General features: G+C 38.9%; 1 protein-coding gene across 1 annotated transcript; it reads left to right on the forward strand.

Moving 5' to 3' along the window:
• Positions 1 to 69780: 69780 nt before the first annotated feature.
• On the forward strand, positions 69781 to 117352 carry PPP4R3A (protein phosphatase 4 regulatory subunit 3A). The gene is made up of 15 exons (XM_082317929.1): positions 69781 to 71162; positions 79224 to 79279; positions 89198 to 89296; positions 91758 to 92375; positions 101266 to 101343; positions 101447 to 101563; positions 102061 to 102177; positions 103538 to 103669; positions 103766 to 103868; positions 105135 to 105293; positions 106551 to 106720; positions 108546 to 108688; positions 111385 to 111575; positions 112095 to 112321; positions 116170 to 117352. Exons 1-15 carry the CDS (start codon positions 71021 to 71023, stop codon positions 116281 to 116283), a joined length of 2466 nt encoding a protein of 821 aa, XP_082174055.1. The 5' UTR covers positions 69781 to 71020; the 3' UTR covers positions 116284 to 117352.
• The last annotated feature ends 4544 nt before the right edge of the window (positions 117353 to 121896 follow it).

Below are 121896 nucleotides of genomic sequence, written 5' to 3' on the forward strand. Positions count from 1 at the left end.
AGGGTGTCTCCTTCTCCCAGAAGGTGTCTGCAGCTGTTAAAAGAAACTGGGAAAGACAAGAATGAAATTGGGATTATTTTTTGACTGTGGGCCTTTCGAGTCAGGTTTGAGACGCAGCAGAGATGCATCAAACGGTAAATGGCGGCTACCCATGCTGCATGAATTTTGTGCCACATCAAAGGACTTTATTCTCCAACTCTGTTGCCAGTCACGAGACTTAAATCATAATACATAGTATCTAATAATAAGCTTGCAAATATTCCAATGAACTGCTTTTGTGCAGCAGAGGGATTTCTAGTTTCTGTGATCCTCAGTCTTTTACAGGGGAGCCAACAACGCATGCTTGGAAACACATCCGCTAAACAATGAGCCCAGCAACCTCCCCTTAGGACTTAAGGAGTTCTGCAGTGCCCAGCCTTACAGGTACTACAGGCCCATAGCCAAGGAGAGCTATGCAGCAAATCTTAGTTCCAAGGATGGAATTTTGAGAATTTGGAACATTAAAAAATATTTCACTAACAAGAATCTGAAAGGTTCTGAATCTGCAACACGTAAAGGTTGCAGGCATTTCAAAGCACGTCCAGGGAAATAGGAGTCTGGAAATCCGTGAAGCCTTGCGTTTGGGTGCTGCAGCCTCCTGAGAGCACACCTGACAATGTGGAGCTTGAGGCTTTTACTACTTCTTAAGAGAGACCTATTTTCAATTAATGGAGATTAACTTAGGCTGTCTATGAAACTGTCTTTCTTATAAGGACTGCACTACGTGTAAAAGTGAAAATTACTAAATGCACGTTTTTTGAAAGAGAAGGTGAAGTATAGTACAATCTTTCAATTTGGAGGAGCTCGTTGAAGCCCCAAGAAGAGACCAGATCATACCTGGAAACTAAGACAAGAAACTGACACTACACACTCTACAATTTATTTGTGATAGAACCATTTGACTTTGCAAAGCAGTGGCAGTCATCCAGCTCACAGAAGGTCCTGCAGAATTACTAAGGCTATGACAGAATGCATGTAAAAGAAGAAAAGAAGGTTAAAAAACAAAGGCATGCAACACTAACGAAGAGGTCAGGTCACAGGAAAAAAACCATGGTGATTCCCCATGCTGCAGCAAATGGCACAAGCTAAGACAACGCTCAGCATTTTGATGAAGATGCAAAACCTGCAGTAGATGGGACAGCCACACAGGAGTTTCCTCATGCCAGGACCCTGTGCACAGATGAAGACAGTGGCATTACTAACACAAAGAAATTCATCACGGGAAAAGGATCAGGGGGCCATGTTGTGACGGGTAAAGCACGTGGTCCTCATGAAACCACACTGGCTACTGACTGCTATTAAACAGAGTCACAGAGTGAAGGCTGAGAAACTAACGGGACTGTGTTTGTGTTGGAAACTGGCATCCAACTGCCTGGACATCAGTTAGAGCCAGAGATGGCAAAGAGGAAAAACCCTGATATTCTGGACTTCTGGGACCTGTCACTTACTTGGCATCATACATGCATTTACAAACACAGAGAGGGAGAGAGAGAGAGAGGCACATAGACTGGGAAGCAAATGGTCTTGGCAGCAGCATTATAAGAGGTGGTCCTGTTGTTGAGCAAGCTTGTTACTGTGAGTAGAAATAAGCCAGCCAAAAAAGAAGGTGACACTTTCTTCAAATCCCACACAGCTAAATAGCACATTTTGCCAGAAGCCAGAATTCATATAATCTCCCTCAGTGAAGCTGGCATCTCTCTCTATGAATACCAAGCTGGCAGTCATTCCGTTTCAGACACATAGTCCCCACGAGCCTGTATGGAGTACTTCCATAGAAAAGGCTGTCCAGCGCTTTGGCAGCAGATCTTTTTGTTATATTGGGTGTAAATGTAGAAAGAAGGTGCAAAATCATGTGAACTGCAAAGGGGGCATAGCTCAGGATCATATTTGTAAGGTCAGGTTTGGGGACACTATAGACTCAGCCAACTCTCTGACAGAAAGGAAGGTGCGTCTTCGTACCACCAGCCCAGCCACTGGGGTAAGATACGATGGCATTGATTCTTTGTGTTCCATTCAATTTTGAGTGTGCAGTCATGTTGGGGATAATATTGCAGGGTGCTGAGGTTAATTGCTTAATTGCTGTTTATCCAAGCAGATTGCAGGCCTCCCAAATTACATTTATTCAAAAACAGTGAAACATTTCCTGATGTCTGTAATAAATTAGCCTGCTGTTGGAATTTACAGGAAGGAGGTAGTAAAGGCAAAACTATAGTGCAGTAATTTCTGGACGTTCGTACTGAAAGCAGCAATGGTGCAGTGCACATTTTCAGAAGGTGAAACTGGTATTTTGTGCTTTAGAATAAAGATATTTGAACTGGCAATCTAGTACTGTTGCAAAAAAGGGAAATACCATCCTGAGACCAAGAGTTTTGCACAGATGACACAGAGCTATGCATTGCTTCACTTGGTGCTGGGAAAGCCCCAGCTGGGGGATGGTGTCGAGCTGTAGTCATCATCTTTCATGACAGAGACAGACAAAACGCAGAGAGTTTAGAGGAAACTATGAGATTAAGAACAAGAAAATCTAACTTGTGAGTAAAGAGTAAAGGTACTGGGTTGTTTAAGCGGGAAAAGAGAAAGCATGGAGATAAAATTCTGGTATACTAATATGCAAAAGTTTGTTGAAAAGGAGGACAGAGGATAACTGTTCTCTGTGTCTGCTAGGGATGAACTGAATGCTCATGTCATCACAGAAGACAAGGAAGTGTCAGCTCGAAAATACCTGCTTCAGTTTTTCAGACTGCCCAGCAACATGTTAATGTCTCTGTAACATACTGAAGCAAGAAGAACGTGCTCAGATGTAACCTGTGTATCTTAAAAGTTTGATTATTGCTGAAGATGAAGGAAAAGGTGGTTTTATTTACTTCTTTAGTTTGCTGGCCTGCAGAAGAGTCTTTAAAAAACAGTTCTTACCAGCAGTCCAAAAATGACATATGAAAAGTTTTTAGTGAAATTAAAATAATATCCCTTTTCATCTGGCCTTTTAATCCTTTAATGAAAGTTTGGCAGTTCTCAGAATTCAGCTAACAAAAACTTAATTTTGCAAAGGGAATGTGAAGCGCACACCTCACTGATGACAAGGAAATAACCATATACAATTCATCCACTGGGTAGATATATATTTCTGATACAGTAATGGTCCACATGGTAAATCTAATGTTAGTATTACCATAAAGCACAACTTTCAGCAAACACAGCATCTCTATCAGGTGTTTAATCCATTAATTCCTTATCGTCTATTCTATCCCATAGGCATTGTTTTGTAAAAGCTTTCCATTACATCAGGTGTGAGCATAAAGCTAAAACAAAGGTTCACTGACTTCCCCCGTCAGGGGCCTGATGGCGCATTCCTCGGGCGCCTTACATTGCACGGGGTGTGTCAAGTACGCACTGGGTTCCTGGTCAGGCCACCAGCCAGAAGTACGGGTTTATAAAGTGCTGTTGAAAAGGTTTCGTAAGTGCTGGTTTGATCTTAACTGGGAAGCTCCCTTAGTGATTTTCACTGTCCGAGCCCACCTTCATCAGTTTAGTGGTTAACAGTGGCATTTAATGAAACAGGATAAAGATGCCTGCAATAAAATCACGGTGGTATCCAACTGAGGTGGAATTTGTTCCAGTTCTCTCTCCTGGAAACAAGCAGGACCATACTGAAATCAGTGAAAATGCTTTTAATTTGTTTCTTTTCCCCAAGACTCATGCCATGGTACCACCACCTTCTTTTTGACTTAGCAGCTGGAATCTGGTATTTCTGCCTTCGAGGATGGCAAGGATTTAGTCGCAGTGAAGAGCTATATAATAATATGGAACAAAACACTGGTAACAAGAAAAGGTATTCAGTTCTTGGTTTAAAGCTGGATTTGCCTTAACTTGAACTGGTGGCTGCTTTGAACTTGAATGTGTTTTGACTTATTAACATGTAAAAGGTCATCATTAAAAAAACCCCCACGTTCTATATTAATGGGACACATGCATGAGGCAAAGTTTAGGACGGCAGCTTTTGCCTCATCTTCTCTAAAGTTACTGTAACAGATAGTTGGGAACTCAAGCAGCACCACTGGAGACTTTTAAAATTAATTTGTTTACATTTCAGTCCCAACCTGTTCACATTTATAGTATAGTCTGTATTTCCAGATGAAATTGATTAAGCACATTTTGAATTTCAAAGCCCTTCTGTGTTCACTCATATTTGTTAAGAGTTTGACGCACAAGCAGCTCTTTGCTGATTCCCAAACGAGTCCAGGTATAACAGGACTGGGCCTACCATGTCTTATGTTGATTTTCTGATTATCGTATTTTATTACACTTAATTCACATACTGAAACCGTTTTTTTTCTTTTACAGAGCTTCCTGTTGGCAACATGACATTGTGTGAATGGCATATAATCTCGACTCCTTTTGCAATATCGTGTGGTCTAATGCCAACTTTTTGTTTAAAAAGGGTGTGAAAGGATTTGACCTGAGAGAAAATGATGCTAAACATTAACTGTGACATCATTTGAGCACCTGCCTCATGAATAACCCCGGATACTCTCACAGATGCAGAGCAGAATAGAACAGACACTTTTAAAAATCAATTTCAGCAAGAATTCTGCCATAAAATCCCACATGTCCTTTCTGTCTTTAGTTTCTAAGTAAAGTAAATATTTTCTTCTTGTTTGATGAACAAAGAATTTTTAGCTGATACTGAATACCTAACTTTATAAACTGTATGCTCTGGACAAAGGCCAACAATGACAACCATACTTTGCCTTAATAAGCTTCTAATTAATTTCGTAAGCTGCTTAATGTGGCTGTCAACTTCCCATCTCCACTTGTTGTGCAGCATTGCTAGCTGCTCTTACACCACCTGTGATTCACCTCTGCTCAGCTGATTTTGTGAGTTTTGCTCTGGGCTCAAAAAGCTTTTAAAATGCGTAAGTTGTGTTACAGCAATGAAAAAAATCATGGCAGAAATAATGAATGGAGGTTTTTACAGATGAAAATGAATATGCAGTAGATCTTGTTGAAAGGTTTACTTTCTAATTACTCAGACCTTCTGCCTTGGAATGAGTATTTATTTAAATAAAAAAGTCAATGGCCATGAGTGGTTCCAAGGTTTGCATGTGAAGCACTGAGAATTGCACCCAAACCTGCAAGTCTTTGGTTTTAAAATGTTATATCCCATTCAAACAAAACAAAACAAAAAAAAGAATTTTAAAGATGGAACTGATGGAACTGAAAATATACTATGGGGAGTGGGGTAGAAAGGACTAACTACACCTCACCACATTCAGTCGCTGGAGACAGGGCTAGGGAGGTCAAAAGACAGAGCAAAACCACACTGTAATTGAATGTTTGGGGTTTTTCATTTCACAGTAAATCAAAACTCCTGCAGTAGAACTGCCCTCTTTGAAAACAGCTTTCACCCCCAGTTACTCTGGACAGACTTGTGGTTGAAAGTAACTTCAGCTGAGTAACTGCTGTAAGAAGGTGTTTGTCTTACTCTGTCGATGAGACTGAGGAAGGTGGTGCCTACACTCGCTTGGAATGCTGAGTAGGAGCCATTTTAAGAGACCACCTTTTCTATGGGGATAATGGCCCTTCGAAACCAACAGAGTTACTTCTGAAAAGTAAATTCTAATGCTATGCTATTCCTAAGGAAAATATACTTATCTATCTTTTGTATTATGAAATTACAGAATCGGCATGAATTTTATGTATCTTCTTAATAAGCTATTCATTGCAGCGGGTACATTCCACAAGGAAGGAATGAGAAAGAAGCAGAAGACTCCAGAAGCAGCCATGCCCAGGTGAATATGGGGTAGCAGAGAGCTGATGCACGCTTCTCTCTCTGTGTGTCAGTTTATGCATTTGGTTTATGTGTACCTGTATCTCTATGCAGGTACCTGTAGAAGAAACTGGTAGAAGGACCGCAAGATAGTTGTGTGCAGAGTAAGGCCCAGGGAAGAACAGAGAAGCCCAAAAGGTAGCAGGCAGCTGACACATGAGCAGTAGAGCTGAACTTGGCTAGACATTTGTGCTACTCTGGCAATACCAAGTATTTCTGAAAACTATTTGATTGTTCAGTGCGCTCTGGCTGCTTTAAGATGCTCTGGAGTAAATCAAACCAAATATAACTTTTTTTCATAACTATCAAGTTACAGCATGAGATGGCAGAGACTAAAGTAATTTTCGTGCTCAAACGATGTATTTTCCGTATCTTTAATGTGCTAGATTTTCATTAACCTTAATTCTGAGTTTCCTAGGTTTATCATGTTTAGTTTAGGAATAATAACAACATCACTCTAAAGTCATCTGGAAAAAATTGTCTGGATTTTACTCTACATTATGAAATCCATTTTCAAGTAGTTTTGTCAGGGAATATAATTCCCAGCATTGGTTGAAACAGTTCTGGCAGAAAATTAGATCTTTATTAAATGCACATTTTTAAACAAAAAGCCTGCTTTCTGGGGAAAACCTTGTTTTCTTTTAAATTAACTAATTAAATACTCCAAACTAGTCTTTTAGCCAAAAGCTGAAAAGCCTCACTTTGGAAATACTTCCATCTCTTCCCATGGGAGTTGTAGCTCAAATGCCTAGTTGTCTGTTAGGACTTGCTCTCTTTAAGGAGACTGCAACTCCAAGGAAGCACTGCAGGCAATCGACAAGACAGGAGACTGACAGACACAGTCACAAGCCAAGCCTGCACCCTCAGTTACAGCTCCCAGGACCCAGCAGGATGACATTTTCTAGACTCAAGCTTTTTGGAACTCTTACGGAATAGCTGGAAATGTGACTTCCTCTTGTGTTCCAAGTTTCAACACCCTTTCTGCAACATAAAATTTCCAAAAGCAGTGGAAAAGAATTACTATCAGCTTGTCTTCCTCCTTGCTCCTCACAAACTAGCATTATTCATATATCTAAACATGGGAACTATACAAGGTTTTGATGTAGTGGGTGTTTGGCACCTGGTAGTACTGGTCCCACTATCTTCCAGAACTGTCATCTGACAGTTAACTTAAATCATGTTATACCCAGTGTCCATAAATTTGCTTGCGTATACCAATTAGCATTTATATAACCCTTAACAATATTGTAGAAGAAAGTTCACCCACAAAATACCCATCAGCATAGCTTAATAAACAGCCTTATCTCCATTTACATTAGCATCCACTCTTTCCCATTGAACATATGGTTTCACTTTGAAAGAGCAGACTTACAGTAAACTGTATCACCAGTAGGCTGATAAATGTTGTAATTCATAACAGTACGTCTGTTTGAGGAAGATTTCCCATGCCTAGTGAATGCTTAATGGCTTTCTAAAATACTAACTTTCTTTATGTGTTTTGACACTGAGTACTGTATATAGGAAAAGAAGTGATAGTTCTTGCCCATCCCTCCAAGAATTTTAGCTTTTCATTTATTTTACAAGTACATGCTGATGTTTGGATACTTAACAGAGATGCTAACCTCAAGATCCTTTGTACTTTAGAGGCAAATGGGATCTTAATTCTACCTCAGTGCCCCTGGGTTTGCCGCTTTTGTAATGGGGCACCTTAGAAGTTCTGAATAGTGTCATTTACATTTCACAATGCAAGTGAGATCACCAGATCCCAACTGGGTGCTGGAAGGTTTCTGAAAACCTGCTGGCCCAGATGAAGACTTGGGCCAGCCTGTATGAAACATTTGGCTTGGAGGTCAGCTGAGGTGCAGAAGTGACAGAGGTCCTTGAGGTTTCTGAGGTTCCTTGTGATTTTTTTTTTTCTTTCTCCCTTTTGTGAAGCAGCAAAGCTGGACATCACCAGAAAACATACATGATTAACCAGTGAGGAAGCTAGTTCCCACTTGAACCATCAGTGTCTTTTCCCCCAGGCAGTGAAACAGATCACTGCAGTGAGACTATTTCTCTGTACGTGGTAATTGTGGATGCATCCACACAGCCCCAGATGGAGACAAACCACACACCCCCTTAAAATAACAGGGCCAGTGCAGGTCAATGCCCAGTGCTTTGTTCTTGGAGACAAACCAGTCTGCAAAGAAATGCTCCCAGAAGAGTCTGCTCAGGTAGGACATACACAGAGTGGTATGAAGACTAATCACATTGTAGGGCTTGGAGTCTCCCTGGTAAAGTACTGCCATGACCTGTAAACATGGGAAAGGATTAAGGTCATATCAACATGCTGACGCAGGAGGTTTATGACTAAGTTAATCATCCTGTTTGGAACGCAAACTTGCACCCATCAGAAAAGCATGCAAAGGGGCCACTGGTAGTGCCTGGAGCTAGAAATGTCCCGTTGTGACTTACTGATACGAAAGGTGCTTTAGTTAACACACTTTGACTTTACTTCCGTTCAGCCTAGATAGATAGAGCTGCAGCTATTTCTCAGGAGAAAATAGCTCATTTCTTATCTGTATGAGCCCTTATATTGCTTCCTACTTAGTTAGTGTGTCATCCATGATCAAGATGATTGAGAATTTCACCTGCAGCTGCTGCTGACTCTTCTACAATTCACAACAAAGTATAGATTTTACAACCAACCCTGTTAAATATAGCTCTAATCAGCCATAAACACAGTGTCTCAGATACGCGATGGGAAACAGACAGATGTTGCCGCTGACAAGGCAGCAACATATACAACCTGTATTACACTTAAGTTGAAAGATATTTCTATGAGAAAACAGTGGGAAAGCCTAGCATGCCAATGGACTGAAATGTATCTACTGGGTAATATGTTTATATGAGTCTGCAGGAAAAAAAACCTGCTTGGTCTGTAGACCTGATCCTGGAGCCCCTGCTCAAAGTGCTGACTTGAAGCAACATTTCAACTGGTGCTACTGAAAGATACGATCCAGGAAACAACCTTATCATCAACGACATAAATAATATCAAGCTTTGTCAATTCTGCCTTTTGAAAAGCAACTTGAGTAGCTAATCAAAGGAAGTAGCTCATCGAAGGAAGCAGGTTGTCCTGGGATACAAACTCCTGAAAGACGCATCTCTTAGAATGACCAACAGGGGATCAGCAATGAATACCGACTTTGAAACCTACAGGGAAAAATGTAAACAACCCACTGAGATGCAGAGGTCAAGTTCACCCTCCTAGTGTTACTGGTTTGGGCTGGCTATGGACTGAGGAAGCTGACACACTTGGTTCATATTTCCATTATCATCTTTGCAATCATAAGAATGGTATTTCTTTTTACTTTTTTTTTTTTTTCCTAGTAGATTTTACAGTAGCTCAGATTGTATTTCAAATTCTACAGTATCAAAATTGGGGTATAGCTGAATAAATGAGCATAAGTCTGGTACAGACCAATGACTGTTTATTAAGTGCCTCTCTGTTTTTCACTTTGCAGAGCAGAATGAAAACCAGTCTCAAAGGACTAGCAGTTTAATAGGACCGTGTAAAAAGATCACATGAATGAATAGGTCTTTGTGAACTGAGTAAATTTGAATAACTTTGGTTTTGTTTCTCACTCTAGGATCTTTTGTTTGTTCCATTTGGCCATTTATGACTCCTTTGGCCATCGACAGATGGATTCTGGTTCCTCATTCCATGTACACCCAAACTTCTCTCTTGAAGTTTAGCCAGAGGATCAGATGTCCAAGGAAGTAGGATCAGTCTTGTCATAGTAATTTCTTGCAGCAATAGTGTCTTCAGTTGACCAACATTTAAGCTTTCTCACAGTACTTTTTTCCTGTTTAGTTGCAAACCTGTTTAACCTGTAACCAGTGCAAAGTTGTTGCTTGTAAAAGTGAGGGACTTACAGTTTTATGCAGGTAGTCTTCCTATCAGGCCAGCTTAATCAAATTTTTTAGAAAGTTAAGTAGCCCCATTGAGACTAATGCCCACACTCATACGCTGGAAATACATTCTACATGTTTTACAAAAGCCAGGCTATACGCATGCTGCCTTTCAGGACTAATGTCATGGTTCTGTAAGACTGTACCATAAGAAATGGAAGACAAACATTTTGGCCATAGAAATGTAGCAGAGGTCTGTAAGACAGAAGTCTTCTCCAAACAAGGTATAAGGCACAGATCCATTACATCCTAAACATTCCCGCAATGAGCAAGTAAGAAGTGTGTAGTTATATTTGCATTCCTTAAATTTTTAATTTTCATGAGTTTCTATCAAAAACATTTGCTTCAAATTTGGATCATGTCTCCCGAAACTTTTGTAAATCCACGTGGGTGTTTCTGTGCTTTTGCTTTTTTAGTGGTCTGGGATTTCAACATCAATTGTTCCCATGGTTATGTTCAACATGGTTCTCTAAACATAGGCCGGTGTTGCCTGAAGTGTGTTTTGACACAATGGCTTTAGTTAAGAAATGTAGGTTTGGATTGTTTTGTTTTTTTCTTTTAGTTTGTCAATACTTAAGCAAATGTGCTGAGACTGTAGCTTATTACCCACATTACATCATAGACAATCGTATTTGTCTTTTATTTTGTATTACCCACCCCTGCTTATTTCTGTGGTCTACAAGTACACTGAGCCAGCGCCATCTTTTCTCCCTATGTATGTGATGATTACTTCAAAGAGGCTCTGACTCACTTCTGAAGCTTTTAGTATCTAATTCAAAATTAACATTAAAAAAAAAAATCACATTTTTTTACTTAAACTCCCAATCAGGACATATATATTGTCAGTAATTCCATTCAGCATCGATCTTAAATACTGAAGTGGAGCTAATTAAAACCCTGTTTGTCCTTAAGATGTCTTTTTTGCTGTTATGTGTGGATAATGACACACTAGCTTTTCAGTTCAGTGGCCAAACTAAACAAATGGAAAATAATTTTGGTTTGGGTAGAATTGAAAACATTTTAGTCAACCCAAAACAAAAGGGTTTATTTTGATTTCTTGTTATGCACTGCCTGGAAAATCAAATTTAAAATGAAAATGTAATTTTTAAAACTATAATTTTGTCCTGAGTTTGCAGGAACAACACCCTTTAACCTTTGTGTATTATTTTCAGGTCTTGTATTAAGTTCAATCTGACTTTGTTAGTAATTGTCATGTTCTGAAAGCATGTTTTTCAGAATATCTACTATTTGCTAAAAATAGGGCTCCCTACTCTGCTGTGAATATGGATCGACAAGTTTTTCTGTTTCTTTTAAGGAATGTTGGATTGTAAGAGGGGAAAAGCCATTTAATTTTCCTTGTCGTGCCAACAGGAACTCCCTGGAGTTCTATTTATTGTCTTCTGTTGAGGGGATTATTTTTAAATTCACTTTTGATTCTTTTCCCTGGCCGTCCTGCGCATCCACGTCCAAGCGGCTCCTTCTGCTCGGAACCAGCTCCGCCAGGGCCCCGCCCTTCACCGCGGCGGCTCCTCCGGGCCGCCGCCCGCCTCCACGCCGCTCTGGGGCCGGCGGCTCAGGCCGCGCCGCGCTGGCCTCGGCTGTAAAACTCATGCCAGCTATTGGCTCTGCCCATGAACTGAACGAACTGCCTTCACCTGGATTCCTTCGCACCGTGAAAAGTAATTAACTGTCAGCTAATGGCACACTTGCTCCGCTAGCGGTTCTTATTTCTCCAGCGGTGCTTGTCCTCGGCCCCGTGGGTCCCCACAAGCCGCCCGCCCACCGCAGGCGGACAAAATGGCGCCTGTCCCACGCTGGCGGCCGCGGGCTGCGCTCTTCCCCTGCTGCCCGCCTCAGAAAATCATAGTCTTGATCTCTTCTGCCACACAGCGGCTACTGTGGAGAACAGCCCGAAAACCGTATGGCAGACCTCTGATGAATCGGGAGATTTGAGGGGAGGTTTAATTCCCCTCCCCGCCCCCGTTTCGGTCAGTTCGAAGTGCAACTAACCGCCCCCTTCCTCAGCCCCGGCTCCGTCCCTGTGCTCGCACGTCCATGCTCACACATCAACACACCCGAGCCTTCTCCCAGGCTCTTCCCAAGCTCCTCAGCTGTTCCTTCCTTTTTTAGGGGGAAAAAAATAAACACAAACAGTAATGAGTTTGATTTATTCTAACAACACCGTTATTATCCCGTAAACTGATCATTTGACAACGGGGCAAGAGCCATACTGGAATCTGTGGTGCTCTGCGCAGCCGGTACGGCCGTGCAGATGTCCCGGTGCCAATGCTGTTCGGAGGTGGCAGGACCAGGTATCGCCACCAAAACACACAGCAGCAGGACTGTTTAACCCACCTCCACGCTCACAGGGGTTATGTGTCTCCTGGGATCTGAGCTGGTGTCTCAAACCGGTGCTGAGCAGCACTGGGCTGTGTGGACATACCAAATTGCTCCAGCCTCTTAAATGGAGAGCTACGCTGAATCATACAGGCACCGCTTTAGGTGCTGCCAAAATTGAAAGCAGAGACAACCACTATTGGCGAGTTGCAGAACGACAAAAGCAATTCCAATAGGTAAGGAAGTAGCCCTATATCCTCTTATAGTTGATTTCAAGGGAAATAGGTCTTCTCAAATTGGTTTGGCAATTTCAGTGCATGTTGCTACCTTCAGTCGGGTGAGGGAACCTGCTGCTTCCTTCATTGCAGAGGGTATGAATAAGCTGGTAGCAGGGAGCCTCTTTTGACTCATAATTCACAGAACTGGATTTATGGTGGCCGCAGAGTCTTTGGTAAGGAGCATACTGAAGTAAGGAGCCATCTGATGCATTTGTCTGATGAGCTGGCAACACATAGATTTCACCACTACTCTGACCCACCTCAGAACGGACGGAGATTGGGAAGTGTTTCTCTTTACCAGCCCAGCTTATCTTCCTAAAAGAGATACACGGAGAGACTATGTTATGCTAGATCAGATTTACCCCACTGGCCAAGAAGGTTGTGAAACCAGTGTCTTGCCTTCCACCCCATTGCTGATACTACTTGGCAGAATGAATTCCTGATTTTCCTTGAAAAGGAGCTCTCTCCATTTAAGGTTACAAAATGTACAGTCAGGATGGTATTATTTATTTAGACTGTCCAAGAAAAGTTCAGTTTAAAAATATGGCTCACCTATGCCATTTCATTTGCTGAAAAAAATGAGTTTCCATGTTACTTGAAAAATGACAGCCCTGCGCTTCCAAAAATTCACATACACATGTGCAAAACAGCTGGTTTCTGGGTTGGCTGATTGACCTCTCCATCCTTCTACGATCCAGATTGACAGGAGAGACACTTTCAATCATTTCTATCCTTGCAATAAATATGTAGAACCTATGAGACGCTCTCTTCAGGTATTACTCCCTGAGCATTATTATTCTTACTCTCTGTTACTGAGGGGTCTGATGCATTGTCCATTGAAGCCAATGGCAAATTCTCCCTTGACTGACCCAGTGGTCACAGATGAGGGTGAGGCAGGGAGCAGGCCTCTGTTCTCCCAAGTTTTGGCCAAAAAGACACACAAAAAAAGGCAATACCTCTCCCAGAGAGCTTAAAATCTAAGATGAAAGCGAATACTTGTCTGCCATTTCCTGCTGTTCCTAATGAACATTTTGAGGGTTCATAAATTTCAAAGACTTCACTGCAAAAAAATTCTGCAATTTTAACATAACTGCACCAATGTAGTTTGTCTGGGACATCCTGAGAGTTTTCTCTCCCCCATCAAACGATTGACATTCCAGCGTTAGTTGAGAGACACATATTAGCACTAGAATGAACTTTGGAAAAAATGTCTTTTTAAATGGACGCACTCAGCCAAGCACTTCCCATATTTCCTCTGCTAATTCTGGAGCTAAGTGTATTTGAATAGAAATGTATCATCTCGTTAAACTTTGTTTTCTCATTTGGCTGAGTCTACAGTGATCCTGTGTTCTATGTTTGCAAAATGAGGTTTGCTGCTACAGTTTTACTGCAGGGTCAAGTATGATGAAAAAGTATGTTGAGAGAAAGCCAAAGCCTTCTTTAAACACAGATGTTTTAAATGTTACAGATGCCATCCATGTTTAGCAAACAGGGTAGGGGGCTGGATAGCTGATGGGATTGATGATGAGTGATCAGCCTTTCACTGTTAGACCACCAGTCCTAAACAAGCACAGAATGGTGAGAATTACCAATTACATGTTTGTATCAGATTATATGAAATATGCTTGCTGGCTGTTATCCATTCTCAGTGAACAAATGTGCACTTCTTAAAAACCTACAGCAACATAAGAATGCATTGCTTTATCACAGATACCAACTAATATAAAGCCTTTTTTCTTTCAGCAGCAGATCCTTTAGATTAGGATTGAGGGAGAAGCATATATTGTTCTTAGGCTGCACCTTTTCCACTGCTAAAGAGTTCAGACATCAGGAATATAAAGAGAGCACCTAGTAGTAGCAAGAAATTTAGAAAATAAAAAGTCAGCCAAAACTAGTTTATGGAAACTTATGGAGATTAGACTTGGGGACACCAGTGACCTTTAGATACTATGTGATGGGAAGGGAGTGTGCTATTTACAGTAAGTATTTGGAAAGCTCTCACAGCTTCCTTGAGACTAAGAGAAATTAGTTTGGCAGTATGGACTGTGCTATGACCTTCTTTATCCTTCCCAGTGATGGGTTTTTTTCATGACTGACTTTCTGGTGAGAACTGAACCTAGCAGAATATTATTATACCTAGTGATTTCTTTCCTTTGAATTAAAATTCTCTTTAATATAAAAGGTTCCTTTATTTCTGTTTTTTTTTTTTTCTCTTCAAATATTCTTTCTCTTCAAATATTCTTTTCTGTTGTTTTAAATGGTAATTTTCCTTACCAAGTAGAACTTTCCACTGCTTATTTTAATTGTCATGTTTCACTGGCTTATCATTGCTTTTGCAACACAGTTTGGCAACCATTGCTGTCCTACACTGAGAATATACTGGTATCATGATGACAACATGGTCTTATTTTTGAGAGACTGACCCAGCAGCTTCTTTAATACATAGAAATCTTTGTACAGATTACAGTGTGCTTTGGATCAGTGTTGGATATCAGAAATTGAAATTCTGAGATCAAAAGTCTTTTTCTGGCTATGTCAGAGACATTTTTCGGTGCGTTAGGGACAATAGTTTTCACCACCGTATCTTATTTTCACCATCTGCTGTGTGCCTGTGCCTGTTTGCATCTCAGGCACGTTGGAACTCAGCTTGCTGGCATTTGTAAAATACTTCAACATCTTTGCAAGTGTTACTTGCAATTACTGTTAATTCTATGAGCTGAGCATTGTAATATATAGATGTTAAGCTGTTCTAATGTGTATATTGTGACAAGTTAGGCTGTAAAAGACTTACAACTGTTGTCACTTTCATAGTCTAACTGATTTAAGGAGCTGTTCTGATGTTTTATAAATAACTGTATTTGTATACATGCATACATTAATGTGCACAGGGCATATATAGGCTATGTAGGGCAGCAGCGTTGCTACTGTTTTTATTCCTTCAGTCAGTTTCTGCTTCTACCTGTTGAACTTCCTCATGTTGCAGTTTGCTCCAGTGGATGTTTGCCGTGGATGACCAATTGTTTCCTGGTTTTATTACCCCGTATTTGAAGCTCTCTCTTTTGCAGCTTGGGAGGGCAGAGGAGAAATTTAGATATGCTGATACCATCACCTGTGAGTAAGGCTTTACTATGATTTTGTGTTTGGCTGGTTAGTAGAACTGCCTACAGTCATGTCGGCAGTATATTGCTGCACAGCTGTTTATGGCACAGTAACTTGCATCCACGCTTGGCTCTCTCTGTGTTCTGTAAGAGAGGGGAAAAAATGCTAAGCCTTCAGAGCTGACCCATGCTGCGATCTTTACTCGCTGTCTATAGAAGGATAAATATGGATACTTATTGTCGTGGTTTAACCCCAGCCAGCAACTAAGCACCACACAGCTGCTCACTCACTCCCCCTGGATGGGATGAAGGAGAGAATTGGAAGGGTAAAAATGAGAAAACTCATGGGTTGAGATAAAGACAGTTTAATAGGGAAAGCAAAAGCTACACATGCAAGCAAAGCAAAACAAGGAATTCATGCACTACTTCCCATCGGCAGGCAGGTGTTCAGCCATCTCCAGGAAAGCAGGGCTCCATCACACGTAATGGTTACTTGGGAAGACAAACGCCATCACTCCAAACATCCCCCCCCCCCCCCCCCCCTTCTTTCCCCAGCTTTTATTGCTGAGCATGACATCATATGGTGTGGAATAGCCCTTTGGTCAGCTGAGGTCAGCTGTCCTGGCTGTGTCCCCTCCCAGCTTCTTGTGCACTTCCAGCCTCCTCACTGACAGGGCAGTATGAGAAGCTGAAAAGTCATTGACTTAGTGTAAGCACTGCTCAGCAACAACTAAAACACCTCTGTGTTATCAACATTATTCTCATCCTAAATCCAAAACACAGTGCTATAACCAGCTACTAGGAAGAAAATTAACTCTACCCCAGCCAAGAAAAGAAATAAAGAAATAGCATCTTTAAAAAATAGGGACATTAGCTATTCTCTTTAGATTTTGCTCTTTGCCACGTCTGGTCTGGAGTATAGAAAATCTGTCATAAGCCTGTCAAAGGAAATAATGTAGTTCACACCAATAACAGTATGGTCAGATGATTGCAAGCAGATGTGTGAGGGCTGCTTCAGACATTGCTAACCCCTCCGTTCAGCTGGCTGTGAGCACACATCTAATTGTTTGCAGGGTGAAGTGAGATGTTAATCCCTCTGGAGGAGAGATCATCAGCAGGCAGTTCTGGTTGTCAGCCTTTTTAAACTGCTAAAGGGAAAAAACAGACTGCTACTGCTGGTCTTCACAGAGTCAGAAGTGAAATGCAGGTGAGCTTCGGCTCCATAGTGGCTGAAGCCATTGAGGCAAGACTGCTGTCCAAGGGGTGAAAGGAGACAGAGCCAACAGCCCTTGGGTTCACTTTCAGGGAGGTCCGTGGCTCTGCTTCCCCGAAGGGGCAGGGCTGGCTGCAGGGGATGGCTGGAACTGCCAACAGTCGCCTTGGACAGGCCAGTGTGCCCCAGCCAAGGAGCTGTGGTGGCTCGTTGCCAGCCCAGCAGAGCATGAACGAGGCAGTCGAGAGGTCCGACCAGGTGCAGGAGGGAGAAACAAAGAGTCTCTCCTGCTGCCTGCGTTGCAGCTGTGCTAGAAAGAAGGGGTAGTACCTTCAATGCGGGGAATAACAGGGAAAAGCTGAAGTGAGGGGTGAGAAAAGTAAACAGAGGGGAGCACAGATGTGTAAAGGAGGACTCGGTAAAGGAGACAGGGCATCAGGCTTTACATTTGTACTATACCTTCCTACCTAGACCTCAAAGTGGTTTATAAACAAAAGTTGTCCTGATGCTTCCTGTGGTGCATGGAGAATAACTTGTGCAAAGTCAGGCAAACATGGGCTGAATCCCTATTCCCACCTGCTGTCGGTGACTGCTTCCTACTCTCTCCCTGTCTCACTGTGAGTAATGCAATGCGAGGCAGTGGCAGATAGGCAACATGGGTGGTCTAAGAGCTAACTGACTTGCTCACAGTCAACAAGGTGTCAAAGGCAAAAATCTCAAGCAGAATCCAGAAGCCCTCAATTCCAATAGAAAGGTGTTGTGAAATATCCTCATTTCTTGTAGGGCTGATAGAAAGAAAAGGTCTCTTCTCATAGATTGTCAGACTTGTAACTCTGGAAGATTTCTTTTGTTTTAACAGATGGAATTGCTGATTTTCTGTATCACAGCTGCAACAATTTTAAAGATGTTTCTACTGTCTTCAGGAGCCCCACATATTATAAGAGGCAAGTTGACCTTATTATTGAGTTGTCATTTCTGTTAATTTGTTGATTAAGCAGCACAAGTGATAGTTGCAAAATCACTTGTGAGACATAATAGTTAAATGCTGGAAGAGGAAGGTTATCTTCACAGAACATTTTGGAACTCCCTTGGTTCAAGGTGACATACAACTTAGTTCATAATAGAATGGTGGGTAAATTATGAATTTTATATAAACAAGGACAATTCATTCTTTTGTTCACCCAGTTCAATTTGTCTTTCTGATGCTGGTCCCTAATTCCTTGTTTCCTGAGGCTCATGATTATTCCTTATCATGTGGCAGGCACCAGTGGTGCTTTATCATCTAACCCAAACACAAGTGTCTGCTGTTCTGATATAGAAGTCATTTCCAGTCCTGTAATGATGTGATGATAGGCTCTCTAGCAATTTTTTCAGTCGTGCCCAGCGTACAACAGACCTCAACAGGCTGGAGAAATGGGCTGACAGGAACCTCATGAAGTTCAACAAAGGGAAGTACAAAGTCCCACGCCCGGGGAGGAAAAACCCCAGGCACCAGTCAGTACATGCTGGAGGCTCACTGGCTGGAAAGCAGCTTTACAGAAAAGGCCCTGGGGGTCCTGGTGGACACCAGGTTGAACAGGAGCCAGCAACATGCCCTTGCTGGAAAGAAGGCTAATGGTATTCTGGGCTGCATTAGGGAAAGTACTGTCAGCAGGTGGAGGAAGGTGACCCTTCCCCTCTATTAAGTGCTGGTGCGGCCACACCTGGAGTACTGTGTCCAGATCTGGGCTCCCCAGTACAAGAAAGCATCTCTCCAGTGAGGAAAGGTGGAGAGATCTGGGACCATTGAGCCTGGAGAAGAGAAGGTTTGAGGGGTTCTTATCAATATGTACAAATACCTGGCGGGAGGGTGCAAAGAGGATGGAGCCAGGCTCTTTTCAGTGGTGCCCAGTGACAGGACCAGAGGCCATGGGCACAAGCTGAAATACAGGAGGTTCCTTCTGAATGTGAGGAAACACTTTTACTGTGAGGGTAACCGAGCACTGGCACAGGTTACCCAGAGAGGTTGTGGAGTCTCCATCCTTGGAGATATTCAAAAGCTGTCTGGACATGACCCTGGGTACCCTGCTCTCCATGACTGTGCTTCTCCAGGGGAGTTGGACAAGATGACCTCCAGAGGTCCCTTCCAGCCTTCACCATTCTGTGATACTGTAATATGTATGTTTTGGATGTCCCTTACAGATCTGAGTCTTCTTTTGATTTTTTGTTGTATTCCTTACTAATCCTGAACTCCTAGGTGAATTCTGGTAATGCCCTTTTTTGATGCTTCCAGCTTGCCTAAAATACACTTTGTCCTGACAAGCAGCTGGCCACAGCAGAACATGGATTTGTGACATCCAAGCTAATTTTTTAATCCCTTTCTCACCATAGTCTGGTATAGCATGGCTGTTCCTGCCTGTTCCTTCCAAAAAAACAAATCAGGCAGATTAGAGAACAGTTTTCTGTATGTTCTGTACTCTTGGTGAGGCTTTCCAGGCTTTGTCCTATTCTACCAACCATGTTAACCCAACTTCATTAGACCATCTGGAAACATCTGAGTTCTTGTGAGAAGGCAGATGAACAGAAACTAGACAGATTACAATACAGTTTGCTAGTGTAGGTTGTACAGCTCTAGTTGAAAGCTATTTCCCAAATTACATACTGAACCTTTTTGGTGTGTTTTGGGGTTTTTTCTTTGTGGTATTTTTTTTGAAGCTTTTGAGTTCTGAGCTTTGAACTTTGGCTTGTTCCCTATTGTTTGGGGACTTGTTCAGGGTTCTGCACCATTAGGGTGTATATGCATGCCCTCTCACTCAAGGCAGGTAGACTTTATAGGCAGATAAAACGTAGAACCTAATCTGAATGTCTGCTAGAAAGATAATTTCATCTAATTTAACATGTCACTCAGTAGGATGGATGGATAGATGCATGCATGCATGCCTGGATGAATTATAAGAGGAGCAATAAAATGCATTTTTAGCATGAACTAGAGAGTCAGCAGGAAGTCTGCATTCATGTTAAGGAATTACATTTTCAGAAGCTTGTTTAATAATCACAGGAAAATTTCCTCATTCACAGGTGTGACTTTTCTTTTATAAGGTGCAGTTTCACCTAGGTTAATGTATTACCAGTTCCTTTTGTGAAATTGGTATTTGACTTACAGCTATTTTTGCAAAAGCTATTTAAGTAACTCAAATGTATTTGCTGCTTCTCTCAGGAGGGGATAATACAAGATTCTCATGCTTTAGTAACAAAATGCATGATGAGAAAGCAAGGTCTAAAGCAATGAAATCGTTCCTAGATTAACATAATCTGGTAAATTCCAAGTTATGGGTTTGTATGTAATATTTGTGATTTGTTCACTTAACATCATAGATAAAAATATATATCGTGGTTTACTACCTTGTATTTGTATTAGGAAGATTGTAATGAAGTACCCATTAAAATGAAAATTGTGTTAAATTGGGGGAGGGGGGAAATTACCAGTAGAAAATTAAAATTTTATTATATTTTTTTGCTGTCCTAATAACCTTAATGTACCTTAACGCACATTTGAGAGGAAGACTACTGTTTTGATGTTGGTGATGACCACATGTCATTCAAAAAGTAGATTTTTCTTAGATATGGGATAATGGATTAACCTTCCATGCAAATGATGATAATTCGGATTTTTTTTTTTTTTTTATATGCCCATTCTTTATTTGGGTAATAGTATTATTAAAGATTTGTTCAGTCTGTTGAGAGGAGTTACGTCAAACAGTTTGTGTTTTATGATTTACACAATCTTTGAACTGAAGTATGCAATTCATTGAACCGAACAGAATCACTTAATTAAATGTGACTGTTAGTAAGTGACCTCAAAATTTATGTTCGGTAATGTACTTCACACACTGTTTTCCTTTGAAAAATATACCTGGAAACATGCACTTGGTGTTGCACTTGGCATCCGGACATGGACCTGGGCAATAAACTCTAGGTGGCCCTGCTTGAACGGGGTGTTGGACCAGATGACCCCCAGAGGTCCCTTCCAACTCCAACCATTTTATTATTCTGTAGTCAGAAGTCTCTGGGCATATTTTGAACATGCACTCAGCCTGTCAGGACACAGGCTGCATTCCAGTTTCTTTTCTGTACCAGTAGCAAGCTCGGCAGCTATCAGTCTTGCATCCAGATTTTGGTTTTGAAACTTAAATCTCCACCTTGCAAATGCATTATTTGTCACCTTCAACTAATTGCAACCTATGACTTCAAATTTGATCCTAAGTGTTCTCCACTCATAAATTTGTCTTTAATGTATAAAAGACATTACTTTCAGTCTAAAGTTAACATATGCAAGTTATGATGTATATGAAGTTGTTTTCATGAAGATTATGACCCCTATGATCCCGGACTTGTTGCAGCATATCTGATTTCAGGACAAATAGTGTGTACAAAGAAATTCAACCAAGTCAATCCATTATTCATTTATGAAGTCAGTTAAGTGTTTGATCAGTTTAATTGCAATGGAGGGATAGGAGAAGATTTCTCAAGTTAAAACATGCATTTTTCCTTCCTTCCTTTTCAAAGAAAAGCAGCTGTTATTTGTATAGCATAAATGAGGAAAATCATTTGGAAATGAGAAAAAAGCTTTTACTGATGTATAACTCTGCAGGGCTTGCTCCCACCATCGAGATCATGAACAACACCCGTTCTTGCATCTGGCACTTCAAAATGAAACAGGTGACACTTAGTTTTTCCCAGTATGTGTTTGATTAGCATGAGTTATAACTTAGTTTCAATGACAGTACTAACACAATTTTTTTACTAATTCTCTGTGTTGCCACAGAACTTGTGAAACCCGTAGTTATGACTGGGACTGTGTAGATACCCTACCTGTCATTTATGCTTTTTCTTGTCTGCTAGGCAGCTGGGTTAGCTTTGCAATTCTCTCAAAATTAGAGACGAGTACAAGAGAAACATGTTTAAATAAAGCTTCATCCACTCTTATTCTTTCATTCCTGATCGATACAGTATTTTGCAATTCAGTGCTAGAGTAAGAAACTTGGTGATAGCTAATGGAAGGTAAGGTGAATAGCGGCAGGTGTTGGCTGTTATATTAGAGAGGTGAGTTGCAGAATACAAACAAGAAGGGAGTGGGAAGTTAGAAGCTGGAACTTCCAGGTGGAAGTCCTGAGTCTCTGTTGTCCAGAAGAGAATGAATGCTGTAAGCACTAAAGGTTTCACGATCTTCTGCATATACCGTTGTAGCTGCTTGGGGGAATTAAATACAGAACAAACAAGAAATTCAAGTTTGGGTTGTCCAAGTAGCTCCCTATAATTTCTGTAAACTCTGAACAGCTCTCAAAATTGAGAAATTCTATCCAGAGTATAATGTCTAAATATCATGGAATTTCTTCCACTTTGTCACAAAAATACATGAAAATCAGTAAAATTTAGTTGTAGTTCAGATACCTCTTGAAGATATTCCTGATGCTTTAACTGAGGCCTGGACACTTCACTGCTTACTTATGCTGGTATCATCACAGCAATGCAAACACCGCCAGGTGATGAAGTTTACTCTCCAAAGGTACATGCTACTGATACAGTATAGCTGTTCTAATACAGAGAGAAATTATAGTGATATGGATCATCTTCATTGGCACAATTGCATCCACATCAATTGCTCTAATTATTTTTCCCAACATATACAGTTATACTAGCTACATATATATATAACTATGCACGCACACATACACACACCACTGTGTGTGTGTGTGTGCATATTTATATATAAACACAGATCTAATTATACCTTGGTGTTTAGGCCAAAATTTCTGTGTGTGTTTAAGGACTGGTGAAGGTACCATAGTGTCAGTTCTATCAGCACAAGCTGCTTAAAGAAGAGAGGGGGAAAAAAAAATCAAATCCAGGTGCTCAAGAGCACATATCCAAAGGAGGCTGACTTCCATCAGCTAAAGAAAGGTTTGATATGCAGTCAGGGCTTTAGTGGGACAGATACAAAAGCATAAATGACTCCAAGAATTCAGTGGACCAGTGGCGTCCTGGTGTATCCCCACTGACTTCAGCTAGAGATAAACTCAAGGAATGTGCTCTGAAGACTTTTATACCCAGCAGCTTTCATCCTCAGACTTATGTCCTATAATGGTGCAGTGAGTCATGGGCAATTAGACATGTAATCAGGGAAAGGGGTGTTTTTAAACATAGCCTTTGCAAGAAAGTTTTAAAGTCTCTTTTAAATACTGGCTTTCATTTCTAAAGCAGACTAGAGACAACGCAAGTACTTGGGACATTGTTACCCCCAGAGTAAACATTACATATAATACTGGTAAGAATTTTAAAATCGTACTTCATATCAATATGTTTTTCTTTGGATACAATTGACTTTTTTTTTTCCTGTAGCTATAGTGCTCTCCCATAATTAATTAACTTTCCTGTCTGTGTTCAATACTGTTGATTTTGTTGTTACCCAAATATTTGCAGAGATTTTTATCCACTTACAGTGGTATCATACCCATTCTACAGGTGGTTGGTTTTGCTAAACTTTCTTTAAAAATAAAATCTTCAGTGTTTTTCCTTGAGTTTTTTTTTTTTTTTTAATTTTCCAAAGACTTTGCTGGTAGGAATGCAGTTACTGAACGATGAACAAACACATTAATTACTTACTGTAGCAGAAATGACTGAAGTTCAGTCTTTATAAACTATTTTTTAATAACAGCTCTCCCCACTTGAGAGTTCATGTGAAGAACCACACTGGCATATTTGGTTTCAAACTCCTGTGTTTTGTCCAGTAACACTATGTTTCTTTCAGCATTGCTGCTGCTCATATTTGTGTCTCATAAAATATCTGGTTTTCATATTATATTTCTTCTTCTGATCGGCTTTAACTTTCCTCGATTGAATCCTTGATATATTCTTCTTCTTTTTTTTTTTTTTTTTTTTTTTTTTAATAAAATTCTGACCTTTAGATGGTTTCTCAATGCATATTTATGCCTGTAAACTCACCTAATTTAGTGTCTGGACACTTTAACACTACCATTTCCTGCCAATATTGCAGATTTGTAAAGAAATCTGCCTGGCACTAATCACTGTGATGTCGCATTGAATGCCCTCACAGTCTAGGCTGTTGACAACTTACTCCAGAAAAGTGGTTTTCTCAGTGTCTCCAATGCAGTGCTAATGGTGGTATGCTGCCGTTGGGGTTAGGAGGAGCTTCAAAAATCTTTGCTGTTATGCAATTGTGCAAGTGTGCAATTGATTTGAGGTTCTTGATGGTAGCCTTCTGCCTGGTCTAATGCTCAGTATTGTGACAGGAGTCAGTTTGGATAAAACTTAGTATTTGTGTATCAAAACAACTGGCTTTCCAAACACTGTATGTTGTCACTTTATATACTTTGTACTCTCTACCTAGCTTTCACTTGATGTGGCCAAGACGTTCCCAGTAAATGTTTAGGATAAGAAAACAGTATCTTTTACTTGTGAAATATCCAGGTATCTTGACTTCTTGTATTTCTCGTGTTCAGTTAACTTTTTATATGAATTGTTTATCTATGCATTTTTTTTCTAGCTAGGTACTGATGTCCTTGCTCAGTAATTAGTTGGTACTAAAAAAGAGATCTGATGGCACAGGGTAAAATGTCCCTTCTGTGAACATCATTCTTCTGTGGTATTTTATAAGACTGAAACATTTCATTAATATTCGCTTCATGTTCAAGCAGGCATTGCCCCAATAGAGGAATGGCTTGTAAAACTCAGAATGCCTCATGGATTAAATATATTTACCACTGAAGGAACGTTACTGGATGTTAAAAGCATGGTCTTACATTTCAGTTATGTTTCTTTTCTTGATATGTGTTTCTTAGTAAGTGTATTCTTCCTTTCATGCTAGAGATAAAGCTATTTAATCAATTTATTTTCTTACATACTCACTTTACTTAACCTCCTATCTATCATATTTGTCATCTTAGTCCCCAAATCCATAATATCTCAAGACTGGTTTATATGCATACAGCTTATTCATGCTTTATCTGTTAAGCAGCTGGACATTTCTTGGTGAAAAAATATCCTCTAAAGACCTTGATGCTGTAATACCTTATGTTATAAATATCACATTGTCAAAATCTCCTTGTGCTAATGATGTGGTAGTCATTGCTCTCATTTGTAGTGCTACAGTTCATGGTAAGTGTAGATCTCTGGGCTTTCACACAGGTACAATGAATCTAACAAGTGAAAAGCAATGAATATGTGAACTGGTATGTTATGTATTAGGTATAATTTATCAAATTACCTTCTGCAGTCTGCTGTGTTCTTTTTGCAAAATCAGTTTAGCCAATGAAAGTCTGGTATAATGCTTTAATTAAAATTCAGACATAGACAGATAATTAAGTAGAAGTATATTCTCTGTATTTTTATGTGTTTTACAGCTCATTTATATATTCTCACTCTTCCTGTTTAGTGTTATTCCTTTGTTTAAAAATGCAGAGTCTAAGGGGAAAAAAGGAAATAGAAAAAAAAAAAAAACTTAGATGAAATTGTCTGAGATAGGAAAGGACCTTCAGAAGTCTAGGGATATTTAATGTAGGAAACAAATAAAGGAGGAAAAAATGGATAGTTCTGTAACAACAAACTGCACCAGTAAGGCCTTTTGAGCATATGCTTCCAGAACAAGGGATCTCAGTGAAGAACCTTCCTCTTTGTTTTAAGGCAAGTTATAAATACTTTGTTGACATCAGTATCTCATCATGTGTTGGGACAAAGAGTTGTTTGATTTTTTTCCCAAAGGGCTAGGGCTTTTTATACAGACGACAGACCTGATGTCAGTTGTTCTTGTTCTCTTAGGTGGGATTCATCTCTGGATTTGTTTATGTACGATGTGGGTATTACTCCTGGCTCATTGCCTAAACTCTTTGTAGTCAAGGGAGAGAAATAAGCATTTTTAGAGTGCAAAGTTCTTCTCATTTAACTTTTTAGACTGTCTGTCTGGATAAAGTGTTAACTCCTGTCTGCGATATGTCTCAAGTCTAAAATGATTTGTAAAAAATCTGCTAAACTCCCACCTACTTCTCCCCAGATGTCCTTGCAACTTCCTTTCTCATCTAGACAACACTTGCCACTCTGTCCTGGTTGTCTTTTACTTTGTCCTGCAGGCTTTGTCTAAATCCTGCAAGTTCTTTCCACTATTATCCCAAGATTCAGCTTTTCCTATTCTTCCCCAAAGTTGAAAGTCTCACGACTTATCCTCTCTCTTGATTATTAAATTATCTTCTGTATTAAGCAAAGTCAGAGAAATCTTACACCTTCACATACGCTCAGTGCTGATGGGGGAAAAAAAAAAATTAAAATTGCATTTCCTTGCATCTCTCTGCTCTCCGACTTTACTGTTACTCCAAACATAAGTTGTTTTGTCATTAATGTGAAAACTCGTTGTAGCCTTTCCTTAGTCCATCTTGTCTCATTCAGTATTTACAATATACCTATGATGCCCATGTCCATATACTTGTTGAATTTTCCACGAAACTTTTTTACTTTCTCCAATGTTACTCCTCACTCTTGGAAGAACATGTGGACACTTACGGAGCTGTCTTATTATCGCTTCTCAAATCTCTCCTCAGAGCAGTCCTCTGCATCAACAGCTCTACTATTAAGAGTGTGTTTAGACTGCTGCTATGCAGAAACCATTGCCTCTCATGCTGAACAATATCTCATTGTTTCCTGTCTTCAGGTATCCATTTTGTCTCTTGCTTAAATTTTTAAAATAGGGATTGTTTGATATATTTATTCTGGTTTTGTACAGCACAAACCAAAGGGGGACATCTCAGTCCTTTATTAGGATTCCTAGACACCGTGGTAATATAAAAAATCCATTACAGCGTTACTGAAATTATTAAAGTAATACTTAACATTTTTCGTAGCACTTTCCAGAAACACATATGTGCCATTTTTATTGTTTTCTAGATAGGCACCTGAGGCACTGAGCAGTGATATACCTGGCTCCAGTTATTCACTTTGTTGATGGATTTTATTCCAATCTCTAGCAAGTGATCCCTTGCCTCAGAATTTATGTTGACCGTTATCCAGGTCCAGGAAAAAAGTCACACTATACAAAAGGATTATGCAATTAACTGTATTATGAAGGCTGTAAAACATCCTAGGAAAGTGGATATGATGAGCTATTACTGGAGATGAAGGATTTGCTAGGCAGTCACTTGAAAAGTAGAATGGTTGAATCCATTGTAAGTCATAATTCTGGAAGAACCCAGGGTGATCTTTCAGTCTTACCTTTTCTGTAACGCAGCCTGTAGAGATTTCCAAGTTTACTTCTAGAGAAAGTATTAGTCATGTTGACTCTGTCTGTCTTCACCTACTAGCTTTTCCAGGCATTGGTGAGTTCAGCTATGCCTTATAGACCAGTGGAGCCTAAGAAACATAATTTCCCTACAAGTTTTAGAAAACAAATGACTGGTTAAAAAAAGAGAGCCTATTCATGTGCTGGTGAGGGGGAAGTGACAACCTGAACATATCCTTTAATAGACATCATGCAGGAGATCCATAACATAAGGCTTCCATCTCATTAAACTAATTGTGTCTTGTAACAGTGTGTTATTTAGAGGCATGTGTCTTTCATGTGTATTATTATTAGCATGAACAACTTCAATATTTAGCAAACCAGTTTTATGTACCATTCTATGATCTGCTGAGATGATATACAGACTCTAGTGTCTGCAATGCCAATAAAAGTGGCATCTTTTCCATCCATCTAATGGGAAATGTAAAAACAACAGAAAAATAAAAGTAAATGTAATTCCACTCTACACCAATAACTGTAGATAGGTAAAAAGGCGTGTTCCCAGATCCAGAAAGTTCAAAATAGGATTAGAGTAGTGAGTGGAAGGATAACATGTAGGTAAAATTACTAAATAATTTAAGAATATTTTTATATGCTATTTAACATTGTATTTAACAGACCCAGGTGATTTATCTGAACTACTGTAAGCATGTTCTGTTGAAATTTACCTCACTTTTTCAGAATACTTTTGCAGTTGCTTACTTATTAATTGTATTGAAACATTGCACTATAAAACATTGGAGTAGAGATTGAGGCAAAAGCAGTTGCTAGGATTTCTTGTTGAATTTTCAACAAGAACTAAGAACATTTCAGCTTTTCATTACAAAACCTGACAAATTCACATTGAAAAAGTAGCATCTCAAGAGATGGAAGGCAGAATTAGCATGTGAGGGGCAAGCATTTGATCATTAAACTCAAGAAACAGCCAGCTAAAAGTCTTTCTACTTCTACACCTTCAAACTTTGTTTTATATATGTATATATGTATGTGTGTGTGTGTACATATCCTTCCTTTGTCCTTCCTTCTTTGGTTCCTGTGTTTAAGTTCTTTTTAAACTTTTTTACTTTAAAGTTCCATTCCCACCCTTTCTGAAAAAGTATGTGTGCTGACTAAAAATCTTTCAAAATAAGCCCCAGAGCAAGATGCTCACAGGTCCTTAAACTGAACATTGCTCAGGATTCTACTATGAATTGTACTTGAAATGAGGACCATCTTTTCTTTTTTCTTGCACAGTGTTAAGCACAGGCAGTTTGCACTAGATAATAATGAGAAATCTGACGACTGATGTAGATAAATCTAGGTAAAAGAAATAAACCTGCATATTTGTTCATCGAGGTTAAGCACAATTAACAGTGACAACTAAGACACAGAAGTTTGAAATGAGCTTCATTCAGTAGTCTCAACCAGCTTTTACCTGGGTCTCAGGTAGGCAAGAGTTGTATGAAAGTTACTGTACTGAAGCATTAGAACTCTCAGGATTTCCAGACACCATTCTGATTTATTCTTTTCATGCTAATAGTGTTTTTACCTGAACAGGGAAGTGCTGTATCTGTTCTGTACAAGAAAATATATTTCCTTAACAGGCCTAACATTAGAGGAGACACTTTTAAAATAAATATCTCTCTCATGTCTGTCTTTTTTTTTTTTTTTTTTTTTTTTACTTTTTAGGGGTCTATGTAGGTGTTAGCTACACTGGATTTGCATATGAGGAAACAAAGTGGTTAATATGACAAAAAAACTGTGTACCCAGCTGGATGGTGGTAAATTTTGATTTTACAATGATTTAGCCAGGCAAATCTGGTAGGGGAATTATACCAAGCTAATAGGATTGGGGAGGAAAAAAAAAATTAAATAAATATGTAACTTTATTTATTTATTTATTTTGGAACATGCAGGTTTTCGCTGAATGTGAAATAAAAGCAATGCTATTTTAAGTGAAGTATAACCTGAGAACAACTGTTCTAATTTTAACTGAATTTGTTTAATGATTATGAGAATTAAAAAAAAAATAGGAAAAAAGGGGGGGTTGGGCAAGGTGGGGTTTGTACCTATGGAACTAAAGAGTCAGGTGAAGAGCAGAAGTAAGTTAGGGGAAAAACTATCATGCATTATCAAAACAATATCTATAACTTGCTATATCAAGTAGAGTTATGAGTATGAGCTCCCAGATCCTTCTTCTAAAGTTGTTTTGTAAGTTTCCTTTAAGAATCAGGACCAAAAATTAGAACTTAAATGATTGTACCCAATGGTAACTAAATGTTTGTATATTTTTACTGTCTGTCTGAGTTTATTTGGTCAGTAGTGGCTGTTTTATTTTATCAACATTATTTGCATGATGGCATTTGGGTCACTGTATGAAGAATATTGTATTCTCTCTATATATACCTGGAATTACAGATATTTTGATGGTTCGTTTGTGGTTGTGGAGAAATTTTACATTTATTACTCAGCATAGTCTTGTTCTGTTTAGGCAGTGTTGATTTAAAGGACATATGCTTCTGATTCAGCTGCTAGGATGTTATTTAAAAACAGTGTTGGTGTGCATATAAAAGGAACTTCATTGACATTGGATAGGGGAAGCAATTTTGTTGGGATGCTTAAAACCTGTAGTAAGCTGTATTTTTAGACCTGGATCTTACCATTTTTGTGTCAATCATTTGCAAAGCACTGTAGAGCAGCTGGTTGCAGGGACAGCATGATCCTAAACCTGCTTAGCTGACTGCAGGGAGATGTCCCTCCATGCCAGGCAGCATACAATCTGTGAGTACAGTATTATCCAAGGAGCTGTACAGTTTCACATGTAGGTTACTCTGCAGGTTGGTTGCCTGCATGAGCCTCCCCTCTAGTTTTGAGGGGAACTCCTGGGCATTTATGTGAATACTCTAGGGTAGACTTTAGGAATGTCAAAGGATGCATGAAGGGAACAAAGCAACAACTCTTCACAGTGTTCATTTTTTCCCTCCCCAAGTCTGTGATGGCCTGTCACTTGTGAATATCATCTAACAAATCACTCTTTGATAGTCCTCACGACAATCGGTTTATTTATAAGTGAAGACCTATGCCATCCTACCGGAAAAATCTTAAAAGTAAGTAACATAAAGTAGCTTTTAAACCCAGTTTTGCAAAATTTCAGCTAAATAGAAAGTAAACCATTGTAACTATTTTCAGAAAAGTATTCTGGAAATATGACACTGTACAGTTCCAGTTTTCTGGTTTCATTTTGTCAAAGACTACTTTTTGAAGCTCTCAGTAAAAGATCGTAAAATTAAAGGCACTGAATAAAGACAAGAAATCAGTGTTCATCTTTCAAAAAAGTACATAGTGTTGTCTAAAGAATAAATTTTATACATGAATTTACCATATTATCAAAGTATTTTGAAAGAAGTATGACACTTCCAGGACTCGTTTATTATTATTTTGTACGTCTTGCAGAAGGAAAAATGAAACCTTGCACAGGAAATTAAGCACCTGTTTATTAATTTCAAGCTGCCTAAACAGCCAAGTTTTCAATGGATTTTGCTGATCTGAGTGATTTGAAATCCAGTTAGCAAGGTTGATTAGTTCTTCTTCATTTTGAAGATATATTTTTTGTGTTTGGAATGTAATCAGCGTCTTTTAATCAGCATTTAGGATATATATAATTTGTTAGAAGCAATGCAAAGGATTAGGCACTGCTGTAAATGCATAATTCCTGTATCTAATATGATATTTAAGTAATAGTCTTCCTTGCATTTGTTTCCTGTTAATTGTAGACATATGTTTCCCTTGAAATTGCAGGCATTTTCTTTCAAATTAGCCATCTCACCTAGTCATTTCCTTGACAGATCACTCTATGTACAGAAGTGATCATTCTATGTACAGAACAGGCAATTACATTGGGAAATAATATGTTGCCAATCCTCACAGTGGGTATTCATGAATACTGGTGATGTTAATTGAGGCAGAATTTGGAATCAGAGGTAATAAAGTCACCTCAAGAAGGGCCCGTGGTCCCCAAAGCCTGTTTTCTTCAGCTGAATTATTTGGGTTTCTATAAAAATAGCCTGCTGGTGTTCCTAAACTATTACAGGCATAGTAACAGAGCTGCAACAACAAAATTAACACAGAGTTCTGGTACTGCTCTCCACTGTGCTTTTTTTTTTTTTTTTTTTAGTGCCTTTTTCACAAAAAACTGTAGTTCTCCCTTCCATGCTGCCTGTGCCAGTGAAGGCAGTGGAGGACACAGGACACTCTAGAAAAACATTACCCATGCAGCAAAGTGCATTGCATTTCTGACCCAACATTGTCAGTGATTGCAGATTCTTCGGTGATTTTTAACTGTTGAATTTGAAGAAGTCTTTTCTGAGTACATGAAAAGTAATTTCAGAAAGGCTGAAGTTTGTTGGATTCTCATAGGACTGCAAAAAGCCCATCCTTCATGCAAAGATATTCTTTCTGCCAAATTTCAAATCTTTATGGAAAACATGGTGCCACAAGGGCTTTTCCATAAGTCACTAAATTTATTTATGTATTTATTTTACAGAACTAGGACAAAGCAACGTATTTTTTCCTGACCCTATCCTTAGACATAGATCAACTTTTAGCCATTACTTTCCAAATTTTGGAAATGTCAGCCTGAGATAGAAAGCTTGCAACAAAAATTTCACTCCAAATAGCTGGTTTGGTGAATTTATGAACTGTTCTGTGATTCTTACTAGAAATTCTGTATTCAACTATCTTAATAATGAACCATGCTATTAAGCCCATTTTTAATGCAGCTTCCATGGTGGGGGCATCCTTCTGGAATTAAAAGACTCCACATGCAGTATCTGACTCACTCCAGTTCTCTAAACAGGATATGTGCAAGTTTAGCCACACAAATTGTGATTTTATGACGGACAGCTATCGGATGTTTACTCAAAAATTAAAATCAGTTAAATATTCTCAATAGCTATATATTTGTGCACTGGAGGAGCAAGACCAGGTCCACAATATAATGCCTCTTTAAAGGATAACATTCAATTACTGTAGCCAATGCCTAGGCCAATATGACTTTGACCTGATGATAAAAGAAACAAACAGATAGGAAAAAAAGAACAAGAAAAACTGTAGAGACACCAGCAAATCTCTTTTTACTATCATTACAATTTGAGCTGTCTTTATTGTGTACTATTTTTATCCTTCTTAATTCCTTTCTTTCCCTAGCTCTCTAAAGTGAGGCTCCATGGCTTTGAAATGGTAAGAAACCTGGAAATATTATCTGTTTTCAGTCTTTGTATTTGCAAATCCCTTTACATGAGTGAATATTTGTTTGAGAGTGTTTGAACTCTTTGGGACAAAACAGCTCAACTGCTTAACATCTTAACATAGAGACATTTTAGGGTAAGCCAAGATATTAGAAAAATGCAACTTTGGATTGTAACTCTGGAATTTAGTTAGAGCTACTTGAATTTGGCTGGGATGTTACCAACAGATACTCTTGTAAGAATGCAAAGGGATGTTTTTAAACAGAATGGACAAAGCTTTGATTTCCTGTATAATCAGAATAATTAGATCTCCAGCAGGTGGTATTGCTGCTGCTGCTGTTTGTTTATGTTGAGACATTTCACTTTCCTGACTAAGAGAATAATCCATGTGCTATTTCCTTGGAGGTCTTTCAGAGTACTGACCAGATTCCATCTTTCTTAGCTTGAGATCAGTCAAGCTTTAAGTGATCTAGCTATATCCAAATACAATGAATCATTCATTTTGCCTGCCTATTATTGAAAGTAAAATTGTGTTATTTATAGATTTATTTTTATGTCAAAGGAGATACAATCACTTTACTGATTTCTTTAGTTTTATTTCTCATAGAATGATTATTTCAGTGCAAGTATACGGTATAATCACCAGTGTCTAGCTAACAGAGAAATCTATAGAGGTAAAATATCAGATTTTAAATTTAAGAGGAAGAGAAAAAATAATAAAAATCACAATAAAGTCCATTCAGAAGGTAATTTTTTTTTTTTCAGCTTCTCAGTCTCAAAATTGTGAAGGAATTCATATCCCACTAAACTTGCATAGAATTTGGGGACCAAACTCCCTAGTTCATGTGAACGATTCGATTCTTAAATGCCAAGTATCTCTTTAATTTTAGAGCTATTTAATCTCTTAAATTTTATCCTGCTTCTGATATTCTTCCACATCTCCTTGTATCTGGTGAAAGGAACAGAACCCGATAATTTTGACAGGTCAGTAGAGATAATGGAAAAGCTGGATGGAAAGAATCCTGCGCTTTCTAAGCGCGCTCCGTGAAGCAAGACGGTATCATCTTGCTCTCATGCACTTACCTATTAGGCCATCTGTTGATAAGAGCACCACCTTGTGCACAGAAAGCAAAAAGCACTTACTGTTACAATGGACACTGCTAACTGACAGCTGAGAAACTTCTCAGTACTGAGACGAGGACTGTTTCTCGGCTACTTCATGTAACATTCATGTGAAACAAAGTTCCTCATGTCTTGGAAAAAAACTAGCTTGTGCACAAGTAGATATATATAGACAAGTATTTTAAAAGATACATTTGTGTCACCCATCCTTTACAGATATTTTGCACAAGCAAGGTAAGACAATTCAAATATCAGTGCCTATTTTCTGGTTCTTAATATTGGTTTGCATAGTTATTTGAATTCAAAACAGCTCCTCTTGCAATACAGATTGGAAACAACATTTGAGAACTCCAGATCATAAGTTCTTAAAAGTGTCTACGAAGTCCACTGAGAGATCCCATATGCAGAGGTCGGCATGGCTATGTCCATGCAGTGTACAGCAAGGTGAAGGCAACTGTCCTTATGCCAAAATTAGCCTTTGTGAATACACCACTATTCCTTGTATCATTAAAGAGATGACTAGGAAAAGACTCAAATCATGACCAGTGCAGAAAAAGGGCTGAGGACTTTCTCAAAGTACATATCTGAGTTTCTGTTTTCTTTCCCCATGTGCAAATACTAGACTAGATGGATCTTTTCTCCCTTTAAATGGCTGTTATTTTCTTATATACAGAAATGTACTTTTCATTTCTTTAAAATAGTTCTTATTGTTTCAGTACATTCAATACATTCTTATTGTTTCAACACACCCTAGAGGTGCTAATGTTCCTTCTAAACTGCCCAGAAATATATCAGTAAGCACATTCTCTTTTGTATGCAGAGCAGAGACTGTATCATTAATATTTATTTATGTATAAAATCACTCAATTATACAAGATGATATAGGCCCTGTTTTAAAATTACTTAGCACATAATCTGAAACTATTTTAAAGAGATGGTAGATTAATGAAAGTTTCATTTATTCTAGAGGATGTTGTTAGTGTAACATTCAACAGAGATAAGACATGGAGCCAGGAAAGAAAATGGAAGGTTTACATTGACTTCAACAATACACTGCATAGTACAAGTTTGCCTGATAGCTTAATAATTTTAAGATTCCTATTTTGTTACCATTTCTCTGCCTAAGTATTTTAAGCTTTAATATTACTAGTCCTAAAATACTGACATATTGTTTCCCAGGATTAGAAATTTAAAACTACTGTTTAAAAATTGCTTTCCAGATTATTTAATCAATAAATTCTAGTTCATACTATATCTTAATAATCTTACTGATTGGTACTGGTAACCTCTGGCCCTTTTAGGATCAGTGAGGCACCAGACAATTGCAAGTACCTTTTTTCATGGACTTAGATGGAGATCCAGGAACCTTAATTTGAAATTCTTTATCAGAAAGAATTTGTTATACCTACAGGAGAGGCTGCTTAACTTTCACCTCCCAAGTTTTCCATCTGCTGATACCAGATGAATGATTAAAGTTTGCCTTAGTTTCAAATGAATGCTAAATTCTATGCAAGTGAAGTTCAGGACTTGAATAAACCTAAGTATTACTGATGAGTTTTGTAAGAAGACATTCTACCTTGATACTTTACGCCTCTTCTTTAAGTATGTGGCACTGAACTAGTTTATCTGAGGATCCAGTTTTAACTTTAGCATACAGAAACAGCAAATGGAAATGAGCCCATTCATAATGTCAACATGCAGAGTTTACTAACAATATACTTTCTCTCAGGTGTCAACCTGTTTTTATAGTTATGATCCCTTCTCTAGTAGGGCAAGTTACCTTCCTGGAAGACTCAATGACACAAAGACATCTTCCAAAAGAGTAATAGTGTTTCTGATTGATTATGAGCAGAATACAGGAATAAGTATTTTTATGGTTCAGGTATGTTGTAGAGCCAGGGACAATTTCTCTGGCTTTGCATATCTATATTATGTTTATAAATTAGATTAGATTTATCATTCTTACTTGTCATTCTAACATATTGGAACAAAGAAGGTTGCACAATGTTAGTGAGCAGTTTAGGCAAGACACTTCAACCCAGGAGATCTTGGTGCTGTTCTCAGCTTCTTCACTGTACAGGAAAATTGCTTTGTTTCTTTGTGTATCAGTTTTCCTATTTCTAAATTGGGGCAATTTACAAGAACTTAGAAGAATCTGTTTACTGTGTGAAATTCAGTCTGAAAAGACTGAGGAGATGTTTACAGGATGCAAATGCTCTTCTGGCTTATGTTGTACTTCTGCCTGATAGAGAATTTCTCCTAAGAGACTCCCAATTTGAGATCTCTGCCAGTGATGCATTAAAAATTGTAAAATAGGAATGATGCATTTTTCTCTTTTATTTCTGTGCTATTTCCTCCTTCCCATACACAGGAACCAAAAACTTAAGTGACAGTATCTTTTCATCAACACAATTATTTTGATTTGAGGGAATTTTTAGATTCAGCTGGAAACACAATCGGCTTCTCCAGACTTCCCACAGATTCAGCTACAACTCCCATGGTCTAGCTACAGCACCTTTCCCTCTTCTTTAAAAATTTTTGTCTTCCAAACACAGAAAAAAAATCCTTTCATGAACATTACAGGTGACCACGGAGTACTTGTATTTGACCAGTTAAAGGAAATACACATTTGAAATCAGATATGTAATATTCACCACTTTCCTTCTCCAACATGTGTGCTGTATGCGTTCTCCTGACTTTAAATTCATTCCTAGCTTAAGTGTACTGTCTACTCTTACTTTTTTTGTAGTTTATATAATAACTGCATAGCCATTATACAATTATCTCAGCTATTGATACTTAATGTGTTATTTCTCTTCAGAAAAAGTCAATGGTTGCTGTTTACAATATAAAAGATCACAAACTGTATCTGAACCCAAAATTTCCAGTGTTTGTATTTCCAAACACCAGATTTTTGCCACATGGAATGTTTTTTCACCCACAGAGTCATTTCCTGTATGTTTATGGAAATGAGGAATGTATGCAAAGAAAGTAATATTGCATTTGAGTGTAACTTAACCCTCTTTTCTTTTTTTTTTTTTTTTTTTTTTTTAAAGAACTAAATGGTCCAAATCTGTTGTTAAAATTGTTTTGGCAAAGTTCTTGCTGATTTCAGTGGACTTGAGCTCAAAATTATTATTTTCATGCATTTTTCAATTACTGGACTTGCTTTTTTGCAGGGTTTGTACCATCTCTGTCAGTGGTCTCATTTAAATTGTAAGACTTTCTGAAACAATAGTTATTCAGCATCAGTACCATTGGCAGGTATTGATCTTTAGTGAGGAAATCCTTCATTTTAGGCTTTTGTAGAGACTACTCAAGAAGCTATCTGTAAATAATTTTTTGTTACAGGGAAATCTTGAATCGACAGGAAGAGGTTTTTTATAAACAAGGTTCTGTGTTCTGTCAGTTTGGTCTATGCACAGTAGTTTACAGGCAATTACTGAAATAAATGGTACTTTTACACTTGATGGAATAGGCATGTACTTTTTTCAGAAAATGTTAATTAACTTACAAACAGTCTCTGTAGTGGCTCTTCTTCTAAGTATACATAGTAATTCAGCAGTGAATATTTATTGAACAGGTGTGGTTATTTAGCGATGGAGGCAATTATTTTCAATTATTAATAAGTCTAGAAGATGAAAAAATTATAAAAGCAAACACGTGTGTACAGTCATGCAGTCACATTCAGGAGTGATAAGGGAAGCATTTTCTTCACTAAGGCAGGTGAAGAATTTAAATCTACTTCTGCAGTGAAATGAGGCATGACAACTACATGAATAAGCTCCTGCATTAACCAATCTTCACATGTAGCTTGTTAATGCCATTTTACAGTAAACATTAATGCTTCCTGTTGACTGATAAGCTCTGAGTGAACTGCCAGGTTAGAATAGTTGAAAGAAAGACAAGGTTTGTTGAAAGTAGTAGTACTGTGTTTTATTAGTTGTGTAGTTGGCAGAATCAAGCTTGTAATCACACAGTCCTTCACCTAGTTGAAGGGAAGCAGGCTTCAGGCAAAGTATTATACTGATACCAACATACAAAGACAAACAAGGAAAGTGTAGTATGTGATTGTGCTAAGAATGAGGAGTCATGCTTTGTTACTTGCTGAGAGGCCGTCAAAGGACATAGCAAGCTAGTCAGTCATATACCATATATTCCTTGTTCATCTGCTGCAGAATGCAGATGGCTGTAATCAAATAACTCCTGTATTGCCATTGTAAGGATTGAATCTTAACAGGCAGACTGTCCTTTCTCCTTGTCCATTTGTGGTAGTGTGCTGTGTATAGCATACTAGGATAAAACTGGCTTATATAGATGATATCAGGAAAGTATAAATTTAATTTAGCTGTCTTTTAATTAATCTTTTCACTTGAAAAAGAAAATAGCTAGCCGATGTAAGAACTGTTTAGAAGTCACTTTCTGTGACGTAACAGTGATTCACCAGTCCAAGAGCTGCTGGTTTTAGTCCTGTGAAGATCTAAATCGAGTTTGCTCACTGCTTCACTAATATCCAAAGAAACCTATAAAGTTAAATGTACATATATAAATTTCACTGGAGGAGGTGTGTACTGATGCTTTAGAAAGACATAAATCGTGTGTGAAAGATTATGGAGATCAGTGGGAATTTTGCCATTGTTTTTGGCATGCTTTGAGTTGAGCCCTAGGTTTTCCAATCCTATAAAAAACTATACAGACACAAAGCCCTTTGTTCCTGTAGAACCTCCTTGAATTTATTAGACATAAGTATCCACCCCAATGACCAGTGCAGGATGATGCACATGGTATCTTTTGAGGTACCTGAGGAAAAAACATTCTATTTTGTTCACTTCTCAATTTGCTCTAAAGAGGTTCTTTCCTTCCCCTTATTAATTTACTGTGAAAGTGTTTCGTTAGGTGTATGTCAAAGCAAGAGATCTGATTGAAGTACTGAACCTCACTGCTACTCCTGTATCAGCTTAAGCAGCATGACTTTTGTCTTCTCTGTCTACTTCTAACTTATTGCCTGTATGTAGGTTTGGAAACATATGCCAGGTCTGAGACTCTAACAGCAAGTGTTGTCAGTTTGCGCTATGACCATTTGGGAGCTTTGCATCTAATTACTTTGAATAAGTCAAAGTCTGATAGGCTGGAAATAAGGAAGCTAGGTCTTTTAACATCAGTGGAGGTCAGCTGTCAAAAAAAATTTAAATGACTGTTGCAAAATATCCTTTAAATCTGCAAGTAACAGTTTGTCTGTGCACAACTTCAAGAAGATTCAGTTTGTGCAAGAAATTGAATAAAAAATATCCTTATTGTATGGAGAAATGCCAGGCTGTTGCATATATACAGCTGTATGTACATTTTAAATGTATAAGCTGGACTGTGTGACAACTGTTCTGCATTCAGAGTAATGTTCAGAGAATAGGTAACTATGAATCCTGTAGTACCAGTCTGTAGTACCAATCTCCCTTCCACCACAAAGAGAGTGAACTGACCTCTGTACTTAGAACCTCTCTACAGCTCCCTCCAAATCGAGCATGCTCAACAAGGTCTTTTAATACAGCTCATGTGGCCAGGCTATACTTGTCTGGTGCAGAGGGTATATGAGGGTATGAATATTTGAGCATCCACTTCACCCTTGGAACACAGCTGGGTCCCCAGTGCTGCTGCATAGGCAGACATTACTGTATATGAAAAACTACATTTCTGACTCACAACTTTTCACTTATCTACATTGAATTTCACCTGCCCTTTTATAATCAGTCACATAATACCATGACATCCCTCTGCAACTCTACGTAGCCAGACGCTATCTATAATACACTTGGAATATTAGTGACATTCATCACCTTGTTTTTCATTCTTTTCCAATTCAGTTTTGAATAAACTGAACACAAATATGCTGAATGCAAAGACTGTGGGATTCTACAGGTAACCTCCCTCCCATGAGACACAGTGCTACTAACTGTACTGGCATAGCTAAGTCCTCTTTGCATACTTTGTACCTGACTGTTAGTGTTCTGCTGATAATGGCATAATCGGAGTATTATACCTGCTGAATCAATTTAAGTAGTACCAACCATCATCTAATACTATAATCCTTGTACCATTTACTTTTCATTTTTGCTGACACTTTAAACGATCAGTAAGAAAATGGTCTAATGGAATACCTTGGTTGCTATTTAGAGATTTTTGACAGCAATCACACAATTCAGCTAGTCCTTTGCTACAAAAAAAAAGAAATACTTACGGTATTATAGATTCTACTATTTGACATCAAATAAACATAACTTTTAGAAGGATAGTTATGCTATGGGCAAGATGTCCATTACAAGGTGAGGAAACAGCCACTTTCACAGAAACTAATAATTTCCATTATTTCCACCTGACGATAGATTTTTTTGATTGGATTATGTGGCATCAAAATAAGTTTATATATTATAATACTAGAAATGGAGAATAAATAAGATAACCATCTTTTTTTCCTGACCTTTTAGGAAGTAAAAAAATTATTTAACCATGTATTGTGCCCATAATATCACTGAGCGGCAAATATTTTTTGAGCATAATTCAACCAGAAGGAAAGGCAGTATCAAGAGCTCAAAATTTCATAAGCTCAATAAAGGTCAAGTCATACAGTATCAGTAAGATGATGATAATAATATATCAAGACTTAATATGCTAGTATTTAATACTTTCAAATGGTAACTAGCAAAAGGGCATTGGCAAAACACTTCATAGTTTCTATTTTTAATTTTTTGATATACTGTTTTAGAAATTATAAGTAAATAACAAAATGTTCTAACAAATGTGAAATTTCATAATTTGATTTTGGAAGTACGGTTGAATATGGCATTCTTTGTCAATTATTACTTTTTCAGCTTTTCAAAAACAGATCCACTAGTAGTAATTCTGATTTATGCAAAACTTTGCCAAAGCCCTGTGAATGCTCAGAGAATGTCAGAAACCATTGTCAGGTAGTTAACAGCAAAGATTAGAAATATTACTTCCTTTGCCACCGCCTTTGTTGCTGGAGTGACATCAGCAGCAAGTAACCTGGTTAAAATAGCAATCATTTGAGCAAGTCGCAGTTCATAGTTCTTGGAAAACTACTAAGTAGAATAGATCTTCAGTGGGAATGTTGTTTTATGTAGGTCTGATGAATCTGGTCCCTGAAATACAATGTTGTGGGGCTTGGAGAACCTATGTTTATTACTTGCCGTCTTCCGATGTGATAATGTTGTGTGTTGAATCAGCAGTTTACTGGTGCAATACACTTCAGCAGACTGTCATGGAGACCACCAGGAGTGGACCAAGACTTATTTTCAGCTGACCCATTGGTGTTTGTAGTTATGATACAACTACATAATTTACATTTTGTAAATTAATATAATGCTCATTCAAGTGATTTGGTACTCCTTGGCAACAGGCTCTTGAAGTATTTGGTTTCTTTCAGAGAGAGAGAGAAATGGGGAAAAACCTGTTTCTGTTTGTTTTTTCTAAAACAACTGAAAAGACTCAAGATGCCAGAAGTCACCTCCTCAGACTATGCAGCGTATCTCATATACCAATAATGGAATACATGGATCTCTGAATAGCCCTGTGTTGAAAGTACTTAGCAGTTCTTCTTACATGGTTTACAGGGCATTTTGTTCAACCCTGTTGTGGTTTAATCCCAGCTGGCAACTAAGCACCATGCAGCCGCTTGCTCACCCTCTCTCTCCCGGTGGGATAGGGGAGAGAATCAGAAGGGTAAAAGTGAGAAAACTCGAGGGTTGAGATAAGACACTGTCTCCCACAGCATTCTCCTGGAGAAGCTGGCTGCTCACGGCTTGGATAAGTGCACTCTGCACTGGGTTAAAAACTGACTGGATGGCCAAGCCCAGAGAGTGGTGGTGAACGGAGTCAAATGCAGTTGGCAGCCGGCTGTGAGTGGTGTTCCCCAGGGCTCAGGGTTGGGGCCAGTCCTGTTCAATATCTTCATTGATCATCTGGATGACGGGATTGAATGAACCCTCAGTAAGTTTGCAGATGACACCAGGTTGGGTGGAAGTGTTGATCTGCTGGAGGGTAGGAAGGCCCTGGAGAGGGACCTGGACAGGCTGGATCGTTGGGCCGGGACCAACTGTATGAGATTCAACAAGGCTCAGTGCCGGGTCCTGCACTTGGGTCACAACAACCCCATGCAACGCTACAGGCTGGGGGAGGAGTGGCTGGAGAGCTGCCTGGTGGAAAAGGACCTGGGGGTGTTGGTTGACAGCCGCCTGAACATGAGCCAGCAGTGTGCTCAGGTGGCCAAGAGGGCCAATGGCATCCTGGCTTGTATCAGGAATAGTGTGGCCAGCAGGACCAGGGAGGTGATAGTGCCCCTGTACTTGGCACTGGTGAGGCCGCACCTCGAGTACTGTGTTCAGTTTTGGGCCCCTCGCTACAAGAAGGACATGGAGGTGCTGGAGCGTGTCCAGAGAAGGGCAACGAAGCTGGTGAAGGGCCTAGAGCACAAGTCTGATGAGGAGCGGCTGAGGGAGCTGGGGTTGTTTAGCCTGGAGAAGAGGAGGCTGAGGGGAGACCTTATGGCTCTCTACAACTACCTGAAAGGAGGCTGTAGCGAGGTGGGGGTCGGTCTCTTCTCCCTAGTAACAAGCAATAGGACGAGAGGAAACGGCCTCAAGCTGCACCAGGGGAGGTTTAGGTTGGATATTAGGAAAAACTTCCTCACCAAAAGGGTAGCCAGGCACTGGAACAGGCTGCCCAGGGAAGGGGTTGAGTCCCCATCCCTGGAGGTATTTAAAAGAAGGGTAGACATGGTGCTCGAGGACATGGTTTAGTGGTGGACTTGGCAGTGCCAGGTTAATGGTTGGATTCGATGATCTTAAGGGTCTTTTCCAACCTTAACAATTCTATGATTCTAAGAACAGTTTAATGATTGAAATAAAATAATAATGATTATAATAGTAATAATGATAATAATAGGGAAAAGGAAAACAACAACAAAAAGAACAAAACCCAGGCAAAAAAAGTGATGCAGCTGCTCACCCCCCACCAGCTGATGCCCAGCCCATCCCTGAGCAGCGATTGCTGCACCCTCCCCCCAGCCAACTCCCCCCAGTTTATATACTGAGCATGATGTCATACGGCACGGCATAGCCCTTTGGCCAGTTTGGAGCAGCTGCCTTGGCTGTACCCACTCCCAGCTTCTTGTGCACCTGGCAGAGCATGGGAAGCTGGAAAGTCCTTGACTGGTATAAACACTACTTGGCAACAACTAAAACATCAGTGTGTTATCAACATTGTTCTCATACTAAATCCAAAACACAGCACTATAGCAGCTACCAGGAAGAAAATGAACTCCATCCCAGCTGAAACCAGGACGAGCCCCCAACTGTCTTTTTGCCACTCAGTCTGAGAGGACAGATCCTTGTATTAATTCTCTAAGGACCACAAGAATAGATTTCTTGTTAAAGGAAGCTAAAGTCTAGGTTCACTATTCTGATGTCTCTAAAGAAGCATCCTCCTTCAGACCAACAGTACCAACTATTTCCTTGTAGTTGCATGCACAGTTAACAGTACAAAATGGGCTGTCTGCACTGATGATTGGCACCCTTGCTCTGATGGGAACAAGTTCCAAAAGCAGGCGCACAGTCTATTTAACACAAGCTACTGGGTCTGCCTTTAGTTCAGTATTGATGCCATCAATGTTACAATTTCTAGTTCCAAAGATTCATAGATTCCGTAGTCACCTACAGGACTCATACAGAAGTCTGGAAAAGTCAGGAGATCCTTTCCTGGATGAGCTCAAGAACTAATAGATGCCATATACCTTAAAGTTAGAGACAGTGTCTTACTTTTTGGGTATTTATGCAACTCAGTCCAAGCAAAACAGTTCTGTTATCAGCCCTAAAGATGTCTTTTCTTATTATTACCTTATCAGAAGTTTTCAGAAACACCCAATGAGAAACAGAAGTTACATAGCATCAGTGAGTGTGGTAGATTATTAGTAGCAACAGTACCTGAGAAAATCTCTTAGGTTACCACCACTTCTAATAATCTATCATACCCACTGACAGAATCAGTTTGACAGGTATTGTAAGAGATGTCAGTCAATTCAGAGAGATTCGTACCCTTAGCTACCCCTTTCTAGGAAATTATTTGAACTATTCTTAGAAGCTGCATAATAGTACAATTTCCAATACATGGACACTCTACAGTTTCTACCTATCTTGCATATCTACTTTTTTCATCCTTGTTTACTAAATATGTATTTCCCTTCCACAAGAGTTCATTGGATTCACAAACATGGGCCTGTGTGAAGTGGTTCTTCAAGTGCATCCACCGTTAGGCTGATCTATTTTATCTTTCCCTCTAGCTGTATCACTTGTTAGCTATATTCCAAATTTTTATAGGTAGGTGGAGGTAGGAAGAAGCATAGAGAGGAGACAGGGCATTCATTGCCATACTGCATTTAATGTAATCATTGATTCATGTGTAAATCAACAGAGTAAAAACCTTGTGGTCTCTCAACGCTACTTCTCCACCATATTCTGTCTTCCATAAAGTTTATATGGGCACCACAACCTAATCTTCTTTGTCACATTCTAAAGGTTTGGGTTTTTTTTAAGAAAATCTGTCATTTTAAAGTAACAAATTCCCAAATCTGTTGTCTTCCCCAAACCACAAATTTCTAAAGAAATGGTTGCTTGGTACATTTCAGATGTCATTGTATAGAAATTCCTTACATTCTTCACTGCCTTTATTGACCTATTTAAGGAACAGGCAATTTCAGCTCAAGTATGTACCACCTTGCATGAACGTGTGCTCCAAGACAACTCTTTCAGAGGCCACAAGGCAGACTACTGTGCATTTTAGCAAAGAAAAAGCAACTTCTGATGCTTCTTATGAGTATTCCCATAAGAGACAGGGATTATGGAAACTGTATTCTGTGTGTATGTGCATGTATGCATCATATCTATGTATACGCGTATAGACAGAGAGATTATAAGACTATAATTAATTTTAGTTTCGTTTCTTAGTTTGAATGTGATAAAGCTGTGCTTCACTCACTGAACAACTCAGCGCCTTCTGCCAATAACTCTGCCAATAGCTGCAGAATACAAGGCTACATGAACCCTGTTTACTAGAAGGAAGGTAAGTAATTGCTCTTTGTCTTTTTAAGCAGGCAGGCAAAGGGCATACAATTAAAGAATCTAAGCCTGTCCCACCAGTTGGTAGCATTATGGGGACCTGCTTTCAAATATTGTTTCACCTGTGCAGGTCACCTGGCATCCACATCTGGTATTTGCCAGTTTGCTTTGACTTTGGAGAGTTTTTCTTTAGAATTTGTAAAAATAGTGTGAAAGACACATGCTTTTTACTTAGGGAATTATCCAACACAATAAGAAAATTATCCTTCTTGTCATTATAGGCCAGCTGGAGCAGTTCTGGTAGTCAGTGACTTCCCACTGGGACATTCTTCGCATTATTTATCCTCTGTGATTGTAAATGTTCTGGAGAAGTTTCCCATTGAATCTGAAGGAAGCAGTCTCTGCATAAAACATACATTAACTGTTACGAAGGGCTTAAAGGACACTAGCATTACACTCCACCTTTCTAATCCTGGTAAGATGAAGATGCATTTGATCATGAGTCATTAATTTGCTACAGTAAAAGGGATATTAATATATGTTCCCTCTTATTTCAAGCTGCAAATTGCGGTCCTGCATTGCAATACCACTGTTTCCTCTTCTAACTAGGCACACCACTTCTTTGTAGGGGGGAAGCTCCATGTGAATGCAAGTGCCAGAGAACAGACTAGCTAAAAAGCCATTGTCTTCAGCAGATGCAAAGCATTTTATGTCTCTGACAACTAGTAGCAGCTCCCAGATCACAGCTTCTCCTCAGTTCTGAACTCAGCAGGATTCAAAAGATCCTACACCTTATAGAGGTAAAATTTTCTTCTTCGCAGCTTGTCAGGGTTCAATGCTCTCTGACCAGGTTCTTTTAGATATTCCACACGAGGAGGGTTTAATGTTTAATATCAAACTTACTTATTTGGTATATTTTGCATTACATGGGGGTTTGATTTAGCAGAGTGATACAGCAATGACCTGAAATCACAACACAAGCATAATGTAGCAATTGCAATATTCAACTGTAGTTGAACCTCAATGCAAATGTGATTCTCATTACTGGTCTCTGTATGCTCACTGTCATGACACTGGGCATCCCCAGTCACCTGGAAAGAATAAGTGGATTGAAGCCAGCTCAAGCCCATTGCTCCCTTCAAAGTTTATTATTTGTCCAATTTTTATGCTTTATGTTGGGCTGAGCTACATATACACTGGCCCCCACCCGTCCCCCAGTGCTGGTCTGGCTAGCTCATGAAGACATTATTCTTTGTTAATAGTCTCAGGGAACCTGATGATTCACTGGTGCAGCTGTCTTATCTAAAACCAAGGTTACCCTCCAGTGAACCTGGTATCGAGATAAGTTCAGCTTGCTTTATTTTACATTCTTCCCTGAGCTCACTGTTTTTTACCCTTCTTTGAGCTCTCCTCCACTGTGGGGGTGTGCTGGTTGGTTACACAGCTGAACTGCCAGAGCCCCTACTGAGTCCAGAAGTCAGTGGTTGTTGGTGGCCGTACCACTTAGGGTTTTGCCTTCCTTCAGCAACAGTAATAGCTGCCTTACAGAAGTCCTTGCTGAATCCCATCACCACAAAGCCCAGCATGCTACAAGCAGCCTGGTCTTGTTGTGAGTAGCAAGGGATGCCAGAAGCTGTTGCTCTGTGAGTAGCAGCTCCTGCCTCACATTGCTCCTGAGCTCGTAACCTAAGCTTTTAAACTCGTAACAATTTGGATTTAAATTCATAAACATTTTCCACTTATTTCAAGCATGCCTATAAATGTGGTTATAGCTGTCTATAAATAAATAGGCCCTTAAATATTACTTTCTTTTTAGTTGTGATATGCATTGAACGTAGTCATACAATCATTTTAGAAATCACTATAGTATATTAAGATGTTATCAATCACCAGGTGATTATTAGCACTCTAAAATTTTTGATGAGTTCACAAGGCACTTCAAGACCTTATGGAAGCAAAATCTACTACAGTTCAAAGTCAACTGCCTGCATTTTAATCACCTTCAGCAATGTTGTAGTGTTTTACATGTTAGTATGGTAAGACAGGGGAGTGGAAAAATCATTGCTCCATCCATTTGCTTCATGTCTCTCTGAGTTGGCTGCAGTACAGATCACTCAGTGGGCTACAAATTAGTTGAGGATGAAAATATGTTGACTTTAGATAAAAACAATCCAAAAGTCAAAACTCTATTGTCTGTCTTTCTGAAGTATGCTAAATTTAGTAGACATATTGGTTCAACTAAGAGAATAAATTAGTAACTGAGCCTGGTATTTTATTATAATGTGCATACAAATGTATGTTCTTTGGACACAAGAGGCATTAAGCACAAAGTGGGGGCTTTTTCTATCTTTCTGAGCCACTTTCAGCCAGTGCTCAGGCCAAGAAGCTTAGTCTCTTTCATTTTGCTTAATGTTTATTCTTCTATTTCTTGGCTTACTGCTCCTTTTTCTGTCAGTTCCCATGTTTTTCCTTAGTCCTTCTACTTCACCTTCACTGAGGCAACACTCCCTTTCAGCCGATCTCTACTCTTTGTGTACTCTACTTTTCCCCCTGACTTTGTCTGGGGCAGAGGCCCCTCAGATTTCATCTCTTTCATAAAGCTCAGACTCTTTTTACATCACTTTTAATGAAAGGTGGTTTCTATACCTACCAGTACCACAAGTCTAGTAAATTCATAACATCCTCATCTTCTTTCAACTCATGGTCTTGATGCGGTTTAGAACGTCATTGTAAACAACTCTTTCCAGAAAGGCAACAAACATCTAATTGAACAGTCTGTGCAGTCTTAACTATATTTATTTGTTTGTTTATTTCCACTTTTTTTTCTTTTAGGTTATATTCACATCACCAAATTAGAACAATATATTTGGATTGAAATTGTCATAGAGATTTCTTTTTCCTTTTTGGTTTTTGTTCAGCTGCCAGAGAGTAGTTTCTTTTAGTGAACCTCTCAGAAATGATTAACATCTCCCCATAGGCAGAGGCCTAAGCACATCATTGGCACGTAGCCTGTTTACGGTCTCACATGACATTACTGGGCAGAGGCTCTGTATCCGTAAAGGAGTCTTTTCACTGTGAACATTCCTTAGCTAACACAAATGCTCACGTCATTTGACAAAGGTTTTGTGATTTCCAAGGCGTAATGAGCAGCTTTGAAATACTGATACATACTCAAATCTTCCTTTCCCAGACCTAGTGCAGTGAGTTGATACCTACTTTGGTCATTTCTTTGCTCTGTTTTTTCTTACTGCATCCAAAAAGGTCTCACTATAGTGTTCTGAGGAAAGAATACTGCCTCCCAAATGCCTCTTTTTGCCTAATTACTTTCTAGTTGCACCCGCTGGTGATATCGTTATCTGCCCTATAGGAAGCTCTAATTTGATCTGAATTTTCTCAATAGCTTGTAAGATCTTTTCTCTGTCTGTTACAGGGAAATGTTGAGGTGAATGGTAAAAGATCAGCTTCTCACGAAGTTCAGTCTTGTGATGATGACCACCTATGTCTTTGTTAACTGCATGATAACCAGAAAATCTCTGGGTTTGTTGCATTTATTTTCAGGTGTGACCTTGCACTGGACAAATCTAAAAGAAATTCCAGAAACTTCCTTTCTCACCTCCCTTTCTTATCTGTATAGCAGTTACTAAATTTACTAGATTAAGCAATTGCAGTTCCTCTTGCACTATCTGTTATTTGTTGGAAACACTCAGTGCAATTTCAGGGATATATTTTGCTTCTGAGCATCAAGAAAATTTGAAGCCAAAATTCCCCAGAAATCTGGGTCATAAAACTGAATTTAACTCATCCTTTTTTTTTTACGTTTAAATTAAAAGATACTGCATGAGGTAACCATTCTCAGGATTTCTACCCTGTCAAAGGAGAACATTTCCACTACAAATCAAATGATTTCCCCAATGTACCCATAGCCTGACTCTTCATGATTCTCTTCCTGAGACTATTTCAGAACTATTGATAGTGAAATCCTGACAAAACTGCTTCATGACAACTGTTGTTCAAGTGCACAGTTTTATCCTGAAATAAATATGACCTAATACAAGGATGCTTATTTCATAATGGATGGAGCATAGATGACATCCCATTGACCACTGAGTAAGAGCAGCTAGATGTTGGGAGGATATACACTAGGTAATCCTACAGTAGGGTACGGTGGGCATGTACCTGCTAGTGTATTTCTAAACCCATGGACAGACAGATATCTAGATGCACCTTCACAGATTAGGACTGGAAATTAGGTGCAGGTAATCTGTTATCCTTGCTTACACATGCCCAGCATAAGTCTTTTGGAAGCTCTGCACGTTCTGGGTGGAAGTTGCTATTGTTTCAGTCCTCTAGAACTAAATGGACTTCAGTCACTTCCTTAATCATTTCTTTAATAATTTATGAAGGGTAGCTGCTATACCTGCCAGTTTCAAAAGGACTTAACCCTACCCAAACAATATTTTAATAACTTTTTAAACAATTTTCACTTCCTCATAATTGTAAATTATTATGGAGATTATTAGTATTTAATGTCACATTCCAATAGTGTCCAGAAAATGCACAATGAAAGCAGAAAAAGACATGTAAAGCTAGGTGGGTTGTGAAGAACTAAGAAAGGTAATTTGAAATGTGGACAAGGAGAGGCTGGTCAGCAAAAACCTTCTGAGACCTGAGCTGTTCACACAATTCCTGATTCTTTCTTCCCAGAAAGGGAAACTGCAATCAACATCTTTGAAAAGCCAGTATACTCTAGGCCTGAATTGTCCTTCCTTTCATGGAGTGTATGTCTCCAATTCCTAAACTTTGGCTAATTAAAAATAATAATCTTTAGTTAATTTTTATACAGTACTATTGAAAAATTGTTTGTTTTAAAAGCTCAAACTGGATTAATTTTCTAAGACAAAAAAGCAGCTACATTATTTTTAAATTTTGTTACAAGTATGTGTAAGGTGATTCTGCATGATTCACTTAGCAGCAATTTGGCAATGTCCATACATGTGTTATCTTTTGTCAAATACCTTAGCACTGGCCTAATTTAAAGTCTTAAGCTAGCTATTAATGTAAAGTCTATACGTTCATCTGTAATTTTGATTCGATGTCTCAAAGTTAATTTGAGAAGTGGTACCGTTCCATTGATTTAATTGGGCTATACATATGACCCTTTGTTTTCATAAAGAAAAATGGCTTTTGACAATTTTCAAATTAAAACCGTATAAATAAACATAAAGACATTTAAAGTAGAGCTGAATAATTTATTTTTTAAATTATTTACTCATTTTCTATTGCACGTGGACATAGTTACTGCCCCTGCCTCACATACATACACAACTTTTAAAATAGTTGGTCCTTAGCAGATCATTAAATAAGTCAAATTAATAGAAGTGAAGAGAATGTAAGTAACAGAGATCAGTGCTTAAACAGAATCTTATTCTAACAAAACAACGTGTGTGGTTTGACAATTATTTTAATTGTGTGAAAAATATTGTGAATTTTGATGAGATTTGTCTTGTAAAGCAAGCTATTTCTAGTGGTAAAAGTTTGCATGGTAAAGTTATTTAGGAGGAGATTATTGTAATCACTAAGATAAACATCTCTCACCCAGACTTGAGAAGGGTAATTCTGCAGTAACTCGTCTTGACTAGTTGAAGTTGGAGTTTACCTTGACTGGCTATTTGTTGAAAATATAAGTGTATGGTAGTGTTATTAGTGGTGTTCAAATCACTAAGGAAAACAGCATCTAGATAAGAATTTAACATTCTGAATCAGGAGGACAAAACACTTCAAAGACGTATTTCCTAAAGATTACAACACTTATGACTGCTGGTCCGTTTGGGGAATCAGAGAGATTTATCGTCTTAGATCCCCAAGGCACATTTGAAAACCCCAACTCTCACCCGTACAGAGGAGACCAAGTCCTATCCTGTGCATCTGATATGATGTGAGCTACGCCTAACCTCTCTGGGGAGGCAGGAAGGAATTCAAGGTATTCTTGACACCACAGTACTTTATCCTACACTGAGCAAGCACCCTGCTGATATCAGAGAGTAATACCAGGATTTGTAGCTGATTGTGCTGGGAGTAGGTGACCTATCAAGATGCCTACATAGTTCCATAAGGAAATTCTTTCATGGAAAAAGTATGCACACCCTTCAGGAATGCTAAAATCTTTATAGTCAATTTATTAGTTTCAGGCTCAGTTATTAGTTTCAGTGGTACCTGTCTGACCTTTCTGCCTCTTAAAGGAAAAACAAGCAACTGTGCTGCTGCCGCTGATGCTTGTGTACACTGCAAATGTACTGACAATCTTGCTCTGATTGCTGTGGCCTGACTGGTTCCCTCCCATAGCTACCAAATGAATCCATCCTCTACATATAAGCCCTTCATTCCAGATTCTCACTCACTGCACAATGACTTTGCAGCTTAATGGTTGAACTCTGGTCTCTGATCTTGAGACTATTGTTATTAGTCACTGGAGTAAGAAATCAAAACCAGTTCCAGCCATCAGCCTGGAACTTAGGACTCTATCTTTCCCCTGCACTGCTATCAGGGTGAACCATCACGCTCTCCCATGCTTGCTGTATTTCTGGCTTCATTTCCCTGTGTACATGGCTAACAGCAAGCATTTCAGCAACAGGAAAGATGGAGACAGCAACGTGCTCACCCAGCTTTATAAGCTAACAGCCAGGATGCTCTCCTGAGAAAAGGTTTTGGATTTAGGCTGTGGAAGTAGCTGAACATAGGGCTTGTACTTTCTGGGTGAGTGCTCTGACTAGTAGACTGTACTGCCAATGCTCAGCATGCCTAGCAATAGCTAGTTTTGGAAAACGAAAGTAGCTACATGTACATTTTAAAACTGAAGAGGGGCACTTAAGATTCCTTTTAACCTGACTCAATGTGCCAACCCAACAGATCTCCTTCGGAAGCTGATGTGCCACTCCACTTACATTTGGATCCCTATTACCTTATGTGAGAGCTGGGTGGTTACTCGCATAGGCCAGAGCAGCCTGGTAATGCTCAGAAGGAGTGCTGAAAGAACACAATGACAAAGGCAATGGTCACAAAAGGAAACATAGGAAATTCCATTTAAACATTTAAAAAAAAAAAAAAAATTTACTGTGAGGGTAGTAAAACACCACCTGTGGACTCTCCATCCTTGGAGATATTAAAACCTGACTGGACAAGGTCCAGAGCAGCCCTTTCTAGTGGATTCTGGTTTGTGCAGAGGATTTAGACTAGGTAGTCTCCAGAAGTCCCTTCCAACCTCAGCTATTCTGTGATTCTGTGAACACTGAGAATTTGAAGGCCAAACAGAAAGGCAAACTCTGGGTTCACACTCAGCTTTTGGTGCTTGAAACTCAGATAAATCCTATTTTAAGTACCCAGGTCCTCACTGAGATCAAAGCAAAGAAAACCAGCTGTGAAGAGAACTTCCTTTACACTTGCATGTATTTTCTTTCATGCGCTAACATGGATAAACTTAAAAAGAAGTGTGTGCGGAGGGGGTGTGTGTGTGTTAAAAAAGAAACAACAAAAAGAGGGAGGGAGCTGGCTTGTAAGAAAGAATTAAACCCAAGGGCTAGAGAGCTCAAAGCAGTGGAAGTAGAAAGAAAATTTTAAAATCAACACTTTGTACAGATTTTAAAGTGTGAAATAAGTGGAGATAGAAAGGCTACAGACAAAAAAGTTAAATATGCTTCCAGCATTACTTTCATTGTCCTTGGCTACAGTACAATAAAGGACTAGTTAGCCAGCCAGCCAAACTGGCAAAGAAGCAATTACTGGTATTGTGGAGGGAGTACACATAGAGTTATGATGAAGAAATTTTCCCTATTCCATTCACATAACTTTGAATGGAAGTAAGTTCTAGAGCTTGAATTAATTTTTTTTTCTTTCCTTGGGATTTTCTTCAACTACAGAGAACAGAGTACTGAATACGTATCTTCACTTTCTTGCTCAATTTCACAGCCTATCCAATGTTTCAAATGCGATTAGTAAACCTTGTTGTTGGCAATCCGTCACTACTGGAAGTGACTGCAAAAGAGGACTGGGATGAAATGGATAGTTACACACTAGAATTCTCTTTTTGCAGCAAACATTACAAGCCAGTAAGGGAAGACAATTCATTCTGAGCAATAGCAGTGCTTCCACCATTCTTTATTCTGAATGGTTATTCAAATACAGCATTATTTCATTCTGAATAGTTTTGGTAAATGAGGCAGTTATCTTTAGACCAAGTCCAAAAAAGTAATGATTTATTTATGTACTGTAAAAAATAATGATGTACAATTTTACTGAAATTTCCTCATCATCTTTTCTCAGTCCTTTGATAGAACATTAATATATGTCAACAAAGCATTCCTCTACATAATGAACATTGTTCAAAAACATTTTATGATACATGAAATTTCAGGTAGGAGTATCCCTCTTCTTCTGTTTTTGGTTCACTCTTGTTTCTTTATTATTACTTCGTGCAGTTCCCTCATATCATCCTCTAAACAGCCAGTTTCTTTCTGAACTTCCTCAGTTTGGAGTCCTTTTCCTATTTGATTACATAGAGGTGTGCATTTAATTATAAATATCACATCAGATGTAGTTCAGAAAGATTGAAGGAGATCAAACTACACACATTGGGTGAGATCGCTCTTTGTAAGGATATCTTCTGATGGAATGGAACTACCTTGATATAGCAGGGAAATCTTAGATGGGTAATGGGAGATTTCAAGAACTGGAAAATAATTAGAGAACTTTCTCACACTGACATGTCCTTAGAAAAGGTTGTAGAACAAATCAGTTAAAGAAATAGTAAATAACTGCCAGGGCATAGAATGGTCATTCCAGAATTTTAAACATGAAATTCCTCACTTGAAAAATTGTGGTGTGTAACCTATCAATCATTGCAATCAGTCAGGAGAGCAGAAGATGACAGACATGCCACCAGTTTTTAAAAACCACTTCAGGGCTGATCTGAGGAACTACAATACCCAAGGTCTGACTTTCATGGGTGGCAAACTGATCAAAATTATTGTAAAATAGAACTAGTAGAAATTTGAATAAAGTAAAATATGAGGGGAGAATCAACATGGATTTGGAGAAAGGAAACTGTGTAGCAAATGTAGCAATCATGAGGCTGAGCTAGTCATTCTTGCATATTTGAATTTTAAAATGCTTCTTTGAGAAAGGTACCTTACTAAAAGCTCTCAAAGAAGCTAAGGTGTCATGGAAAGGGAGCAAAGATCATCCGTGGGCTAGCAACTGGACAGGAGATCCAAATAAATTATAATTTTTCACAAATAATAAGGGAAATAGCCAGTGGGATACCACTGGATCTACAGAGGTCCAGATCCTGCTGTACAAGCTGTTCCCAAATGACAATGAAAAGGTGTATACTGAAGCAGGAAATTTTGCAGAAGATGATAAAAACTTGTGCAGCAAAGTCACAACTAAAACAGACAGCAAGGAGTTGAGGAAAGTTTTAACCAATGCTGAGCAGCCAGACAGTAAAACCTCTCGTATAACGCATGCTTAACAAATTCAAACAAATTCACTTGAAAGAAAAATACAAAACAGAGAGCTCTTAGCTGTTACTACTCATGAAAGGGATTTGGGATAGGCAGCACCATGCTCTGTGGGAAGAAAAGACAAACTGAATATTACAATTATTTCCTTATGAAGTGAATAGAGAACAAAACAGGAAAACATCACAATGCTATTGTACCAATCTTAAATCTCAAATACATGCGCTTGTGCTCATTCATCTCAAAGACCGATGTAGTAGCACTAGATAAGACACAGAGAAGTTAAACCATAGTGATCAGAAACAATTAATAGGTTCTATACAAGGGAAACTGAATAGGACATTCCTTTGTTGAAAAGAGATGATTAAAGGTGGATAGGGCATAAAATCAATGGTATAAAGATGGTGATTCAGTGTTCTCAGAAGTGCAAAACCTACATAGTAATTTGAAACAAACAAAAGGAAACACTTTCTTTCGCATGTTGCTTAACTGAATTGCTGAACTCATTGCTAGAGGATGCTTTGGAAATCAGAAGTATAGATAGGTTTAAAAAGGGACTAGACAAATATATGGAGGATATGTCCCTTGTTTGCTATTGAATTTAATGGTCCAAAATGCTTTAACAACTGATTGTCAGAAATAAGGACAACTTTGTATTATCCTGTTTCTTACACTCTTTCTCTGAACGGTCACAACTGGTCACTGTACAGAATGCTGAAATAGATAGACCTTTGGTCTGACCAGTGCGGCAGCTCTTACAGTCTTGTGACAGACACTTTTTCTTTGACTGGGTTCAGTGTCATGCTGAGGCAACTTCAGTTGAGCAATATGAGAAGTTCAGTATAAAAATAACATCCTTTTCAAAGTATTCTTTCCGTTTGTATCTACTATCCCTCTCTACTGTGGCAGGCATTGCCAGTAGCTAAAAATACACAAGCCCATAAATAACATCAGCACCAATCGTGTGGCAGTGATCTGCTTGTACCATACTTGTCCACATCATTTCTGTTATTAGTTTTACCAATTCATAATTGGCAACTGCTTCCCCCAAGTACTCTGGTAAAAGTATGGCATTGCCACATACACTGAAAACTAACAAAATCAGGCTTTGTGACATTAAAAGTAGAACTATGAATTCTTCAGTCAAAGACACCTCGCTAAGCACATTCTGCTATGAGGCCATTCCTAACAAAAAGAGGGATCAATTAAATGGTCTTCTGATCATTACTGTAGGAGCATTACAAAGGGAGAAAGCCAGTTCTGAAATGAGTGGCTCCAAGATAAACAAATTCAAACCAGTCCCTTTATACCCTTGCACTAGGTTAGTAGGCAGGAGGAGCAAACTTTGCAATGCAGATATATCTGCAGTGCAAACATAGTATTTACTACATTCTTTTAAATTACTATCTTTGTTTTGGGAGTACTGATTTATTTTCACAACATAACTACCTACAGGGTAAATCTATGATAGCTGTGATTATCCCAGAAGCATCGTGTATTTGTGATACGGTAGCATATATTATAACACTGAAGAGTGGCAGTGTCTGTGGGAAATCAATTCATTACATTTCTCCAGTTCCAATGACTGCTGAACTGTGGCTACAGAAAGATCCAAAAGATGAAAATGGTTTTCTGCTCCCAAAAGAACTGCTGGTAAGAAAGCTAAGCAGCCATTTGGTGGTGCCTAGGAATTGGTATAGAAATGGAAGGACTTCTTACCTTGTGCATTCATTTTTGCAAAAGAACCAGGAGCATGTGTGTACTTGTGTGCATGTTTATCGGAAGAAGCTGTCAACAACAGCCTACCAATTGCTGTAGCGAGAATGCATTGTGCAGAAATAAATCAACACGCAAAAGCAGACGCTAAATTGAAAAAGTGCATAAAATGAGTCTGGTTTTAATGTATGCTAAAATATGCCTTTTGCTATTTAGGTTGAAAAAATTAAACTGCTACTATCCATGTAACCTCATGACCTCCCAGGGCTTTTATTTTCAGTACAGTGTTTTGAAAAAAAAAAAAAAAAAAAAAAAAAAGAAATTTCCCTCAGTATCCCTAAGTTCTTCTGCTATGAAAGATCTGAACTGAGATAGCTGGAGGCAAGAAACAGCACAGTTCCCAATTATGATACCATTCACTGTACTACTATTAGAAAAGTACCATTTAATTGTCATTCCATAAACATCTCCTGTTTAAATGGCTGAAGATTTCTTTTGCTGACAAGTTTTTATTTCATTTTGTGAAATGTGTGGTCTTAAGTTTAAACTATTATAAAACTGCATATGTTCTGTGTTTAAAATGAACTGATTAACAGAACTTTTGTCTCATATTAAACTCATATTTCTGATCTTGTTGCCTAAATAAGACATATACTCTGTTAATTTCTTTGATCTAAACTTAAGACAAGCCTGTAAAAGTAACATATATGCTAAAGATCTCTAGGGTTCAGTTGCAGTGGACTGAAAGCATCTGATGTCTTCTGAACATGGTTTCTGAGCAGTGTCAGGTAGAGTTAAGAGATCACCTGAGAATCTTGAGTCTGAAGGACCCAGTCAGGAAATTATGGCCATATATTAAACCACATAATTCATATGAGTAGTAAGCACCTGTTGGCTCCGTTGTCACTGCTGAGGTGATGGCTAGGAATAAATAAATAAAAAAAAAAGATAGCTCTTTTTCTCTGAAGGACTTCCTGGGAACTGAAATATTTAATATAGACGAAGGACTTGCTTTGGTTTATGTGCTTTGGAATTTAATACCATACCATTTCTTCTGTTGTAATAACTTTTTATCATCCTTTCTGCACAATAAATGTATACTTAATCTAGATCCTTCTGTCTTATGGTGCATTTATATGCAGGTAAACTACAGATCTGTATCTGAACAGAGAACAGGTATTCCACTTGGTGAAAACACTTACAATGCAGAACCCAGCAAACTAAGAACGAGAAATTATCCTAAGGATTCGAAAGTAAGTCTTTTCTAATCATTTCATGGTTACCAAACGTATCTTAAAATAAGTTATTTTACTATCATTTATGTCATACAAAGTGTTCTTTGTTTTTCTATAATGTACTTTAATAGTCAGTATTTCAAAAAGCAGACTGTACAGACAGGACAGTTCAGTGGTGTGCTTACTGCAGCCTATTTTCTTTCAATTAAGACCTTTTGGTTACACACTATTGGAGGATGCATATTTTTACATCAAGCTCTGAAGGATGTGATGGTGTAAAATTATGAATTAACAGAGAGGACAGACAGTGGGACAGAACAGAAATTGAAATATAAAATCAGGTAACTTCAATGTAAACGTTTAAATCATAGTCATTAATGAGGAAAGCACCTGTGCCAGAGTTTCCACTTCAAATCTATTCTCATCACCACTGGCAGAGGTACTGATAAGATGTCATGAGTTAAAATAGAAAGACAGGAGCGGATATCTGTAAACCTAGCTCTTTCCCTCCCAAAACACTGTTGGTAAAACAATTGGCATAGGTGTCAGTCATGATAATTCTGACATTGTAAGACATATGGGAAAAAAATAGCTTTGTTATCAAAAGTTTCAAATTGAGACTTTTAAACAGATCTTTATTTTGTGTGGTAATAAACCTAAAAAGTTAATACAGAGTTGACACCATACGAAGAAGTAGCAAAGTTTTTGTGGTTCCTCTGTGAAAATGTCATGTGAAATGTACTCAGAGGTTTTTTTTTTTTTAACTCATACCTGCCTCTCTGTGTTCCTGGCTTTTGCCTACACTAGAAAAGGTTTCTAAACTTTAAAGATCTCCTCTTTATGGACACTTTCTAACAACTAAAGCACGGGTCACTTTCTGCTTGTCACAGGAAAGGGAAAGGCCCATTACATGGTTTGTCACCATATTGTGAGTCTAAAGAAATAGAACCTTTGGCAGTGAGATAAGCTGGGGCTGATTAAAGGAAATCTCAGGTGAGCCGCTGGGTCATTCAGGTAGTGCTGGCGTTAGGCATAAGTACAGAAAGCAGTTGCTTAGGCCAGAAATGCATGGGGGCAGCAGAGAATCTTCCCCAAGACCATCCCCCGCAAAGAGCTCACTGAGTACCAGTTGGCTCTGGACTCACTGCTTATGCCCTTGGCCCCAGTATGCATCTGCCTTTATTCCTGCTTCTTTGCTGCTGAAGGGGAAGGCCCATGCAAGTAGAGGTATTCTCTCCAGCAATGAAAAGCAGGAAGATGGCATACAGGTTCATCCTTCCCCTTGCCTTCCCTTGTCCTCCTTCGTTTGGGCAGGAGGAGTTGGATCCATCCAGTGCTGGTCTTTTTGGTTTCCAAAGAACCTTTTAGGAATTTCAAACACAGTTCATTTTTCTTCCCCAATGGAATAATTTTCTGCTGGATAATCCTGTCTCATCAAAACAAAGACTACCATCAACATTTTGACAGAAAATTACTGAAATTTTAAAAGGTCAGAATTTGTGGATGTAGTAATATTAGTGAAAACAATAAAGTACAGATGAAATTTTTTAATCTTAACAAAAGCATTTTGTATGTCTGAAAACTTTTTTTTAACATGAGATTCTTTGAAAAATCCTACAATTTCAATACATTTCCTGATTAGAAATGAAATAAAATTTTTGACCTGGTACCTGCTGGTATCTGACTTGTAGCAAATATCATTATTTTAAAATTACCTACACCATATAGGGATAGCTGCATTGGTTTACTCATAACTTCTTCTGTAAAGTCTTGTGTTTGGGATTTAGTCAAGAAACTGAGCTAGAGTCAGTTTTCATGGCCTTTCCACAGATTCCTGAATTGTATAAAAAGAGTGCTAACAAGTCATCTTGAGCCGAATGCAACTGTACCTTGGCTGAGAAAATGTCTTCACTTTCAGCTTTCTCAGACTGTACAGAGTAGGTAAGAAATAAAGCAGAAGTATCAGAACTATTGGCTCTGAGCTAAATTCTAGTACTTGGCCAAACACCCAACCAGTATTAGAGTAAGAACCACTCAAGGAAAATTGTGCTCAAACTGGTCTATAAAGGAGACATTCCAAACCACCACCAAGGCTTGAAAGGCGTAATGAATGCCTGAAATAAACAGAGCGGTTTTTCCTTTACATGTAGCCATGTAACAATATACAACTTAAATTTCAGGTTCTAAAAATGAAGTATCCAGTTACAATGCTTCCAATCCGTTTCCAACTTAAGCATTTCAGGTCCATTAGAAATCTGTCATTTCCCTATTTTGTCATGGTTACTGAAGTCAACCAAAGGACAGGCTGGGAAGTTGAAGGGAAGGATAATTTGAAAATTGAAATTATAGAACAATTTTGACCCCAATGAGTCCATGGCAAAACCCAGTAATTTCAGTGAAACCAGGAATCATCGTCCTTAAAGGTCATTGCATAATAACAGAAGCCAGAAATCTTTCTGAGTATCACTCTAAGAAATGCATCCCTTTCCCCCCATACTGTTACTTTTCTCGTGTCCTTGCCTTCACCATAGTTTGTGGTTACAGTAGATACTCTATACAGTTATTTTGCAATATTATCAGGAATCTTTTTCCCCTTGCCACTCCTCATGCCTACAAAGAGGCTAGACTGAATTCATGACAAGGCTGTGCAGGAATCCCCAAAAAGTCACCTCCTGGGAAAACTGAGAACAGTATTTGCACTGTGAAGAAGAAAGGGCACTATACATGGGATAAACCAGAGGCTGATACATGCTGATTGATAGGGGAAGGCTTTCAAGGCAGTATAAAACAGGAAGGAGAAGGATAGTAAAAACCACTGAGAATGTATTTGGCTTGAGGAGGGAACCAAGTTGTGCAGGACCTTGCAAGTGTAGAGATAAGTGCTATAGCAGGGGACACGGTAAAACAGAGATTTTTAGAAGGAGGGCAGCTGCATGAATAAAGAAGGGAGATGAGCATGATTGGATCCATGGTTTCCTAGGTGAGAAGGTCAGGGAAGGGATTTAGTGCTGGTCTCTGTGCCATATAAAAGGTAACAGGAAAGCATAAATCATAATCCCAATGATTTGGGATTATGAGAAGTGAGAAGCACAGAGGAAAGCAGGAAGGGATCAAGGCTGCAGCTTTACTGACTGGAATTAGTCTTGTTTTCCTTTATCTCTAGTTGCCCTAGAATTCTCTCATGCCTGCAAAGCACTGTGAGATCTTTAGGTGATCAGGGCTCTAGGTGGCAGTGTCAGGGGACCTCAACAAATGCCTATTGGCAGCTGGCAATTCTGTTGTCCCCATACATATGCATTAAATTGAATGGCTATGGTAGCACATATTTGAAATACTAGAGAATGTCTTGAAATCAATGAGCTTCAAGCATCTATGAAGGCCAATAAAAATTAGAAAACTCCAAAAGTCTAATAGGCAACAAATGGAAGTGAGGAAAAAATCAGGCCCACAATTTTTCCATGCACTGCTGCAAGAATGTGAAGAATGCATCTGACACCTCCTGCTGCTGTTTATACACTGTGCTTGCCAAATGAGCGGGGGGTTAGATTGTTTATCCAGCTTACCCTTCAGCACTGCACTCCCTAGAGCATGACGCCACACAGCTTTCATAGCATCCTGAGCCAGCTGCTTACCCAAAGATACAAGTCCATGGCTACTGAAATGCCTCAGTCAATATGAACAGCACCTACAGCTGCCTGCAAGGAATTCGGGCTTGTTTTGTAATGGGTCTCAAGACTGTCCAGCACTGATGATGCTCAATCAGATTGAGCTGGAGTTTATGAATGATGATTTAGGTACGATCCCTGCAGACTACCGTATATAATCCGAACCCTATGTTCTGTAAGTTTTATAATTTCAAATTAAAATAGATATTATGACCAAAAATGGGTATAAACCACAGTTCCAGAACTAAACACCATTTTCCTTTATGGCAGTTTCGATATGAACTGAAGTATCTTTTCAACAACTCATTTATAATTTGGGCCCATATCTAGATGGGATAAATTGGGGCTTATATTTTACACACCATGTAATATTTTAAGGTGGTAGTCCCAGAGTCAACGAAGGAAACTTTTGATGAGTCTTTTGTATATGAACCTTTGGAATAAGTTGCTTTAGACATCTTGTTAAAAATCTTGCCTTTTTTAACTAACCAGCTTATTCTATACACTGTCACCTAGATCTTTTGCCTTAGAAAGATAACTTATTAATCTGTGTCATTATATTGACATATAGATTTTAGAAGAATGAGTATGCCTTATTTGAATGGATTTAATGATACTCATTCATTGATTGTGAACCCCCTAAATGCCTCTATGGAGGCTGTCTTCTCCTAAAGCACTGCCTTATGGGAATTATAGTCTAGACCCATAGCACCTGTGGAGAACTGGGCTGTGATGATGAGACTACATCTCCTGCAGCAGAATGTGGCCCTGCTGCCCAAACTAGGAAACAGCACTTTTATTTCGATCTGACTCATAAGGAAACTTTCTTATCGATCAAGAAGAAACAAAATATGTAAAGAAAACAGTGATCCAGCTTTCGGCCTGCTTGATAGCAGACCTTTTGTGAGCACCAGAATGCAAAAAATACCCACCGCTAGACAAAATTGTTAGTCAACTGAAGGTCCTTATTCAAATCTTGCTTAATTGGTTTTAAGAGCAGCACAGGTATGTTCCTTCCTAGCCTTACTTTTGCTCAATTTTATATTCAAGATTCAGCAGTTCTTATGGAACTGATTGAAAATGGTGTCAAATGTTTCTGTTCAGCAAAACCTACATTTTGTTTATTTTTTTTTTCTGCAGAACAAAGAATCCATCAATGACGATGATTTCTTTTAAAAGGGATCTGGGCTTTTCCGTTTCAAAGTATCAGCTATTTCTGGACTTTCCAATTGTCACCTGTCCGATGAATTTCAGGTACCATAAATAGACTGTAATTTATGTAATTTATAGTCACTGTATGTCATTGTGTCACTATAATTGAGTGTTATTTAAAAATAACAATCATACCATTTCATATGAAAAACAAATGAGTTTTACATCAAAAGTTTCACTTGTGCAATCCAGCCTCAACTCTTTTGTTGACCAGTGTCCTGATAGCATATTTGGCCATTTGCAGAATCAGTTTCCCTCAAATATTGTGTTATAGTTTTCCAAACATGGTAAGTTGAATCCATTTTAGTCAAATCCAGACTCCATCTAGACTGCATCTGCCAGTTCACGGAGATCTGGAAGCCCTGCAGCTCTGGTCTCGTCCTTGGGGCCTGTCATGGCTCTTGACCTCCCTACTCTTAGCGCGCATCTCTAACGGGAGACAATCAGCACAAGGACTGCACATCAACTCCCACCCAGTCTCCATCCCTCTGCCTACCTGCAGACAAGTTTCCAATAAAAGGTACTGCTGGCCTGTAACCCTTGTGACCCCACAGAGGTTTGCACACAGAGGGCCTTCATCAGTGTATATTATTTGTTAAGATGATGTTTATTGATAGTTAGAACACAGCCAGAAAGTGCTTTTAAAAGGTCATTATCATTATCTTTGTTTTTCAGTTGGAAAATGATACCACACAAAAGTGTGGGTATCATACTGGGGTTTGGGTCTTCATGATTCAATGTTTTATAACAAAATAGATGTAGATATAGCCCTTAGCCCAAAACTCCTGTAGTCAAAGAAAACACAAAAATGTAGAATAAGGGCCTAATGAAATGTATATAATTCTAGCTCAGATTTTTATTTACAAAGTACTATGTTGCCATAACACAGTTGATACCTACTATGTAAAAACATCTTTTTTGACATTTCATCACTGAAATTGCTTTCCCATGGTGACCACCCAGTTTCCACCTTGCAACCTAGCGATTTTGTTCTGAAATACTGAAGCATGAAAAAACTTCTGCTGAGCTCCCAGATTGTTTGCATCTAAGAGAAAAAGACCACACTCTTCTACCTCTGTGCTGAGAATAATTTAGGTTTTGTATTAGAAATTATAAAGTCAATGCATTAAAACTGTGATATAGAATTTTAGTAATAATTGAATAACAGATATTTAAAATGTTTTCTGCTTCAGATTTATCTGATAAATAAATAAATACATAAATAAATCCTGCATGTTAATTAGTTTAGACAATTGTGAGTTAATACTTAATAACTATTAAGTAATTTCTTCTTAGCGACAAGCTGTAGTGATGATTAATGAAATGGTATGCACTTACACTGTCTTTGGTAGCAATGTCCAAGTGTGCTCTTAGTCGTATTTATTTAGGACTATTTATTAATCCTGTTTATTTAGGACAATTCCTACTCCTATTGGCATGCATCAGACAGCCGCACAGTAGAGGCCTTAGGGCCCTGCAGCACGTGTAACTGCATTCACACTACACTTCAATGCACTGGGGCGTGAAAGCTGCCATACCCGCTTTGCACCTCACTGCTACAGACCTTACTAGCACACACACCATTCCCAACCTTCTTCCTCCTGCACATCCAGTGATAATCCCCGCATGCCACTAATGCCTTTTTCCATTAGTCACAGAAAGTCTCTGACTTAAGAGCTCTGCTTTGAGGCTTTCCACACACTCTGTGAGAAAGCTTGGTAGTAGATTAGTAAGTTGGTCTAGTATGTTGGACTTCAGCATCCATGTCACCTTGCAGCAGAGCATTCTGTCACTTTCTTCAATGAGGTACAAAGAAAGACTTCTTTTTCTTGTTTTGACCATGCCACCCACTAGCTGGACTTCTTGCTCCTCAGTTCTTGTATCGGAGAAGACATAAAATAACTGACCCTTGCCGACCTTCTTCATGTCTTTCAAGATGTTATAGACGTCTGCCATATCCTGTCTCTGGCAAGACCCAGAAAGAACCCAACATGTATGGAAAATCAGGGGACTAGGCTGGGAACGTAGAATCAGGAAAATTTCAATGTGACTACTGAGGCACACCCATTCCAAAACAATTGAGGTTGTTATTTCTAGGTGACAATAAGAGCAAAAAGTCCAATTTTGCATTTGGTCTACCAAGCTTCACTTTTGGCTAGGGAAGAGATGCGATGTGAGGACAGCGCACATTTCCCTCCCTAAATACCTAGCCTCTGTTACTGCAGAGCTCATCCACAGATTACAGAGCCTGGGTGTCAGGTTCTCACCTCTGCTTTGTTAGTTCATATGCAAAATGGAAGATACTAGAGCCGACTTAGATAATTAGTAAAGTAATCTCTCTAGTAGTTGGACATGCTCCCAATCTGTCTGCTATTCATATTACCTAGTTGCAACTTGTACCACAGTCGTTCCTGCTCTGTGCAAGTCTTGAATTATTTGCATTTTTAAGGCCATCATTGTCACAAACACCGAAGTGACTCATAACTTTTAAAACTGAAAAAAATAAGCCTCTATTTGAGTTGCTGTCAGTACAATGGCTGATTCTAAACCACTTCCTTCAAAAAACTCATCTTCCTCCTTTTTTTCCAGAACATTTTTTTCAGGTTTCTGACATTTTTTCACATTTATTACATTTTATTACATACAGAGGTATTGTTAGCTTCACCAGCTTTTGTCCAGGAACCTGATCCTAAATTTACACAGGTCCAGTCCAGTCATCCCAGATGACTGCTTTAATTAAAGTATCAACCTACTGAGACTCTGTGTGTGAGTGCGTATGGATGAGTATCTACCTGTCTGTATCCATGTGCTGCTGTCTTGCTCTGGCTCTGACAATGCCCCTTCTCCTCCCCTTTTGGTCATTCTCCCTTTTCACTCCAAAGCCACCTATGTAGTTCTTATTTACACAAACTGGAAACAGCTTTAACGGTTCCCATGCTCACCCCAGGATGCGCCTAAGGTAATAAGGAATTTATTTTAATGAGAGTATTGTGTTGGTTAGTAATTTTTTAGGTGATTAGGTAGATACATAATAGGAAAATGGGCTAGTTTTTTCTCTTCTGAATTTTTGGTGGACTTTCAAAGCTTCTTGGAAACAAGGTTATGATGTGGATCTCATACTTCCTGCCTCTCTATCATTTCCTCAAAAGACCACCAACCATATGGGTCTAAGAGAAGCCTGTTGCAGTTTGAGTTACAGATAAAGTACTGGAAATCTTGTTAAAAAAAAAAAAGGATACATGGGAGCAAAAGTTAGCAATAGTAAGTCTGCCATAGAAAAAGGAGAAGATGTACTCAATAACATCTTACTAAAAAGGTTTACAAATACGGTCGACAGGCACAATAATAAATGTAAAACTAGAAATACTCATTGCATAGGGACAACTAGTGTAATTCAGATGTCTCAGAGCTCCCCTCTCAGAAAAAGGGGAATTTTCACTACCATCGGATGAATAAATGACCCAGACATGTTCTCTGCATCCAGTAGCTTCAACAGTGCTTTGAAATTCTTTAGTCTTTGATGATGAGGCTTACATACTTAGATAAAGTGTAGCATTTCCAGAGAGGCATGCAGGAATTCAAAACAAATACAGCCTTTGCACGACTATGCAGTTGCACAGCATTCTTAAAAGGAAGCTCTGCTTGGAAGACTAGGGTCTTTTCAGCACTGTGAAATTTAAGATGACAATATGGGTTGAAAGAAAAGAGAAGACATTTCTGTTGAGGGGATTCATATGCACACTATGTAGGAGGAAGAGTCACAGAATTTTAACTGCTGAACTACACAGGGTCAGGTTTGTGGTTCAGGTACAAGAACGGGGCTACTGCTTCTAGGGGATCTGCGGCAGGATGTGAAAACTGAGCAGCGGCATCTGAGACGTGATTCATAGGGCATGCTGCAAAACAGTGCATGCTGCAGGAATCCAAGATGTTGAAGTGCAACGAATGGTTCTGCAAGAAAACAAAGTTCTTCAGAGCGGTCCTTTCTGACCCTTTTCAGTTTCTTAAAATCTTTCAACAATGAGGACACCAGAATTTATGGTTGGACTCAATGATCTTAAAGGTCTTTTCCAACCTACATGATTCTATGATTCTATGGCATTAAAGCTACTTTTAGTCCTGATGTTACATTCTTCCACAGCTTGCTAGCTTACAATATACCCAAAAGGTATTAGATCCTGTAGATACAGCGTGATATAAGAAGTTTTTGTTGGGTTGCTTGTTTACTGTGCAGCCTAGCTTCTTTCAGAGCTGCCTTACTATTTATCCCCGTAGGTGTGACCTTGTATTTGGCTGTATCTGAATGGTCCCGTTTAGGAAGTGTAAGTCAGAGCATAACCAGGCCAGCCCTAGCTGACCGTGGTGCCCCCCACCCTGGCTGCCTGAGCTGCTCATCCATCAGCTCTTGAATCAACACTGTTTACAGCTCCGAATTTCAAGTTAAAGTGTCATTGTTTGCTTTAAAAACGCAGTGATGACTGGGAGATGCTTATGAGCTCACAGACATTTGTAAAGCTGGAATAAGACAGAAGCAGCTGCCAGTAACCTTCCCAGCTGTCCCAGGCTAAGCCATTCCTTCTCCTCCATCAGAGCCTTCAGTAGGTGAACCTGTCTGTTTCTGACCACTCTGTGCTCAGCCGTACACATAACTCTTCCAGGCTTTCTGAGTCATACACAACTTTTATTCACAGAGATTTTACATTGACTTTCTAATCATTACCACAAATCCTAAATAGCATCAGTCCTACTCTTGATTTCTGCACAATCATCTAGAACCATCTCCACTGATCGATAATTCCTTTTGAGCTGTATCGGTCACCCCACATCTCACCCAGAGCGAGCTTTCTTCATAGAATACAATGTTGACTTTCCAGAAAAATACCTGAGAACTATCCAAGCATATTATATCTGCACCATTGCCCTTCTGAGCAACTTCATAATTTAAGAAGAAATTAAACATTTTTTTCCATGAAGCCACATCAGCTGCTACTGCTATATTCCCATCTTGTAATTCCTTATCGCATCCTGTATCAGCATTTATTGTCTGTGATTGATGTCAGATAAATCAGTCTATTATTATCTGTGTTCTCACTTGTCCGACTTGAATACTTATAGTCAGTCTTCATGTCTTGCAGAATTCTTGCAGAATTTCTGCAATAATTTAAGGTTTATTAAAAATTAATTAAAGTACCTGCGTACTTTAAAATGTTTCTCTCTAAGAAAAGTTGTTCAATATCCTTCTTAATAATGACCAGGAAGGCGCTTAGTCATCATCATATGATACAAATATATCATACATTCTTTCAAGTATAGAACAAATTCATTTATTAAACAGTTCTACTTTTTTGTATCAACATTTTTTAAAATCTAGATATAATAGGTCTATAATAGTGTTAAGATTTAGAAAACTTGAGCTGTTCCTAAAACTACTAAACATGCATATTCCTTGATGTTCTCATCCATTTTTCTATGCTTTATAACTTGTAATGATTGCTAGGTTTGCCTTGTTTCTACTTCTTGTATGCATTTATTTCAAAATGCTGTATTCACTTCCCCACTAAACTAGAAATGTGCTTTTCTGAATCTCCTCTCTTTCTTGATCACAATATCCTGACTTCTTTATAGACATGTTCTTCTTTATAGGCTCCCCCTACTTTGATACAGTTTTTCTATGAAATTTTTCTTTTCAGTCAGCCATTCATTTTCCACAGCTTTTTTGGGAACAAGTCAAAACATACGTCTTGGGAGCAAGAAGACATAGCCAGTGTCCACGTGTGTGTATATAGTATGGATTGTAACCTTGCTGGCACATATGGAATGTAGCCATTTCTAAATACTCAGGCAAGCAGTGACTTTCATTCCGGCAATTATCTTTACCATAATAAAGCCTGAAGTTGTTAGTTTCCCTAATACGATTTTTTTGGGCCAGAAAATCATTAGCTAGGATTTTTAGGAACTCTAATAATGCTTTAGTGCATAGCTCCAAGTTATATGTCTGATCTGAAGTTCCTCATAATAACAATGTAATTTTCTTTCCCAAAATTATTAGCAGATATTGAAAGAAAAAGTTATCTTGTTCTTTAGTCTTGACTGCTGTGCAAGAGGCCCTCACTGGTAAACCCATTTTAGGCTTACTCCTATTACACTGATCCATACGCAGTTACTTTCCTATGAATATGAGAAGTTTAAAACTGTATTCAGTACTCCATTTCCTCATTTATTACTCAATTCCTGGTGGGCCAAAACCTCTGCCAGGGCAAGGACCTTGATTATTTACAGGAACCAAGGGAGCCTAACATTTTAACTCAGATAAGAATGGCCTCTCACGATCCCTGAAGATATTTCCTTCTGGACACAGTCCTTCAAACCTCTGGAAATGGAGAAAAAGAATTGAAATGTGACCTGACACACTTTTGCCTTCTAACTCAGGACTCTTAAGAAAAATAAACCGAGTGGTTTTTTTCTTTCACATCTGCTTTCCAGCATGGGAAGTTGCCCTCAATACCCAACCTTTCTTCTGGAATCACTGGGGTGGAAGTGTTTAAAAAAAATAAAAGCCCTTGGCAAATAAAATGAGAATCGGGATAAAATCTGCCAAGTGGGCACTGTTGTTGGGCTGAGAATTGTTCAGACTGATAACAAAATAACACAAGGCCAATGAAAAGAAGCCGAACCCAAAATTTTCATAAAGCAAACTATGCAAACTGAAATCTGATTGAACTTCTTGTTTTCAATTCACAAAGAACCCTGAAAGAATCAAAACGGCAGTCAACAGTGGTCTATGCTTAATCTGACGGCCACAAGAGGGTACAATTTGTAAATTGTAAACGAGTATAACGGTCCCACGGAGCTTTCCCTAAGTGACACCAATCTTTTCTGAAGTCACAAAAACCCACCTCCAGAACTGCCTAAGAGGAATTCTGGCTCTGGCACGGCAGCTCCCCAGGGGCGTCCCCTCGGGGCCTGCACCGGTCGCCAAAGGAAGGCGACGAGCGCCTTTCTGCGCACGTGCTGGGCCCCGTCTTTCTCGTGGGGCGGGCAAAATAGGAGACAGAGAAAGGAAAGCAGTGCTTGAGCGGGGCCTTCCTTGTCACGTGCAATTAATTCTGGGGTGAAAGCTCACGATCCGTGGTTTTGGCTCAGAGCAGCCCCAGTAGAACTCACTTTGACAAACAAATATCAATACTTGTTTGAAAGTATAAAATAAAAATAAGTCGAGCTAATTGAGCATATGATCTGCAATGAGCTCCCATGTACGTAGTGTATCCAGAATACACTCTGAAATGGACTCTCCCGTGCAGTGGTGCGTCTGTGGGTCCCAAATGCACTCGTGTCTCTGCATACTTGAGGGAAATCCGTCAAGCGTATGTTTAGATGTCGGCAGCAGCGGCAGAAGGAGAGACTCGACAGCTTCTGTTCGTTACTGCAACTGTTAGATCCTGTCTCCGTCTATGGAGACCCAACAGCCGCTCACCAGGAGCCGTGTAACTTTTGGATCATTCGGAAACGTGTGACAGGGAAAAAAAAAAAAAGGAAAAAAAAAACCCCCGCCTTTCGCGAGAGGACCGCTCCGGTGGTGTCCAACAACGCAAAGACACCCGAAACAGGTCCCAGGCGCAACGCAGGGAGGCGCGGGGGGGAGCCGCTCCCCAGGACTCCTCCGCCGTGGGGCCCGGGGCCCGCCCGGCCGCCCCGCCGCCTCCCGGCACCACCCGGCGAGGTCCGAGCCGCGGCGCAGGGCGCGGGAGGAGCCGAACGAGCCCGCCGCCTCCCGCGCGCCCGCCGTAACGGCCCGGCCGCGGCCTCGCGCGGGGCCCGCCCGCGCCGCCCGAGAGCGAGCCCGGCAGGGCGCTGCGTGGGGGAGGCGCTGGGCGCGGCGTACGGCACGGCACGGCACGGCACGGCACGGCACGGCACGGCACGGCACGGCACGGCTGCTGCGTGGGACGGCCAGCAGTGCGTGGGGCCCGGCGGCATACGCCCGCCCATAGGCGCGGAGCGCGCCCCCCGCCCGCTGCCCGCCCGGGGCCGCTGGCCCTTTAAATGCTGGCGGGAGGCCCGTGCCGCCGCTGGCTGGGAGACCCCGCGCCTCCAGTGAGAGGTGAAACCAAGATGGCGGCCGCGCAGTGACTGAGGCGGAGACGGAGCCGGTGGGAGCCGGGCTGGACGGGCCGCGCTGCACCGCGCCGTCGCCGCTCGCCCCCTCCGCAGGGCAGAGCGCCTCTCTGCCGGCCGGGCCGCTGAGCGCCTGGAGCGCAGCCACGTCGCAGGGCGCGCTGGGGAGTCGGGACTGAGCCGCCGCAGCACCGGGAGGAGGAGGAGGAGGAGGAGGAAGAAGAATATGGCGGCGGAGTCGGGCTGGGAGTGAAGCCGCCGCCTGCGACGGGAGCCCATGGGGGAGACGGGGCTCTGAGCCTCCCCGCCCGCTTCATCCCGCCCCGGGACAGGCAGCGCCCGCAGGCCCCGGCCAGCCGCGGCGGGAAGGAGGGCGGCTCCTGGAAGCTCCGCGCTGACGGACGGCGATCGAGGGGCTTCGGGCCTGGGCAGCTGCTGCACAATAGAGCCGAGCTCCAGGCCGGGGCGAGCGGCCCCTCTCCCGCCTGCCTCCCCCCGCCTGCTTCACCTCGGCCTCGCCAGCCTCCCGCCTGCTTCCCTCGCCAGGGCCCCGGCCTCCAGGGTCGCCTGCTCCTGTCACGCCGGGCCGGCTGCCCGTTGCCACCCGTGCCGTCTGCTGTCCACCGCTGCTTCCACTCCCGTGGATCCACTTCTGCTCCAGGATCCCTGCTTCATCGCCTCTCCTGCCTGCCCTTCACCCTGCAAAGAGCCTCTCCTCTCTGCGGCTCTCCCCTGCGTAGGCTTACTCGCCTTTTGTGCAGCGCCTGACTGTGCCTGGAGCAGCTCCCCTTTCTTTTCTTGTTCCCCCTCTTCCCCTGCGCCCCCCAGCCCTCTGTTATCCTCGATAATGAGGATCCCGTTGGAGCACTGAAGAGGAGTAAGAAGAGCTTGCTTGGCGTGCCCGTGTGGGGCTGCTACCTTCTTTCCCGCTCCCCTCCTTTGAGGGGGGCCTAGCCCCCGACCAGCCTACTGCTCCTCCAGCAATTGCAAGCCAGAGTGGTGGCTGTGGTGTGGCAGGCGGCAGGATGACTGACACCCGGCGGAGGGTGAAGGTTTACACCCTAAATGAGGACCGCCAGTGGGATGATCGAGGCACAGGGCATGTGTCCTCTTGCTACGTGGAGAGGCTGAAGGGCATGTCCCTGCTAGTCAGGGCAGAGAGTGATGGTAAGTGTGTATGTCTGAAGGTACAGTCTTTCCTCATCCTACCCAGAAAAGGAACCGGGCTTAGCTTTGTGTCTGTTGCCTTAATGTTTTGCTGCATAATTCAAATGTGATTCTTAAATGCAAGTGGGCACTAACCGTACTTCGTTCATATTAGGCCAAGTGAAAGAAAGGGAAGGTTGCCATCAACTGCAAGGATAGTAGGCACTTGGTTCATAGTGCATACACAGCGTTGCATACAAAATACATTCAGTTCTTGTTGCAAATCTTGTATGGGTTTGGATATCTAGTGATCTATCACTAGAAGTCCAATGTACTTCAGGTTCAAAACTGATCATTGTGATATATTTTTCCTTAGATGTTTCTGGAAACAATCCCCTCGTGAAAGGAGTTGTTAAAAACTTAGATCATGTTTTTTAGTATAAATTTTTAAAAGGTCATTGGATGGCTAACACCCTTTTTTTCTCCTTCCCCCTCTTCCCCCTCCCCCCCCGCACCTTTTCTTTGCTAGCAAGAATTATCCAAGACACTCTAGAAGCTATCAACAGTTATCAAAGTACAGTTGTTATAGTAGTGAAGACAATACAATGGACAGAACAGCGTTTTCAGAGATGCTTTTTTTTATGGAATAGTAGTTCTCCGTTCTTCAGCAGTTCTAGATGTTCCTGTAAATAAATATAAAATGATGCATTATCAACTTCCTTCACTTTTTCTGACAACGTATGACAGTAGTATAGGTTGAGTAGTACTGTCTACCCCTGTAGCTTCATGTCTGGGCTAGTCTTAATTATTGGTTGTGAGTTCATGACTGCTATGATCAGAGTAGATTTTAAAATGTATATTTTGCGATACCTAGCATGTAGCATTTTGCTAGTAAAGTCTTGTCAGTGCATGACTTACTACTTCATTAGATATACAGCTACTCTATCTAATCACTTGTAGATGTAATTGTAGCTTGTGACTGTCAACAACAATAATTTTCTTTATTTGGCTTTTTCATTTTAGGAACTAGGATGAAAAGCAACTTGAGAATCATTAATTCTTACTGTTTGAGAAAGTTCTGACAAACTGTACAATAATCTCTACAGCAAAGATCATAAACTGATATGGAGGAATCAAACTTTCATCTAAGCAGGACTGATAATTGAGTTTCTGATAAGATGAATCTCAGGGTTTTGTAGTTTCTTGATTATACTTTAAAAAGTTAAATTGATATTTGATTTTATTTATTTTACACTGAAGAAGATGCACTTGTAGTTTGGCCAGCTTCATAGTGTAAGAGAAAACATTAAAAATGGAAATAGATTTAGTTTAATTTCAGCATGAGGGAGGGAGGTAAAAACAAGGTTATCACTAAATTTTTAGGTTAATCTTTACAGCGTATTTTGTTGTAGATACAGTTCTTTCTGTCTACATGGCTGCTGTGCTCATGTTTAAAAACTGTCATGTCTTCTAGACACTAAACAATTTCCCGATTTATATTTCTTTATTCTTTTTAGAAAAGAAAGCAAAAGAACTGCAGTTCATAACCTGCTTGTGAAGAAATAGCCCATTCAAACTAAAATCCCTTTATTGACTTTCAGTGGGATTTGTATGCTTAGGACTGATGAGAACTTGAATTGGACTGTTGTTGCCAGCTTATTTCTTGTAAATGAACATCTGTAAGAAGGAGAATACAAATTGGTATAAATGGTCCCAAAACAAAGATGAAGTCATTACTTCGTGTTGCATAGCTAAGATACTCTAATCAAAGCAGAACGGGCTCAAACTTCTAATTGCACCTAAGACACAGGAGTATATTTAATAGAATACACACATTGGACCTCTCTCAAACAGCATACATACACTTCAAGAGTATTGAATAATATACAGAGCTTACGTTCTTAATTTAGTAGGTAGTATCAGTCCTGGGTAAATGTGCACTCTATTAATAGGCTAGTTTTTCTAACTTGCTTGTGTAAACACCTCATAAAATCTGATTTATATTTTGTTTACTCCCAGTGTCAATTGTTTGTGGGCTGATTTTGAAGGCAAATGCAGTCAGTTTGACATGTGAGCAAATGGTTTGGAAACAGGTTAACGCCAGACTTGTGTTTTAGGTACTATGCAAGTTGTGTGTTTCCTTGTGTGCTTTTTACCTATGTGAAGTAGTTGACTGTGATTTTTTTTTTTTTTCCCCCTAGTTATCAAAAACAGAAGTACTAGGAACCTGACCTATACACTGTTTGCCTCCATGTTTCCATTGCGTTCTTGTATTGTCTTTCTTTGTACAGCTCCTCCTCTTTCCACAATGAAACTTCTTCCTTCCTCCTTTTCTAAACCAGCTTTTCCTAGCGTTTGTGCTGAGGTTCATCCTGTGTGCGCTGGCGTGTTCTTACTGACTTACTCCGGGAAGCTGACTGAAAACCTCGGGATCTGCCTGAAGTTGGGGGCTCTGTTTCCTGAGTGGGGGAGGCCGTGGGGGATGTTAGCAGTAGTTCCTGCTGTCTATGGGAAATTCCCGCTCCTGTTAAAGGGCCAGTTTGGCTGTGCACAGAGCAACAGCAGAATTACCAGGGGTTCATTTGGCTGACCATGTGAGCAAGCACATAGTTCAGTCTTTTGGTTGTGCAGCTGTGACTTGGTGTAGCTCCATAGCTGCTTTATAAGTGGTGGAGATTTTATGGCAGGGTCAGGGTGTTCAGATAAGGGAGCTACAATCAGTATGCCAAGTCCAAGGTAAGCTATCATCTGGAATTGGAGCAATAAGAACTGAATAAGAGTGCAATTTTTTTCTCTATAGGAGTGGTTTTTTGTCTTGGGTTGACGTTTTTTTTAACACCATCTTAAAAGAATTTAGAGCAGATGAGTGATTTGTGTTGCCATCTGAGATGTCTAATGCTCCCAGGCATTAAACTTTAAGAGTCATTGCAGGCAATTTGGAGTAATTTATTAGAGTGCAGAAATATCATAAGCTGCTTTCAGATCAGATATATTATGCTTTGAAACAGGGAATTGTATTTTTTTTTTTACACTTAAACAACTGTTAACTTTTTTACTTAAAACCCTGAAAAGTTTCTCTGTGTGATTCGTAGATGCAGTGTATTCTACTTGAATTGCAGTAGAGTAATAGTGAACTCTTTTCTTACAAATGATCACCTTCCATGTTGAGTTTCTGTGTATAATCAGAAGCCTTTGATTTCTTACCTGTTTCTCGCATGGTATTTTAGGCTGCTGTGGCCTGCCTCATTCTTAAAATGTCTGTGTGCTTCTAGATTTTCACTGCATGGTTTCAGATCGCTTTTTTTTTTGTGCTGAGCCCAGATGACTGAAGTTACTGCTAAAATGAACTTTTCTGTTGAACTAACTTGGGTTAATTTGAAGGCTTAAGCTTTTGATTAAAGCTCACTAGTCCTGTAACTAAACTTTTTGACAAGCCAAAGTGAACTCCCCCATTGGAGGCCATATTTGCCAGCTTTCTTTTAGGAACTATCTAATCACTTTTATTCAGATGTTGTAGTTTGCCACTTCTGAATTCTATATGTTAATGACTTTTGCCACAGCGTAGGCATCTGCATCCTCGCTGTTTCTTTAGATTAGCCATCAGTAACCCTGTAATACTGGCAGAAGGTTTAGCCAAAATTTGGCTTAAGTTTGCTTTACCTTGCTCAAACTCAAGGCATTAATTTTATTTATTTATTTACAGGAAAGCAACACAGGAAAATTTTGTGATTATGTACTTACCTTAGGTTAAAATGAAAAAAAAATTTGGGGTGTGTGGGGGATATTTTTTTTGTTTGTTTGTTACTTTTCTCCTGGTTCTCCCCTCTCCATAATGTTTGGGTTTGACCCTTCAGAAATGTGTTAGACTGAGGACTAGTCTCTTGCGAGTGCAGAGTGCGTTCTTAGACCTCAGTTTGAGCTGTTTCCTAAATTTCTGTGGATTGGTTTCTGTGATTCAGTAGCAGCAGAACTGATTGCAGAACTTAAACTTGTGTGTGCATCTTGCAAATAACAGCTCGTGAATTGAAATTTTCGTTTAAACGTAAACATGTTTATACTGGTGAGGAGTAATGAGCGACACGGTACTCCTTTTGAGGAAGGATCCACATAACAGTTTAATGGGAGAGGAGCAATATTCCATATCAGCAGGTCTCCTCCGTATGCAGATTTGTTGTTTAAGACTACTGGATCAGGATATTGGATGTTCTCTAAATATCTTTGAAAATAGCATTGTATATCTGTATGTGATCTCTTTTGAGCAAGTCTTTCCCTATACACGCATTCCTTTCACGGCACAGAATGGTATCATTATACTAACAAAAAAACCCAGCTGTGCTATATTGTATTACAGTAGAAAATAACAAAATTCTGCAAATCAATGTTTTCTTCTTTATAGGTGGTTTCAGATGTTACTTTCTGGCACCAATGTTTTGCAGTTACCTTTACAAATTCATTCAAGCTATAATTTAGAAAATAACTAGATCTGCATAATTTGGGGGGCTTTATTAAAACCATGACTTGTATTAAGGTGAGTTTTCAGGTCTTGCCTAACTTTGAATAGAGTCATTCGGTCAATGAAGATGAAATCTTGTTGGTGTATTTTTATAAAGTAGACTGGATAGTCTTAACATATCATAGGATAGTACCAAGAGGAAAATACCTACATGGAAAGTAGTTGCTTATGACAAATGCAAGAGTAAGCTTCTTGAACTGTATTTAGGAAGCAATACTGATGTTGACCTTGAATGGTGAAGAACTTTATTTGCTAAATGTTAAATCTCTGTAACCTTTTTCTAAATAATGTATTTGTGTTACGTCTGTTACTCTTGCCTGGTTCCCAGAAGCAAGTAACAGAGACCTAAGACCACCTCATACCAGGAAGGGGCCTGATCCTGTAAAACTTACTGCATGAAAATAAGCTCACTGAACTAGCTAGTAGAATAGTCACTGATTTTGAGTCGTTGAACCCTTTTTTGGGTAGTTGCACAAATAGAGCATCAGATTCTCCAGAAGGATAGATTTGGGGTAGTTACCGGTTTTAGAGCACAGTTTATGCTTTGGTATGTTTCTGTCTCCAAATTCATATTTTTCTAGTTTTTGTCCAGAATGGTGAGGAATAAGTTGAATCATGTGGTAATGAGAAGCAAGTCAAGCCTTATAAGGCTTGATTTGTCTTTCCTGCAAGTGTCAGGTTTAGCAGAGAAGAAGAAATGCTCTTTTGTGGTAAGTGTAGTAAAGAGGTAATTCTCTAGTGTCTGCTTCTAGCCTGGAAGATGAAATGTCTGCATGCAATTGTCTTCAAGATTTTTTTTTTTTTTAAATAGTATTTTGTCAAACATGGCATTCAAGTTATGTATGATATTCTGCTAATTTGAGGATTTCCATGTCTGTAGATTTGTATTCAGCAGTTAAAATATAATGTTGAAATTATCAATTGCTTTTAATTCTTACAAGATTCTAATTCATGTTTGCTGCTATTAAATATTTCTAGACTGTAAAGACTTTCTAGAAGTTAGTCAACCAAATTAATAGCACAAAATAATCTAAAACTTCATGTAGTTGAAGCCGAGGCTTTGAAACTGAAAGTAAGATTTCAGTAAAATACTGCCTATAACTGATGATCATAATGGAAAAGGGAATGCTGTTTTTAGATGTTCACTAGGCAAACTCAGAATTTAAAGCTCGAGACTATGGTCTAAATACCACAGTGTTTTAGATTCATCAGTAAAGCTCATCTTAGATGTTTTCCTTCTCTGTCCTGCTTTGTAGTTTGTGATTTTTATTTTTTTTCTTCAGTTACGCTGTCACACTTAAGCTGCTTTGTTAACAGAGCTGATGCGGGTTAGAAAACTGGAAAAATTCTTCAAAAAAGAAAGGGTAGTATGTGTAGTTTTGGGGGGAGATTGCTTTTTTTGTTGTGTCTTATTTTCCCTTGAGGGCTGCTTAGTTCAGTTTTGTTGTTGGATTGTATTTAATTAGTAAACAGCTCTTACTGCAAGAGCAGTTGAGATAGGGTGATAGCTTCTCAAGCCAACTTCATTAGTGAAGGCTGCTTCTTATAGAACAACAGACCTAGAAATTAGGAAGAAGCAGCCATCACAGGTAAGTTACTTTGTTAATTAAAAAAAAAAAAAAATTAGTTGTATCTGATTATCACATGCATAATAAGCTAATGAATATAAAAATCCTTGGTAAAGCTTCTAAATTCATGAAGTAACAACCTTTCTTACTCCACCTGGAGTACGGTGTCCAGCTCTGGATCCATTAGCACAGGAAAGACATGGACCTGTTGGAGCAGGTCCAGAGGAGGGCCACAAAAATGGTCAGAGGATGGAACACCTCTGCTATGAAGGAAGGCTGGGAGAGTTGGGGTTGTTCAGCCTGGAGAAGAGAAGGCTCTGGGGAGACCTTATAGCAGCCTTTCAACACTTAAAGGGGGCTTTTAGGAAAGATGGGGACAGACTTTTTAGTAGGGCCTGTAGTGATAGGACAAGGGGTAATGGTTTTAAACTAAAGGAGGGTAGATTCAGACTAGATATAAGGAAGGAATTTTTTACGGTGAGGGTGGTGAAACACTGGCAGAGGTTGCTCAGAGAGGTGGTAGATGCCCCATCCCTGGAAACATTCAGAGTCAGGCTGGATGGGGCTCTGAGCAGCCTGATCTAGCTGCAGATGTCCCTGCTCATTGCAGGGGGGTTGGACTAGATGACCTTTAAAAGTCCCTTCCAATCCAGACCATTCTGTGATTCTATGATCTTCTATTAGTCAGTAGCAATTCTTCAGGAAAGGAGGGTGGGGTTTTTTTTGTAAATGTAACTTAGGAGATTGAGGATGATGATACGTAGTAAACAAACATTGATTTGGGATATTTTTTGCTGTGGATTTTATAATTGGTATACTCTTCAGATAGTGAAAACTAGCTAGTCATTGTTGATTCTCCTATGAGATTTGGAAGTACAATTTTCAATTCCAGGTATGTCTTTCAAATCCAAGTAATTTGTTTTCTTGTCCTGTCTTCAAGTTCTCGGGCTTCCATATCTGAGGTGGTTGAAGCATTTTATTTTTTCTTTAGTGTAGATTTTGTGAGGATATTTGGCAAATATTCTAGTAATATAAATGTAAGACTGCCTTAAAACTATAGCTATGAAACTGAGAAGTTGAGACTTTTCTTAAAGTTTGGACTTTTCTTAAGCAGGTAAATGAATGGAGAAGTGCCACTTTAAAGGGGTACCTGCAGCCTTATGTTTTAATTACAAGACTGACTATGCAAGTTAATATATCAGTACTGCTTCATGTATGTTGAGTGAAGCTCTGCAGATATGTAAATTTAAGTCATGGCTGTAAAGAGTCCCTTGTGCAGTGGCATTTGTGCAGCTGAGCAGCAAGGTGGATGAGGGATGTGATTGGACCAAAAATAAGAGCAGTTTTAAGGGTTGTTTTCACCTAGATCAACCCTCTGAACCATTTAAATGTGGCATGTGTTAACACTAATGCTTATGCAAAAGGAAGGGCAAGAAAACACAGACATGAGGGTGGAATTGCTGTTCTATGTCTCAAATCGGTATAAGCTGCTGTGAAACCATTGTTCCAAAGTTTATCATGTCTGAAGTGTTTTGGTATTGGCAGTCACAGTGGTTTCCGCTCTAAGCATTAGTTTCTAGATATGCTTTCCAGCAAACTAATAGAAGTGTTTTAGCTAAACTTTAAGAACAAATGCCACATGATTAGCAAATTTTGTACAAAACAACCATAGGGGATCTATGGAGTGTAGTTGTGATGCTTTTTCTGTGGTGATTTTTTGCAGAATTTGTCATCTCTAAAAAAATTTCTATGGAAAACTCATTACTCGGAGCAAGAAAGAGGTTAAAACTCCAGTCCTTAAATCACTCTTGAATGTTCTGTACTGTGTGAACAACATCTTTGAGGGAAAAATGAAACATAAAGCTGTAGAATATAGGTTTAAGAGGCTTATTGTTGGGAGGAAAGGTGTTAATACCTACTTGAGGAAAGAGTGATCAGAAAATTCATGTTGAGATTGAAATTTTAGTACACATGTAAATAAGTGGAACTTTTTTTTTCTAGGCTCTCTTCTTTTGGAGTCCAAAATTAACCCGAACACTGCGTACCAGAAGCAACAGGTAAACATACTTTTTTTTTTTCCCCCCTCATGTTTAAAGGCAGGTTCTTTAACTTCAGCAATACAGTCATTTTTTTGCCTCTTGCAAATTATATTGTATGTTCTTGTACCAAAAATAGGAGGCAAAGTAGTTCTCAACATTTTTGTGCATTTCACGATACATGTGTGTTATTTCTCTGAATTTTTTGTGAAGATATATAGATAACTTGCACTCTATTTTACACCAAAAAATGCTTTGGGAGAGACGGGCACAGCATAGTTGTGAAAATTACAAAGTAGCTGAGGTTCCTGAGGATTATGGTATCTGAAACTTAATATCATCTGGCTTTTTTCTTCTTTGTATTTCAGATACTACAGCTTTCAATGTATTTTATTTAAGAGAAGACTAGAAGGCTTTAAAGCTATTTGCATGTTTACCTTTGTTTGGCTTTTACTTGGAAGATGGATATGGGTTACTGCTGCTTCAAAGCATTCAGTATGCATAAAAGCAGCTTCTCACCTCTAGTTTGCACCTTGCTTCAATTATTTAAGCCATACATTCTGAGCCCCTAAAGAATGCTATTGAGATGGGTGAGAAGTGAACCGTAGGTCTTGCACTTTGTTTCTTGTTCTTATCTCATGGATGCTGAGAATTTATCCTTAGAGGTTTAGAAATGTTGAACCAGATTGTATTTTGTTGCCTGTCTGGTGAGCTCAGACTTGCTAAAATCCCGTCAGGTACAGTTAATGTACTAAAACACTCTTCAGTCTTCAGCTTTAATAGTTTATAATAAGCATAGACATACTGTAGTTTTGCTCACAGGCAGTCCCAGTGGTTGTGCGGCTGCAGCTGTTTGTAGGATTGTATGTTGAACTGAATGGGGAGGACCAGTCTGGGTTTAAAATACCCTTCCGTGGAAAATTTAACCTGTATCTGCTGCTTGATATACTTCATCGTGCACCATATAAACAGTCTGTACTGAACAACTGGTAAGGCCAGTGTGGGGTGGAGAATCAATAGCAGGGAGTAAGAAAGGACAAGACCAGCAAAAATGCTAAGCAAGCTAACTCTTAGCTGTAATCCTGACCAGCCTGAAGTCGTGGTTCTATGATACAGTAACTCGAGCTTTAGGACTCCTAAAATGACATCGACTATTTCATAGCTCTATGGCATAAAGTGCTGATCTCGTGTAAACTTGCTTTGCTGGTTGAAATCTGTTCAAAGAGCATTGAGGGACAAGCTTTGTATCAGTAGGCTTTATGCCAGATCAAACATGAAGCGTACTTAAAGTAGGCATAAAATTACTAGATCAGTGCAAACCACCACACGTGCTTGTCAGTGCAACAGTATTTCATATCTGTGCTCATTGCTGCTCTCGGTCAGATGTATTGTAATCTAGCACTGCACAAATCAGTGCTGGTGATTGTGAAAACATGGTTAGAGAAATAAAAATACTAAACATGAATCTGTCCTGTTAGAACAGCACTGTACATTTTCCGTGCTGGAGAAGGAAGAGTGCTGTTCTTAAAGCTTTCAAATGCTGCACAGACAGAAATTTATATTTGCAGGTGGATTTTTCATATTATTTCAGCAAAGCAGTATCTAATATAGATTAGGTGTAGGGCTCCACTCTGAGCATTAGAAATACCAAATCTTTCTTGGTGCGTGTGTTAATCCTACTTTGTAGCACGTTATCTTTCAGGTGAGGCCTACTTATCCTTTCCCTTGGTGAAAGGCAAGTTCAGAGTTTAACCCTGATTCCATATGAGCTAAGCTTGGAGCTTAGCAGCTGAAAAGAAGAGTTGCTTCTTAACAGCTCTGCTCATAGAACTCTGAACTGCCTGAACTCACTAAATCACAAGAAAATCAACTTGGTACTCCAAATCCCTCTTCAAAAACTGGTAACTCTCTCGTCAGCAGAAGTTTCAAGCCACCTCACACAAGATCCATTTGTGGAACTGTGGGATGGAAGAGTGAGTGAGATCTTTCCTTTTTGGCTGCAGAATGCCGCTTAGGTCACCTCAGCTACTAGTGAAATTGCAGCCTGAGATAGAAGACTTACTTTTGAGTTTGCCTGCAGTTGTCAGTTGCACTCATAAAATTTCAAGGAAAATCTACTAGAAACGTAAGACTTGAAATGTCAAAGTAACTTTCCATTGTTATGGTCTTACCAGCCTTTTATCTCAAAATTTTGTTGTGAGGGTGAACCTCCATTCCCTTTTAAGGGGGTACATAGCAGTACATTAGAGCTGTTTTTACTGTGACATACGTAGCAAGTGGCTTTTGGGCACTTCGGATATCTAATGGAGTAAGTGGATGAGTTCTGACTTTTGTCTAGGCTGACATGAGGCTCGTAAGAAGAAACAATCTCTTTATTGGACCAACTAACATAATCTGTGGTTGGAAGGGAGGAGAGATGCGTGATAGTTAAGCTTCTGGGGAAACTTGCCATGCCAGTTGCTTTGGGTTCTTCAACAAGCCTATAGATACCTTTGTGATAAACAGTGAAGTTCTTCCACTGGTGAAAGAACCTTCTACCTATGCTGCACTGTTAGTGCTAGCGTGAAACAGATTGTCTCAGTATTTGTTGATATCACAAATTATGTAATCTCAGCGTATACGTATGTATATTTTAATGATAACTGGCACAGCTTAGATCATTATTTGTCAAAATAATAGTGTGAAGACCTGAGTACAAGTTTGCCTTGCTGCCTGTGCTCGCTTGGCATGTAAAACATCCGTGGAAACCACAAAAGAAAAAAAACAAACAAACAAACAAAAAAACTTCAACAACAACAGAAGCCATACCCTGTGAACCTGAGCTTCAAGGAAAATGTTGACAAATTGTCTGCTTTAGATTTCTTGGGGTTTAGGATTGAAAGCAATGACAGCCCTTTATTGTGGATTGGTCAGGTCTCTGTATGCACATAAATGTTGATCTAATTGATGGTAGGTGGCAACTGTCTGCTTTTCCCTTTGGAGAAGAATACTTGGCAGATCTTGAGACCTGCTCGGGGACTCATTTTTCACACGTCCGCATGGTCCTGAGATACTTCAGTTTGCACAGTCTAGTCCCCGGTCTTCCCAGACTTACCTGCCATCTAGAGGTTTGAAATAATTCCTTAAAGCATGAAACACATAGGCAGTCTTTTAACTACCTTTTCACTAGTCGGATAAATTAGATTAGTCTTTCTGTCACAATGAAGAATCATTTTCTGCTGTGCATTCAAAAAAAAAAAAAGTGCCTATGTATCTGTTTCTGTAACATAGAATTGCTACCAGTGGAAGTTTTTTGGGTGCTCTGAACCCTGTACTTCTGGCAAACTCATCCTTACTTGTACTAGAACTAGAAGAAAGGAATCCATGTGAGGAAAATAAGCTAGAAAGAAAACAACTTGAGAAACTAGTGTCCTGTGGCTCAGAAAAAAGACTAATATTTCTTATGTTAAGGTACTATTTGTAGGCAGCAGATTTCTTCTGAAAAAGCAAAATATGCATCAGTACAGCCATTCGGCCTCCTAACTTGTATTCTTGTTTAGGGCTATATGTGAAGTTTTATTGGTATTCTTATTTTAAAATGTTACGATAATGGTCCTATAACTTCGGTATGGAATATACTGGATTTAATTATGGGTAAGTAGCACACAGCTTAAAAGCAAATTTTGTTTAGTAAGTGGAATTCAATTATACTATGGGTTGCTGGACCACACATAGAATATGTAGTTTTCCTCTCCTGTTGTTGTTGATTGTTTTATTAATATACTAGTAAAAGTAGAAGATACTTTAATTATAGTGTCTGGTGAAGTCAGTTTACACACTTCAATCCATGGTCTAGTTTTTATGGTTTTTTTTGGTTGTGTTTTTTTTTTTAAGGCATTAAAATGACACAATTCCAGAATGCTAGCAACAGAGGTGCTGTTCTTAAACAAGTGATCCTGATTCAGAAAATGAATAATGGCACTAGTATTTAAGGACAAGACACCTCTTCCTATGCAACCTTAAAGGAGAAATAAACTCTATATACATAGCATTTATCTAGGGAGAAAGCTGATATGGGTGTGGACTGGGGTGTATACTTTTCAATATACTTTGGCAATGCTTTAGTGATAGAACAGTAAAGACTTATATCCTCAACTTTATTTTAGATACATCCATGTACATCCTGTAACCCAGTGATGAATTATGTATTGCATCCCTTTTTGTGCCTGAAACAAGGAAGACTTGAGTTGCTTACAGCTTACAGCTACAAAGTCTTGCCTCTGCACTAGAAACTTCAGTGTCTCGCGTCCTCTGCTTTTGCAGTCCTTTTTTCAGTTCCTCACAAGGATACAAAGCTTAAATTCATCCAGAGTACCATCTACTAGCTATGTAGCTCGAAGGTGGCTATCCTTGAATGATGGAGAGCAGACTTATTAGTAACAAAGCTAAATTTTGAAAAGATCCAAAAAGGCACTGACAGAATGCTCAGAGAAGATGAACTTCCTACCCTTGCTGTCAGGACAAGCGAGCCAACAGTGAAACTATTTGAATAAAATTTGTGCCTGTTGTAGCTAAGATAGTAAGGAAAAGCGTGTGGTTTTGTGGGGTGAGGGGAGAAACAAGGGGAGTGACCACTGTTGGTTTTGGGGTGGGTTGGTTCATCAGTTTTAAATGATCACATGTTCCTTTATCTTCACGCGTGTTTTCCTGTGAAATCTAATTTTTCTGCTGTTTCTGGGTATGGTCATTAGGCCAGTTAGTCAAGGTTCTGTTATAGAACTAATAAACTGATTTGATTCCATGTGATTCATGGGAACGCAGCTATGAAATGGCTAACTGAAAAGTCACATATGATTGTTGAGCTTTCATGGAAGCTGATAGAATACATTCTGCCAAAAGACTGAGTCTGCCTTTGATATTTTATTCCAGGTTTTGGGATAACTTGTTAGCACATCCAGATATCCAGGCTCTAGGTGAACAAATGCACAAAACCAAATGCAGAATTGGAACTTTGTATTACATTACTGGGGCAGGTTTTTTTAGCCTGAAGATTCTGCTGCAACCCACCACGATAACTACATGTATTTAACTTAAAAAAAAAAAAAAAAAAAAAGGGTAGTGCCAGTAGTTTATTTCATAAGGAGAAAGCTGCTTATGAAACTGTACTTTTGACTGTAAACAGTTAGCTAGCAAGATGCTGAAATGTGGCTTGGCATGTCCAGGGAAGGGTCTGTAACTGTAAACCATGTAAGGGCTCAGATAAGGAAGACTAGCAGTCAGGCAGTCCAAGAGGGGGAGAAACAACCTTCCTCTGTTGAACTTCTAGCGGGGGCCCGGAAGGTGTCATAGGCCTAAATCATTCGAAGGCTAATAGGAAGAGATTAATTTTCTTTTTAAGACAGAAAGCAAGAGTTTATGAAAGACCGATCTAACTTGGGGGATCAGTACTTCTTGAGAGTAGCCTAAATCTCACGGGGATGCCAAGAGAATATTTTGGAGCTACAGAGAATTCTCCCTGGACGTGAACATCAGTGAGAGGGCATTATCAAACAATAAGTTTTCTTAGTTTTATCACATTAGGAAAGAAATCTTGAATCAATTTTACAGCAAAATCAAATCTTGAGTACTAGTTGCTCTGAAATTCTTCATTATGAAATCCCAGGGCTTGCTTTGGAGATTGTATGAGTGTTGTACAACACACCTGCTAATCAGCTTCCTAATAGTTAAATAAAACTGATTCAATAACTAATAAAAGTGTGACTTCTGGTGAGTGTTATGGCGAGAACTTGAGACTGAAAGTGTGTATGCAACAACCTTTCTATTAAGGAAAGTAAGCCTTTTGGAAATAATTTCAAAAAGTGAGGAGAAATCACATGGTAGATGCTAAGCCACGTCCATCTAAGTACAATTGTGACTGCTTGCTGGCTTAAACTATTGCAGTAGAAATCTGAAGGGTAGCTTCTTAGGAATGAAGTCTCAAATAAAGCTGTAGCACACAGTAGTGCTTCCTTGAAAACCTCTAACTAACCAGAACTTGCTCCATGTGGGCTTGATGCAGCCAACAAGGAGACAAGCAGCAGAGAAATGCCTGATTGTATGCTGAGGAAATTTTGCCTCAGGCTGTATTGTTATACGAATAAGAGTGCAAAAAGTTAACCTCCATTGGTAGAAACGGGAAATACCTTTTTATGAGAATGTTAAAAGTGTCTTCTGAAAAGAAGCCATGCTCAGAATTTTTGCTTAAAATTAAAAATTCCTGATTATATCTGAGCAGCCATAATGAACAGTAATATGAAAGAAGACAAATTTATACAAATGCTTTTAGGGAGACAGCAAATATTGTATGTGCTAAGGTAGTCATGACACATCCAACTGGCAACGTTGTCAAAATATTTTTTTGTGCAGCAGCAAATGATTTTCAAATAAATTAATAAGATTGTGAACTCTACATAAGTAGTTTCCTGATTGTCATTCTGTTTAAACAAGATCTTGCCAAGAACTCTAATGTGTCTTGAAAAACGTGAGGAGCAATGCTAGGATTCTTGCAGAGCACACAGTATAAAAGCCTTCAATGATAAAACAATTGTCCATGTTTATGACTCAGTTCACACAATGTAGCTATGATTTAATACTGCAGTTTCCCATTTTGTGTTTAATGACAAGATAGATAAGAACAAATTTTAGATGTTTGTTTTAGTCATCCCGTCCAGTTCCTTATCTAGAGGCTAACATTTTGTATGTAATGCAAAAAAAGATATGTTTTTGATCAAACTGAGCCAGAACTGCTTTTATGAATCATGTAAGATTGAAGATTTTATGCTCATAGAGGGCTAATGTGCAAGACTCATCTCCTTACCTCTCTAACCGATAGCTACTATTACTAAACATGCTTATTCACACTCCTGTTTTCTCTTGGAACGGAGGAGGCAGTCTTAAGAAATTTTGGTTGCTTTTTGGAGTTGCAAGAAGTAATGTTTGGCATTTGGAAGCAACAGATAGCTGCAAGATCCAGGGTAGTTAGTGGATTCAGATTACACTGAGGAGATTTCAGATCAAACATATAGAAAGAGTCCTTTAAATAAAACAAGCAGAAACTAGACTTTTATGCATGGGGTTTTTTTATCTTTAACTACATCTAGAATTTCCTTCAGTCACTTCTCCCTACATGTATAAGTCTTGTACTGCTCTCCTTTTTGATGATTATAAGCTTTGTAGGATTAAGAAAATGGAATTACATGGGTAACTGTCTGCATTTAACAATGAATTTAAACTTTGACTGAACTGTGTATTATGCAACAGTGAAGTGCTTTTCTCACTTTGTTTCATGTTCTCTTTTTAAAAGCCCTTTGAGGCGAGAAAGGATGTACAAGCAAATACTCTCTTACTAAAGATCCAGAGGGTAGCAATTGATAGATTTCTGTTGAGACACGGATATTAATCTAGAATATGAAATCCTTGTGTGATAAGACAACAGATAACTAATCGTTTGAAATTGTTAATATTGGCAATTGGAAAATACTTTTCTAATATTAATAAACCAAACTTGAAGTTTATTGTTCTGCTGCTCAAATAAGTTCTTTCAGCAGTTTTTTTGTTTTGGTTTCCAAAGAAGAAACAATTAAAAAAGAAATCAGAATGTGTAGAGGTGAAAAACCATGGTCTGAACTTCCATGTATGATAGTAGATGATCTTGTTTAACCAGAACAATTGCTCTCCTGTGGCCAAATACACTTCTGTACATCTGTGACTATAGTTTTCAAAAGCAGCTTTACCTTTTTGTCTTCCCTTTCATTTTTCCTCCCTGGAGGAAAAAGACAGACAGACCAACCTGTCTTGGTCCAGTGCTGGATTTTATTCAGAGACTTAGAGCTTTTGTTTATTCAACTTACCACAGTTAATGTAAATAACACTGTCCTTATTTGTGTTCTTCTAGTCATTTCCCTGTTTGTTAGTCATGTTCTTTATAGAGAAGCAAATACGTTTTGATCTTCTTTTGGAAATGGCTCGCTTAGAAATCTAACCACTTTCACTTAAATGGAAATGTAATTAGATAGGAATGTTGCAAGTTCTGCTAGGGTCTACTTAAGATTTAGTGTTAGGGTTTTTTTTAAATGAAATAAGGGCTACTCAGTGGGAAGCTGATTAGACAGTGGCCTTGAAAATTACTGCAGTATAAATACTAATTGCAGAGATTAATGTATTAGATTTTGAACCTGATACAGTGAACACTGCAGCAAGGTACCTACTGTTTTTAAAAGATGGTAAAAAAATATTCTTTTTTTTTTTCTTTTGGACCTTCCATTTCTAAATTTTTGTAAACTGTTGTTTTTCTTGCTCTACAGGAGTCAGCAGTACTAGGTGCTGTCAATCTGTTATTACCAGAGTATTTGCACCGTGACCTGTCTGATAGAGAATAAACTATTAATTGTGACTTTCTTCTTCCTTTTGTATTTTGGAGGTGGTCTTCCTAAATCCCTTTCTTCTGTGTACCACCTCTTCCTCAACCCTTTGGAAAAGGAAAAGGTAAACTATTTGCCATTTGCAAGGTAAAGCCATTAGTGCCTCTGAAGCAGTATAGCTGCTCTGGTAATGGCAAATTGATTATATTGTATTGCTTGACTGAATCCTAATGGAGCTAGCTGATCGTGCTGTTTAGATTATAGTTTAGTTTAAGGAGTTTTCTAGTAAGTGCATATCAAAATCTAAATGTAAGATTTCTCATTATCCTCAGTGTTCATTTTAATATTTGAAATAAATTAAGCCTAATTAATGAAACTGCCTTGAACTTTATAAATGTCTGGCAACTTATAGTGCTTTTGTAAACATTTAAAATGAATTCCTTTAGGAATAATCACTATAAGCAAAATCTATACTTAATGAAACAAAAATACTCTCATTGAAATATAAGTACAAAAATTCTCCCGTCTCTTGTCTAGTGAGAAAATGCATGTTTTAGCACTTAATTGAAATAATGCAGTTTCATGGGGCTATATATATTCAATATGGCTGTATTTCAGCTAGCTGTTATAAGAAGACAAAGCTTGATTCAATATGTAAATAATGCAGATTATATTTTGTTTTCGTGGTTCTTTTTTATTCTGACAGTTATTTAGCAGACTGCCTGTGAACTACTGTATCAAATACCTTATCAGTGTGCGATATTGCTGTTTGCAGCATCAGCTTCCACTTCCATATATTGTTTTTGCATGCAGTACGAGGGCTCTGATAAACTCTTGAACTATTCTAGTAAGGGGATGAGAGCTTAAGTGTCTGGGTAGTAAACATAGCTAAACACTGTTTCAGCTGACTTCTAGAAATCTAGGGCAAAACATCCTTTCAGAATTGCAGTTTCGAGTGAGTAAAAATGGTGTGTGTGGTTCAGTGTAATAGGTGTGCATACTCTTAGGCAGTTAACTGTGTGCATATTCAAGTTGCTGTTCTTGTTTAAAGTTTGTAGGCATCTTGGGGCTGCTTTTTAAGCAGCTGTTCTGTGCATTAGCACAGTGTCTTCTGGGGCCTATAAAAATGAAAAAAAACGGTTGTAGCTTTGATCCTACAAAAGATGTGCAATTTTGCGTGGTCCAATTGAAACGGATTTTAAAAAAAAAAAAGACCAAAAACTTGTTACTTTTGTTACTGTATTTTATCAGAGGATGCATTGAGGTAGAACTACATATTCTAGATCGACCTTTTTGAGATATACCATATTATGGTCACGTGAATTAGGAGCTAAAACTTTCAGTATCTTTCTGGAACTTCCTTATTCTGATTTATGCAGAAATGTTTTTCATCCTAAGAACGCCAGAACGTATAAAAATCTTACAAAGTATGATGATTACATTTGTATTGTCATAATTAGGTGTCAAGCTGGTTTTATTTTAAAATTTTACTATTTAAACACTATCCAGGTCTGTAAAATCTGAAATACATTGCCTGAAAATACTCTTCCTCTCTTTAAAGGATACCTTGATTGTGTGGTCTGAAGCTGAAAATTATGATTTGGCACTTAGCTTTCAAGAAAAAGCAGGATGTGATGAAATATGGGAAAAAATATGTCAGGTAAGTTTGATAAATGTAAGATTGAGACAACCTAAATCATCTTAATGTTTGTGTTCAAAATTTTTAGACTGTTGTAAGAGGTGAATCTGAGCACAGTAGGTAGAAAGTAAAAACTATCGTCTTAGTCACCTCCCCCAAATTTTGCATTTTTGAGTTTGAAAACTGTCTCCTTCCTCCAGAACTTTGATATGAACTTAAACTACGTTTGGGGTTGTTTTTTAGAGCATTTTCAGGTTTTTTTGCTTAACATAACTTTTTAGCTCTGTTATCGCCCAAGGAAGTTTAGCTCAAAATAAGTGCTTAAAAAGTTTCGTAATAATTAATTTCATAATTAACTTTTCCAAGTTGGCCAGAAGGGAAAAGGTTACCTCCCCAAAGTTTTATTGTAAAGAGAAACATGTATTTGAGCTCTTAGTGAATTTTAGAACGTAGTTCTCACAGACGTAACTGTATTTTATTCACATTTCTCTTTCTACATTTCTCATTCTTCTCTTTCTCTTATCTCATTCTTCTGTTTCAGGGGAGGGGAATACTGAGTTTCTCAGCAGAACTTTTTTCCATGTAAATGTGACAGTATGCTTCTGTTGACTGTCAGGGAATGAAAGATTGATCTGGTAGTTGAAGTAGAAGATAGCTCAATCTCTTTATTATCAGCTCAAAGCTATAATTCTTACAGTTTAAAGGAATCAAACAATTTATATGTAGCATGTATATATTTTAATATGTGCTAATTAACGTTTTACCAGTATGGCCAGGTGACTATATAGTCACTGAATCAGTATTGTTTCTGGATAACATTTGGTCAGGTGTTAACTACTGACCAATACCCAAAAGAGTTCAGTCAATATATTCACTGATGTTAGTTCAGTTTGTCAGTTCTTGTTCGGGTTTTTTCTTCCATTCCAAGCATTACAACTTTTCTTAATTTCTATGCTACATTAGGTGGGATTTCTCTAAATTTGTCTAATTCGCTATGTGCTCTCTCTTTCTGTTCTTAACAAACATCTAGCTCTCTCCACTCTGTCTTTTGGAGTTCGTTCTCACTGATTTCAGAAATAAAGCAAAAGAAATCTGGTTTCATAATTGCATGTGTATAGTTCATTCCTTTTTTTTAAGAATGAATCTTTTCAACAGTTTACTACTTATGTAAATAAGTACAGAAACATTTCCAGGAATCTTAGCAGTCAAAGGACCAAAAGTTGGGGACAGAAACAAAATGGGGGAAAGGGGAAATTGTGTTCTTGGGAAACACCCAGATAAGAAGCCCAGCTTCCTCAGCCTCTTGTAAAGATCTAATATTTTTGTAAGAAACCAGTGTCTTTACATCCTGTTTTGAGGCCATGCTATTGTATTTGTGTCTAGTGTACTTTAAAGATCTTAAGCTTCCTCAGTCATTAAACCTTCTTCTAAAAGGAAAACTTTGATACCACTTATACTGGAAGTGGTTGCTGATGTATAAGCGGAACAGTATGTAGGTTTTAACAGCATTCTGGATTTTAATCTAAGTATAGGCTTGCTGTTATCCATGAAGAATTATTTCTCCCAGATCTTTTTTTGCTGATTTTCAAGATTAAAAAGAACAGTACCTTCTACTGTTCTACACAACAGTGCCTTTCTGGATTTGACACATCAGACTCCAAGCAGATTCTACAATTAAGATGTCATTAAAGCTGAAACACTCTGGTGCTCAAGCATCTGTCTCTCTTTTATTCACTAATTCGTACTTTCCGCAGTTTCCTCATTTTATCTCTGGAGAGATCATTGCAGGCTCTGTGCCTTGTTTTTCTGACAGCTCTGGATTTCTGCCGCTCTTTTGTTAACGTTGGTTTGGGGTTTTCTGTTCTTAAGAGGGGATTCTGTGCCTCTGTTGAGTATTTAGTAGGTGCACGGTAACAGATTTTGACTTGCAGCTCTCCAGAACTGAAAACAGCAATTAAATTAACAAGACTGGCCTCTCTTCTCTGTTTGAAGTAGCAGAAGCTTTGAAAAGCATCAAGAGCAGTTAAATAGCCTATAGATAAATGTTTAAAGCTATCACTGCAGTAATGTAATACTGGTTTGTATTTGAAAATCTGTCTGCAGAGAATAAAGCCTGGAAACAAATAGCTTAGTTCAGTAGTCTATTAAAAAGTTGTCGTCCGTACTAGTAATTATGTATATCCTTCTTTATTTGAAGTCCTCAGAAAATGTAGCTGTTTCCTTTATTCTTCCTCCTTTTTATAGAAAACAAATAGAATTAAATATCTAATGTAGAAATAATTTTTAAGCCTTCTGTTTGAAGAAATCTTTTCATTATCTCTTATTTTCCAAACCAGCTGTACTCAATGTCAAACTTAGATTTGCACTTCTATTTTGGCCATGCAAAGAAAAAGCATGTGACATTTGAAATGGTATTTTTAAAAAAACGTTCAAGTAGCAGTGAACATTAAACTCCGCTTTTTTGAACAATCTTATTTTATAGGTTCAAGGCAAAGACCCTTCTGTCGATATTACTCAGGACCTTGTCGATGAATCTGAGGAAGAACGTTTTGATGATATGTCATCACCAGGTCTAGAATTGCCATCTTGTGAATTAAGTCGACTAGAAGAAATTGCAGAACTTGTGGCATCTTCACTGCCTTCACCATTACGTCGTGAAAAACTCGCACTAGCACTGGAAAATGAGGGCTATATTAAGAAGCTCTTAGAAATTTTTCATGTGTGCGAAGATTTGGAGAACATTGAAGGACTACACCACTTATATGAAATTATCAAGGGAATTTTCCTTTTGAACAGAACTGCACTTTTTGAAGTCATGTTTTCTGAGGAATGTATAATGGACGTAATTGGATGCCTAGAATATGATCCGTCTTTATCACAGTCACGGAAACACAGGGAATTTCTGACTAAAACAGCAAAATTTAAAGAGGTTATTCCTATATCTGATCCGGAGCTGAAGCAAAAAATACATCAGACATACAGAGTACAGTATATTCAAGATATGGTCCTACCCACTCCCTCAGTTTTTGAGGAAAATATGCTATCAACACTTCATTCTTTCATCTTTTTTAATAAAGTGGAAATAGTTGGTATGTTACAGGTAAGTTTCAGAATTTCACAGTCTCTTTATTTGCGCTTGGCCAGAGAAAGTTGGATAATTTTTCTTGGAAAGATTGAGGTGCTTCGGTGGAACCTTCACTTCTGTGATCCTGAAAGTTGTTTTGAAGTATGACATAAAAGGCATGGATTTGAGTACTGAACTGGTAAATATATGTTCTTAAATTTCAGATTTCAGACTAGATTCTCTGTAACTGATTTGGATGGATCAAACATGTAGAATCCTGAATGAGGTTGTTTGGAATGAATAGTACTGTTTGCATTTTGAAGGGTTGATTTTATTAGGGGTTTTTTTCTATATTTTGGGACTTTATAGGCACTACAGTTAAGGATAATTTTTGTCATGTTACCATGACAAAAAAAAAAAAAAATCAAATTACTTCATCTAAATTTCACAAATATAATCTCATACCAGGATATAACTGTTTCTAATATTGAAGTAAATTAAATTAGTTGTTCAGAAAGTACAGGTTCAGAACATTGCCTTAGGTGCTTGAATGTTTTCTTAGTTTGTCTTATAAGTCCCTAAATAATACTGCTTGGAATTACCAGTTTTTTATGACGTATGTCTTACTGCAAATTTAAAGAGATTATATGATGCTTTAGATACCTTACCTACATGTCTTAAGTATTCTGCACCAACCCATGAACTTCCTGAACTGTGTGGAAATAGGTGGCACATCTCTGTAATGGAAGCTTCCTAAAGCTTTGAACTAACTCAGCAAAGGGTTACAGCACATGTATTTTGGTTTGTAGAAGTTAATTATCATTATCTTAATTCTCCTAACATTGAATAAATGAATAGCCACTGTCTTTGTAGGGGCTGTCTGATCTGCAGAAATGGACCAAGTGCTAGATGCTACCGATTAACTTAATCATATTTATCTTCAGTTGAATCTCAGAATGCACCCTGTTTAATTTCATGGAAAATGCAGCAAAGGAGAGTGAAAATTCCTTTTGCAAGCTCATATGGCACATCCTTGTCAAAGCTAGGCCTCTCGACTTTTCACCAACCACACTCAGTTGATCAGAATACTGATATTATTTAATCCACTCTCTCGGAGCGTTAATCTGTCATGTCTACACATGGAGTATTTGACAAACAGCCAGATGTGCAAGACGTCACCCGGCCCGGCAGCTTGTCTCACTTATTGGAGACAGACCATTACTTATTGGAGCAGCCGCTGGAGGCCTGCTGGAACACCTGGTGCATCTTCAGTAGTACTAGACCCCAGCTTATACCCAACTGAACCAAACTCTTTATGTCTCTATGTGTGTCCTTGATAAACAAAGTCATAAATGCGTATCTGAAACAGTCAGAAGGCCTTAATCGTTTTGGAGTGGCCAGTTTGACAAAGCTTACAAGCCTGACTTTGAGAGAGCACTGAAAAAGATGCAATTAAGGGGTCTCAACTTGAGTATCCAGTATGACTAGTGTCTCTAAAATATCTTGACCTCTTTGCAAGGGTTGCTAAAAGCAAAGTCCTGAGGATGATACATTTTGGCTTGAGGAGGAGGAGGGGAAAATTATTCAGGAGTCTTGGTGTCAATGGCTGATTGAATCTTGAACTTTGAAAAGGAAACTGGGCAAGGGGAAAGGGGACCTGATCCTGCAAAATCACAAAGGGCATGTTTGCCAGAAATCCTGAGGTAACTTGATCGAGGTCTAGTGACTGATTAATTTCCTTTTTTCTGTCTCTTGCAACCTGTGTTAGGTTAATAGATGTAGGGTAAGCTTGGGTTAGAATACCAAGGTTTAGTGTGGTTGCGAAACTTGTTAGTTGCAGTTTACCATTGAAATAGAGGCTCAGATCTGATTTTGATTTGTTGTGTGACAGTAGGTTTCTGAACCTTATCTTCACTTCTGTTGCTGTTGTCTGTGGTTGAGAATGAAGTATACTCCCTGTGCGGTGGAGCCAGAAGAATTAGCATTGCATAACTTTCAAAGTTTGATAAATATTTCAAATTGTTCAAGTGCTTTCTACAGCTTTGAGGAGCCAAGAGTGCTAGCACACAAGGAAGAAAATATATCCTGTGCCGTATTGCATTTCTTAGTCCCTTCACAGTACAGCTCTACAGCATGGAAGGGGAGCTCCCTGAGTTTATAATTAAGAATGTTGGGAATTATTTGACATTGATGATCAGTTCTTGGTTTTGAGGGAATTAAAAGAGGCTATCGCAAATTATATGCCCATTGCATTTCTAAGAGATTAAAAGGCTTGATTGATTGATTTTTCAAGTTCTCACAGTGTAGCTGTAAGCCAAGGTTTAAACCTATTTCCCTGGCATGTATTTATTCATTTATTTGTAGAGCAATATGTCAGGTTGCACTTTTCTGTAATCTCTGCCCCCTAAAGTTTCATTCTTCCCTTTCCTTTCTCCACCTCCCCATTCCCACAGTCCATGCATAAAATGTATGAGACTGCTCCTGCTCGTTTCTTTAAGCAGAATAAATAATGTTCTGAGAACAAAATTAAAAGACTGCTTTTGTTGATTTCACTTCTATAACTAATTCTTAAGGTCTCTCTGCCATTAGTGTATGGTTTAACATGCATTTCTGTAGCTGGTTGTATCACAGTGTTTTGGTGGGGGTATGTGCGCTATTTCATGAAAGATTTAAAGTTGTCTGTAACTGGAGTTCCTGGCATTCATTATTTCAGGTCTTAAGAGATCCTGGTGCTCACCAACCTTATGTGTGTACTTAAGAAGCTGGTTCTTCAATTAATAATGACTTATAAAAGAGTTTCTGCTATGCTTCGTGGTAGTTTACTGGGAGCCGCGGATGAGTCTCAAGTTCTTAGTTGATGCGTAATACAGGTGGTTATGCTTCTGCTGTTGACTTTAGGTTGTCTTTCCTGGACCATTGAGGGTGTGACAAAAGAGATATCTTTTTAGGATATTTTGCTTCTCAGATTGAAAGTAAACTCCCTGAGCAGCTGATATCCTGTGACATACTGCAACTATTGTGTGTACAACTGAGTTGTTTTATATTCTGTTCTTTTCTCTGTCACTGGCTGGGAAGGAAAGGAGGAGAAGAACTGTTACCCCCACCATGAAGAAAAAGATGAGCTCTAAAGAGCCCTTTTCATGTCAGGCTGTGGATTCACTCAAGTGGCACTTTGCAATACCCTCATCTCAAATTAGCTCAGCCATACCTTAGTTACAGAAAAGTGACTAGAAATTTGTACAAGATTGTGCAGATTGTGCCTTATGCTTTTTAACAGGCTAGGTGACTTTGCTCAAAATTACCACTGTGTCTTATTTAAGGTATTTGATGTCAGGACAGGACATTTAAGGTCATTAAAGGTCACTGACATTTACAGTCAGTTTTTCCAATTATAACTAGTGAATTCTGTAAATAAGAATGTGCTGATTCTTAAGAATTCTGGCTTTATTAGGAGAGATTTTGGATGTATTTAAAAAAAAAAAAAAATATAAATTCTGTAGTCCTGGAAGATACCTGCTTCCATGATTTTGCTTTCTTTGGTAGGTAAATAACTTTTGCCTGTTCTGTGGTAAAACCAAAAATAGAGAATGGGTCACCTTTGGCACTGAGGGTTATGAACTGTGTTCCTCCCGCCTCCTTCGTTAAGGTTAGCTTTCCCATAATCTTTATAAAAATGCTGACACTGATGGGCTTTTCTGAGAAATGGAGGTTAGTTTATTTGTGATTTAATTGTCTAAGATCTGTCATTTTAAGTAACTATGTCAAGATCTCACTAAACTAGATACTGTTGGTCATGATGGATAGTAAACCCATGATACCAGTATTTTCAGTCTACAGAATTAACTGCTGTGGAAACCTACTCAGTTACAGGTTTTATGATTTGCTGTACGAAAGATATGAAAGAGGTATATAACATTTTTTTCCAATTTCAGCCCCTCCTAATATGCTCTTACTGCTTGGGCTCCAGCCTGTTCTAGTCTTGAGATGTCATAGCCACCAAGACACCTTGCTGAAACATGGAGTTTGCCAAGTTTTGAGAGTGGGGGTGGGACAGGTAAGTGGTGTTTCTTACTTTATATGACGCTCTTTTGCAATTTTAAAAATATATACTAATGTTCACACTGGAGGCCACCAGTTCTTTCCCTTTGTATTATTAACTAGTTCTTAAAAACCAAAAACTTGCAAAACTGCGCCATAGAGTGAGCAAACACTGTTTCCTCCCGTTCTCTCCCCCCTTTCTCATTGGCGTGTTCTTTTTGCCAGCAAGATCCTGTGGTGTTTTTATCTTCCAGAATACAGAATATTGTTAGGATTACTTTTGAGTACATGCATTTAGAGACTTCAGAGTCTTTTATTTTCAGGAGAGTGGAGAGTGGAAGGGGAAAATTGGATATATGTAAAAATAATTTATGTACCTAGTAGAGCAGTGATCACATGGCGTTACTGTACTGGTAAATCAGCTTTTTTAAATACAGAAATCACATCACTGATAGTCCCTATCCCCCTTTTCAATAACTAGAAAATTGTAGGCATTTAGGTACCTCTGTATATGTTACTGGATTTATATATAACAATAGGCTGTTTTTAATTTTCAGAGTGGTTTTACACATAGTTACTTATTATTAACAGAACCCCATGGATGTAAATGTAATTATCTGTAGTTGTTTTAGAGGAAGAATTGTGTCAGTGCATGTTGGTAGTTTTGCCCAAATGTATCAGGATTGGAACGTCTCCTGCTGGTCTGCTGTTTTGCGGTAGTTGGCTCAGGAATAACTCTGGAGGTTTACTTTCAGCAAAATTTACCTTGCAGTAAAGTGTAAAAGGATGCCACTTTCTGGGTAAAATGACTTTGTGAAAGAAGTTTGCAAGTAGTGCATGCCAATGATTTCTGAGATTAACTTTTTTATTGTAGAAAATTATTTTCAATGTGTATAGAAACCACACGTGCTCAGGTGGCTCCCGCTGCTGTTTCAGCATGTTGTCTCAAGTGGAAGTACCTTATTGATAGTGAATGGAGGCATGTGTGGGAAGGCAGTCTGAGATAATGGAGAGCGAAACATTTTAAACTATGAAGTCTTCTGGTGTGGTAGCGTGAAGGAATGTATGTTTGAAGCTGTAATTCTCTGTTTGCTGGAAACATTTTATGAAACTTTCACTTTCTGGGCTGAAATATTATTTCTGCCTAAAATTAATACGGAGGTGGAAAATAGGATGAGAAGTACAGTCTTTTTCCAGCTTAGGTGTCATTGAGTTTCTTGGATTTTTTTGAGAAAGAGATGTTTTTCGTCATTTAGCTGTAACCACAGACGTGAAGTGTCTGATAACAAAGTGTATTATATTTGAGGCGTGCTTTTGAAGAATGCTTTTGTAAGTGCCTTTCGGGAGGAGGGGGGCTGCTTTGAAACTTGAATCACAAATGCATATAGTGTCTTTTTTTGTGATCCTGCTTTGTCTGTGGCTTTTCTTGTTTTTAAAGTCATAAATGAATGAGTGAGTAGGTGGCCTAGCTTAATTTTATCTTCATGAACTTTGAAAGGTATTAAATCCTAGGAGCACCTACTTAGATCTTGCAAAATCATAAATGAGTATACTTAGTGGTTGGTATATGCATAGTTTACGTATTGCACATTTAATAATTTCTGTGCGTGGAGAAAATAGCTAGATTCTACAATTACCCCGTAAACTATTGTTTGCAGTTTCATTTTCTTGGAAAACAGTTGTGACCTTCACAGCTTATAAGAGATATCCAAATGGGTTTTGATACTTGTCTGCATGAAGAGGCCAAATACTGCAAAGAATTATGCGTTTGCACTGTGTTCACTTCAGACATATTTTGGGGATTTTTGCAAGTTGGAAAAAAAAACAGAAAGCATTTAAGCTTGTGTAATTCTAGCATTCGGTGTTGGTGCTTTGTGACTTCTAAAATATGGGAACTCTGCTCTCAGACTGTGCATTTCCATAGATTCTGGTAGTGGTGTTCAGGAATGTATTTTTAGATACGCTGCCCTTGTCAGTAATTTTACAGCTTGAGAGAGAGAATCTTGTATTTAGAATGTTCACTGCAATCACAATTTTTCTATAAATGTGAGAGGGTTGGGGTTTTTCCCATCAGTAACAACCTGTCTACCTTCCATTAAGCATCTGGAATGAGACAGCACCTAAATGCAGTTCAGGGCTAAGACACAGTAATAAGTTGGTTTTATTTTCTTGGAATAACTGCCATTTACTGCATATTATCCATGTAAGGGTGGGGTGTTTCAAATCACTCAGATCCATCTTAATTTGTCTGATTTTTGAATAGAGCACAGTTGTTGTGAGGCCTAGAGATTTCAGATAATCCTATTAATTTAAAAATACAACGTATTTAATGGAGTTTGGGAGAGGAGATGGTGTAGGAAATGCTTCAATATTTAATACAGAATTGTAAAATACTGTATTACAGTATATATGTAGAGGGCTGAGAAATGGTTACATACTGAACTTCTGCAAATTCTTCCTGAAACATTAAGTGTCAGCATTGAAGTCTTCATCACTTCCCAGTGTGAGGAAGTCCCCTCCGCAAGTCCCAAATATTTGCAAGCCCAGTAACAGGGTGAGTGGTTGGCCTCCGCTGCAGGTGGCCACATCTTGAACTGGGCAGGGGTGTGGTGGGATCTGGCGAGAGAGCCGAGCTGGGCTCCTGCCCAGCAAGGCCCCGCCTGCCGTCCTCTGCCGTGTGGTGCTGGAGGTGCAGCGCCCCAGGCGCCTCTGTCCCTGGGGCTCTGCAGTGGGTCATCCATGAGACCCACGCATCACCAGCCGTGCAGGGTCTCCTCCTCTCCTTCCACATTTTGACTTGAAATAATAAATTGATACTTTGGGGAATATTGTGTACCTTTTTAATGCAGAAGCATGCTAGTCAGGGCTCTGACGTATCTAAATGCTGACATTTCCATTATTTTTTCCCAGTGATCATTCTGAGATATTTCTGTGGTATTGACTGGCACTTACTGTCAGGTATTATGAAGGAGGTGAAAAGTTCATTTCGCAGTAAGAATGGAAATAGGGGATAAGCATGCAGCTTCTCAAAAGTTTTGATAGATGAGATCAGTTTTACATCTTGATCAGAATACCAAAAAGAGAAATGAAAGCAAACTGCTTAGCCTTTTCTTAAATGCACTGCTAATCATAGAGAATAACTTGTGTGTTCTTCAAAAGAACTGGTTTTTATGTTTTTTGGTCTTTTTTAATTTCAGTAAACAAGTATGTTGGTATCTCTACTGTGGGTTAGTTATGTTACCTGTAATGTCTAATGAGTTCAATATTAGAACAGAAAACTTAGCAAGCCATAGAACAGCTGGATAGCAGGTAGACAAACATCCTTGTATTCTTTCATGGCTTAAGTTAGAAATTGAAGACCTTAATAGTTGTTTTGAACATGTTTGTTGAAATCTGAAAGTCAAACTTTACATTTCCAATGCTTGATCCTCCACAGTGAACTGCAGTAAACATTTGTCAAATGAGGCCTGTCCTATCTCTCTTTATTTTGATTTTGAAGCAGTCACAGAAATAGCACCTGAAGCTGTGTCCAGAAATCTTCTTTGTTCGTTATCACTAGACTGTTGGGTCAGATTAGAACCACATCACAGCATCGAACAAGAGGAAGCTTATGGTGTATTCTAAATATAGGGCTTACCTTATAGTGTGGTGAAATGCCTTGTAGGGTAGTAGCTCATGCCAACCTATTTTGGGTTTATCTGTGTCGTGCAGTGCCACGTAGAGATCCTGGATTGGCTTGTGACAGCATTATAGCTGCGTTAGCATGGTGTGCTGTCGGAACTGAGGTACTCATTTTCTCAGGAAGGCTGCAGGGTGAGCCTGGATGAGGTACCTAGGTAATCTGCAATATAAGAAAGTTTATGTGGATGTATCTGGAGTACTTTCGTGGTTCTGCTTTATGCTGTGGAAACATAACCAAGGAAACTTGGGTTTTTAGCACTGTGGTTTTGGGATGGAGGGATATTGCACATGGCGTTACTGACTTCACAAGAAACAACACTCTAGTGACTTTCTGAAAAAATTATTCATATCTGACGTACAGGTATCTTTTTTCAAGCAAGTGCTGTCTTATTACTGTATAATATTGGGAGAAGGTTTATTTCTGTTTTAATAATCTTCCGGTTGTTAGGACAGTAAAGGTTATGGGAAGCTAAGTACTGCTGTTTGTTTCAGTCTAAATACATGTTTGTAATGTGTTGGCTGCTGTTTGTAGTAAGGTACAGCAGCATGAAAAATAATGGAATGGTTTTTGATTGCTGCCAGCCAGAATGCCCAATAAATGCTGTATGTGATAGGAACAGTTATTTTGGTTTGGTTTCTAGAATTGACCCTTTTCACAACCTTGGGGGGAAAGAATCTCGCCTCATTCCTGCTGTTACACAGCTCTCCCTTCACCGTGTCCTTGCTTTAGTTCTGCTGCAAAGATCTCATAACATTTCGAAGATACATGTGTGTGTAGGGCTGAGTGGGAGATCATGTTTATCAAAATATGTAAACAGTTGAAGCAAGGGTATTGTAGTGTGGTTTATGGGGATGGGCATGTGACAAGGGGGAAGGAAGTTAGGGAAGAAGTCATAGACAAAATGATGAGAATGGCAGTAGAAAATAGAAAAAGAACAGCCAAAAGGCAATACAAGATACTCGTAACTGAGAATGGAGTGTTGGGGGTGGGGTGGGGTGGTGTTGAACATGATAAAAAGCTCAAAAACAAGATTCATTTTAGTTTGTTTGAAAATTGAATTAGAAAATTGATACTGGTATGACTAACTCCAGTACACAAGCGTATGTTCTCTTAATGCAGGAGACATGGTTTAGAAGAACTTTATATTGTACTTGGATGCCTTTTGATATTGTCAACTAAACAAATGGTATTGTTTTGCCTTTGTAGGAAGATGAAAAATTTCTGACAGACTTGTTTGCACAACTAACAGATGAAGCCACAGATGAGGAGAAAAGACAGGAGTTGGTAAGAAATCTGTAAAATATACGTGAAAGGGACAGTTACTACAAAGTGATATGAGCATCTTTTTTTTTTAATTACTAACTAGTATATTGTTCCTGTTTTTCAGGTAAATTTTCTTAAAGAGTTTTGTGCGTTCTCTCAAACACTGCAACCTCAAAACAGAGATGCATTTTTCAAAACCTTGTCAAATATGGGCATACTGCCAGCACTAGAAGTCATATTGGTAAGTCAGCTCAATTTTATTTGTCATAACAATTTTGTTTATCTCCAGAGAGGTTTTTTTAAAAAGTAAGTATGCCAAACTTCAGTCACATGGTTTTCTGAAGTGTTTACTTCATTTGTCTTGTCTTAGCTTGAGATTCAGAACACTTAAAATGTTTTTGTAAAACTTTAAAAGCAGTTACAATATGACACTGGTAAGAGCCCTGGCATTCTTATATTTTTGTTTTCTCACTCGCTTTCCTATCTTTACATGCTGCTTCGTGTAAAATTAAGTAAGAAAATAGACCAAAGAGGAGAGAAACCATAGAATTTATTTTGCCCAAGAGTTGTCAAATGTACAAAGAAGAGGTTAGAGTCAATTCAGTTTTAGAATACAGTTTTAGTAATAGTTAGGTATGATTTGTAAGTAGGAATGAAAAGCTATATGCTTTCTGTTTTTCATTCCATTTAAGACTCTTCTTTTGAGGAAACATAAATGATTTTATTTTACTTTTCTAGGGTATGGATGATGCACAAGTACGAAGTGCAGCCACTGATATATTCTCATATTTGGTTGAATACAACCCATCCATGGTACGAGAGTTTGTCATGCAGGAAGCGCAGCAGAATGATGATGTAAGTAGAGGGTCCCCAGAAATGTGTGTTCGTTTTTTGAAATTACTGGTTTATATTTACAACTCTATTAAGGACATGAGCCTTAGTTCGGAAGAAGTAAGGAATATAGTCATGATGGTTACAGGATGCTGAACTACCATGTTTTTCAAAGTTCTGTTAGTCAGGTGAGATGAGTGTTCGCCTGTTTACATATTCTTATTCCGTTGTGTGTAAAGTAAAACAGGTTACCATAAACCACCATTTTGGTTAACATCAACTAACAAGCAAACATCAGGTTAACAAGCAAAACAAAATGTTTTTGAATGATGGCCTCCTTAAAATGCGAAATGTAAATTTCAGCCTTGATCTTAACATGTACATGTGTTTTTAATTTACTTGTAAGAAACCTGTGTTCAGTTTACTGTCACACATGTTGAAAGTGGAATTATGGTCCAAAGTGTTTAAGAACCCTTTTTGACAGAGGTTTACATTTCCCAGAGATCCTCTGTAGCTGATTAACACAGAATGCTAGCACACAACTAGTAGTAAGAAAGGTATTTCAAAGTGGTATTCAGTGAAGAAAAAACATTGTGCTGCCTTTTCCATAGGGGAGATAGTTAATTTTTTTTCTTGTATCTGCTAAAAACATGCCAGAGAACAGCAAGCTGCTGGTGCTGCTGTTTCTGTACTGGAAGAAAGGGGCAGCTGGGACAGGGAATATCACTGGTGGTTCCAGCCACTTGAATCTGATGGCTGTCCTCTTTTACGGGGGACAGTGGTAACCAAGCAACTTCAGCATAGGGATTCCTAAATATGAATACTATTTTCTACTTCTATGTGTTATTCCTGTTTTCTGCAAATACATGTTGGGGTTATTTTTAGGTGAAAATAATCTCATCAAGTTCAATAGCATTATAAAATTTACTGGTTTATGTTTGTGGAAATAAAACTCTTGGTACGTATTCTGAAGGGGGATGCAAATTAAAACTTCTGTATTCTGAAAAGGCTTCCAGAAATCAGTTGAATTTTGAGACTGTTAAGTATCTGTCTCTGTACTTTTTATCTTTTGGCATTTCAGTTCAGACTAAATTCTAAATTAGATTGTTAATTTCAGAACCATTTTTAGTTGCTTTGGAAGATTCTTCTTCACTGCTTGTCTTCTTACTGTTGAACCACTGACCAGAATGTGTCACTGGCATGTAAAGTTAATTCATTTCTGTTAAGTTTGGGATTTTTGTTTCGTAGGTGTTTACATTATACAAAATGTTGATAGAACACCATTTTTAACCAGGCAATAACCCTTTTAGAAGACAGTTTCAGATTTGGGGTAAGAGAGTAGCATTAGAATTGATTTTTTGCCTTTTTTTCCCCCCCCCGTTAGGATATATTACTCATTAACCTCATTATAGAACACATGATTTGTGACACAGATCCGGAACTTGGAGGGGCAGTGCTACTCATGGGTTTGCTTCGTACTTTAGTTGATCCAGAAAATATGCTTGCCACTGCCAATGTAAGTACATACCTTCAAATGAAATTACAGTTGTTTTTTGCAGAGCATTTGTTCAGATGTTATATATCTAATCTTTTTTTTATTATTATTCTTTAGAAAACAGAAAAGACAGAGTTCTTGGGTTTCTTCTACAAACATTGTATGCATGTTCTGACAGCCCCTTTATTGGCCAATACTACAGAGGACAAGCCTAGCAAAGGTAATGCCACTCTGGATGTTGGGCTCATCAAGGCTGTTGAATGTCAATGTTTAAAACAGAGTAACTGTCAAAGGACGTTTTCTGTCTTGAAGAGAATCTGAGACTGTGATACGTAGTTCAAAGTGAAATGTTGATTCATGATTTAGTAATTTGAATAATTTATAAGTACAAAATTTAGCAGAGGGATTCTGATTTAAGAAGTGAAAAGCACTTGCTGCAGCTTTTGCTTCAGCAAAAATTAAAATATTTGTATAATTTTTAGTAACTCACGGGGCTGTTAGGTGACATAGACTCGTAAACATGCGTAGGTGTTTTTTAAGGTCAGGGATTACTAGCGAGGGTGCAAAATTGCCCCTGAAGTGTGTATCACAATACTGTGCTGAATTTGAGGGTATTGGTTCTAAATCAGACTAAGAAAGCAGAGATCAGTGATGAAGTAACCGTTCTTGCTGGCTACTAGCAGCAGTACTGTTTGTTTCTTAATATTATAACACATCCAAAATGGACGTAAAAGGAGGTACATAAATGATACATAAATGGTCTGTAAACTTTTGAATTTATTGTATAGATCTCCAAGGGATTAGTTAAATTAATCTGTTTTATCTCAGCTGGCTTCCAGATAGATTGGAAGTAAGTTTTTTACTATTTAAAATACTTGTGTCCTTTAAGGTAGCGTTACCTTTTAAAAAAGATTAAATCTAACATGTATTTAATTTGTTATTTGTCTACTTAAAAGCGGGATTTGAGTTACTTTTTTGTATATGCTGATATGATTATGTCTAAGAAGTATTAAAAGAGCCTGAGAGATTTCTTGCATAATACTTTTGTTAAAAGGCATAATAGATCACGTTTTTGGTACAAACTTAGTCACGGTACTGTATATAGGGCAATGTTTTATGATACAGACATGTGGACATCATAATGAGATTTGGTTAAATAAGTCTGACTGCTTATGTTAGTGTTAAGTTCTGTACTCTCTGAACTTCCAAACACTGATTTAAGACAGACAAAATGTAATTGTTTCTATAGTTAAGACAGTTTCCTGCCATATCTGTATAAATAGAAAATATTCAGTCCATAACAGGCTTGTTCAATTTCTATTTTAAAGACTAAACATGCCCTCCAGCACGTTCTCTAAACTATCTATCTGTGAGAATATACAAGAACGTGGAAATGTTTACCAGACTGCAGTTGGATATTTGAAGTTAGCTTCTGAAGGCAATATCCAACATGTATTTAATTATTTTGGTTTTGTTTTTATTATAGATGATTTTCAGACAGCCCAACTCTTGGCATTAATACTGGAATTGCTAACTTTCTGCGTAGAACATCATACTTATCACATAAAGAACTACATAATTAACAAAGATATCCTGCGAAGGGTACTCGTTCTCATGGCCTCAAAGCATGCTTTCTTGGCATTGTGTAAGTTTGAAAGCTAAAGAATAAACTAGTATTTTGTCAATGTGAAGTGTAATGTATCTTCGTTCTGCTGGAAGAAACCTGTTCACAGATCATGACAATTTATGACTGAATACAGAAATTCTACTATTATACTCTGGGTTTCTCGTACCGATTTATAGATACTTCAGATAGTATTAGTAAATAATTTTGTATTTGTAGGTGTCTTTTTTTTTTTTTTTCCTAAAAAGCAGAAGGATTTTTCTTAATCTCAATGTAGAGGTGAATTGAAAAGATGGTATCTCGATATTGAATATCCTAAGAGAACCATTGTAAGTTTTGATATTTTTTTAGTAGAAATTATCAGAGGTATTTAATTAGAGATACGGTTATCTGACTGCATTGAACAGCACAGAAGTTCAGTGTGCTGCTGTGCAAACTCTGATAGTGTCTTGACCATGCTCAGCACAGTAATAGCGAAGCAGTGTGACTTAATTCTGGAGGCAAGTAAGAGATTTTTTCCCACGATTCTGTTGTGCACATAGAGTAAAACAAAGCCTAAAGTTGACTGAGCAGTACCATACGATAAGAAGTGCCTTTTAAATTTGTAACTGAATCACCTGAGTTTGGTTTTAGCACCCTTGAATAATCTTTTTTCATGTACACCTAGTTGCTAACCAAAATGTGCTGCCTTATAGTGAGATGATAGTCTACTTTCTGTTTATATTCACATGCTTGTGTACGCTTTGGAGTTCTAGAAAGAGCTTTAAACTGGATGTAAGTTAAGTCTTCGCTTTACTATGTGTGTGAAGAAAATGTCATTTACCAATTTTGAAATTAGATAGTTTGCATCCTAATCAAATAGGACTTAATTAAATGTAATCAAACTTACGCTTGAATAATAGGAATGATAAGCAAATTTCCCAGTTCTACTGAGAAAATATTTTGCCTTTATCGTAAGTAATTTAAAAAATAAAAATTACACCTTTATGTTAGTAGTAATATAGTTAAACAGTAGTATATTATTTCTTCAGTGAACAGAGGTGGTTTCACTTGTACAATTACGATGGAGGATTTCTTTGTAATAAAATAGATAAGTAATCTTCAGCAGTATAGTCAAGACTGTTGAGAAGCAGTGAATAGCTGAATGTACTCCCTGGTCCTAATAATGTAATGCTGTTTAAGAACAGAGATTGCAAATTACCCTAACTAATGCTGAGTAGTTTCTGGATTTTTCTTCTTTTGAATCTAAAAAGTCTTTTGACAACACTTCTGTTTCAGGTGCCCTTCGTTTCAAGAGGAAGATAATTGGGCTAAAGGATGAATTCTATAACCGTTACATAATGAAAAGTTTTTTGTTTGAACCTGTGGTCAAAGCCTTCCTAAATAATGGTTCCCGTTACAATCTGATGAACTCTGCCATAATAGAGATGTTTGAATTTATCAGAGTGGTGAGTGCTGTTACATGCTGAAGATAATTACTGTATTGTTTAATCTTGTAGTTCAAGACGACTTTTCTTTTTGCTTGTACCCGAAATTACACTATCATAGCGATGTGACCATATGATACTGTATTTAAATGAACTTTCTTTTGTATCAGTTACATATTCTTAAGTGTTCTTTCTTACGTTCAAACAGTACCATGACTTGAAAGTTAAATTCACTTGGTACTCAGTGTACTCATCGTACCCAGATTTGCAAAGGCAGCCCTAATCAAGTTTGATCGTGCAGATTGGACAGACCTGTTACAACAGGAATGTCATTTGAAACTGCTGCTACAAAAACATCAAATTTAGTTGTGCTCTGTAATGCCAATTCAACAGAACATAGAAACATACAGAAGAGAGATCAGTCTTGTTTTATTATATTAATGGAGTGCTACAAAGTCCCTTCCATGGGGAGCCTCTTAAAATATTCCTGCCGGTTTGGCTGTCTGCACAGTACTGTTTCCTCACTGTTGTCTGCATCCAGATTCCGACAAGATGCTGTACAGACTGTAAATGTGGGAAATGGGGCCAAGCTAGGGCGCAGCCAGTTGTGGAGGAGTAAGGGGGTGAGGAGAGAAGGAGGCTTTGTCACCTCTCGAAATCTTCTGTGCTGACAACCTCCTTCCTCTTTGAGTTGGGACTCAAGGTAATTCAAGACTGAGACGACTTGATCATCGTGGAAGAATTGATTTCAAATGGCTTTGAAGCTATGAAAAAAGTTAATCCATATAGGCAGCCCTGACTTTTGCGCTGTGGTCTTTCAGTACTCCATGGGATTGTGTGCTGATGCTATAGCTCATGCTATGAGGAAATAAATCATCTTTTATTTTCTTATCCTCCTTTTCACACAGATACCCAGGTTGCATTTCCAGAATACTTCTTGGTATCTGGAAAAAATTTTTGTCAATTTTATTTCATTCATGTTTCTTCTTAAAGAGCTCAAAAAAAGTGGGCTTTTGTTATTACTGATGTATTACCTTTCATAAGAGGTGACCTTTGAGCATATATAGCCAAAAAAGAAAATAACCAGTGTATTAAGATTTATGTTGCTTTGCTTGTCCTTAGTAGATGGTAATTCAGGTATTTATTCCACAGCGTATCCCAGTGTATTGCAGCGCTAAGAAAGCCAAACCACGCAATTTTTCTGCTGCAGTACGCAGACCTGTGCTAGTCTCAGGTGTCTGGAGTGGCTTTGGGCAGCCACAACGCTAAACTGAAACAGCAGAAGGGTTGGGAGGTTTTTGTGAAGCACCTTGACCAGCACTGTATGGCCACAAAAGAAAAACTTGATGTTAGTTTCTGATGAAAAATATCTTCCTTGTTCTCATACTAAACAAATGCATCGAATAATTATTTTTACAGAAGTAATTTATTTGCAATGAGGAAAGGAACAATATGAATGATAAGTCTGTATCTCATAAATATATTCTTTAATTGACTGATTTACACCAGGTATCAGTTAATCTGTCAATATAAAAATATTTATACGTTACAGTAGGAAACACCTTTTAGAATTTTCTGTCAGGGTTTTAGGTTCTGTTCATGTGTTTTGAAGGAGATACTGCTAGAAAATGGCTGCTATTATGCCGGTTCCACTAATCAAATATTTGAAGCTCTAGATTTTTAACTACACTTGTATGCATAATGCTCCTTTTTACATCAGCTAATTAATATGATGCTTCCTATGGAATGTTTAAAAATAATCTCTCGTTTCAGTTACTTTTTATATTGTATTAAATAAGTTCCTTTGAGTGAAAGTAAGTCACTTTATGTTTGTTTGTTCCTATAGGAAGATATAAAATCGTTAACAGCTCATGTAATTGAAAATTACTGGAAGGCACTGGAAGATGTAGATTATGTGCAGACATTCAAAGGACTGAAACTACGATTTGAGCAACAAAGGGAAAGACAAGATAATCCAAAACTTGACAGGTAAAATGCACTACATGCTCTTATTAGTATACCAGTGCTTTTATTCTGGTTTGGGAATATTGGTGGGTTGTTCTGTCGTGGTGAGAAATGTAAATAATTTAGACTCCTGCTTGCATCTCAGGCATTGTTGAATTTACTTGATTAATAGTGCGATTTCCAGATGTGTTGCTTCAAACTCTTGGTCACCTTTCAGCTGACATATTAGTTGCTGGACCCCCAGCAACAATGCTAAGTTGTCATATCCTAAACTTCTGTATGCTGTTGTAATGAGGCTGGAAGGCTATCAAGTATCTGAAGTTCATTTGCTTAAATAAGAGATTCCCACTGTTTGATTTAGAAAGATTATTTAGTTGTGAATTATCGTTCTGTGGATTTTCCCTTCAAAAATTCACATCAGATTTCCTTTTATTTTAATTAGTTGCGGGAGTAGATATTTAGATAAGCTCTACCAAAATGACTGAGAAATAGAATATACAAAGACGTTTTCAGAGGATGCTTTTTTGTCACTGTTAGATTTGCTGATGGAGTAAAAAACAATCTGATTAACACTTGAATCGCTCCTTCTGTTTGCCAGAGCAAAAGTTCACGTCCTTAGTACAGAGTTACCCAAGGTTAAAAGGTTAGGGTGTACAAAAATAGGAAGTTTTGGACTTTTTACTGCATTTATTTTTGGCAAATGGGATTACTGTTATATGGAGTTTCATTCAAACAAAATGGACTGCTTGCATGAATAGATGAGTTACTCTTAAGAATTGTTAGCAAGATCTGTTCTTGTTCTATTGTCTTGAATTAGTTTGAAAACCCATTAAAAAATTAATCTGGTAAGTCATACCAGGACATCTTGAAATTCCAGACTTTTAAGTTAATTTCCTGCCACAAGATTTCTTAACCAATATTTAAATTTGAGACTTGTACAATTAAAGTGAGAGTATAATCATAGCTTTGTTTTAAAATGTTGAAGCACTTTCAAGAGTATGTGCGGGATCTGCAGTTTTGAGTACTAATGTTGTACAGGTGAGATGTTATTTTGGCTTGTGTCAGCTAAGCTTCTCGCTTAAACAGCTGTGAAATTCAAGCCTACAGTTCTTACATTAATGCATGCGTTAGAAAGAACACCCAGCCGCTTCCTTCAGTAATTTCCATCCAGTATAGGAAGTAAAACATTGGTCTTTTCTTGGCTTAAGTTGAGCTAAGTGGCTGTGTGTAGTTGTGCCACATGAGTTTATCCGACAGACAATTAGAGCTTCAAGAGGTTTGTAGCTCAGCCGGCCCAGTTTTTGCCTTCTTCCTACATCTTACATAGTGGCTGCCCAAGCCCTGTCACAGTCCGTGTAATTTCTTAAGTGAAAACCCAGAAATAATAAAGTGCAAAAATAACAAGAATCTGTTTACACATTTTAGCAAAGAACAGTTCAGTAAGGAAGGAGGACAAAAATTTTGTTGACATGGGCCACAAAAGTATTCAGAAGAGTGCCACTTTAGTAATAGTTTTGCATTATTGGCAGAACTTGAATTTAAATGCAGTGTAAAATGATGCAGCATGAATAGATGACAGTGTTGGCAGGCAAATTTTTCAGAATTAGATTTATTTTTAAAAGTACAGTTAGCGTTCTTATTTAATACCTTGTAACTTCCTAATTTTTCCCTTCTGGCTTTTTCCTGCAGTCAGTAATGCAAGACCTTTTCTCTAAATAGAATAATCTCAGATTGTATTATTAACGTTTTGATTCCAGTAACAGCGGCTTTATGAAAAACATTACATTTCAGACTTACATTGTGGCCAGTAAATTTTGAACGAGTGCTACAGAAAATTTGTCAAGGGTTTCATGCTTTTATTGGAAATTGACTGTTAGAGTCAACATCTAGCAATGAAGAGTGTTTTCAGCTTTTTTTCAGCCTATTTTCCGCTTCTCCTCCCCCTCTTCTTCTGGGTGCACATCAGTGTCCCTCTCCTCCAAGGCCATCATACTGCTCCTGTGAGAAAAAAGAAAAGGAAGGTGGAGCTGAGATAGACCTACGCTAATAATAGATCAAATGGGGAGGGAGAAGTAGCACTTTGTATCCAAGGCTCTGATGAATGGAAAATACTGATAGAGACCAAAAAATGTAACAGGTGGATGTGGCAGAAAGAGAGGGCTGGCTTGTTAATGTATCTGTTTTAAACTGGAGTCATAGTTCAGTTGGATTTTGGGTTGTGTTTTAGTTTTTTTTTTGTTGTTGTTTTTTTGGGGTTTTTTTGTTTTTTTTTTTAACACATTGGACACATTTAACCCTAAATACTGACAAGTTATAAAGTATTTTCAGAACAAAAATCTATGGTTTCTAAACTCTTTGTTTACAACTTTTTATTTACCAGTGCAAACTGTTAATCCAAGCCTGAATACAACACTTTAGTGACATTTATTAAAATTGCTTTTAATAGTGCTGTTTGTAAGCTACAGAATTTTGGACAGATAGAGGAGTCTGAATGTGCTACTAGCAGAGTTGTACTTTGTTTGATTCTTTATACAGAAAAGTTTTTAATGATATTTGCATTGAAAATACAAAGATTCACATACAGAATGATTTGCTGGTATTTTTATTGCTCTGCAATATTTGTATCTGTAAGCTGTCACTGTAAATGTCGAGTAGAAGTTTTATTATTAATATGAGTTGGTTTTTTCGGATCAAAAGTTTTAAAACTTACTGTTCTGCAGCATGCGCTCCATTTTGAGAAACCATAGATACAGAAGGGATGCAAGAACCCTGGAGGATGAGGAGGAAATGTGGTTTAATACTGATGAAGACGATATGGAAGATGGAGAGGCAGTGGTGCCCCCTTCTGACAAAACTAAGAATGATGAAGATATTATGGACCCTATCAGTAAATTCATGGAAAGGAAAAAATGTAAGTGATGAGAAGAAGAATGCCATATGGCTTATGCAGAAGCCATAGCTTGTATTCTTTAGTCCTACTGCAATGGAAGATTTGCATGTATTTACCCTGAAGTTCTTAGATTTTGAAACTGTGACCCCAGGTTGGGGGACCACCCCTTCAAAACAAGTTTTGTCTTTAAAAGCGGAATGATACAAAATATTGTTGTTGATTTCTTAAAGCATTTGAATGACAATCTTGGCTGATGGTCAAGTTTTCCTGTGTTTTATACGGGTTTAGAATTCAAAATTTTCGACGTAAGTGTTCGGGTGATACCATTGGTAGAAAAAAAGTTCATTCCTGGCCAATGACAACAGCTGGTAGGTGGTATGCTAGCATGAAAAGAAAAAGTCTAGATGACTCACTTTACCAAGTGGTACCTAAAGTATTAAGCCTTTTCCCACACAGTAAAGTGATTTATACTTAAGTGTTTCACTGGATGTTGCTTTACTTTTACATTTTTTTTTTTTGTGTTTATTCTTTTCGCTCCAGTGAAAGAGAGTGAAGAAAAGGAAGTTCTTCTGAAAACTAACCTTTCAGGTCGTCAGAGCCCAAGTTTCAAGCTTTCCTTTTCCAGTGGTACAAAGTCTAACCTTACCAGCCAGTCATCTGCAAGTAATCTGCCTGGATCCCCAGGGTCTCCCGGATCCCCAGGGTCCCCTGGGTCTCCAGGATCAGTTTCTAAAAGCACATCTCAGATGGCAGCTATTACAACTAAGGTAATGTTGAATGGCCGCAGGTTGGCTTCATTGTTACAGACTGGGAATTTGCTTTAGCACCTCTCTCAAGTTTGTGTGAATTCTGACACATGAAGCAGTAACGGGCTGTCGGGTTTGTGTGTACTTTTTGTCTGGCCTTTAGCATTTTTAAGGAGATCTGACATGCATATCAAAAGAAGAAATAAAAGCTCTTTTAATGCCCAAACTCTTAAACTATGGAGCATACAACTAGCTGCTGTTTGCAGCGATCTTTACTATGAAATACAACAGTTTACTTCTGTTAAACTGCACAGGGATATTTGGCAGGTAGAAATACAGAAGTACTTTGGAAACAGCGCCAAATTTTGCCAGGCTGCATGATGTCCCACCACCCCTACTGAGAATTTCTACTTGTTACCATTTTTAATGTTGTTCAGAATGATATAACTGGCACACGTGAAAGAAATAAATGGCATTATGGAGGGGTGGTTGCTGCAAGCCAAAATGTTAACAATTTTTCATCGCCTAGCATGACTTTTTTACCTTTTCAAATAACATATAGTTTTGGGTTGGAACATATTGAAGTAGAAGATGAAAGCCCGTTTAAAAGAGTCAGTATAACTTGCAGTGAATATCCAAACCCAGCATTTTTAAATACGTTTTAGGATGCCATTCTGATTTTATCAGAATTTTGGCTAAAACTCAATTTAAACAAGGTCAGGGAAACAGTGACTGGTGTTTTCTCGGCGCTGGGGGACAGGTAAGGTAGTGTTGGTACAGCGTAGTTCGGATAATGAGAATTTACTTCCGTAACACATGTCTCCATTTCTGAAAGGTCAGGTATGTATCTCAGTTCTCAGGTAGCCCTGGAATAACTCTGATTCATCAGTTTTTATACCACCATACCGCTTGTTCACCTAACTTCTAGTGAAGGCAAATGGGGTTTTAGGTTTTTTCTTTCTTGTAGTCAAACATGGCTTAAGAGTTTGTGTTTGGATTACCTTCTGATGAAAATACCTGAATGAGAAGAGTTTGGCTGATGGAAGAACTAAGTGACGCTTCCTCTAAATCCTTCTGTGGAGGAAGGGGAAGCAGGGAATTGGCTGATGTAGTTGCTAAGCCACCCTCCCTGATATTTGAAAAGTCATGGCAGTCAGGTGAAGTCCCTGGGGACTGGAAAAAGGGAAACATTGCAGCCATTTTTAAAAAGGGTAAAAAGGAGGACCCTGGGAACTACTGACCTGTCAGCCTCACCTCTGTGCCTGGGAAGATCATGGAACAGATCCTCCTGGAATCTATGCTAAGGCACATGGAGGACAGGGAGGTGATTCGGGACAGCCAGCATGGCTTCACCAAGGGCAAGTCCTGCCTGACCAACCTAGTGGCCTACTGTGATGGAGCAACTACATCAGTGGATGAGGGAAGAGCTATGGATGTCATCTATCTGGAATTCTGTAAGGCCTTTGACATGGTCCCCCACAACATCCTCCTCTCGAAATTGGAGAGAGATGGATTTGATGGGTGGACTGTTCGGTGGATGAGGAATTGGCTGGATGGTCACATCCAGAGGGTAGTGGTCAATGGCTCAATATCCAGATGGAGATCAGTGACAAGTAGTGTCCCTCAGGGGTCCATACTAGGGCCAGTACTGTTCAATATCTTCATCAGTGACATAGACAGTGGGATCGAGTGCACCCTCAGCAGGTTTGCAGATGACACCAAGCTGAGTGGTGCAGTCGACACGCCTGAGGGAGGGGACGCCATCCAGAGGGACCTGGACAAGCTGGAGAAATGGGCCTGTGTGAACCTCATAAGGTTCAACAAGGACAAGTGCAAGGTCCTGCACCTGGGCCGGGGCAATCCTATATCAATACAGGTATCAATACAGGCTGGGGGATGAAGGGATTGAGTGCAGCCCTGCCGAGAAGGACTTGGGGGTACTGAGAGATTAAAAGCTGGACATGAGCCGGCAATGTGCTCTCGCAGCCCAGAAAGCCAACCGTATCCTGGGCTGCATCAAAAGAAGCGTGGCCAGCAGGTTGAGGGAGGTGATTCTGCCCCTCTACTCTGCTCTGGTGAGACCCCACCTGGAGTACTGCATCCAGCTCTGAGGTCCTCAGCACAGGAAGGATGTAGGCCTGTTGGAGAGGGTCCAGAGGAGGGCCACAAAAATGATCAGAGGGGTGGAACACCTCTGCTATGAGGAAAGGCTGAAAGAGCTGGGGCTGTTCAGCCTGGAGAAGAGAAGGCTGCGGGGTGACTTTATTGCACCTTCCGGTACTTAAAGGGGGCTTATAAGAAAGATGGAGAGGGACTTTTTAGCAGGGCCAATAGCGATGGGACAAGGGGTAATGTCTTTAAACTAAAAGAGGGTAGATCCAGACTGGACATAAGGAAGACATTTTTTACAATGAGGGTGGTGAAGCACTGGAACGGGTTGCCCAGAGAGGTGGTGGATGCCCCATCCCTGGAAACATTCAAGGCCAGGCTGGATGGGGCTCTGAGCAACCCGATCTGGTTGTAGATGTCCCTGCCAACTGCAGGGGGGATGGACTAGATGACCTTTAAAGGTCCCTTCCATCCCAAAGCTTTCTATCATTTATTTCATTTATGAAAAAAATACAGTAGTTAGTCAAGCACTTTTTAAAAGGGATAGAATTGCCTTGGAATTTAGTTCAGTCTGTTCTGTATTTCTGCTGGAGGCTTGCTCTCTCACAAACAGTATAATTCCTTGAATCTGAAATAGAGTCTTTCCATATGGAGCATATTGCATACAGCATTGGCTCCAAAATTGCAAGTCGTGGTGGCAAAAGAAAAATGTTCAGGTTACACTGAATGTGCAATGCACTGAAAAACCATTCATGGATTCAGGCATAAGCTGCTTTCTTTCAGTGACAGGTACACTGTTTATAAATGTGCCACAGTCGCAAACTAGAAACGGTGTTGAAATGGGGTTTGTCATTAATTATCTGAACTTCTTATCTTATGTGTATATACTCAGTGTTATGTTTTATGTGACTGTACAGAGTGTGTGTAATTGTTTATCGAATTGTATTTTGGTATACAGTTGGCTGCAATTTTCCGGTTTGGATGTCCATCATGAGACACCTGAATAAGTAATACGGTTTTTGAGTAAAGCACAAGTAAATGCCATCGTAGTCAAATGCTGGTTAAGCTTCAGAAATTGCAACGTACCGTAGTTAGAGGAAGTTTGAGAACTTCATGCTGCTGCTTCATGGGTCCAGAGCAGCCTAATCCTAAAATCTGTGGTTATTTGCACTACAAGGGAGTTTTTAATATTGCTAGTTATGCTTTCATTTTCAGCTGCCAAGTTGTTTAAGTTTTGTAACCTGTACACCTCATTCAATTATATTGCACAAAAATTTTTTTAAGTTACTACACATTTAAACTAGCTTTCATGAAGACAGACTGTGTTCCAAAAATATCGTAGTTCAACAGCTCAAATTGAAGGATATTCTGTATTTGTTTCTGAAGTGCTTCCAGATTGCTCGTTGCTGCAGTCAGCTATGCTCGGTAAAAAAGAATTTCCAGCTTTACAGATAGAGCTGCAGTGGCACTTAGCAAAGCTAAGCAGATTTTTAGATCTTCTTAAATTTCAGCTGGAAATACTTCTATCCAGTTGGATAGGTAAAACCCCATTTTGGATTTATTCATTTAAACATTTTTCAGACAATGTTGTTTTCATTCATACTGAAGGGTTTATTTTTGTTCTGCTTCATTGTATTCAAAACTTCCTGAAGCAGTGCGCTTAGGGCAATATTCTGTGCAAACATCGTTTGCCAGTACAAACGTGAAGTATCAATGTGCAAATATTTTCTTAATCACAGTAATTGTGTCTGTCTTTGTAGGGAGGCCTCGTTGGGCTTGTAGATTATCCTGATGATGATGAAGAGGATGATGAAGATGAAGATAAAGAGGAATCTTTACCTTTGTCAAAGAAAGCAAAGCTTGAGTCATCATAATGGCAACTGTTGAAGAACGTTACCAGTTGGGGGAAGGATATTTTTTCCAAGAACAAAACAAACCCACAGCAAAGCAGCAGTCTTGTGAATTACTGTGTGTGACACAGATCAACCTATACAAACAGATTTCTGCCAATCAAGTGCCAATTCAAAGGAGCAGAAGAAGGGGAAATATTTTGTTTAGCGGAAAGACTTACGCCTTTGAGCTCTCCAGCTTGGACCACACATTGCCCTTTTCTCAGGGAAGGAAATGGAAAACAAAAACAAAAACAAAGCCAACAGGGCAGGAGTTTTGTTAGTGGAACTCTGGATTGGCTGGTCAGTTGCTACAATCAGAATATGCTTTCTTGGACCATGTATGAGACTTCTGAAGAAAAGGCGGTTTTTGCCATAATTCTTCGCTAGTTAAGAATGCCAGCAGTTTCTTTGTATAAAAGAGACCTGCCTTTGAAATCGTACATTCTGAACATTTTAGTCAAGCTACAACAGGTTTTAAAAACCTCTACGGGGGAGGGCTGAATATAAAGTTTCCTCTTTTTTTTTTTTTTTTTAATCTGTTCCCTTTGCCCTTTAAACTGCAGAATTTTTTTTTTTTTGGAGGTGGGGGATTTGTTTGTCCCTTCTTGATTAAAGATTGAGTGGAATTCTAGATGTGGTCACTTTTGTGTCATAATTTTTTTTTTGCCCCCCTGAGTGTATGCTTAGTTGTTGAGTATATATTTGGGACCATTAAAATTTTTTGATGTAATATAATCTCACTGTTGTGCTGGTACCTGTTTCACCCTGTGTAATTTTGTTCTGCATCACAGTTCTTAATATGTTTAGGATTTTATGGAAGATGGTATAGTTTTTATTGGAAAAAAAAAATAATCTTACCACAATGTGCATAAAAGCAATACTATTTTGTGACTAAATATTTTATATTAAATTTTACATCAGCAACTGTCTTGAGAAAAAATTCAGGGAAATAGGATGGAATCAAAAAATTGAAACCTATAGATATGAAATTAGTATTCCAAAGAGACTTTGAAATTTCATAACTGAGAACAATGATGGTAGACTAACTCATCAAAATGCAAGATGGGTGATTTAGGAATACCAATATATTGACTCATTTGACTTACAAAAATAAAAAAGAAATAATTAAAGCTGAAGGAAAACTGCATTAGTGGGTTGTTTTTTTTTTAAAACCTCTGATTCCCTTTGGAATACCAGTTTTAGTGAATTAAAGATGGTTGTAGAATAAACTCTTTACAAGGATACCATCTTTTGAAATTTATTCTAATACTCAATTGAAAAACAGCAATTAAACTGTGGGTCTAACTCAATGACTACCTTCTTTCCCCTTTTTCAAAAAATCTAAATAATATCAGTTATTAATTTGAAACTAAATGTTATATCCTGCTTCCTTATTGCTTGTACAGAAGATGGCTTTGATGGCACAGCAGTGCTCCCTGTGAAGGGGAGTTTATTCAGTTCCTTTGCAAACAAGAGAGCCCTTCTTACATGTATTTTCAAGAGTTTATTTCCTTTTGGACATTCAAAGCACCAGTGTTGCAACAATCGTGATGTTACACGTTAATGTAGCACATCCAAATAGAAATAAGAAATGAAAATCTGAGGCTGCCTCGTACGTGATCCCAGCCAAGTGTAGATTAGGACTTTGTTCTGAAAATTGTGGGTTGCATGGCAGATTCTACGCTAACTACAAATGTCAAAGCTTTTGTGCTTGGACTTTATTAATACATATTAGTAATTTCGGATTTAAATAAGAGTGTGCATTAGGGAAAAATAATTAGGTCTCTCTTTTCCTCAAAAAGTTCATTTAAAATCACTTTCCAAGGTTGAGTTTTTACAGTGTGTTTGAAATGTCTGTGACAGGGCAGTTCTCAGCAGTAAATTTTACCGAGCGCGCGAGAGTAGAGCACTTGGCCACTGCAAGACCAGATACAGTCCTCTGCTGCAGTATGAGGTCCCCATGCTGTCTCAACAACCTGTCTGAAACCCGATTCCTGCAACTTTGGTGTCAGAGCAGACATCGTGACAAGGAAATCTGTAATTTTGCACGTTTTCTTAATTAGCCTGAATTTAAATCCTTCCCAATCTGTCAGACTTTGCTTGAGCATAAAGCTCTCCAAATTTATCCATGTAGTCGTCTTCATTTCCTCCAGGCTATATCTTAGGAAGTAATTTTTCTGAGTTGGTTGAAGGAACTTTTTTTTGTTGATTTTTTTTTTTTTTTTTTTTTGGTGTTCTTTCAGCTATTGAGTGCTTAATCTTTTGATGTTTGATGCTGCAGTCTTCTAAACTTTCAGATACTTTCATGATACTTGTAGGACTCTTGGATTTTGGACTTTAGTACTTGAAGCATTACATTTAACAGAAGAAATACTATCCTTAAGTTACTGGGTTCGGTCAAAATAATAATGGAAGTAGGAATATTTTTGAACTTTTTATATTTTTATGAAGCTCTAAAGGACCGGTAAAATATTAAGCTGCACATCTTTTAATGCTGTCTAACTTGTAGCTAGATGGTTAGTTGTCGTCCTTCTCTTTCTCTGGGCTGATGAGGGTTTTTTTATTCTTTGTTTTAATACCATTTGTCCGCATCGCAAGCGAGCTGTGTGTATATTTATTCCACATGGCTCAGTCATCTTAATTGCATTTTAACTGTATCCTTTAGTATGGTTTACAGGGTAAACCCTCGTGTATCATACAGGCAAGGTGCAACATGCTTGAATCATCAGTACAGGCCTCTCTTCCTTTGGTGGTTGCAAGACTTGATGGTTACTCCGATGTACGCTTCCCAGCTTTCCGCCTAGGTTCGCTGGGGATACCAGACAAAAGTATATAGAGCGCCTGGTCCGCCAGGGAAGCACGCCCTTACGCTAATGAAAGCAATTCCAGGAAATCGGGAATATTTCCAGATTTTCTTCCCCTGTGCACGGAGGGCGGCTCTTTTCAGGTAACAGTGCACATCGCTGAGAAACAGATCTCCGATGTCATGAGGGCGTAAGGATCTGAAAGCTGCTGTACCTAACAAGTTGCCTCTAAAACGTACCCGTCTGTGATATACCTGCTTGGTAAACAAGATGTGGCTGTTCATCCATCTCTCATAGCCCACCCGCTTGAGAAGTCATGTTCTCATGCAGTTAAGTGCAAGTAGGCCCAGTCCTTTTAATGCACCAAGGTTGAAACTGTTCGGATCGGTTTTAGCTGTGTTTTTACATCTCTGCAAATTTCCGAAACTGTTTCATTAGATAACTGCTAAGAGTCTGTTCTCATATTGCTGCTGAGGCTCCATCAGGGCATTAGCTACCTTTCAGCCCAGCACAAGTTACATTGGCTGCCTTGCTAAATTATGTTTCCCAGCATCGGTAGAGCGGGCACAGAAGTTGAGCCTTGCCTCTACCAACCATATTACAGCTGCAGAGTCATTCTGGAGCAACGCTGTCTGTGCTAGCACTGCGGTTCCCCTGCCTTGAGGATATCGAGACCCGTTCCAGGTAAGCTGTCAAAGTAGGAGACCAGACGGTTACTGCTTGGGCTCACCCGTAGCATAAAGAGAAGTTACCAACAGCTGAAGTTTTCCAAGATGGGTTGTCTGTGCGCGTGTTCTCCACCTGCTCCTACTGCTTTCTCTTTTCGGACTCCAGAACAAATGAAGGTATATACAGCATGTAGTTCAGTCCGGAAAGGAGGCAGGGCATGCGGGCATGCTGCAGATACAGCAAAACCTTCTGTGGGAGGGTTTGTAATGCCTGCCTTTAACCACAGCCACGATTTAAAGCCTGTTATTCATGCGAGGGTGGCATAACTTAATATAATAGGTGGCTATTTGGTGAGCTTGTATCTCAATTTAATATTGCTCTAGTTGCAATCGCGTTCACTGGAGCATGTAAATCTTGTGGGTTTTTTTATATAAATTGAAATTAATAAAACTATTCAAAGCTGAAATGAAGCCCTGCAGACTGCTGCAAAAAAAGGCAATCTAAAAAAGGGAGGGGGGAGATGTAGTCTTCTGTACGCCAATCGTATTTATGAACAATGTAAAAATAATATATAAGCCAGTGGATAATACTTAAAAAAAAAAAAAAAAAAAAAAAAGGCAGGTAGAATGCTACTGGTAAATGACTGAAATAGCTACTGATTTACAGGCCTGTGCCAGTGCCCTCGCTGTGCACTGTTGCATCTCCCGGAGGTGTAAGGTATCTGCCTGTCTCAGAACTTCTCTGAAATGGCTCCGTGTGAGCAACTGTGTGTGGTTTAGGCTCCGAACTGGAAATTATTCAGTATAGGGTGGAACTGCGCTCACAAAATGTGCACCTGTAATATAGACTGGGGATGGTTTGGGCTGAATAACATTGGTTCTGATACTCCACTTGTAAGCAACTTTAAATTACATGCATAAAGATACGGTATGTGGGCTGCCCACCTAAAAGGGTTCAGAGGCACTCAGTGGTCGCATGTATCGGTTTGTTAGCATTGCTTCTGGAAGTACGTGCATACTGGAGCCCTTACGTTGTGCTCATGAGTTTTCAGACAAGGCTAGTCTTTTCTCTTGCGTTTCAGATGTACCCTTTAGTGCCTGAAATGTTGGAAATTTGATTTTAAAGCGTGCTTACCTCAGTAAGGCTTATTTTAATCTTGCTGATGTTGAGTGGCCTTTTGACAGCTGTGGTGTTCGGATGGGGGATCGATGCTGTGAGATTGGAGAATTCAGTACAGTCTCCATCCCGCTGGTGAGGCCAGAGACGGTGCGACGGTACCTTCGCTCTGCCACTGAATTGGTGTTGAACGGGCAAGGATCCCCGACGGAAGCGGTCATCAGGGATATGCCATTTGTTAATCTTGCCATTCAGCAGGATTTGATCAATGTTGTGACTAAGGATGTGGAGGTAACTGGAAGCAGCTCCCGATGAACCGATTCACAGGAGTCTATGCTAACAACCACGAACATTTGGCAGAAACGTTAAAAAAAACCCTGCATTTCCAATCTGCTTCTACTTTTACACGTCTGAAAATGGTGTTAAGTTAGATCATCTTATCCTGAAAGCAAGCTTCTTTCCTTCTGATGGCTCACCCCACCTCCACGCTTCCCCCAAAACAGAACTGACTGCTGCCATCAGTCAGGATTTTGTAATTAGCCAGGAGAGCTGGAAGCTGCAATTCTTATTGAAGAAATAACTGCTGATTAAAACCAACGACAGAGCACAGCTTTTAACATGTTTGAGTTTAGCCTCAAAATGGAAATAAATCTACCGCCCAAAGGTCTAGGTTACCTGCAGTAAGAAACAAGGAAGATGTAAATGTTTGTTTTTCATGGGCAGGAGAACTAAGTACCAAAGCTAATAACAGAGTAATACAAGTGTTTGTCTGTATTCAGAAGTTTTTATATGTGTGTGCTCTTTATAAAGCACCCTTCAAATTTTCTTAGTATTTATGTAGCTAGCTATGTCTTTATCTGAATAGATAGGCACTGTTTCATCTTTAGAGCATGTGTTCCTTTGGAGCCAAGTATGGAAATGCATGTATTTTGTTAGACCAGGTGTGTTGTGGGATTTCTTTTTTGACACAGTTGTCCATTGGGGCCATACAGATGTTCTGCACAGC

Source organism: Platalea leucorodia (assembly GCF_965183815.1).
Source record: "Platalea leucorodia genome assembly, chromosome: 7".
Taxonomy (NCBI): Eukaryota; Metazoa; Chordata; class Aves; order Pelecaniformes; family Threskiornithidae; genus Platalea; species Platalea leucorodia.

What these genes read in the sequence shown, in the direction of transcription:
- PPP4R3A (XM_082317929.1), top strand. Translation starts at nt 71,021, where the DNA reads ATGACTGACACCCGGCGGAGGGTGAAGGTTTACACCCTAAATGAGGAC. An exon ending in TGTTTGAATTTATCAGAGTG is followed by an intron (nt 106,721 to 108,545) that starts GTGAGTGCTGTT and finishes TTGTTCCTATAG; the next exon opens with GAAGATATAAAATCGTTAAC. An exon ending in TGGCAGCTATTACAACTAAG is followed by an intron (nt 112,322 to 116,169) that starts GTAATGTTGAAT and finishes CTGTCTTTGTAG; the next exon opens with GGAGGCCTCGTTGGGCTTGT.